Genomic DNA, 144,179 nt, shown 5'->3' with positions numbered 1-144,179 from the left:
AAGAGGAAGAGGTTGGACACAAATTGAAAAGTGTAAATATAGAAAAAACATAATTTCAGAGTGATACTGGAAAGTTTGCTTTCATGACTCAAGAAACTGCACATATCGTGAAATTCTGATGTCTCTGTGGGAAGGAACTAAGTGACGTATTTTAATCATTCAATCTTTGCTCTATTATGATTGGCCCAGAGGACTGGACTATACAACTAACCATAATTACATGCAGTTCAATAAAGAAGTGTTTAGTGCTACCACCCTGTTTAACCTTCTTTTCTTGTTTCCTAATCAACCAGTTCAGAAGCAAGCATGCTATTATAGGCTATCTGAATGATAAAATTGTGCTTACAATTCAGCATAAAGCACCAGCAACATTCTTATAAAAGAACTGATGGGGAACAAAATAAACCTGCCATTTATAGCACTCCTTAGAGACCATGATTACAATAAGACAGTGTTCCAGCTCATTAAATGTTGTGTGCTAAGTGGACTTCAGTGCATGCTTCCCGAGCTACCTAGCGTCAGTCTGCTATGGTTATATATTGGTTTTTTCCTATACCACTTTGGAAAACAGTCGCTTCTTTGGATGTTTTCTTATAAGACTAGTGGAAAAAGAGAAGCGTGCACTGAAAGTGGAGAAGTTTCTGGAATTGGATTAATAACGTATACTCACATCCAGTGTGAATCATTTTAACAAGGTTGAAAAAACTGTTTGGAAAAATTTGTTTCCTATGTCAACTTGCCACATTCAGTTAGATCACATATTTAGGATGGGACTCAAAGGAGAAGAAATCTGTTCTAGATAACTCGTCCTGCAAAGCTTCCCTTCTGCTCTTCATACTATTTGAACATATGATGTTAGACCTAGGTTACAAATAGGCTTGTTCCCAATATGGAAGATCTTGTCTTCCCTGAGGAGATGATCTCCATTCAGGAAACATACCAACCAGAAAATATTATGATTTTAAGCTTCAAATCTTTTTGCCCTATGATTCTTAGTACACCTATAGATGTCCTGGTTTGTTCTCACCCCAAGTATCCAGATCAAGGAGATACAATGTGTTGTGAACCAAGGATTTCATTTTACCTGTGATGGCATGCATTCTCAAAAGAAATTCCCCAGAGGAGAAAAAATCAAGATCAAAATTCAATTGGCAATCAGTCTATTTAAACTGAAGTACAATTAGAGTAAAATGTAATTTTACTAAATAATATCCTGTTTCGCTCCTCATTACTTCGTTAACCGTTCTTTGTTTTCTAATCTCTGCATATGGCACAGTGGTAGGTTTCAAAAAAATTTAGAACCTCTTCTGAAGGTGTGGCCTGCTTTGTGGGAGTGGCTTACTGGCCATGTGACGATGGGAGTGGCTTGCTGACCATGTGACCAGGTGGGAGTGACCAACTTGTAAAATGTGGTGAAACTCACTTAACAACACTCTTTCTTAGCAACCAAAATGTTGGCTCAGAAACTGTGGCATTTGAAGCACGCAAGTCTTAAAACTGTCAAGTTACAAGACCCTTGCACCTCCTAACCCTTCAGAAAAAAACCCACAGGGGTGTTCAAACTTGACAGCTTTAAGACTTGTGGACTTCAACTCCCAGAATTCCTCCTCTTGCTCTTCATCTTGATGATGTGTGGATGGGCAGGGGGGAGGGAGCTGGAACCGGTTCTAAACGGCACTGTAGATTTGTGGAGGTTAGAACTGGCAGGAACCCACCCCTGATATGGCAAGATGTAGAATTCACAAAGTTTCTAACCAAATTATGTCAGCAAATTTGGAAAATATGGCTAATAGATTGGAAGAGATCAGTTTAAGAGCCGAGGTGACTGCTAGCTGTAGTTCAGCAGTTCAAATCTCACTGGCTCAAGGTTGTCTCAGTCTTTTATCCTTCCTAGGTGAGTAAAATGAGGACCCAGATTGTTGGGGGCAATATGCTGACTCTGTAAACCACTTAGAGAGAACTGTAAAGCACTATGAAGTGGTATATAAGTCTAAGTGCTATTGCTATTGCTACTACCAAAGACAGGGGACAATTGAGAGCAAAGTATCATACAATCTCCACAATCTCACATACTTAAAAAATAATGGTTTGGAATAGCCAACAAAGATTAGAGCCCTATATAGAAATAGATATTCATAATGTTCATAGAAAAGACAGAGAAACAGGACATATTATTGGTGTTTCACGCAACTAACTGAGAAAGCAAAAAATAATATCAATGTATAACCCATTGATTATAGAAAGGACTTTGATTGTGCCAAGTGGTAAAATGCATTTAGGAAAATTTCCTGAACCTTGTTGTTCTCAATCTCCTGTAAGATAAACCTACATACAGATTTAAAAGACAAAGAAATTACTTTTAGGTTGACAAAGGAATTAGAAAGGCTATATATCCTTATCTATTCAGATTCCATGCTAAATATATGTAAATTGAGGAACTGGAAGAAAATTGGTTTTAAAATTGGAGGATGAAATATCAACAAATCATGTTATGCTGATGGCATTAATTTGATAGCTAACAATGCATATGATATGTAAGCTTTGATATGAACATCAAAGACCACAGTGAAAAAAACTGGAATAATTGAATATAGAGAAGACCAAAGATAACAAAGATAAACAAAGATAATAACCAGCCTCAAAAGTAACAATGATGGTACTGAAACAATGACTAATTTCTGCCTTTTAAAAAGCAACTATCAACAGTAAAGATATGAGCAATCAAGAGATATGCTGCAAGTTACTACTGTGTAAAATAGAAACAAAGTCCTTAGAAAAAGAATATTCATATATTGTAATGTATACCTAACAGAATTGTATAGACAATGGTTTTCTCTTGTGGAAGCAAAAGTTGGACTTTAAAGAAGCAAAATAAAAATATCATTGGTGTTCTTAAACTTTGATGTTGGAGAACGCTCCTGAGAGTATCAGGGAAAAAGAATATCCAAGAAAAAGGTTATCAACAGCTAGATAGATGGACTTAATTGTAGTAGTGATGGGTGCACCATTGGAAGATCAGAAGTATCAAAAATGGAAAGATTGATATTACCCACCCTGGAGGAATGGTTAGTGACGATGATGGAACTTGCTAAAGGGGATAACTTGATTTATTTGATCAGAAAAGAGACAACATCTACATTTATTGCTGGATGCAAACCTCTTAAGGACCTTTTGCATAAAACAGAAAAAATACACTTATGAGTTAGGTTTTGGTGATTGGACAGGATAGATTAAATAAAGAAGAATATTAGGTTGTAAACCTAAAGAAAGAGATACATTAATAATTCTACTTAGTCATTTCTTTGTATTTTTTTCTGTTTTTCTAGTTCTGTTTTTCTTTTTTATTGTACTTTTAGCTTTCTCTTTGATTTATTTCTTTTACTTTTTCTTACTTTATATCAGTTTTTTTCCCCTTGTAAAATACTGGTAAGGAAGAGAAAATTAGTTATCTTTATCCACCCTCTAGCAGTAAAGGGTGTTTTCAAAAGCTTTCTTCAGAGTGTGGCACTTATGGCACTGTTGATAGAAGTGTCTAAATAAGCAGACTGAATCCATGAGTTACTCTGTATATTTAGCAAGTGTTACTTGACTCATAAGAGAGCAGGATCAATAGTTTAAACAAAGAAACAAGCAAACAGAATTTCAGTGACCTTCCTTAGCAAAACAGGATTAAGAACTCTTCTTGTTCCAATTATAATTATCAGGGATTTACTTTTAAAAAGTAAACAAAGTTTAAAAAAACAATTATTCTCCCTGATCTTGGGGCAACATGCTTTTAGACACATGAGATACCAGTAGATAGTTAGGATTACCATACCTGGATTGCAAAAATCCATATGGCCATGAGATGTCAGCAAAGAGAGAGTTGCCTACATTTCTTTGCTATCATTTTGTGATCTTCTATCTCAGTGTTTCTCAAGTTCAGCATCTTTAAGATATATGAACTTCAGCTCTCAGAATATCTTCATGTTGTCAATATTGTGAAACATTCTTCTTCACATTTGCAATCCGAATATGGTAGCCTTACTTTAGGTCTGACCCTAAATGGCCCCAGCACATTTTTTAACAATTTAAGAAAATATCAACCCTGTGGTTGCTCTTCGCTAAAATCTCTTGCCATCATTACTCTAAGTCTAGACTGGGTTTAAGTTATTCTGTGAAGTTAATAAGATAAGAACTAACGAATAACAAGAGTTGTTTGGTGCCACCTTTTATTAGAAAAATAAAAATAGATAAAAGTAGAGATTTCTTCACTTTGAATTGATATTCTGAACACATAAAAATCTGTAGAGATTTTCAGTCATCCAGGTCATGGTTGTCCCAAAAGTGCTTTTTTTCAGGAGGCAACTTTCTCCTGAAAGTTCCGCTTTTCTTTTCTCTTTTATTGTACTTTTAGCTTTCTCTTTGATTTCTTTCTTTTACTTTTTCTTACTTTAACAGAAAAACTTTCATGTTTTTTTTTCTTTTGAAGATGTTTCACTTCTCATCTAAAAAGCTGCTTCATCTCTGACAGAATCCTTCCATTCCCCTCTATCCTGACAGAGCTGAAGAAGCTTTTGGATGGAAAAGGGAAATGTCTTCAAAAGAAAAAAACACGAAAGTCCAGTTGCCTCCTGGAAAAGACAACCTTTGGGACATCCTGAACACATGGACATACTTATTGTCCATTGCCCTCTTCTGAGTTGTTGTATTGGTTTGTTGTTGTTTTTTACTTCTCAGCCTAGCCTTCAGACCTGATATTTGCTGATGTTCTCCTTTTAAATTAGCAATCAGTTCTAATTTAGTTCCTCTTTTTTCAAAATCAGTAAGGGTCAACGGTGATATTATTTACTGTAAGGCGAGGAAAAGAAAAAAAGAAAAACCCACAATGCAACTTCCATCCCCAACTGAACTACTGTACCAATAAGAAGTAGTCACTTTATGAATCTTGGTGCTTATCGACCTTTTTGTAACTGCTGTAAAATAGCCCGTTTGTTTTTATTTGAAGAGCTGTAAGCAATCTGCTCATAAGAAACGTATTTCTTTTATAAGAAGATTTTGGGGGACCAAAAGGGGCTTAAAGCTGATAGAAAGGAAAGTGGAAGAAAAGAAAAAGAAGTTGGCATTGAAAATAATTATTTTTTTATTCAGTGTTACCATTTAGCATTGTCTATTTTAAAGACCACCAAACGTCACATTAGGAGGGGCTACTTCAGCACTGAAATTTATATGGGAATAATGCAAATGATTATGTCAGGAGTAATAGTTTATTTTTCTCTGCAGCTTGAGTTATTCTTTAAAACTACACTACATGTATTATTAAATATGTGTAAGCCACACAGACAAAATTGTACAATAGCCAATTCTTGTGAAACTGAGCACAAATATTTTATGTCATTCTTTGGGTGAAAAATCCTGCTTTGCAAAACAAACATTTTAGAATCCATTCTTTTTCCATGCTGAACTATTGTTCCTAAAGACTATTGTTTCTAAAAATGGACATCATGTATTTAATTGGTGGGAACTGACCATAAAATTCTGTATAAATGTTACACAGACTTTCAGCTTGTCCAACCAACATGTTTTTCCAAGAATGTAAAGGGAGTAGACCTGATCTAGGTTATGGGTTAATGGGTAACTAGGAGAAAACTATTCTTTACCACAACTACTTTAATGTTCAATATAAGAGTCCGATATCCAATAGTAATTGAATGAAGGAATGAAGAACAAAAATTTAAGCTATGTGTTTGGTGAAACTCATCCTTAGAACATGTTTAAACAAGAAGAAAAAATACATTGACATACCAGGATACAAGAAGAAAAAGAAATGAATCAAATGAACATTTGGCCTCTGTATCTTTCAGGGCATTGCACTCTGTAACTGTGATACTTTTTACTTGCACTGAATGCTTAATAGCAACCACCAAATTATGAACTGGGAAAGCAGGAGAACAAAAAAAGGCAGGCGTAGCTTATAAGAAGAGCACTTGCCATGCAATCTGTCTCTGCATCTCCAATTTAAATCACTAACAAAAGCTGAAACAATCCTGTAGCATGTGGGTCTTTGAAGAACAACAACAACAAAAATTGTCTAGGTGAACATTTCAGTGTATGTTAGTTCAACATACATCAGCATCAATGGCTTCAAACTTGACTTGAATAAAAGCTTGGCTCATATTTGCACCATATAAGGACTTCCCAAGTAATAAGATATTATATATATGAGATAGGAAATTATCTATATGGCATATGATACTGTATTTACCAAGGATTTCATTCAACATCATTCTTTTAGGGCATAAAGTTGGTGAAGTACATCGTCCAACAAGTGGATGGGGTTAAAGGATCTTCTCTTAATTTGTTTTGGCTATTTTATTATATTAGTTTTCATATCGTTCTCATCTAACAATCGCGGAAAATTGTGCAGTCAGTTTCAGGAGTTATGATCATAGAGAGCTTTGATGGTCTAGAACATTGATGGCTAATCTTTTTCTAAAGGTATGCCAAAATTGTGCACATGCACAGTATCATGCATGCATGCATGCCCACCCACCTGCAAAAGCGCACAAGACCCCTGAGAATGCGCACATGACCCCTAAACATGTGTGCGCACCCTCATAGGGGGGTTGCCCTCCCCAGGCTTCAGGAAAGCCTCTGGAGCCTGGGGAGGGTGAAAAACAGGCACAATGGGCCAACTGGAAATTTGTTCCTGAACTTCCAGTTGGGCCGTTGGGCTGGTTTTTGCCCTCCCCAGGCTTCAGGAAAACCTTTGGAGCTTGGGGAGGGCAAAAAACAGCCCAACAGCCCATTGGCCCAACTGGAACTCCTTGTTTTTCACCCTTACCATGCTCAGGAGGCTTTCCTGAAGCCTGGGGAGGGCACAAAATGGCTTCCCACGGCCCTCTGGAAGGCTGAAAATCAGCTGGTCAGCGCACATATGTGGTCTGGAGCTTAGAGTTGCCGTGTTAGCAAATATGGCTCCGCATGCCACCTGTGGCACGTGTGTCATACGTTCGCCATCATGGGTCTAGAAAGTGTCATCAGGCTAGAAGTAGTAAACTTTAGATTTCCGATTGATAACTGCTGTTCTTGGGAATATCATCTTATCAAAGATTGATAAAGTTATATTGATACACTTCACAATCTGGTACCTTACAGATGAACTGGGATTACAACTGCCAGAAATCCCAACCAACTGAATCCAGTCGCAAAGGTGCTTTTCCAAAAAGCAACTGGACTTTCTTGGGTTTTTTTTTCCTTTGAAAATGTTTCACTTCTCATCCAAGACGCTTCTTAGTTCCAGTTCCTTTGAAATGTTGCTTCAAAGGGGAAAAAAATAAGAAAGCCCAGTTGTCTTTTGGAAAAGCACATTTGGGACAGTCAGTTGGGAGGGATAACAATGATTGTGTTGTCTGTATCAAGTAGAGACATGGAATGAGTGGGGAAAGGAAATAAGAATGTATGCATGTACAGTATGTGTGTCTCAACTGATGTGTAAATTAAAGGCCAAAGTGGTCCCGGTCCTGGTAAAAATACTTGGGGCTTTAACTCCTAAGATGGAAGAGTAGCTCCAACAGAATCCAGGAACAACATTCAAATTCTGTATCCAGGACAGTGCAGTTCTAGGAAGGAGGCTTTTGGGCAGATACCCAGTGATACATTTTTTCATTGCAGACTATTTCATTTAAATGGTATATAAGATTTGAACATGCAAAACCATTGTTGCATAGGAAACTGTTAATAATGATGAGAATATCACCCACTTACAACCCCCAATGCTTGCAGCACAGCCACTGTTTTGGATCTGAGGAAAACTTACAAGTTAGACATGGATTCTCATCCATTCTTTTTTACATTTTATTGTGAAACAGTCGTCATCAAGATATGCCGCTGCTTTAATATTCACAATTCCCATATATTGTTTGGGAATTTTCTGCTATAGATCAGAGGTGATCTATTGAGCAGATTCTGACCAGTCAGTTTTGGAAAACCGGTAGCGGAAATTTTGAGTAGTTCAGAGAACTGGTAAATGCCACCTCTGACTGGCCCCACCCCAATCTATAATCTGTCTCCCGAGTCCCAGCTGATCGGGAGGGAATGGAGATTTTGCAGCAACCTTCCCTTGCCTCGCCCACCGAGCCACACCCACCAAGCCACGCCTATAGAACCGACAGTAAAAAATGTTGAATCCCACCACTGCAATAGATATTAAAATAGTTTTTGTTTCTGTACAAACCTAACTACAATATATAAACTATGCAATATTCATTATCAAATTTAATTTTAGGTGGAAGAAGCTAGAACTTCTCCAGATAAATGATTTTTTGCTTACTCTTGTCCACAATTATTGTCCATTGGGTGGGGAATGGTTATTTTTCTTGCTGCAGTAATTCACATGTTTCATAGAGTGTTATTCTGACTACATACACTTCCCAACAGAACGGAAGGACCTTTTGAATAAGGACTATTCAGGACTAGTAGAGGATTTCCTCTTGTTGTTGATAGCTTCCTTTAAAACGATGATGCAATAATGCCTAAAGAAAATTCAAAGGGAGAATCTACAGACAGTAAGGCATCAATATGAGGCGAGGGACATTGTTTAACTTAACTGCTGTTTTCCTTGCAAAGTAATACAGGGAACAGCTATTTTTAAACTGTTTAAAGAATGCTTGGTACATTTGCAATTTCCCTCAGCCTTGCTGTATATGTCCTATGTCCATGAACTAATGCACCATAGATATTAGAGCATCTGCCTCAGATAATAAATATATATTTGCATTTACCGTGCAGGACTTTTAAAATGCAAATTGCATCTGAGGGATGTACGTTAGATAATTAATTGAAATACAGTTATGTAGAGGAAGAATGTCATTCTTTTCCTCCAAAGTAGCACTTGCTTTCAATAAAGTTCTTGTTCAGTTGTGGCTGACGAAGCAGAGCCTCTTCAGTAAGAGGCTCTATTTTGTAGACTGGTTTCTTGAAGGACATTCATCAAACTCAGGTATTTACAGTTCAGCAAAAACTTGATACTACAGAAATAGTTTTAAACAGCTTATTGTTATAAATAGTAGCTAAATCAAGTGGTAGGTACCATAAATCAAGTAGCAGATAAATCAAATCTCTCTTTTTATTATTGGGTATGTTTTCTATAATTTTCATGCTTGGAGTTCACCTGTGGTAAAGGTAGACAATATTTTTTTAAAAAACGTAAAGAACAGCAGACAGAAAATTATTGCTCGAGCCAAGTTTGTAAGAAGTAACAGGAAAGGGCTAACGAAACGCACAACTTTCTGTCACTAAATTCATGTTTCTACCTACTATTTATCATATTATTTTCGGAGATGAATTCCTTAATCCTTTAACCTATCAGAAATGTAGTTTCAAGCAAAGTGACTTTAAAAAAAAACTGTTGTAGCTAGTTTAACAATCACTATTGGGACTGGCAACTGGGTTATTAAGCAAACGGATCACTAAGTAAAATTACAACTGTGCTTATGGCCTTACTTCAGCTTTACTTTGCATTGCTTTACAGACCTGCGAAGATCATAAATGTAAGGATTGGTCATAAAGTGTTTTTTTTTCATTACTATTATAACTGCAAATGGCCACTAAACGAGCATTTGTTAGATGAGGACTATCTGTATAGTATACTGCCTTTCACTTGTCATCTCCCCTAAGCACAAGTTTATCCTTAGTGATTTAAAACTAGACCAAAATCAATGAGACTTAAGTTACTCAGAGAAGTAATTGAACTAATCCCAAATCAGTCTTACATATTTCAACCAACTTTAAGACTGGATTTAAAGAGCCGAGGTGGCGCAGTGGTTAAATGCAGCACTGCAATTCTGCAATTCGGCTGTTCAAATCTCACCGGCTCAGGGTTGACTCAGCCTTCCAACCTTCCGAGGTGGGTAAAATGAGGACCCGGATTGTTGTTGGGGGCAATATGCTGACTCTGTAAACCGCTTAGAGAGGGCTGAAAGCCCTATGAAGCGGTATATAAATCTAACTGCTATTGCTAAATATCATTCTTAGCCATTGTTTAACAATGGCCTATTAAGCAAAACAGAAACGTATCTGTATTGGGTTATTTTACCCAAACAATAACTAATCTTCATTAATACCCATACTTTACAGTTCTTGTCTTCAGTCATCACTTACATCTTCTGTCCATTCATTTGTCCTCAGGAGCATCTTCCATTTGTAACAGAAATATAAGGAACATAAAACAAGAAAGTCCGGTTGCCTCCTGTAAAAGCACCTTTGGGACAATCATGTCCTGGATGACTGAGAATCTCTATAGACTTTTAGCTGTACAATTTGGGATGAACACCCTTTGAATGGTGTGGGAGTAGGAATGGATTTCCAGAGAAAAATTGCAGACTACAGGAACCACGAGCACCACTCAGGTGACCCTTAAGACACAGATAAACCTCCAACTGCTTCAACGACCTTCTTAAAACAGCGGTGTCAAACTCAATTTCATTGAGTGCCACATAAGGGTTGTGTTTGACGGGGGGTGGGAATGTGGCCAGCTTGACATTACTCATGTTGGAGGTGCCTATGTTGGCCCAAGCGCTCTACCAGTGAAAATGGAGTTGGGAAGGGCAACATGTGGTCCTCCCGAGCTCCATTTTCACTGGAAGAGGGTTGAGGGAGGATGCTGCAGCTAAAAATGGAGCTCAGGTGGGCCACACACGGCCCTTCCGAACTCTGTTTTTGCTGGCAGAGGCACTGTGGGCCAGTCCTTTGCTGTTTCCAGGGTGGCCCCATGGGCCTTGAGTTTGACACCCCTGATCTAAAAGGATGTAAATGACCCGCTGTCTGCAAGGAATATAAATCCTTCCATTCCCCACTATCCTACCACAGCTGAAGAAGCATCTTGGATGAGAAGTGCAACATCTTCAAAGAAAAAGCAAGAAAATTCAGTTGCCTCCTGAAAAAGCACCTTTGGGACAACTATAAACTGGAGATTGGGAATCTCTATAAACGTTTAGGGAACATAAATGTTGGGATAGGAAAGTGTCTTAATTTATATCTTATATAACACAAAAAACTTGCTACAGTACTACTCATTTATTAAATCTGGGAAATGTGCATAATATCATTTTACTGGGTCCTACTATCAGAATTCAATAGTAGTTTTTTTCTCTTAAAACAAGGATGGGAAGAATCCAGATTTTCTGCTTCTACATAAAGCAATTTTCTGTAACAAGATTTACTATTATAAAATACATTAAGGTTCGGGAAATCTCAGCAAATGGATTGTTTTCCATTTAGAATCCAATTTCTCCACCAGGGTCCCAAGGTTAATGCTTTCTCACTCCCCTTAATTCACCCTGTGTGAACTTGTGAGGAAGTTATTCTCTTAATTGATAAAGGAAGAATGTCCAGATGTTTAAGATGTGAATCTTTCACAAGTTTATAATGCACCATTATATTGTCAATGTTTTTGCAGAGCCAGGCTACAGGAATAAATTGATTGATGGGAAGTAGCAATGGCTGATTCAAACACATAAACGGGATTGCTTTGAGGGGAAGTTGGGAGGTTATAACTTTTATTTCCTTTAAAAGCTATTTTAATACACAATATCTTTCATGTGTTCCCTGCCTAAAAATGGTGAAACACCATGCTGGTTTCCCTGAAAACAAGACAGTCTTATTTTCTTTTGACCCCTGAAATAAGCACTTGGCCTTATTTTTGGGGAGGTCTTATTATTTTTGAGGTGCAGGTGGCGGCGAGTGTGGTCACCTCATGGCTGCTGCCATGTTGCAATATTTTCAGGGAGGTCTTATTTTCTGGGGAGGTCTTATTTTCAGGGAAACAGCGTAGTTTTCAGCACATAACAGCCCTCTCTCACAGAATTCTTGTGTTGCTAGTATGTCATCTTGAGCTCCTGTACAAAAGGCAGAATATAAGCTTAAATATAAAATATAGTGGCTTAGAATTTTCAGATACTATTGGGGATCTAATACTGGAACAATGAATTGTCTGGGATTTATTTTTTTTATTACACCAGTGACTGCAGTAACAAGATAGGTGAAAAGATAGATTGTCAGATAATAGATGGAGATGATAGAGAGTTGGTTGATAGGATAGAGTTGATATAGATAATAGTTTCAATACAAGATTATCCTCATTCATTGCAATTGTCCAAACATGATTGATGTTTGTTAGTGTTTCGTTGTTTTTCTTTAATTATAGACCTTGTTTACCAACTGCCTTGTCTAGTTACAACGGTGCTGAAAAAATAACTTTGTGACCAACGCACACATTTCCAACCTTCACAATCTCTCTCCCTCTCTCTCTTCAGCATTAGTCATTTAGCATGGATTTTTCTGTGCCTGGCCTGATCTTTTTTATCTCTTTCCAGAGCAGAGAGATTGCTTAAACAAGCAATCCCTTTAAGCTAGTGGTCCCCAACCTTTTCAGCTATGTGGACTGGCCAGCAGAGGTGGTGAGAGGAGGAAAGGGAATAAGTATGTAGGAACACTATGGTGGATACACATGAAAAGATATGACCTAGTGCTGGCTGTTTGCTACCATGCTTCTGGTTCCCAGAAGCAAGCACATTAGGTAAACAACCAGTGTCAGCTCATTGTGGTCCATGTGTAGGGCTCACTGTTTCCCTCTAACTCTCTTGTGATCCCTTTCTTTCAAATGAATGTTAATGCAGACATTAATGCCATTTATTTCTAATTATGGATGTGCATTCCAAGTTCCTGTACTGGAAAGGAAGCAACTCAGAACTCAATTTACACGTTTTAACTGAAATCTTGTTAGCAACTCAAAATTTTGCATGCTTGCCTTGCCTGCTGCAATACTCCTTGCATACGAGTATTTTATTTAACCAAGGTTCCAGTAACACAAGGTTGAACACATCTGATTTAGAGTTTACATTATTTAATATGCAATCTGTAAAAAATAAATTGTTGTTATTGTAGAGAACTCACATTAAATACACTTCTTAACCAAACAATTAAAACATTGGTGCATAAACAATTCAAATCGCTTTAAAAATGGTTCACGATACATATTTTCTTTGTAAGCTCTGGCGAAGTAAGGGCACAAAATGCAGTAGAAAATAACACACAAAGCAACCCCAAACAATAATTACAGTAATGGTGTAACAGGTTGAAAAGTTTTTCCCCTTGTTTAATGAAATAAACCTTCCATCAACTTGATTGTTCTTATTCTTTTATTTAGGCACAACACAAGTATAAAAGTATTCAGGTCCAACTGGGTGAAACTGTTGAGCATCTTTAAGGAACATAATAAGATTCTTATAAAACCAGCCCAAAATATATACAACAGTCCTTTCCAAACTGAGGAAATCATTTTTAATACCCTCAGTTTTATTTTGTTTCCTCTTTCCAACTCCTCTTTCCAAAGTTCAGTGAATACATTTTGTATAAGAAAAAAGTATCTGCGCTATAGAGTAACTATTTTTATTGATGATGTTAAGGTTCATCTGCTTTGTGATCCCAAAGTAAAATTCTCAAATTCTATTTTGCAAAAGCTTTGGTTATGTGAAAAGGATAAATTATACAGCTTTAAACAAATAATCTCTTTTAAATTATTCACAGTATTCATTTTGCTAGTACTTTTAAATGGATATATGTCACATTTCTCTGTATATTTTGTTATGGACTAAAAACTTCAATTTCAAGATGTTAGGGAGCACTATATGTATAAATAACCATGAACTATAAACATGGAAAGCCCTGTAACACTGCCGAATAAAACTTTAGTTCTGAATTACTGAAAGATTAAGGAAAGTCTTCAAGTTTCTCAAAACTGGCTAATTATACCTTATGCCCTATCCATCTTTTTCAGGAATGACTAAATTTCCATGGATGCTCTCAAACCTTTTTGTTCTGTAATTTACAACTGATGGTGTCCAACTTTTTCTCATCACCAGCAGAACTACCCTATCAGTGGAAATCCTTATTTTTTTCTTATATCCTTTCCAAGGGAGATCAATTGCATGTTGAAGAGAAGCCAACATGACAGTATCCTTGCATAGTTCCCATTGTTATATCCGAGACTTTATATGACACACTGTAACACAGAGATTATGTTTTATTTTTACACTAGTGAGACAGGAGCCAAGTAACTGAGTTCTCCTCTGTTCATCAAACCATCTTAGTTTTGGGAGTCATAAGTAGGACTTCAAGATATGAGACAAACAAAAGGAATTTGGGAAGAACAGAAAAAAGTTACTGGAATGACCTCATGTCCTGCTTTATCAACATGTTAAAAATAATCATATGGAGTAAGATGCTACCTAAATTATTCACACTAAAATGATGAAGTGGTCACCAATCTCTTAACCATTAGATAGCTGGGCTGAATCTAGCGATGTTAATTGCAATATCTCATTAAGATATTTTCATAAATAAGTGGGAAATAGGACTTAGGTAATGCAGCACCAGAACGTCTTTCTCAAAAACCCAAAATTAAGGTGGGGGGGAACCTTTAACGTTAGAAACATTCTGTTTATAAAAACTAGGAAAGTAACTGTAATGGCTTCAAATTAAATTAGTGATCTTAATTCCAACTCACTGAATAAAAGGCACACCAAATCGAATGGAAAATAAATTATTTGAAGTTAGGCACCAAATATGATTCATTTAATGACTTTAACTGCAGAAGCAGAAAATGGGCAGAGGATAAAAACTTCAGTCTATAAACTTTTTGTGACTCTTGCAATAATTTGTTCCAATGAAAAGTGGAATAATTCAGCACAAAAAAAGGCCAAAGCATGGATTATACTGGGAAATACAACAAGCCAACAATGCATGTATTTTGGAATCAGTACAGTGGCTTCATCTAATTTGTCAATAGTTTTGTTCAGAAATATAGAAGTCAGAACATGGCTAAGAAAATATTTTGTTTAAAAATATCTCAGAACTACTATCAAACAATGCAGAGCAACACAGGTGTGTTGAAGTCCTGACAAAGAAAAATAATATATAATATAGACAGAAATTCTAGTTGTTTTAAACCAGTGTTTTCAGACAAATAGGATCATTTGAAAACATGACTAACATCATACAGTAGACAGCATAATTCTTTAAAATTAAAATCTATTATAATTCAAAGATTTAGATAAGCCTCTCAGTCTGCCCTAATAAATGAAGGGAAAAAGAAAAACTCTTTTTGTACACATCCTGTTAAAACTGAAACTGTACCTTTGACACCAAACTGTTAAAAGTATTCAAACTTGTTCAAAGTTGAAAGCTCCACAGTTCAGATGGATATTTACAGTCCCATACACACATACATAACTCTGGTTCTTAAAAGGCTCCAATCTCAGTCCCCCATGGTCTGTAGGGTTTGCCCAGACTGGCTGACTGTGCTGAGGCTGGCGGGCTGAGAGCATTAGGAGACAATAGGTGGAACGAACCAAAGGAAAAGGGGAATGCAGATAAGGAGGCCATGGAAGAAAGTAAAGGAGGGGAGAGCTTAGAAGTAGAAGTGACCACAGGGAGCACTGGTCCAATGGAGCCATTAGGGGGCAGTCTCAAGGAAGAGGACTCGGCATGGGGAGGCACATTTCTGCTCTGGTGATGGCCTTCTGAAGAAGCTGCTGCACCATTTGAAGTGGTACGCCCATTCTGAGGCAGCAATAAAGGATGGGAGATGTGAGGGTGATGTCCAAACGCACCGCCCCAAGGAATCTGTCCAAGCCCACTGTGTGAGCTACTTGCTGCTTCCCGCTGAGAGGCGTAATTATTCAGGTGAGACACAAGGCGGACACGAAGAGGATCAGAGCTGTCCAGCCCCTCTATAATGCTAAGATAGCGGGCTACTTCAGCCAAGCACTCACGAAAACCTAGGCTCCGGTAGTCCATCGCAAGAGCATGGGCGTCAAAATAACCTAGAAGAAAGGATTAAAGAGGGGGGTCATTAGAAGGAGGTTCCTGTCCATTGGCTGGGTTCACAGCTAATGTTCTCCTGTGCTTTTGTTTTAACTACAGATTGATTAATAAGCTGCAATAGCTGTCTTCCATATTGTATTATGCCCTAACCTTAACACATCATGTTCATCTTAGGGCAACGTAGGCACAGGTTCATTTGTCTCTTGAACATTCATTTCATTCAAATAACAATCGCTTTCCCTAAATAAAATACCATTAAAAATCAGAATAAAACTGCAGGAACTGCTGTGCACCCAAATAAATGAGTCCTGAAACTGCATACAGATGTGCTGCATGACAAATAGGTTTTAGCAGTTATAGCAATTACATGCTGCACATGTACCTGGAGTATAACAACTATAGGTAAAGACAGAAAAGAAAAATATTCCCCACTTCGAACTATAGAACGTGTCTTCTGAACTATGAATCTCATCTGTCTCTTCTCTGTTTCCTACTCTTAACCCCAAGCCCAACTTAAATGTCCACAGAAACAAACTCATTAGCAGAACAGATCTTATCTTATTATAGAAGTGAGTGGAAGATGATAGTGTTTGATTCCTTTACAGGAGTACTGTGAATATTACTGAGATTAAAAAATGGCACATGACCCTTTAAAAAAAAATCCTGTAATTTAGTGCATTTTTAATAAGCTACATAACAAAGCTAAGAAGAAAAGTAGCCAGGGCTTAAAATTTTCCAGTTAAGTGATGATGAGATTCAAGGTAGGAATTTGATCTGTGTCTTAATGAAATTCCATGCTTCTGCCAGAAAAAAAGGCCATTGATCCTAATAAATCTTTCGTCCAAGTAAGTGAACCTTGAATGTCATGCATTTTTACTATCCATGTTTACTCAGAAATGAGTAAACCCAACTTGAGTTCAACCAGCACACCAACTGTTTAATTAATCATTGTTTGCTGAATTATCCCTATCCCTTGGGTTCACACAACACAAAAGCCATAATCTCTAAGGAGTCACAATGTACAGTTCAATTCCAGCCTCACTCCGATAAAGGGGCCTCAAGTAAGTGCAATTTTATCTTCAGAAAATCATGATGAACTGGCTACTGTATTATCACAATATAATTAACAAACATTTATGGTCAGCAAAAAAATGCAATCACCACTTATAATCCCCAATCTAGAGCCTCAAATAAATTGGATTAAAATTCCCATACTCTAACCTGTATGGAAATTTTACTCTTACATTTCTGGATGTTGCCAAATGAGAGGCTTTCATCCAAACACTCTGAAGCAACAACTCTGATTTTTAATAAGAGTATTCTCCAGTTAATAGGATGCAAATTACAGCCTGTAAATTGCACTACTGTGTACCACCTTATTATAAGGATGCATCAGTAAACAGTACATTATTGTTAAGAAATTACACCACTTTCTTGTATCCATGCTTTTCTATGATTTGTAACTATACATCTATTACTGTATATCTGTATCCTGCATTGGTTTTTTTTTTACTGGTTAAGAAAATCACAGGATAAAACTACAGCAGTTATCAGCACAGAGATAACTTAAAATAAAGGCATTTAGTAAAAACCACAAAATGTGTATTTGAGACATCAGAGTCTAAATCTTATTCTTTCACACTTGCATCTAAACAGTAGATCCAAGTATATAAGTCACAGGACTTGCATCATTACATGACTACACTTGTTTTCTTACTTGCCCCTACCTAAAATGTAACCAAGAAATAAATAAGAAACTGTACATTTAAATAAAGTGCCTTTGGCACAAATAAGTTATTAGATTGTAGAAAAGGAGAAATTTCTCTGTTTCTGTTTCTCTCTCTCTTTCCCTCTCCCCCCCCCCTCTATCTATCCCCAGTCTATATAAAAAGACATACTTTCAATTTAATGTTTGTGTGTGTGTGATTTCTCCTTTCCTACAATCTAATAATCTATTTGTTTCAAAGGCACTTTATGTAAATTTTATATCCACACACGCGCACACACATTAAATTGAAAGTATGTCTCTTTATTTAGAATGGAACTTAAAGCCACTGAATAGCATGAATATTTCACTTGTTAAGTGCAAACACTGCATATGTTTCTGTTTAGACTCTCATCACATTATGCTAAAGTAGCCCTATTGTACTGTGCAATGCAGTACTAAGTAACCATACTATAAAATGCTCCAATATGGTTTCTTCTTTTCAAGTTTCCAACCATTAATGTTCTTTTCAAAGAAGATTCCATTCCATTTTCATTTTCCACTACTGAAATTTTGCATTCTCCCCACCCACCAAGGCAGCACTCAATCCTCACTGGCCTCTTTTGGGAGTTCTCCCACCAACCTCTTTCCATACAAAAGGTATTGTACTTCTGAGAAATCTCTTGAGCTCCCACAATTACAATAGCATTGCTTAAACAATATCAGGGATACCCTTGGGAGAACACAACTACTTTCTCAGTCTCAGCTTCCAACTAATCCTGTTGATCTGCAGTTCCTATAATTAACCGCCAAGGCAGCCTTTCAATGCTATACACACACACACACACCCCAAAAAAAATCTTACCTTTCCCTCCTGCTGTGTGCAGCATTTTCAGATGATCTACTGTCATCTGCAAGATTTCAGCTTTCTCCAATTTGGCTGAGCCCTAAGAAGGCAAAGACAAATGTCAGTGCAAAGGCGGTTGGGCTCCAGCTAAGCACAAAAAGAACCAGAGAATAAGACTAAATTGCAACACTGGGCTTCCCAAGCTTACCTGCTTTTCAAAAGCACTAGGCACCAGCCTCCTCAACTCAGATAGGCTATTGTTGATCCGATCACGCCGACGCTTCTCAATAATCTGAAAGGAAAGGATGTGTTATTTTTCCCCACCCAGAGGCAATACTGGGCAGTGTGGGGATGGGGGGGGGAGTTTTCACATATCAGAGCAATTCAAAGGGGGGGGGGACTTACGCCTCTACGTCTTTTTCTTGCCAAGATCTGGGAAGTGGTGTTTGGTGACATTGAACCCGGAGCAGAGCTCAAATTTCTAAAAACAGCAAGAAGGAAGAAGTGAGTACAGATCCAACCCAGAAAATGGAACACAATTCCCACCCCTACACCAGACCCACATGTAAGTGTGCAAATGGGTGCAGAATATGCTGATGTTATTTCCAGGTAACTCTGATACCCAACACCATCCATTTCTTCCTGCTCTGAGAGCCAAGATCTGCTTTCCAGTATGTATAATACATACCAGCATGTATTAGTCAGCGGTTAAGTCCTGGGGAAAAGCCTTAAAACCCAGAAAAGCTGCCTCAAGCATGTGCAGAGTGCTCTTTCTTGGCCATAACTTCTAAGTGAAACTGGATACCCACAAGCAGCTGTTTCTCGCTTTACATATTAAGTTCATTCAGAAACAAAATCTTAACTCCAACCTGTACAGCGCTAGCCGGCTTTCTAGTAGAGGTACCCGACTCGAAACCGATTGATTCGGAAGCGAGTTTCGCTGGGTTCGGCTGGGTTTAAGGCATGTGGGCATAACTTTAGCTTTATGATCAGAGCGAGGGGGGCTCTTCCGCATGCCTCCATGGGTGTAGGCGGTGTTGCCTACCCGGAGCCGAGGTGTCACGCAGCATCCACGCCACCCTGGAGCTAATGCCTCGGCGGCGGCAAGTCCAAGAACCAGGGAGCCACCCTGCTTGCTTGCCTGCCAGCCTGCCAGCCTGCCTACACGTGCGACCGATTTTTCCCGGCGCCCTCACCCGTTCTCGTCCGCGCTCTCCTTCTCCACTTCAATGGGTTCGTCCAGCTCGCTGTCGGAGGAGCTGTAGTCCGGGTGTGCCCGCTTCATGCTGCCGGGACCCTCCAGATGCCAGTCCAAACAGAAAGATTAGGACGGGGGAGACGAGTTCCGCTTCCCGTCCGTGTGAATGAGCGAGTGGGTGGCGGTTCCCTGGTGCCAGCTCAGTGCGCTCCTTGCAGCCGCCACCGCGCTCCCTCCGGCTCCGTCTCCCCCATCCCGTTCCCACGCTTCGCTTCTTACCCGAGGGAGGGGTGGGCAGTCAGAGAGGCGCGCCAGGCGCTCCCGGCCGCGTACGACTTCTTGTGTAGCCCTTCGCTCTCCCGCCTCATCTGATTGGTTAAACCCTGCCTGGGCCGCCCAATCCCCGTCAACCCGAAAGTCACTCAACGGCACGCCCTCTCCTACTCCAGATTCTGATTGGCTGACAGCGTTCGGATTGACTCCGCGGCCGAATTCGGGAGCCCTCTGTCCTCTCTCTCTCTCTCTCTCCCCCCCCCCCGCTCTCTTGTGTACCCGCCGCCTCTTCTTCTGCAATTGGCTGGGCCGGAGGCCAGTTGGGCGCTTGCAGAGCCACACGCGTGGCTGGGCGGCCGTGGGAAAGTTGCTCTGTACCCGGCTGGCGGCCAAACGGGGCTGGCGGCGGCGACGGCGCTGAGCGGGGCGTGCATGAGCGGCGGCTGCCGCGTGTGAACCTCCCCTGGGCTCGGGGTGGAGCGGCGATGGCACTCGGGCCGCCGGCTTTGGCTGCCCTGCGCTCTACCACCGGCTTCACAAAGCACCGCCGCTCTCAGCCGAACCGGGGGCGGGCCGAGGCAGGGTTTGGCAACTCCGAATCCTCTGGCCTCCGGGCCTGCCCTTTGCGAGGAATCTCTTCTGGCGAGGACTTCCTCGCAGGTTCAGCAGCGTTTGCCAATTTCAGGCTGTAGTCCTAAACTAGCTCGCTTTAGCAGACATTAATAGAGGCAAATAGAGAGCGCCTCTCGTTTTGTGACGGGGGAACGTCACAGAAGTGCTGTTCGTTGTTGTCTGTTCGCCCATGAGAACGCCACTCGCAAGTAATAAACGACCTATATGCATAGTCCAAATAACCATTTCACAATCAGGCCATCCATTTCTATTTTTTGTAAATTAAGAGTGGCGTGGATATAGGCTGTTGAAGGGAAGATAAACTTGGCTACACTTGAGGGAATTGTTGGTACTCCTTCACTTAGGACCACAATTGAGCCCGGAATTTTATGTTGCGAAGTGAGAAATGTGTTAAGAGAGTTTTGACCCATTTTACGACTTTTCTTGCCACATTTGTTAAGTGAATCACTGCAGTTGTTAAAATTGGTAAGGTGGTTGTTAAGTGAATCTGCTTTTCCCATTGATTTTGCTGGTCAGAAGGTCGCACAAGGTGATTGCATGATCCCAGGACCTGCAACCGTCATAAATGTTAGTCGTCAAGCAACCGAATGTAAACCATGTGACCATGGGGATGTTGCAACAGTCATGTCAAAAATGGTCATGTCACTTTTTACAGCGCAACTGTAACTTCAAATGGTCACTAAGTGAACTGTTGTAAGTCGAGGACTACCTGTAATGAGGTGGCCCCAAACCATCAGAAATGTATCAGAATCCTCACAGATCTGAATAATGATTTAAAAGGTAAAGATTCCACTCGTACATATGTGCTAGTCATTCCCAATTCTAGGGGGCTCCTCTCGATTTAAAAGCCGAAGAGCCAGCGCAGTCTGAAGACGTTTCTGTAGTCATGTGGCCGACATGACTAAACGCCGAAGGCGCATGGAACACTGTTACCTTCCCACCAAAGGTGGTCCCTATTTTTCTACTTGCATTTTTTACATGCTTTCAAACTGCTAAGTTGGCAAAAGCTGGGACAAGTAACGGGAGCTCACTCCGTTATGCGGCACTAGGGATTCGAACCGCTGAACTGCTGATCTTTCTGATCGACAAGGTCAGCGTCTTATCCACTGTTCCCCCGCATCCCTTGAATAATGATTTAAGAACATTCTAATATAGATTGGATTCTGAAGATGAGCTGCTGATCACAAGCAGCAAATTGGAAATTCAGCATTTACTGCTTTCTTGTAGACTGATTCGCTTATACAGCCATGCAATTATAATTCTGTGTCATGTAACATCCAGCTTTCACTGCCACTTGGGTGTTAGCACCCAAAATCTCAAAAAGTAGAAATCCATATGTACATATGCTCATAAAAATATTTGTGTTAAATGGAAATTACATAGAATGATTTTACAAAGAACACATCTGCTTCTATGCTGTGTGCTCTGATTGACCTAAGAGACCTCAGATTCTTTTAGCTTCTCACAGAAACTTCAAAAGGAAGTTATAGAGACAATATCTAGGCATGTTAGCATAAGTACTTGCAGATGAATTAGATAGGCGCCGAAGGGAATTGTTCCCTGGAACTGGCAGGCTATTTTACTAGATCCTAGCCCGATACCTAAGTTTGGCTACTGTAATTGTATTCTATAAGACAACAGACACAAATGAAATTATTTTAAATCTAGCCTGATACCCAGCATTTTTTCTCATTCCCAAACTGTGTGACCAATGGCTTGGCTAATGCAGAGGAGGGAGAGCTAGCCCAACATATCTGAAGAGAGCTAAGTTGGGAATGGCTGCTTTATTGTTTAAAAATCCTTTAAAACTGTCCTTCTGATCTTGAATTTGAGGCCTAAGCAAGATCAGATGTTTAGATCTGGCAGATTTCTTTCCCATATGGTGCTCATATCCCCAAAGAGTAGTTTCAGAAGCTAAAAACTGTCTGAATGCAGCAAACCTGAGGGACTGGCCTATTTCCCAGACCCCTGTTGTTTTAATTCTCCTTACACACCTTAGATACAGAAAAAACTACACCTTTAGGGGAAGCTCAATTGTTTGGGGTTCACAGCTAATAAGGCAGCTGAACTGTTTTCCGGGAAACACAGGGTCAGCCCTGAAAGTGTCGTTTTCTTAGCCAACATTGGAGGTCAATGTTTATTTTGGGATGCATTTCCTGTCCTTTTCTATTTCCTCCTCCAGGAGGCTGTTTTATGACTCAGTCAAAATAACACTGAAAAAAGAGGGGGATGTTTTAAGGCATCCTGAAAAGGAAACCCACTACTATTGACCTTTGCTCTTGCAAGTACGCTAAATTAACTTTGAAAACATATTTCTCTTGCCCCTTTTTTTCCTGCTCAAGAGAAGAAGAGCACTGAAGATCTTCTGTCAACCTGTTATTCTCCTTTGGGTTGCTGACATTCCCACATCACTGACTGATACCCATATTTTTGCTGGAGACAATAAGAGGCAGGCAATTCTTCACTGCCCAAGGGCCAAATCAATGGAGGGAAGGGAGTTATCCAAGTGCCAGATACAAAAGTAGGTGAAGCTAGAAACTATATGTATAAAAACCCAAATGCCTTTTTTTAAAAGCAGACAAAAATATTAACTGCTTATAATAAGCCAAAATAAAATAGGGCCATGCATAAAAAACTCCCATCTTTTTCTATAAGCTTTTCAATATGAATTATGGGGGAATGCCCTATGTATTCCCCCTGGTCAATAGTAGGTGCACTACATTTTGGATTAACTGCAGTTGCAGAGGGGGGGGGGTTCAAAGGTATTGCCATATAAAGTGCATTGTGATAATCTAGACACACAGTAGGGCATAAGTCACCACTGGCAAGGCCTTCAATTCCAAGTAAGCTTCCAACTACTGCATCAGCTGAGGCTAGGCATCACCTTATCTGGTCATGGCCTCCACCTGTCAGCATCTACCAGCTATCGCTGAGTCCAAGTGGAACCCCACAGTCAAGGACCTGCTGCTTCAGGGGTACAACTACACCACCTAGAATTAAAACTAGAGGTAACAGACCCATACTGGACAAAGGAATCCCAGTTTGTCTTATTGACTCTATTGCAGGGGTGTCAAATTGGCGTTGTCACATGACGTATTGCGTCTTCCCCCCCGCCTTTGCTAAACCGGGTATGGGCGTGACCGCGTGATGCATCCAGGCCGCAAGTTTGACACCTCTGCTCTAACATATGACGCAGTAAGGCTAGAGCAATAATGCAATCAAAACTTTCAATATTATTACCACGTTATTGACTTGCAAGTTATAGCCTATTGTTGTATTTATTTATTTTAGAAGTGGTGTAATTGTTGTTCATGCTGTGTTCCCACGCTACTATTGTTTGGGCTTTTGTTTCCTATTCCCATCATGTGTGCTAATTAGCTGGAGCCACTGCCTTTCTGGGGAGATGTGTGGTTACAGCAACAGCTGAAAGATCACTTCCTAGATGGCTGTAAGAAAACTGATCCAGCCCCTTCTTTCCCTTGCAAGCAAAGACTAAGATCCAGAAGAGAAAAATACCCTTTGTGGTTAACCTATTTAAATGTGCAGGTATATTTTCAGATTTGTTTGGCTATAATGCTTAGAGTAAAAGCTCCATGTTCTGATTTTTTAAAAAGAAAATAAAAGAGTATACCAGTACTTCTGAAGCTAAAACTGAGACAGGAAGAAAGGCAAACGAGATATTGATTAGTTGGAATGTTCTTACTAAATACTATCCGTGCTTTGGATAGATGACCTTTGGATATGCAACTATGTGATCTTTAATTAATGACAGATAGGTTGGGGGTCTTTGGGGATGGGGGTTGCTCATTTGAAGTTTTGAAACTATATTATGGGCATTTTTGAAAATACTGCATAGGAAAAGGAATTGCTGTTTATAAAATGGCTAATATGTCAGATGTGACAAAACACAAAACTCTTAATTTATCAGAAATCAAACTAATAAGTCAGCTCCTTGCTTCTATCTTTACTACCTTCAGGATGCTTCCTATGGAACTATACTAGCCCTCACTTAGCAACCACAATTGGAACAGCAACTTGGTTGCTAAGAGACATGTGACAGTGAGTGTGACTTACGATGTTATTTCTGACTTCTCAATTAACTTTGCTTCTGACGAGTCAGTTGCAAAGCCCACAAAGGTAGATCCTGCGACTGCAGGACCTGAAGGTGATAATTTAGGTTCTTCAGGGGTCAGTGCTTTTTCCACTCTGGTTTAACATCTACTTGAAATACCCATGAATCTCCATGGGTGAGAGAGATCAGCAACCATATTGTATATCTCTGTCTGTGGTGAGTTAAGTGGTGCCACAACCACCCTTTCACAGTTCCTGGAGGCTTCTGAGGTTTGGATGAGGAGCAATAAGCTAAAACTGAACCCTGGCAGAATGGCCTTGGGTTCAGTGCTCCTTGCTTCTCAGAATTGCCATTGTTAGTTGTGGACAGGGTTGGATTGCCCCAGATAGACCTGGTGTATAATCTGGAGGTTCTTTTGGACTCACAAAAGAGGGCCTATGCACAAATACAAGCTATGTACCAATTACACCCATTCTGGGGCCAACACACCCTCCTCACAGTCACCTATGCTCATGTCACTTCCTGTTTGGACTACTGTAATGCATTCTATATGGGACTGCCCTTGAAAAGTATCTGGAAGCTTTTGTTGGTTCAAAATGCAATAGTTCTGTGCAAGTCAAGATTTGTGCATGTGTCACCTCTTGCAGAAGCTGCATTGGTTACTGATCTGCTTCCGAATATAATTTAAGGTCCTGGTTATCACCTTTAAAGCCTAATATAGCTTTGGGCCAGGTTATTTGAGGACTGTCTCCACAGTTACATCTACCCACCCCATCAGAGCAGGAAGGTAAGGTGTGTTGTGGGTCCCATCTATTAGAGAGGTACATCTAGTGGGACCAAGGAAAAAGCCCTTCTCAGTGGTGGCTCCTTCCCTTTGAAGAACCTTTCCCAAAGAGAGAAGATTGGCTCGATTGCTACTTTTCCAGAGGGCCCTGAAGATGTAATTTTATCAGCAGGCCTAAGGCCCCCTGGTTGATACAGAGCTAATAGAATGGCTGCTGGGAGTTTATGGTCTCCACTACAGGAGTGAGTGGGGAGTTTATGAGTTTTAACACTGATTTTTAATGTAGGCCAACAGAGTTGCCATATTTGAGTTGAACAGCCATATAAATTAGTTAAATAAATAAAGTAAAGGTTTCCCCTGTCCAGTCATGTCCAACTCTAGAGGGTGGTGTTCATTGTTTTTTAGCTGAGGTAGCCAGCATTATCCAGAGACACTTTTGTGGTCATGTGGCCAGCATGACTATATACCGAGGTGCACAGAATGCTGTTACCTTTCCCCAAAGTGGTACCTATTTATCTACTCACATTTGCATGCTTTTGAATTGCTAGGTTGGCAGCAGTTGGGGCAAATCATGGGAGCTCTCCCTGTCACACAGCATCCGGGTCATGAACCTGGGTTCTTGACTTTCCAGTTGACAAGTTCAGGATCTTTAATCTCTGAGCCATCACACCCTCTTCTGAAATAAATAACCGTTTAAAAACAAAGCATAAACCATATTTTTCGTTGCATTTCTCTGCATGCGTATTTGAAATTTTTCATAGAACTTATTCCCTTCTATGTTCAACATACTTTACTCTTTGTAATCGTCCTTAATTCCCTTGGAGACAGTTTCATTATGAAGTGTAGTTTTTTATTGCTATTTGCATGCAGAAATATATGAAACATATTCATTAAAGAATTTCCTGTGTATCATTTTTTATTCTTGTTGTTTGATTTCTTCATGTGTCCTACTGTCCTGAATTTCAAGGTTTCAAAGAAGCTGAAAAGTACTTTTTGATCTAAAACAAGCAAGTATATCCAAAAGTGGAAGGGAAAAAACTTTATAAAGAAATATTGATCCTTTATTGATAAACAGGTAGACATATTTTAAAACAAACTAAAGCACATTTTTAAAAATTGTAAAACTGCTAGTGAAGGGTGTAGAATACTAGCCCAGATAAAAGGGTACTATAAAGTTGTCCAACTTTAGTTGGTCAGTTTGTCCAACTGACCATGGCTATCAGGCACAGTTGGGTTGCAAATGCCGGCGCTACCAGTTCATTTGTGCTCCCGTGCGTGTAACGCTTCTGTGCATGCGCAGAAGTGTCCAGGTGGGTGGGTGGTGCCTGCTGCCGATGCCACTACCGGTTCTCCAGATCCAGGCTGAACCGGGAACAACCCACCTCTGCTATCAGGACATCTTCAAATAAGATGGCATCTGTGGCTGAATTGTGTCCCTTTGTAGGTGTATCATAAATACACCTAAAAAGGGGGGATGGTTTCAAAGCTGGTATTCTGACTATTGAAAAGCCCTTCCCCTCTCCCATAGAATCCCTGAAAGCTATAGTTATTGACATTTTTCAGAAGTAATTTTTGCACCTAAAGAGAAAAATAGAATTTGAGTCATAAACAGGCATAACTTCGTGTCATAAAATATTGTAGACTGTAAAATCAAATAGGCAGAATTAGTGTAGAAACCGCATGTCAAGCAAATTATGGTAAACATTCCTCTACAATAAAATCAGGATTTGAACAGACATAAAGTTATAACGCTTGCTGAATATAAGCCTTATAGCCGGTTATTTTCAAAAAGGGCCAAGTCAGGGCATGCATGTTAAAACAGATCACCACCATTTCTTAAAAGCAGAGGATTTTGTGATATCAAAAAGCTAACAGTTTTTAAACCACAAATGAAAAAATGAAGGCTCTTCTTGATTCTGATATCCTCCTTTTCTAAAAATTGCTCATTATTGTCAAGCTTTTTTATTTTTGAAACATTTACATTATTTTAGAAATAATTACAACTGGTACTAGCCTAATACGTTGTACATATAGGTATGGATCTGCTATGAACTGAACAAACTAAAACTAGTAGCAACTTGTATAATTGCTTCAATGTCACCAGAAGGAACTACTTTTACCCTATGAGCTAATGTGAATCTGAGGGACTTTTATTTATGAATATAGTTTTAATTTCAGATAAGTGACATCATCAGATAACACACAATTATTGAGCTGTGAAACCCATTTGGAAATTTTAAACATGATTATAGGGCTTCAGGTTTTCTGACGACTTGTGAAACTATCACTGTGCTGTTTGATTGAGGGGGTGTTTTGCCTTCCAGCAAGGCTACCTGAAGGATTCAAGGTGTCTGGACAGGAGTATATGGATACCAGTGCTCAACAACGTAGGGCCAGAGTCAGTGGTGGGATTTAAAAAAAATCATTGCAGGTTCTGTGGCTTTGTGAGTGTGGCAGGGGAAGGGTACTGCAAAATCCCCATTCCCTTCCCACCCCACTAACCACTTTTCCAGCTCCGTTCTTCTGTTCAGGGCAATAAAGGAAGATTGGCTGGGAGGTAGTAGGGGCGGGGCCAGCCTATTTGCCGGTTCTCCAAAGTACTCGGAATTTCCGCTACCGATTCTCCAGAACCTGTCAGAACTGGCTGAATGCCACCTCAAGCCAGAGTCCCAAATGAAGACCCTTAGCTTCATTGGAGTTCAGAACAAATTTCCCAGTTTCTCCCACAAATTACAGATTTGTGATAGCCCTGCCTGCAGTAAATATACAAATTCCTATACATACTTGTAAAATTCTGAAAGGAACATTCAAGGTTTATGCAAGAGACACACATAATTGATTACATATTTTTGTCTTTCACAATTTCCCTTATAAATTCATCATGGATATTTCCAGAGCAGAGATCAAAAAAATTCACAATAACAGAAGCAGCAACTATGTGGTCCAAATCCTGCTGGCACATAAAAAGGTGAGGTGCTTCAATCATACTGTCATGGCTTCCATCATGATTTTTTAACTATCTCTCCTTTTGGACTTCCCTTGAATTCCTGCTGTCCCTTTTAAGATTAAAAGAGATTAGCAAGACTCTATCTACTTTCTACATTATATCTGTTAAGTTCGATGCTCGGTATTTCAGGAGTAAATAAACTATCAGTATCCCCAGATGATATTTACTGTTTATTTTTACATAGCAGGATAGGGCTGCATTGTGAATAAGAGTGATCTGAGATAGATGGATGGATGGATGGATGGATGGATGATAGATAGATAGATAGATAGATAGATAGATAGATAGATGATAGCTTTTTTCTGAGCATCATAGCAAGAGTTCTTAAAATATAGTGTGTTTTAGGCTTACCCCACCAGTTGTGTAGTGTATGTCTAAAATGGCAGGAAATTGAAAGTGAATTTAACAAAGCTTTCCTACTCCCCCTCTGCTTAGTAGTCTGGATGGATCAGTGGTAATATCTTTAAGAAAAAAAGGATTAAAAAAAAAGATTATTTAAAAAAAGGGGGGGGTTTACCAGGTATTTCCTGTATTCACAAGGGAAAGTGTTCTCTGTTGTAGTCCTATGGGATTTCCTCATGCATTGATTTCTGCCCTTTCATAATCCAAGGATTTGCTTTGTTTTTAGTTTTGTCTGCTCCTCTCCCCTGTGTAGTTTTAGAAGGAAAAAAAACCTAAAGGTTTCATTGTAGTGGCCAATACAGCGAGTTCTTATTTTCTACCGCTATCTCTGTTCATCCCTTTTTGGGGAAATACAACATATTATTACTGGCAGCAACTGGGACTACGGAAAGTATTGTATAATTGTATAATCAATTCATACCATACACCTTCAGCAATTAAATGCATTGAAATTCTATTATTTTTCAGTAAGAAAAAAGTGTGAAACCAGTTCAAATCAAGTCAATTTTTTTGTCACTTTTGGTCATCTAAAGCTTGTTCTAAACATTAATGCATACATAGGCAGAAATATCTGTTAACTGCTAAATAAACACAGCCTCATTTCTCTATTCACTCCTTTCTTGTTGGGCTGATAAGCAGTTGCCAAGCATGTTATTAGGTTAAAAAAATAAGTTATACTTTTTTTATACAGCTTGACTCCTTGTACCATATTTCATTAGGTCAAATTAAAATTGCCCATATTGAATTCTGCTTGGCCTTGAACAGCTGCCTGACAAGCCAAAACAGAACAAAGCTTTTCTCAGCGTGCAGGTGTCTGAAAAGAAAAAAACCCAGTTTGTCAGACAAGAATTCAAGATAGAAGAATCTGCTTTGGGTGAGCAGAGGTAGAAAAAAATGGCATCCTTCAATTAAACACTTAAGGAGGAAGAGTCCTTAGTCTTCTCGCTCCTTATCTGCCAGAAAGAAGAATACAATAAGTTGCCATGCTACCCTGCATGTAATAAAAATAATTTATGGTGCATCTTTGACTGCCTCACCTTCCCACATTTTACTAATCTGCCCCAGCTGGGTCAGCTTTTAGCATTCCAAACTTTTGAGTGGCTTCTTGCAGCTGTCACTACTTGTTCTTTAGCAACCTGCTAGAGCAAGATGATTAATTCATTGCTCTACTGAAAAGTCCTTCCTTCCCTTCCCCACCACAATCATATTGCTTTGAAAATTAGTTCCAGTAAAATGTGCATACAGCAAAAAAACAACGACAACAAATCCTTTCTTTAAATGTGGGGAGGGGATAATAGGGCAACTGCCCCAGGTTTTAACCCACAGAGGTAATCAAGTATTGTTCAGCATTTAAGATGATTAGCTAAATAAGCACTGTCCAGTCAAGGAAGCATTCAAAAACTATAAATAATAGCTGCATTGACATGGGATCCGGTGAGAATAATGTCTTTGTGATGGACTCAGATCTTTTCTAATGCTGTATATACCATGTTTCCCCGAAAATAAGGCAGGGTCTTATTTTCTTTTGATCCCCGAAATAAGCGCAGGAGGCAGCAAGCGTGGTCACTTCATGGTTGCTGCTGTGTTGCAATATTTTTGGGGAGGGCTTAATTTAGCGCGTGCTCAAAAGCCCAATTGGGCTTATTATCGGTGGAGGTCTTATTTTCAGAGAAACAGTATGGGTTTCTGATTGCAAGCAAGTCAGGTAGCATCAAGCAGGAAGCTTCAGCAGCAGAGCAATTATGTGACTCAACCCATATGAGAATACAAAAATGTATGTAAATAACAGATTTGGGCTGTTACGTTAAGCACACTTAAGTTAGCCCTAATGACCATAGCAAAACTTGATTTCTGTGTAAACACGGCTAGAATTTCCTAGCATATCTGGTTTAACAGATATTCACTTTTTCCTGTGAAACCTATAAAGAAGACAAAAAAAATTCTTAATACAGTTGCCAAACCTAATTACATAACATTCTTTAGAGAAGCTGTAGCATTTAAATGAGAATAAATATTTAGAGGTATACGGTAGACTTCAGAGGTGGGTTCCTACTGGTTCGGCCAAGTAGGTAGTAAGTCGGCCGGCCATGCCCCTGAAACTGTTGTATTGGTGGTGCCACAGGCAGCGCCATTTTGTTTTTTGCTTCTGCTCATGCGCAGAAGAAATTTTTTTACTACTGCGCATGCGGGCGCAAAGCACATCCCTGAGCGAACCAGCAGTAACAGAAGATGGAATCCACCCCTGGTATACATACAAGCTTTTGGGTCATTCTGTGTTTCCCTGAAATAAGACAGAATCTTATTTTCTTTCGACCTCTGAAATAAGCACTTGACCTTATTTTCAGGGAGGTCTTATTATTTTTGAGGTGCAGGAAGCAGCGAGCATGGTCACTCCATGGTTGCTGCTGTGTTGCAATATTTTTGGGGAAGGCTTATTTTAGCGCATGCGCTCAAAAGCCCAATTGGACTTATTATCTGTGGAGGTCTTATTTTCAGGGAAACAGTATGGGCACAAAGTCTCATCTCTGACTGGTTGTCAGTCACTGCTTGGGTCTCAGCCATCAATTCTATACATTCCTTTTATATCATAATATCTTGAGTAGGAATAGTCGAGGTGATCCTGAGATATAACTTGTATAATAAACATCTATTACTTCAACAATTTTTGTTTATGAAAAGCATCATTGTCAGCTATGTGATCAGTGCTGTATAAAGTGATGCTATTCTTACAAATTGTTTTAATTGGATTAAATGTTTGAAATGCACAGGATACCAAGGCTCTCCTAACCCATTATGCTTATTCAGGCAAAATGAAATGATGATTATGATGAGGTATGGACTTCCATTTTATATATAGAAGCTATAATTTTGCCTTAAATTTACTTCGTCTCATGATACACCTTTGCATCCCATATATCTTTCATTTAACATATGATTAGGCATTTTGTCTAAGAAACTAACATTTCTCCTAGAAAGGAGAAATTGAACTGCTGTGCAGATGGTACCTGTGAGGATTTTGCACTACTATACTACTTCAGTGTCTCCAGCTTTGCAAAACCAGCCATAGCTGATGAAATTATCAACTTAATTTTGTGTCTAACACATGGGAAGATTCCTAAAGTCTTTCTGACAGTAATGTCTTTTGTGAGTATGATTAAGAATCAGGGACGTGTAGTCACTAGAGGCAGGGGAGGCGTGGCCTCACCAGTCTCCTGAGGGAAAGAAAGAATTTTAAATATTTTTTTTTTAAATAATTAAAGCCAGGGTAGTTGCTACCAGATTCAAAGTCACAGTGGCTTGGTGTCTGCTCTCCGTGTTAACTATGGGAGGAGGTTTTGCCTAAGGAATTGTTCGCCTTTTAAAAGTTAAGGCGGAGTTAACAAGCGAAAACTTTCATATGCAAAAGAGGCACTGATTCTCCCGCCTCCTGATCGGGGAGCAGCGAATCATGCCTTAGGAGCACGCTTACGTTGAGCACGATTACGTTGGGCGGACAAGAGGAGAGTTGAGAGAGTTTCCACAGCTGGAAAAGGTGGATCGGACGGAGGGAGGGGGGGATTCAAATTTATTGTAATTTAATTTGTAATTTTTTTATTGTGAGGTTTGTGTGCGTGTGTTTTTTTTTCTTTCTTCACAGCGGTGGGGTCGGAGGAGGCAGGGGGGCGAGGCGGCGGAGCGCGGAGGCGGCAGGGACGTTCTCACCGCTGTGTCCCAACAGGCCAGGTGTCTCGCGTTTATGTCCGCCATAAACGTGAAACGCCTGGCCTGTTGGACACAGTGGTGGCGGGGGAGGAATGGGCTGGGTGGGCTGGCTGGCTGGGGAGGGGGGAGCCCTTTAAAGCCCTGCTGCCGCGCCTTCCCAGCAAGATTTCCTTTCGGCTTGCGGTTTCCCTTGCCTGCCTTAACCAAAGCTTGGCGCCCTGCCTCGGCTTTCGCGCTCTCCCTCTCTCAGCTGTGCAGCAGCTTCGGCGGCAGCTCTCGGCCTACGGCAGCAACATCGCGCAGGCTGTGGAAGGAGGAGGAGGAGGAGGGGGGGGAAACCAAGAGAGGCGTTTACCAGGCGTGCGCCCCACAGCCAGGACCGTCATTGCGCCTCAAGCCGCGTTTCTTCCTGCAAAGCCCTTCGGGCAACCCAAGATCTCCGCCTGATGCCCGAAGGGCTTTGCAGGAAGAAACGCGGCTTGAGGCGCAATGACGGTCCTGGCTGTGGGGCGCACGCCTGGTAAACGTCTCTCTTGGTTCCCTCCTCCTCCTCCTTCTCCTTCCACAGCCTGTGTGATGTTGCTGCCGTAGGCCAAGAGCTGCCGCCAACGCTGCTGCACAGCTGAGGGAGGGAGAGCGCGAAAGCAGAGGCAGGGCGCCAAGCTTTGGTTAAGGCAGGCAAGGGAAACCGCGAGCCGAAAGGAAATCTTGCTGGGAAGGCGCGGCAGCAGGGCTTTAAAGGGCTCCCCCCTCCCCAGCCAGTCAGCCCACCCAGCCCATTCCTCCCCCGCCACCACTGTGTCCAACAGGCCAAGTTGCTGGGAGGAGAAAGTTTGGGCTGCAGAGCAGAGTTTGAACTGCCGAGTGACGTACGGTGAGCTTCATGGCCGGTGAGGGTCCCGCTCTATGGCGGACGCGGCGCCGGGGCTTCAGTGGGGCTTTCACGCTTGCCTCACTGGCCATGAAGGTCACCGCATGTCACTGTTAAGAATGATCAGGTTATCTTACTCTTGCATAAAGCAAAAACTGTTTATTCTCCAGAGTTTGTCAATGCACACCAAGGCAAATTCATATATAATGCAAAACCGATAGTTTCTGATTGCAAGCAAGTCAGGTAGCATCAAGCAGGAAGCTTCAGCAGCAGAACAATTATGTGACTCAACCCATGTGAGAATACAAAAATGTATGTAAATAACAGATTTGGGCTGTTACGTTAAGCACACGTAGGTTAGCCCTAATGACCATAGCAAAACTTGATTTCTGTGTAAACACGGCTAGAATTTCCTAGCATATCTGGTTTAACAGATATTCACTTTTTCCTGTGAAACCTATAAAGAAGACAAAAAAAATTCTTAATACAGTTGCCAAACCTAATTACATAGCATTCTTTAGAGAAGCTGTAGCATTTAAATGAGAATAAATATTTAAAGGAATATGGTATACATCTGAGGTGGGTTCCTACTGGTTCAGACTGGTTCAGCCAAGTAGGTAGTAAGTCGGCCGGCCACACCCCTGAAACTGTTGTATTGGTGGTGCCACAGGCAGCACCATTTTGTTTTTTGCTTCTGCACATGCGCAAAAGCAATTTTTTTACTACTGCGCATGCGAGCCCAAAGAACATCCCTGAGCGAACCAGCAGTAACAGAAGATGGAATCCACCCCTGGTATACATACAAGCTTTTGGGTCATTCCATGTTTCCATGAAATAAGATTGATTGGTTTATTGATTGATTGATTTGGCTTGTATACCACCATATTCCCGGAAGACTCAGGGCGGCTAACAATCAGAAGGGAGGGGGTACAAAAATAAAAATAGAAAACAAATTTAAAATACAACAGCAGTCATAACCTCAGAGGGGGCTGGATAATTCAACAGCCCCAGGCCTGCCGGAACACCCAGGTCTTAGTTGCTTTGCGGAAGGCCGGAAGGGTGGTAAGGGTCCGGATCTCAACGGGGAGATCGTTCCAGAGGGCCGGAGCAGCCACAGAGAAGGCCCTCCCCCGGGGAGTCACCAGCCAACATTGGCCGGCAGATGGAATTCAGAGGAGGCCTAGTCTGTGGGATCTAATAGGTCTTTGGGAGGTGACTGGCAGGAGGCGGTCTCTCAAGTAACCAGGTCCGATACTATGTAGGGCTTTAAAAGTAACGACTAGCACCTTGAAGTGTGTCCGGAGACCAATGGGCAGCCAGTGCAGCTCGCGGAGGATAGGTATAACATGGGTGTACCGAGGTGCACCCACAATCACTCGCGCGGCTGCATTCTGGACAAGCTGGAGTCTTCAAACACTCTTCAAGGGCAGCCCCATGTAGAGCGTGTTACAGTAGTCCAGTCTTGAGGTGATGAGGGCATGAGTGACTAACCGAAGGGCCTCCCGGTCCAGATAGGGTCGCAATTGGTGCACCAGGTGAACCTGGGCAAAGGACCCCTGGTCACAGCTGACAGATGATGTTCTAGAGTCAGCTGCGGATCCAGGAGGACTCCCAAATTGCGGACCCACTCTGAGGGGCGTATAATTTCACCCCCCAGGCTGAGAGATGGAGTAGCTGGCCCATCTTTGGGAGGGAGCATCAATAGCCTCTCGTCTTGTCGGGATTGAGCGCAAGCTTGTTCGTTCCCATCCAGACCCTGACAGTCTCCAGGCACTGGGACATCACTTCTACCGCTTCACTGAGTTGGCACGGGGCGGACAGATACAATTGTGTATCGTCCGCAATATTGATGATATTTAATCCCGTGCCGGCGTATGATCTCACCCAGCGGCTTCATGTCGATGTTAAATAGGAGGGGGGACAGGACCGAACCCTGCGGCACCCCATATTTGAGGGGCCTAGGGGTCGACCTCTGTCCTCCAACCAACACCGACTGCGACCTGTCCGAGAGGTAGGAGAACCATCGAAGGACGGTGCCTCCCACTCCCACCTCCCGTAACCGTCGCAGAAGGATACCATGGTCGATGGTATCAAAGGCTGTTGAGAGGTCAAGAAGCACAAGGATAGAAGAGTGACCCCTATCCCTGGATCGCCAGAGATCATCGATCAGCACAACCAAAGCAGTTTCCATGCTGTAGCCAGGCCTGAAACCGGACTGAAAGGAATCCAGATAATCAGTTTCATCCAAGGACCGTTGGAGTTGAACGGCCACCATTTTCTCAACAACCTTCCCAACAAAGGGGAGGTTGGAGACTGGATGATAGTTACTCAAAATGGCTGGATCCAGAGAAGGTTTCTTCAGGAGGGGTCTCACCACCGCATCCTTTAGGAGATGCAGGAAGGACCCCTCCCAGAGAGAGGTGTTAACTATTGTCTGGATCCAGTCACATGTCACCTCCCTGCTGGTCGAGACCAGCCAGGAGAGACACGGGTCCAGTATACAGGTGGAGGCACTCACCGCTCCCATGGCCTTGTCCACTTCCTCAGGAGCGACAAGTTGAAACTCGCTCCATAAAATTCGCTCAAGACCTTCCCCCGGTACCTCGGCTGGTACCGTGCAATTGGAGTCCAGATCTGTCCGAATCCGAGTGGCTTTATCCGTTAGGAACTGAACAAATTCCTCAGCTCTACCTTGTAAAGGGTTGTCCGCATCCCTCCCTTTCAAGAGGGAGTGGGCTATTCTAAACAAGGCGCCTGGCCGCGATTCAGTGGATGCAATAAGAACGGCAAAATGCGCACATTTCGCCGCCCGTATTGCCACGAGATAGGTCCTGATAAAGGCTCTCATCAGTGCTCGGTCTGACTTGGAGTTACTGGCCCTCCAGCAGCACTCTAGGTGTCTCTTTTGGTGCTTCATCTCCCGGAGTTCCTCGGTGAACCAAGGAGCTCTCCTGGATCCACTACCTCAGAGAGGCCGTGAAGGCGCAATCCGGTTTAGGTCCCCCGCCGCCGCCGGATTGTGGACGAGAGTGTCAGGTATTTCTCCAAGCGCCGTCTGAAATCCCATAGGGTCCATCAGGCGCCTGGGGCGGAACCACCTAATCAGTTCCTCCCCCCTACAGTGGGGGATTGGTCTCCAAAAGTCAAGCCTCAGTAGGAAGTGATCAGACCATGACAAGGGCAAGATCTTAATGCCCCTCAAATCTAGATCACGTCTCCCCTGCTCCGAGAGGAATATGAGGTCAAGTGTGTGCCCTGCTGAGTGAGTTGGACCTTGGATTACTTGGGTCAAGTCAATGGCTGTCATGGAAGCCATGAACTCCTGCGCCCCATCAGAGTATCCACTGAGCGAAGGCAGGTTGAAGTCCCCAGCACCATAAGCCTGGGGAACTCTACCGCCAGCTCAGCTACTGACTCAAGGAGCGAGGGGAGGGCTGTTGCAACACTGTTGGGAGGAAGGTATGTTAGCAACAGGCCCACTTGACCCTCAAGGTCCAACTTCACCAACAAGGACTCACACCCGACAAGTTCCAGAGCAGGGATCCTACAAGGAACTAATGACCCGCGGATGATGATAGCCACTCCCCCACCCCTTCACTGGGGTCACGGCTGATGAAGCACCTGAAACCCTTCTGGGCACATTTCCGTGAGGGGGACTCCTCCCTCCGGGCCCAGCCAGGTTTCAGTAATACATGCCAGGTCTGCCCCCTTGTCTAATATTAGGTCCCGGATGAGGGGAGCCTTGTGAACCACAGACCTGGCATTTAGCAACAACAGCCTGAGACCAGGGCCCTGACAACTCTCGCCATCTGGTCCTGGAGTGGAACTAGTAGGGCCGGAAGGAGGGATCGCTGTGATGTAGCGAACCCTCCTTCCCCGGTAATGACTAGCCCTGAAGTTCCCGCCGAACCTGCTCCTCCCCGTAATGACCATAATGCTCCGACCCACCCCCATACCCGTAGACCCCATTCCCCCTCCCGTAGCCTCCGTTCTCTCCAGCAGGCCATTTATATCAATCATTCTAGGACGGGAGGTAGGCCTGGGCCCCCTACCACTTCTGCAATAGCACTCAGTGGAGGAGGCACCAGGCTGTACTCCCAGTCCTTTCATACATACACATCCATTCATCCAAGCAGTCCCAACGTAACAGTTAAAAAACACAAGACAGAACCTTATTTTCTTTCAACCCCCGAAATAAGCAGTTGACCTTATTTTCAGGGAAGTCTTATTATTTATGAGGTGTAGGAGGCGACGAGCTTGGTCACCTCATGGCTGCTGCTGTGTTGCAATATTTTTGGGAGGGCTTATTTTCAGGAGGGGCTTATTTTAGCACATTTGCTCAAAAGCCTGATTGGGCTTATTATCTGGGGAGGTCTTATTTTCAGGGAAATATGGTAACTCATAAGATTATAGGAAATTCCATTGTACAACCAATGGAAAATGTATTGGAGAATACAAGATGAATAAAATGTTCCACAAATCCTAGTTCTATTGGTCAAGCAGAGTGACTTTTCCCCATCCTAATAGGCACCCACACAATGCATGCTTGCTTACTCCCTCTAGTTTTTTACCAAACGGTTACTCCCAGTGGGTGGTTAAAGAAACTCTTTTCATCACTCTCCTTGCAACACCTGGCCTGGGTTGTTTTGCAAAAGATACATGATCTGGAGTCAGCCAAGCAGCTGAAGGACACTCATGGTTTCCCAATGTCATAAGCCTCCAGCTTTGATGGACAAGTGTGCACAAACTGACTAAGGGCAAAGCATGCAGCTTCATTTCAGAAGTATCTTTTTCTGCTTGTGGAACAAACAAATAACTGACTTTGCTACATTATAATATGGAGATGTTAATCTCTCTCACTCACATGCTGATTTCAAACTCTTCAGTTGTCCCTCACATCAAAGACTTGAATTCCCTACTTGATTTACACATTGCTATGTTCTAAACTCTGGGCCACTTTATCCCTCTGACCTACATGTCCTATATAGATTAAAATGTCCTCCCATTATTTATTCTGTGTGGGAATAAGTTATATGTTCCTGTAAAGTTTGATTAATTGAGGCACAAATATCTTTAAAAGGTTTTAGTGGGAGTTTAGATAAATACTTATATGTTGCTTCATTCACATCCCATTTTTTTCTTGGAATTTAAAGTATATATACAGTGCTCCTATTCCTTCCACATTTTATATCTCACAACAGTCCTGGAGAGTAATGTTCAAAGGTACACACCAATTTAATTGAGCAGGATTTGAACTTAAATTTCCAATAATCTGTGTCAAAAAATTTAAGCACAACACTAATTTTGCTAACAGTCAAATTTTTAAAAGTATTTTCTTTTTCAGGAATTTCTTTCTCCAACTGTGGAAAGTAAATGGCACAAGAATATATTTTGTGTTGGTCCAGAATGAACAGTTAACAAAAGAAAAAAGAGACTTTGTAATTTACATGCAAGAATAAATAAATCTGTTGTTGTTTCCCATAGTTTTTCTTAAAATTCAAGATATACAGTTCCAAACTATTATTTGTTTGAAAAACCAGCAAATATCCAGTCCATTTTTATAATGGTAGACTACTTATCAAATGAAACATGCAATTTAAATCAAACCAATCACTTCTAAAATATTTAACTCTATCTAAAGTTCATTCATGCATTTTAAATCCTAAATTTATAAATATGTTTCATGTATCATTAATTTTTCAGACTCTGTCTAACCCAGGGCTGTCAAACTCTCAGCCTGTGGGGCAGATCCGTCACATACTGGCCACACCCATGTCCGGTTTAGCAAAGGGCGGGAAGTCCTGATAAGTCACACGATGAAGCCGTGACACCATGAGTTTGACACCCCTGGTCTAACCCTTTCAAGTTACCAGTTTAAATCTTATATCTAGCTGTATTATGTCAGCCTTGTGAGGTAAACCAGACAGAAAACACGGCCAAATGAACTAATTCTACTGTACTCTAAGGTTATATTAACAAAATCCTGCAAGTCTGAAAATACATTTCTTCCCCCAACCCCTATTCCCTTACACTCAAAAAACTAGGGAGGTCCCTTCTGAGCATCTTGCCCTGCCCACATTCCTGCTGTGGGCTAAACTGCCTTTTATCTGACTTCACTTGGCTTCATCTCTTTGCCTTGTCTCCCAAGGTCATTCCCACATACCATTTTATCTGTGAATAGTCTGACACCGAGATGTGTTGGTGGAGTTTACTACTAAGTGTGCAACCTGCAAAAAACTTTGTGCTACTCTGAGCTTTATTAAATATACTCCTCCTAGTTCATTCTTCACAGAAAGAGCAGAAATGTCTACCTTTGCACTCTATAGTCACTTCTCAAGCTGCATTTCTTGAATGTATTCCTGATAGGGTGAAACTACAAGAGATATGCTGTGAATCATCCTGGTAATATTTGTAAATTGGGACAATTTGAGACAGGACGTTCTGGGATCAGCTGAATCCAAGAACAACCTTGCAAGTGTAAAGGAATAAAGGCAACAGTGTGAATATATAACACTGGAGTTTCCTTCACCATCATTATTAATCAAGAATAAAAGCATTAAAAAAAAGGAGAGCACATAAGCTTGTGCCTATTTTGATTGTTTGAGCAATGTTCAAGTTTCTTAAAATGGTGCGCTAACTTTAACTCAAAATCACATTTGATAGCAGTGACTTATTTTCAAATAGAAGGCAAGAAAAGTGGGGTGGGGAAAAGAGGTTTTGTCAAGCCAAGCCAAGGCAATTGGAAGTCAAATAAAGGAGGATTGTCCTGAAAGTGGGTTGCATAATAAAAACAAACCCAATATTCTATTAACAAGGGTTTAGAGGTCAGGTTCTCATCCCTGCCCACAAAGACATGTGCAAACCCAGGAGATTAAGAGGACGGGAAAATGAACAGGAGGGAGACTGTTTCCTCCCCACCCCCCTGCCAAGCTCTTGCAGAATGACGCTGAGAGAGAAAAGGGGTTGCTTTTAAGGCGCCTGAGGTGCGATTGCACGAGAGAATGCCATGCATTTTATACTTCATCCTAAGCCAGCGTTTTCTGTGCCAGACAAGGAAACAAATGCTGCCCTGCTGTCTCCTGGAAGTCCCGCTCTCATCCCTGCTGGGTGAACTCATTTCAGCGCCAAGTGACTTTTTGCCCTCCCCTAATCGAGCTTAAAAAGTTCCAGCTTTCTTCTGTCCTCTCCTCCGGCCTCCCCCTTCACATCTTTCCGCACGCTGCGATCCCAGCCCTGAGTTGCTGGTGCATTGTCCTTGCTTTGCGGTGTGTCACCGCAAAACATGAGGCCGAAAGAGAAGAACAGGCGGGTGGGTTGAATCCGGAGAGAGAAGGGGAAGCCAGGGTGAGCATGAAGATTTTGTTTTTTCCTTCAGAAATCTAAGCCACTCTAAAATACCGAATCTTCAAAGGTAGCACTAGCCACAAAATCCCCTTTGGAGTCTGACCTTTACAGCTGCCTGGCTGAAAAGCCTGAGCAGATCTTTTCCCTGCTGTTCCTAGTGTTTTCACTCCCGCCCAGACGTTTCTCTCTGTCTCTCTCCCTCTTCCCTCTCCCCCAGTTTGGAAACAAAGGTTTTATATGAAGTGTGCCCTGCCCTGTCTTTAGCCTGCCACCACAGAGCCTTTCAGTTGCAGGGAGCAAAGTCTCCCAAGGTGGGCAACTATGATGCAACCAGGTCTGTAGTAATTAAGTTAGTTCCTGGCTTCAGCGAGCTGCTCTCAGTCCTTCACCCCAGCTGCCCGCCTCTGTCTCTCCCCCCCCCTCCGCGCCTCCCTCCCCGGAGACTGTGTGTGTTTAGGAGGTGATGTTTCCCACAGCTCTGATCTAATTCAACTGTAATTCAATCTCCGTGTGACCAACACTCAGCCAGCGTTCTCCCACCCGTCGGCAGACTCCTCTCTCACAGGCTGTGTGTATTAGACATTTGCACTGTCAATCTGACAGACTCCCCTCAAACAACCTCTCTCTATAGATTTACATCATCAATCAGGCAAGGTAGCACCCTTCTTCCCCAAATCTTGTGCTGACAATATCACAGACTTCTCCAATCTGATCCCTTCCAGACATGTCAACTTTCAATTCCCAGAATCCCCAGACAGTGTATCAAAGGATTCTGGGTATTGAAGGCCAACATGCCTTTTCAGGTTCATTTTTGTATTCTGTAGTATTCCCTGTACGGATGGGATTTCTCTTGCATGATCAGCTTTGGGCTTAAGCAGCACACACTTGAAAAATATTACTGGGAGCCAAATCCATGAAAATAGGTTCAGGAGATAAAACTTTTTACCTGCTAAATTTCATAGGTAACCTGCATGCAAAAATATGCAAAACAGAGCAGTTTGCCCTTGAATATTCTTTCTTTCCAGGAATGGGCTGGCCTGCACATTCTGAATGTGATTCATAAGATGCTACTGGAGATTTAGGAATTATTTTTGAAGTCTTGGAAAAATTCATTCCAGGAAAAAAAATTCAAGAATGATCAGCTCCAATTCGCGCTTGCCTAAGAAATATAAATCAACTTTCAGATTCCTATAGATCTAAAAATCTAGCAATGTAGATCCAAGCCCTGAGTACTTCCATATGATGTTAATTTTTCTTTCTCATTCCACGGGCCCAAACTGTTAGAAGCCAGTTGTGTGATTGTTACCATCCCTTATAATTTCTCGGTACTAAAAGAAAGATTGCCATAGAAGAATTGGTCATCCTCCCAGGGCAGGAAATGGTAAAAACAGTTAAGATGACAGCCACAATGGTGTGATTGTGAAAAAAAGAAAAAAAAGTTTATGTTCTTCAAGGGTAGACCTTCTGTCACACCTTTGTGCCACAATCTTAACCTTTTTTCTCTATACCCTGCAGACATAACATGGCTTGGATACTTCCCTCCAGTCCCCTAAATTGGATTCAGCTCCAGAGTTGGTTTGAAGCAATAGCAATAGCACTTAGCATTTACATAGTGCTTCGACTTATATACCGCTTCATAGTCCTCTTTAAGTAGTAGTGGTAGTGCTTTACAGTATCAGCATATTGGCTTCAACACTCTGTGTCCTTATTTTACTGACTTCGGAAGGATAGAAGGCTGAGCCAACCGTGAGCTGATGAGGATCGAACTCCCAGCAGTTGGCAGAGTTAGCCAGTAATACTGCATTCTAACTACTACACCACCATGGCTCTTTAGTTCAAACTTATTTCGGAGAAGTATCCATCAATATTACAGACTAACAGTGAGTTGGAGATATTTGTAGGTCAACATCTAAGATCTAGTGGTTCATTCTGATTCATCGTTTGCTCCTCCAATTTAAGTACCCAATATTTGGAATTCAATAACTTGAAATATTAACTTATTTGGTGTATTCTGTGCTCAGTTACAAAAGCTAAAAGCAGTTGAACTAGGTAGTTCTTAGAATCTGAAACAGATATAAAAGAAATCTGATCTAGTTTGCCCATGAAACCTCTTATACAAATGTCCCATCCAATTTAATCGCTCCCAACTATATAATTTGGGGAGATAATTCAATTCCAGCAAAAATGTCCATTGTGGCCATAGGTTCACTGAACGACTGCCACATTTGCTTAAGAATTAGTAAAAAATGTTGTAAAATTGGGTCAGTCACATGGGTGCCCCAATTTTTGACCGTCACAACATATAACAGAAATTTTGTACTCCATTATGATTATAAGAGTATGGTCCAAATATCAAAACTACCTGTAACTCCCTTCAAGGGGAAAATTTCACGGAGAGAAGGCTTTGGAGACTCAGTTTGCTTTTATTAATTACATTTATATGCCACTGCAATCTCATAGGTCTCTTAGGAATATATAAACTACTAAGATTCCTACATTCTGTTTAAACAATACAAAACCAAAATACAAAACAAAATACAAAAAAATATTAATCCTTAGTATGGCCACACCTAGAACACACTTTTTGTTATCACATTACAATAAAGATGTTGAGACTTTGGAAAAAGTGCTAAGATGATTAAAGGACTGGAGACTAAAATATTTGAAGAACAGTTGCAGGAGTTGGGTTTGGCTAGTCTAGAGAAAAGAAGGACTAGGAGTGACATGATAGCAGTATTCCAGTATTTGAGAAGTTGCCATAAAGAGGTGGGGGTTAACTTATTTACCAAAGCACCTATAGGCAGGACAAGAAACAATGGATGGAAACTTATAAGGAGAGAAGCAACCTGGAATTAAGAAGAAACTTTGTAACAGTGAAGACAATTAACCAGTGGAACAGCTTGCCATCAGACGTTGTAGGTGCTCCATCACTGGAGGTTTTTAAGCAGAGACTGGACAATCATTTATGTCAAATGGTATAGGGCCTCCTGCTTGATAGCAAGGTTGGACTAGAAGATCTCCAATGTCCCTTCCATCTCTATTCTGATTGAAAACTTAAAAATGTTCAAAAACAAAAGATCCAAAATCACAAAAATGCAGTAATCAAAGTCCAAAGAGCTTTTGCAAGAGCTCTGCTTTTAGCTGCTCACAGAAGAACTCAAAGATACCTTAGAATCTAACAAGAGACTATTCTAGGGGATCAGTACTGCTACAGAAAAACAGTAGCCCTGAGCCTTTTCTCCCACATACCTACCTCTCAATATTGAGGATCCAGCAGTTGCTTTTCCCAGCAAAATTAAGTAATTGGCTGATTCTAACAGGTACTGTAAATATGTAGTTCTGAAGGTAACTCAGTGCCAAGCTATAAAGAGCTTTATAGATTAACAACAGCAGTTTAAATTATACTTCAAAGTATGTAAGAAGCCAGTGCAGGGCCCACAGCATTGGTGCAATGTGTGCTTACTGTCCACTTCTGACTAATACATGGGCACTGCATTTTGGGCCAAGTAAAGCTTCCAAGTGACCTTTAAAGACAGACCCATGTAGAATGCTTTGCAGTAATCTAACCAAGTAATGACCAGGTCTTGAGTGACTGCTACAAGGTGCTCTCACTGGCCATGATTCAACTTGATGTTCAAGCAAGAGGTACAAATCCAGAAGGACCCCCAAATCATAAACATATTCCTTTGGGAGTATTAGAGCACCACAGCAGCAACACAAGGATCTCACAAGAACTTTTCCTTGCTTCAGGTTTAGCCAGTTCTATCACATCTAGAATCTCACAGCTTCCAGAGAACAGGATAAAATCTCACATTTTTCAATTCCATGAATTAGGGTGGAGATGTAAAATTGAGTTTCATCAGTAAAGAACCTCAAACTGATATATGACTTCTCTCAGTGGATTTACATGGATATTAAACAGGGGGAGGGGACTAAGCCTTGGGGCACTCCACAAGGCTAACCCAACTTCTCATTACTGTCTAGAAGCATCCATTGAACAAAGGCAGAAACCCTGCAAAACAGTGGCATCAGTCCCCAACTCCTGGTCTAACTGGATACCATAATTAATACTACCGAAGGTCTAATAGGACCAGGACAAGTGCAGTATTGTATTCAGATTCCCATACAATTCCAACCAAATCTACTAGTACAGCAAAGGTTCTCTCCCTTCGATGCCCAGCCTAAAACATGACTGAGAAGGATTGAGATAATCATTTAGGAAGCTCTGTGCTTGGTCTTTTACCACGCTCACCACCATTAGATCCAAGAAAAGCCTTTTAACAAGGGTACATACATACCCTTGTAAAATTATTTTACAGCCTCCTTGGACAAATTTAATGACAGCTATCAGCATTATCATCATCACGACAGAGGAACGTGTCTTTCTGTGTTTTTTTAAAAAAATATTTATATCATCATTGATATAATGATGATATAATAATAAACTCCAGTCTTCCACATTAACATTTCTACCTACAAACTAGAAAAGGAACGCCAGGCATTTTTATTTTCAACTCTCAAATATTATATTTCCACTGGAACCATCATTTTTCAAAAGATACTGTGCTCATTAAGCACCATTTTTCAGCATGGAAGATTTGTCTTTTTGCTCCAAAACCTGGGAAGGGTAGCCAAGACCTCTTGATGAAATGTCTCCAAACCCTGCATTGCTGTTGAAGAAATCTTAAGTCTTTGAAGGGCCATAGAGGAATGAAGTTGCTTGGGGATTATTTGAATGGCTTTTATTACCGTCCACAATGGCCAAGGAAATGCAACAGATGCTTCTGGACTGATCAAATGATTCGCAAAATGCTGCTCAAGTGCCTTTGCTTAAGCTAGAGGATCAGCAGAACAGGAGGAAAAATGCATCCCACCCCTATTTATTTGGTCATAAGCATTAATGGTTTAAAGGGTTAAACAATGAGAATGTCAAGGGTTGCACTGCATTGAAAGAAGTTCTACAAACGGATCTCCTTTGAAGTGATTTAAAAGTGACTCTTAATAGAACCTGAAAGAATCAGGGTTGTATTTGGCTAAGAATAATAATAACATGGTGGCTCAGTGGCTAAGACACTGAGCTCGTCAATCAGAAGGTTGGCAATTTGAATCCCTAGCTTCACATAACAGAGTGAGCTCACGTTACTTGTCCCCATTTCTGCCAACCTAGTAGTTCAAAAGCATGTAAAAATGCAAGTAGAAAAATAGGAACCATCTTTGGTGGGAAGGTAACAGCGTTCCTTGTGCCTTTGGCATTTAGTCATGCCAGTCACATGACCACAGAGACATCTTTGGACAGCGCTGGCTCTTCGGCTTTGAAACGGAGATTAGTACCGTCCCCTAGAGTCAGGAACGACTAGCACATATGTGCGAGGGGAACCTTTACCTTTTAATCTTGATAAATAGCTAAAATTAATGTTGGGATAGTTTTATTGTTGCTACTACTAATAGGTTAAATTTGAGACATAATGTTAAAATCTAGATCTTAACTGTCATTTTAGCATGAGAAGATAGACTGAGATGGTAATGAAAGGAAGATTATATTTTTTTACAGTTTCTCTGTTAAGAGATTAAAGTATGTTTTTAATGTACCATTTTGTACTGTAAATGAAAAAGAATCCAAGATGGTTTATATTAAACCTCTATATCAAAGGTTGAGCTTTAAGAGCTCAGCATTAACCATTGGCCTTCTGCCCATAAAAGACAATTAAATTCTGGAATTAGCTGCTAGAATAGACAGCTTTTAGGGAACCTTGACAAATTCACAGAATACAAGTTTCCTGGAAAGATACTAAGCACAATACCCATAACCACTAACAAATGTCCTGTAATCTGTTGTGACATTTCACAAAAGTTTCTGCCAGAACAAGAACTATCTAGCTCCCTTAGAGTGAGCCTGAAGTTGTTTAGGATTCCTTTTTGAACTGAAATTGGAAGGGAGGGAAGGGAAGAGAGAAGCATTCAACATACCACCAAACAAGACTTTTCATGTTCCAGGAGTGCAAATACCTCAAGTACTGTCCTGCAGTTGGGTTTTTGTGAAGAAAAATAAGAAATGACCAACTTAATTTTAATGTATCAGTTGCTGGGGGTGAGACAAATATGACCCAATTCTGTCCTTATGTGTGGTGTTCCTGGAGGCATCTAATTGGACATAGAATTCTAAATCAGCAGAACTCTTCCTACATTCTTATGACAATTACCTTCCTTTTGAAACACCATGAGTATACTTATTCAGCTTTAGAGGCTAAAGCCTGTGCTAATCTTTAATAGGTCCTCTTGGTTTATGAACTATGGGAGAATTCAGAATTCCAAATAATTTTTATTTTTGTTCTTCAATGTTCAAGCTGTAACGTGTGAGAGGACTGGAACAGAAGTTTTCTGAATGATTCCCCTCTTCCACAAAGCTGAATATAATAAGTGTGAGATAATAAAGTGTGAATATAATAATTGTGAGATAAAGCTGAATATAAGTGTGAGATAACACAACTCTTAATAATAAGACCCCCTTGTCTTAATTGCAGAATCCAGATTTGAATTTATTTTGTATAGCACAGAATAAGAAACATATGGTGACCGTGAGCTGTTCATGGGATTACTTCTACAAAATATTGCATTGCATGTGGACAGCAGCTGACCTGAGACTCCTCCCTCATAGGCACAGATGGACAAAGCCATGGCTTTATCATCCTTGAATGCACACAGTTAAGAGAGTATATTAAGAAAAATGTCAAGTTTTAGGACACTTTGATGGATCTGGTACCTTCTTGCATGTCTTTTATTTCATTCCCACACCAGAATTCCATGCTAGATCTAGACTGTGGGAGTTGAAATCCAAAACATTGAAAGTGTTGAAACATTGAATGCTTCAGAATAAGGAAGGTGATTCTAGTAATAGCATCCTTTCTCGCTCACGTCCCATTTAACTTCATTCTTCCTGCTACTTCCCCCCTCCCCAAAAAACCCCAATGGTTACAAGAAACTGTTCTGTCAAGTTCTTTTTAAACATATAAATCAGATAGGCTGCTTTATAATCATACTTTATTTCTAGTACAAAAACTGATGCTGCAGAAACAAATATTACATATATGCCTAGTAAATTAATGAAATATCAAGTAAGCAAAAAAGTTCTTCAACAACATAAAATGTGCAGGATGGGGTTGCCCAGCTTTCTTAGATGAAGATCATTTGGACTTTGAAGGACTGGCCAGTTGACTGGATTCCCAAAATATCTGTGAGACCAACAAAAGAAGTAAGAAAACCGAGGCAATTAACCTTAATTTAATTTAAATGCACATATCACTATAATGAATTAATAAATTTAGTATGATTACCTTGTATTGATTCATGTTCCTCTTTCTATCATTAAAAATGGGAAGTGTCCGAAGGGACAGCTACTTCCAGTTCTGCATGACTGCTCACTACTATCCAATCTAGGCCAACTTCCTTTAAGTCCTTATGGTTTATGAGAACTGAGCATATGTTCATCTCTTTCCAATGAAATCAGTAATGAAGCTACAGCAATGATGGCGGACCTTTTCGGCAATGTGCCCAAACTGGAACGTGCGTGCATGTGTGTGTGTGTGTGTGCCCCAGTGGTGGTTTTTTTTAGAACCTCTTCTGTAGTTGTGGCCTGCTTTGTGAGAGTGGCTTGATGGCCATGTGACTGGGTGGGAGTGGCCTGCCAGCCATGTGACTGGATGGGAGTGGCTTGCCAGCCATGTGACTGGGTGGGCGTGGCCAACTTGTAAAATGTGGTGAAACTCACTTAACAAAGCTATTGCTTAGCAACCAAAATGTTGGTTCAGAAACTCTGGCATTTGAAGTACGCAAGTCTTAAATGTGTCAAGTTACAAGACCCTTGCACCCCTAACCCTTTAGAAAAAAAAAACCCAGGGGTGTTCAAACTTGATAGCTTTAAGACTTGTGGACTTCAGCTTCCAGAATTCCTCCTCTTACTCTTCATCTTGATGATGTGCGGAGGGAGCTGGAACAGGTTCTAAACGGCACTATAGATTTGTGGAACCTCTTCTATAGAAGAGGTTAGAACTAGCAGGAACCCACCCCTGGTGTGCGCGTACCCACACCGGAGCACCGGAGTGCTGGAAACCTGAAGACCAGCTGGATAGGATAGGATAGGATAGGATAGGATAGGATAGGATAGGATAGGATAGGATAGGATAGGAAGCAGACAAAAGCAAACCACTTCCATATTCTTGGCAAGAAAACTACTTTTAAAATGTCTGTGTAAATTCCAGTAATCAAGCTTGACTTAAAGAGATTGTTTATTATTAATTAATTTGTAAAAAGCAAAGGTAAAGGAAAATAAAATAAAATGGGCTATTTAGAAATGCTAAACTGAGTTTTATTGAACTTATATGCCTTTTTTAAAAAAATAAAGTCTTCTCAAACTATATGAGTCAGCACACATACTCATAACATTTCATTAAATCAGACATGTCCTCAAAACATGATTGAAAAAGTCAAGATGGCAGCCACAATGATGACATTGAAACTCCATTCATTTTAATGCATCATGCGAAACTGAAACCAGCTTCTTAATAGAATTATTTTATTGGGTGGGTGAGGTTCCTTGGCAGATATTCTCCATGGCTTACATCCACCATTTGAAGGAACCCAGCACAGATCTATGAGCAGCAGCTGTTTGGGTCCTATGCACAAGTCCTGCCATTGTGTCAGTTAAACAGCAGCCGTGCTAGCAACAATGGCGGTACGGTAGTTCTGAGACGAATTCTCAACTTGATAGGATGGGTGACACCATTTCAGAAGAGTACCTTTCGGAAAGCTGAGATCAGGAAGTTCCCATTTAACTCATACCGTTTCTCATTCTCAGAATTGTTTCCCTCTACCAGCAAGCTTTCCATTGTTTCCTAAGCATTATCCTGGAATAATTCATGTCCTTGAGAAAACATGTCCTGTTAAGCAACTCATTGTTGCTGTTGTCTCGTCCCACCCGTCCCTGGTTAGACTTGCGAGAGTCACAGGAGCCAAGCAAGGGTTGGTTGTGTGTTGCTTAAATGTTTCTTGAGAGAGAAAGAAGGCTGTTAGGATGTCTACACATTGTCCCAAAGATGTTTTTTTCAAGAGGCAACTGGACTTCCTTTGGTTTTTTTCTTTGAAGTCGTTTTGCTTCTCATCCAAGAAGCTTCTTCAGCTCTGACTGGATGGTGAGGAATGGAAGGATGAAACCATCCAGTCAGAGCTGAAGAAGCTTCTTGGATGAGAAGTGAAACGTCTTCAAAGAAAAAAACAAACAGAAAGTTCATACTTTTTGAAAAAAAGCACCTTTGGGGCAACCATGACCTGAGAATCTCCATAGAGATTTTTACACAATGCTCAGAAATACCGGTATGAAGCTTTTCAGCTTTCCCAGGACTTTCTCTTTTACATCTTCTCTTTTGCTTTTCTCTTACAGGTGGAAATCAGAAAGCAGCTCTCTTCGCATTTTAACTGCATGCCTCTAGACTTGCATTTTATTGTTCCTCAGAAATTCTTTTCCCAACAGAGGGTGAAACCTTCTACCTATAAAAATGTAAGTCAGAGGAAACACTTCCAAGAAGTCTTTCCTAGTGAAATAATTATTCTAACTTCAGATCAGTGGGCACTGTTGGGCAACGGTTTAAAAAGGAGGGCAGTCTTAGAAGTACATATGATCCTTAACTTACAACAGTTCATTTAGTGATTGTACAAAATTACAACAGCACTGAAAAATGGACTTATGACTGTTTTTCACACTTACGACCATTGCAGCATCCCCATGGTCATGTGATCAACATTCAGATGCTTGGCAACTGACTCATATTTATGACAGCTGCAGTGTCCCAGGGGGATGTGATCACCTTTTGAGACCTCCTGACAAGCAAAGACAATGGGGAAGCCAGATTCACTTAACAACTGTATTGCTAACTTAACAACTGCTACAGTGATTCACTTAATGATTTGGCAAGAAAGGTCATAAAATGGGGCAAAATTCACTTTAAAGCTGTCTCACTTAACATAAATGTTAGGTCCAATTGTGGTCATAACTTGAGGACTACCTCTACAGTATTCTGATATTCATTTTTTCAAAAAATAATGTTCAAATATTAGAAATACATTTATTTTTCAATTTTAATCAGGTTTTCAGAATGAAAAGAATAGTTGCAAAAATACTACCATTCCAAGGGTATATGTTTTGTTTTGTTAGATATTGCTTATTATGTGCTCTAGATATGGTGCAACAAACTACCAGCATTCTCTGCTAGGAAGGCCAGTTGTATGAACTTCTGTCCAACTATATCTAGAGGTCAAAACTTTTGGGGAAACCTAACTTAGTGCATGCCACTAAATGTACTTTAAGGTAACAGCTAGAACATTTTAAGCATTTCAACTCGTACATACACAGGGACAATGAAGAAAACGTTGTGGGCAGCTGGACCAGGAAAAATCAAGTTCAACTTCCCACTTACCTATAAAAGGTCATTAGTTGACTTGGGGTGATTACTGATACTCTTTCCAATCCAGCCTGCAACAATTCAGATGCTCACTAAATGGCAGCCAAGAGTTAAAAGTTTCCAGTATCTCTTGGCTGCTATTTAGTGGTAATCTAGATTTTTGCAGACAAAATCTGATATGGCAGCTCTAAGTAAAAGAAGGAAGATTCTCACGTACGTCCCTTAAATTCTTCAGAAACAAGATAGACTGGAAATGGGGGGGAGACATATATGCTTTACTTAGTACTTGAACGTAATATATCAAACATCAGTCAAATCAAACTTGCCACACAAACTACTCTCCAAAAGATCTGCAAAGAAGCACACATGGGTACCTTATTAAAAACCCAAATGCAAGAGCTAAATTGGGATTTGTCCACTGACACATTTCCCATCTAAAGTCAGTGCAAAAGTCTTCAAATCGTTCTGGGTACAGCAGAGAGAAAAGGCAGAGGCAGCAAACTTCCACTTTTCTTTTTCTTTTTTTTTGCCAAGTACCCTTTTCATAATTTATAGTCTGTCATTGTTTTTATCACAGAAAACTGTCCCTCTTTTTCTCTTTCTGCCGGCTCCTTTCCCACTGGACAGTCCATGCCAGCTGTCTAGGCAGCAGGAACGTCCTTTTTTTTTTCCCAAGCCCCGACCTGTGGGAAAATCTTCATTGGCCAGTAATTGATTCCACCCTGCCAGCTCCATTACTTTAGTCTACAGTCAAACTGCCAGCAATCTGGAGACAGGCAGCCTTGGCCCTCCCTTGCTCTTGCTATTGAAGTCTGCTTCTATGGGCACTGTAAGCTACTGGCTCTCAGAGTTGGTGTGTCAGCCCTCCCTGCAATTAGCACTAATCTGAAAATTGGCCTCTGCTTGCAAAGCCAAGCACCTGACAGCTAATTGTTTATGTCAGATTGATGGGCATTTAATATGGAAAGGTTATTTATCAAGGGGTATTCTGCCCCTCCTTTTTTTTTCTTTCTCCGCTTTCACTGCTGGTCTTACTTTAGAGCAGGAAGGAGTCTGAGAGTTGACAAACCAACAGACCTCTATGTCACTTACCATTAGGGACAGTGATATTAAGGCCCACCCTAAAGCTTAAACTAAGAGTGCTTGCCTAAACCTCTCACGCGGGTCATCAAAAAAAGGTAACCACTTTTTAAAATTCAGAACAGTATCATGGAGAAAGACAGATAAATCAACTTTTATTGAAAGGTGAATTTAAATGGATGAACTTTCCAACAATTCTGCAGCATTATAAGGAGAATCTCAGTTTATGTTAGCCAACCAATTAGAGTAGACATTGATCCAATTCCCTATGTGCAGTTCTGTAACCCAATGTAAGATTCGGATGAGTGTATGCATTTCGTTACAAATGAAACCATTGCTCATCTAGTTTTTGCAGTAATTCCAATGAGGTATAACACTACCAGATGACATATCCTTTGAGCTACCTATGGTTTAATTGTCATTAGCATCCACTTGGATTCTTCTTTAAGAATTCTTCGTAGATTCTACTTTCTTTTAAATGAATCCAAGTCTGAGTTTCTTTCTTGTCATATAAGATCATTTTCTAGTGGAAAATTTAAGTGGAGAGATATGAGGAAAGAAAGCAACTCCCCATCATCAGATGTATCTTTGGTAACACATGAGAGCCATAGCTGATTAGGAAAAACTTAAACCTGACTGAAATCAAAAGGATTTATATTATCCACAACTAAGATTGGCAAAATGCACACATACCACTGAGACTTGATTTGTTTTCAACAATGGTTCATTAGATCAGCCATAGTAGCTAGGTTTACCCAGCACATAGTCTTAGCAGTGGCAGCTCCAGGATGATCTTGCCTGCAATCAGATTAGAAGCAATCAAGTCTAGTTGATATTTGGACCGAAAGCTACCAAAGAACTCTAGCTGTTATTGTTATTTTCCAAACTATAGATTAATTTGGAAAATAACAAGAAACAACCCCCCAAGATCAAAACATTTATGAACTGTTGCCAAAAAAAACAACCATGCAGGAATATTCCCATTACATTTGTCCCATTAACCTTTTGCTGCAATGTTATTTAGTCTGTTGTTTGTTAGTTAAGTGTACTTGAACTTGATGCTCTGTAATTTAGATATTAATTGGTAGCTCTACAAGTATTGTTAGCTTTTCCTGATAACTGTCTTGCTGTCTTGATAGATCATGTCTACAGCCATTGACTGAAACAAATGGCAGTAAGTGAAAACTCTTGAAAAAGCAATAATCCTATTTAAAGAAACAGTGCAGATTAAGTTCCTGGCAGGAGAAATTCTATCTGCTAATGCACTAAGCATATACTGTATGTGATGGATGCCTGTCCTAGTTACCAGGGTACACTCTATTCTTAAGAATGTATAAAGAAGACACAATATTTTTAACGTGGGATTTGTTTTATCAATGGTATGGTTAGACAACAAAAGTAGAAATTAGAAGTGGGAAGAGTATTACTTTGTAGAAGTAAAGAGTATTGATATTATTATTATTACTACTACTGTTGTTGTTGTTTATATGCAAAAAGACCCAGACAATACAGTTTACTGAGTGACAGAAAGGTATTTATCATTTTAAATGAGTGGTTTACAAAAAAAAAAACCAGATTATCAGCTATGTAACTGATGTTATCTATCCTCCTTTTCCCCATCTTCCAGGTACCTCTTGTATGTTTGGTCTTTCAAATATGAGAGTGGTCTAGTTTTGGGTACAGTTGTTCTCCATCAAAAGTTTGGTGGGCCTCAGGTGTTCCCTGTAGATTGCTTTGTTGATAGGAATATTAATGAGAAAATATATTTTAGTGTTTTTACAGATGAGTATAAATTTAATGGTCTTGCTTTTGAACATATGTTTTTAACCTTTTAAAATGCAGCTTGATATTATGCAGACAATGGCAAACTGGAATAAAAGGGGAATAAATAAATGAATGGATACATATAGATATAGGTACAGAACATTTCTTATTTCAAGATATTGCTTTTCTTCCCAAGGACAAAATACTGTTCTACTGGCACTTAGCGGGAACTTGAATAAATGCACACACACCCCACCATCCAATAATATTTTTTTAATTTTTTCTAAATGGCAGCTTCTACTTCTAATTTGTTAGTCAATTAAGCTGACAGATTTCATAGCATTACCCTTTTCATCAGGTAAATACAAGGTAAAAATGTCCTGCCACATTTTTATGTGCTCATAATCATGCCTTCTAAACTGTGTTTTATAAATCAATTCATCAAATGCTGCACAGCTGGCTCTAAATTAATCTTTTTAATTTCCAAGTTTGCTTTCTTCTCCTACCTCCAGGCAGAAATTTGCCTACATATACTCCCCATGAGCATGTACACACACACACACACACACACACACACACACACACACACACACACACACACACAATTATAAAAGAACAAATTGTATATAACAACCTACCATTTTGGATCTGTACTTCTGCAGCCTACAAAAATATTAAATGCTTCAGCATGATTCACTTTCACTCCCTATTCAATTATATGTAAACGATAATAACCATTTTCCTGTTAGAAAGATTAATGAATATACATTATTCATGCAAAATACATATAGACATACACAATAAGTTCATTAATCTGCCATTGGCTTTAAAATATTGCAATGAACTTTTGTTTGAATTTTTAGGAAGTTTCAAGCTAGCAGGTTGAAGAAAGAAAGCAGTGGAAAAATGTTGCTAAAATGAGGCAATAAAGTCCTAAAAGCTAAGAAAAAACTCAATACAAATGTTTAGTTCCTATGTGAAACTATAGAAAAATCATTATGTTGCCTAGCCTAGTTAAATTTTGCAACTTCTAGGTTCTTGAACATCAAAGGGAGGAAGCAGGAATACACAAACCTTCAAAAAACATATCTTTTTGTCCTAGTTGGCAATCTGCTACACTTAATTTTTAGATCATAAATCTGATTCAATTTGTGAGATTGACAAAAACCTTTTCATGTGTTTATAGCTCTGACTTGAAAACTTTCAGGTTTAATTCTTTGTATTCATTTTAAACATTTTCTTTACCAGAGAGAAAAGTAACATCTTTGAAGGAAAAATGATAACATGGACATAATTTCTTAATTATTTGCTCTTGGTAGAATTGCTGGTTCTACTCCTGCCAGCACAAGCTAGCAATTATCATAACTATCAAGTAACATTTGGAATCTGGTTCAGATGTCAAAGACAAGTTTTACCATTTGCACACAATAAATTATTCAGGATTGTGTCAGCTGTTCAGATGAGAATTGGTGTGCATGTGGTTAAAGACTCACCACATGGCTAATTTAAGGTGTGCCCACTGGACCTTCTATAAGTGGTACAGACAACTCCCCATCTGCTTATATAATTTCAGTGGGAAATGATGGCTTTGTGGGCTGGTGTTCAAATCAGTGTCCAGATCTGTCTTCTCACCTAAGGGGGCATTGGGAGGAAGAAAATACATAATCATGTGCCACAAATATACATATTACAGAAAAGGCCAGGGTAGGCCGCTATGCAAACTTCCCTCTTATCCCTTGTTGTTGGTGTGAGAAAGTGTACCAATTACTTTTTATTTTTACAGTTGTTTTTCATTCTGGAAAAAAAAAATATTAAGCCAAGAAGTCCAGGAACAAAGGTCTTAAGTCCCTCGTGGTAGAACATCTACCAACAGGGTGGGAAAACTGAAGGAAGCTGTTTCCCATATTCATTTCAACTGAAAAGGAGGTATATGCAAACTAAGTCATTTTTGTGTTAATTGCCTGGAACATGAGTCCAAGGCAGGAGATGAGATGGTGAGAATCAATGAGCCTTAGCATAACCAAGTGAAGATGTAAAACATCCCCAAAGAGGGTGAATGTAGCTTGCTAGTCAATGCATCAGTCTTATGTGAGGCTCTTCTTTATCTGTGGGTATGGGAATGGCAGGATATTGGCCTCCCAGTATGAAGATTGTCCTTGAGCAAGAAAACAAATGTGCAAATGAGCAGTGCTCCAGAAATGAGAGATGGAGGCAGAATGAGTCAAAGCTTTGCCATTCCAGATCAAGCCACCAACAAATTTCCTGCAGGTCAACAGAGCTGCTTCTCAGACCTATGTGTAAATTTTCTTCTATCTGACAGCATCCTATAATGATAGGTATGTTCATCTATGTACACAGAATGTGTATGGTATATCTGCACTTGTTGATGATGAGTAATGAGGTAGAGGAAGCTATTCGTCTTAACTTGGCTGCATTGCAGCACCATCAAATTATTGCTAGATAGATGGGTCCTGCAACTCATCAGTTTAGCTAGAACAAATAATATTCAGGCCAATAGGTTACTGGCGGGATTTCTTTAGGCTTGTTTCTTCCGTGACAATGAACACATTACAGATGGAAGTGTCTGTTCAAGTTTCCTTTCTTGGACTTGTGCAACATAACTATTTATTTTAATCTCTCTCAATCTTCTGCCCTACAGATGAATTAGGACTATGACTACCATACTTTCCAGTTTCACTGCAGATCCATGGAAGTGGTAAAGTTTTTAGTTATCAAAATAATGCTTGGTAAGGGAAGCTTTGATTCCCACCCTCCACCCTTTCCACTCGCCACCTAATGTTATTGACTCTTGCATTGCAGGTAGCCCTAATTAAGAATGAAAAAAAATAACTGTTTTTGTGCCTAGTTGTAAGTTTGGCATCACTTTAAGATACTTTAACAAAGTATGATGTGCTCCCATTTGGTGAGATTCATCTAATTCTTTAATATTGGCAGGTAATTTTTCTTTAAACAAGAACAAGTAGTGGAGCTCTTGGTGTTCTGAGGTTGGTTATTGGCTTACAGATATTTCATTATTCAACTAGGTAACATCATCAGTGCACAGATGATGTTATCTAGTTGAATGGGTTCCACAGTTCAACCTTGAACTCCAAATATTCTCTTCTATGGTAACTATAAGAAATACTATAATTACTATTTAATGCATTCAAGTTAGCGTTGACTACTGGTGACTGGCTAGACAAGTCCCTGCAGTTTTCTAGGATAGATTTCAGAAGTGTTTTCCACTGTCTGCTTCCTAGGGTTGAGAAAAATGTATAGCCCAAGATCACCCAACTGGCTTTGTGTCTAAGGCAACTCTAGAAATCAGTTTCCCAGTTTTAAGCCTGATCTTTTAACCATTACTGGTATACCAAGTGGGGTCTCAATACCAAACTGATCTGTAACAATAAGCTTCTTTCCTGGAAGAAATGGAAATATACTATGTACAAGGCTATGTTGGAAGGCTTGCTGAAATATTTCCTATCAGAAATCCAAGGACCTTAAATTGTAGTCATGATTTGTATGTGTTCTGGGTTAAAAGTTCAACTGGAATGTAAGGCCATGTCTAAGTTTACTACTTTATATATTGGCTTTTATATATAATCTTAAATATATATTTAACGACTTTTAGCATGTAAAAACATGCAGAGGATTTCTCACAGATCACAGTATTAATGTGTGTATATATTATATTAGACTAAAAAACTTCCTCTGTGGTCCCTATTTGAGGTAGAGTTGGGGTGACTGCATGGAGCTGAGCATTTATTGGATGGATGCCAATTCTGATGCATACCTGGAGTTTGCAGATATTTTTTTTCTTTACACCCTGAGGGAAACATCTGCCACTACCTAGGATTTAACCCTCAGCCTTTCAAGTGGGAGTGAGCATCATGGCTGACTTTCTGTCTATTCTCCATGACCATTTCTTCCTTCCTATCACAATGCGTTGAGTACCAAACAAACCACGAGTACCAGGACATTTTTGTGTCAAAATGAATCAAGAACCAAATTTATATATATATAAAATGCTATAAAAGCTCTGAATTTACAGAAATGCTTTGAGACATCTTCATTATTAATCAAACCACTAGTAAATAACTGGTTCACTATTCAGCATTGGTTAGGCATTGATGAAACTTAACAGGATGATTCTTAATTACTGCCTTCTAGGACTGTGGAGCAATCTGGATTCAAAAGGGAAAAAAATGATTTGGATCACATCTGGTTTGCATGCCACCCCTCCAAGCAGCCTTTCAATAGGGGTCATTTCCTTTTTGTTGTACCCAGCAGTCAAAGGTCTTATGAAAAGATGCATTTGATGAAAGGAAGATACTGACAAGTCCGAGTTGTTTCCCTTTCAAATCGGGATCACTGCATATCCTTATTATCTAATAAACATAGATTAAAAAAAATATGGACCTGAATTAATAGAAACAAGAACCTCATCAACTCCCATTACCCACTTCATCACCCTCACCCTCATCAACCCACTTTCAGCAAATCTTAAAACAACTGTCTAAAGGTAAATTTGGATGGATGAGTAGATGGGGAACTAATTTCCCTTCCAGGGAAATTCAATATGTAACTCACACCACAATTACATAGCTATGGGATTTACAGCACTGCCAGGGTTATCCACTTTTGTCTAATCAGTATTTCCACAGCTGTTCTATAATTATGGCTATTGTTCACTGATTTATCACTTCAAAGTAATAAATTGGAACTGGCCGTATACAGATCCTATATCTGCAGATACCCCGATCAGTCTTCAGTTTCTATTTTACATTAAAATGCTGAGAAATACAACTTCCTGGGATAGGTACTGTTTCAGCATCCTCCCTACTGACCCACCCATATGTGCTATTTGTAAAATTTAGAATAACTTCCATGTGAGCTGTTAGATTCACACGAGAAGGATCCCAAGATGATGGAACAGGAGTTCTTTTCATGATGGTTTAAAGTTCCATGTCCCTCTCTAACAGGGCAATGAAGCAGCAGAGGGGAGAGCTCAACACGCCGGCAACAGCTGTAGACCCTTGATCTAGAAAAGTCCTAAGAATAATGAGCTGGAAACAGGTGCAGGGCTAAGCCAGAGGCCTTCCTGGAAGCTTTTGCCCTTGGAAATGATTGGGATAGTAGCTTTAATCTCCCACCCTCATCCTTTCCATGTATATTCAATATAGAATGGATTGAAATTAAAAAGTAAAGCTCCAGTGTTGTGTCGCAGCATTTTTACATTTGAATAATTTCATTAAGCTTTTTTTTTGTGAGCCAGCCAGCACTCTCCCCCCTGCCCCCTAACCCTGAAAAAGGAATGAATACTTTATTTTCTAAAGGTAATTTGCAAAAGAGTTCCAAGAAAAACCCTATTTTATATCTAGTATTTTACACAATATTATAATTTTATGGATTTTTTTTCCTAATTATTAGTTGTTAAATACATTTTCAATTATCATTAAGTGAAACATAAGCTAAAAAAAATCAATTATTGAAAATGAATTAAACCTTGCAACTGAAAACAGAATAAGAATAAATCAATGGTCAATGCACCCAGCTTCCTATGTTTGTCTGTTGCATTCTTCTGCATCCTACTATAAATAAGTTCCTAACAAATACAGCAATGCCCCCACTTCCAAATAAAAGCCCCCAGAGAAATTATTGGCCCTTGAATTTTCAAGGCTCTTAATGAAAAGCACAACTAAATTTCCAATTAAGCTGTTTGATAGGCAAGATGACATGTGCAAAAGAGGAGGGCAAGTTCGAAGCTGCATTTTTTATCCAAATTTCTCATGACTACGGCGGCCTCTCTTCCCGCTAACAGCTGAAGAGTACACTTTCCCATGCCGTCAGGGGTGAGAAGGTTACAACTTAAGTATTGTGGCAGTTGTTTTTCACACAAGAATGCAGCTCGCTTGAAAGAATCCAGTGCTCTTGAAAGAGATGCACGCATCCCCCCCCACCCATGCACATGCACGCACACACACCAGCTCTTTCCTCTCCTTTCATTGCACGCTACGCCCCCCACTTGAGTGGGCAGCTCAGTTTAACCCATCATTGATCTGGGCAACTTGCAACACTAATTGGGAACAGGGCTTTTTTTTTTTTCAAAGTTGCTCAGTCGATAAAAGAAACTTCAGCTCCCCTGTGATCCAACGTGTGCAGGGAAGCTGCAGACCAAAGGCCAAAGGGCACAGCAGAAAGCGATTCCAGGCAGCCGTTGCTCTTTCACAGCTCCTGTTTCCTTTGCCCCAAAGCAGGCAGCTTCTTTGTCTGGCACAAGATGGAGAGGCACAAACTTCCCACTCAAAAGTAGATAGGGCTGCTCAGGCTTATTTTTTTTTCCCCTGCTAGGTTTTCTTACCATGGAAACAAGGCAGAGGAGAGAGATATGCAAAATAAACAATAAACACATATTAATTTTACATTTATATGTGTGTGTGTGTGTGTGTGTGTGTGTGTGTGTGTGTGTGTGTGTGTGTGTGTATTAGCATCTCCATGAATCACAAGGATAAGTTTCCATGCTTGGAATCCCTAAGAGTTTGAATGAACTTGCAGAAGAGGAAAACAGAGGTAGATGAGCAACTATACCCAACAAGTGTATGTCAATGTTTATGAGTGTCCCAAAGATGCTTTTTAAAGAGGCAACTGGACTTTCTGGTTGTTGTTGTTGTTGTTGTTGTTGTGAGTGGCATGCTGCACAACTCTAGGCCATATTTTCTTCAACACAGAGATATTCTCAAGGGAGGATAAAAAGTAAAGATGTGGGCATAATCACTGGATCATAGCCCTTTTTAAACATGTATTTTAGAAGCTGTGGAGCTTCTATCATACAGTGGTGGCAATTATTAAATGTGTGATTGACACAAAAATAATAGGGAAAGCAAATGGGACGTTATCAAGATTCAGGAGTATATTGACAAGTTAGGAAAACTAAAAATATGAACACTAAGAGGAAGAAATACAATTTTGGTTTTTGGGTAGGAGACTCAAATGCCTAAGTATGCAACTGAGAAGAATATAGGCCACAGAACATATGAGATGGATCTAGGTATCTTGGATTATAAACTAAACTAAAAATGCAAATGCAGCCCTAAACTATATCAACAAAAGTACAGGATGAATTTCGAGATAATTCTTGTTTCTCTCTGTCCTGTATAGATCAGAAAGTACCTCAAATATTAAGTCCAGTTCTAGGCACTGCATTTTAGAAAAGACATTGTTAGAGGGCAGCAATCTATTTTGGGGGTGTCAAGACTGGATTGGGACGAAATGAACAAGAAAAAAAGGAATGAAAGATAGAGCAATTGGAGTGAAATAAAAAACTGGAAAGATAGAGAAAGTGGAGTGAAAAACAAGTCCTATGAAAACATATTCTGAAGATAATTTCCTAACAGAATGAATAGAAAGTGGATATAAGAAAAGGATGTGAAAGCTGCTTAGACTAGAATAACAAGATCATTATTAGAGTACCATAGGAGTGAATTATCTGTCTGTCTGTCTGTCTGTCTATAGCAAGGATGTCAAACTCATGGCTTGTGGGCTGAATGCGCGTCACATGCTGGCGAAGTCCATCCCTGGTTTAGCGAAGAGGAAAAAAGTCACGATACATCACATGACGACAACGTAACATTGCAAGTCTGACACCATGATCTATATATATAGAGAGAAAGGGAGACCAAGAGGGAGAGTGAGGGAAGGAGAAAAATAGTTGTGAAAAATGTTTTCAAACAGAACAAGGAATAGTTAAAGAGGCATGGAAAATGCAGAATGATGTTGACCGAAATAAAACATTGTCTTGGAAGTGAATAAAAGAGGCTAAACAAGCAAACTAAATGGATTATGCCAGCAAACTTGAAGAAGATTAAAGGAATTATATAAAAGTAAGCAAGCTCATCCCTCCATTAAAACAAGTTTCAAATTTTACTATTTGTTTAAATATAAACCTGTTAATATTCCATTAATGTTTTGTTTGATATTTAAATGTACAATTTTTAAAAGTGATCCATTTCTGCCTAATCCTAACCACAATTAAATCACTAGTCATAAATGTGGAGGGCCGGGTTGGACAAATTTATTTAACTATAATAAAGGTCCAATAAAGGCTTACTGTTTGTACCTGAGGCTTAATTAGGCATGTTTGTGGTTTCCATATGCCAATCTGCTAACCCACCAACAAAGAGACAGAGACAGAGACCGAGAGAGAGAGAGAGAGAGAGAAGAGAGAAGAGAGAGAGAGAGAGAGAGAGAGAGAGAGAGAAACTAAAAAAGGAATGATTATGAAGTAGGGTTAAGCAAAAAAAGGTCAGCAAGATTATGTTCATCTCTAAGATTTACTCTCACTTGAGTTAGAAAATCACAATTTCAATAAATGTTGACCATAGTCATCTGGTATATTTTACCTGCCAAAATTTGATATAAATTGTTAAGATAATGAAATCTAGAAAAATCTATCAAATTTCTCATTTTTAGTATGAATGTAAAATTGAAGGAACAATAAATTTTATTGCCAATAATAAATATTCTACAAAAGTTTATCTTTACATTTAAATTTATTTTAACCACAAAATAATGGTTATTGAATGATTTCAATATTTTAATTCAAATGGAATATTCTGTACAAATAAGTATTTAATGACAAGAGATTTTAAAACAAACAAACAAACAAACATTTACTATTTATTTTTCTTTTCTTTTCCTTCCATTAGTCCCAAAAGCACAGCATCAGCTTCCAATAACATTGTATCATTTGTTCCTCCCAAGAATCTGGAGGAGAGTTCAAGGTCAATAAGTTTCAGGCGAACTTTGGATCCATTTTCATATTTCCTGGTGAAAAAAGAAAAATGTGTAATGACATATAAACGTATATTTTGAAGTGGCATTTTAAACTTGATTGTTGTGAGTCTATGCTGCAAAATTCCATTCATCATATATATACTTTGTAATCTTCAACAAGATACAATACTTTAAATAATAAGCCATTTTCCTCTCACCGTGTAAAGATAATTTTGTTTAGTCTAAAGTGGTTTGGCAAAACTAGCCTTATTTCAAGAGCTGTCAAAAACAATGAGTTACACCAGGGCTGTCAAACTCGCGGCTCGGATGCATCATGCACTGGCTATGCCCACACCTGGTTTAGCGAAAGAAAAAAGTTGTGATACGTCATGTGACGACGCCGTGACTTTGCACATTTGACACCCCTGAGTTATACTAAATCTGAAGAGTAAAAAACCATGATTTGCCAAACAATCCACAACAGCCTGATTTGCACATAAAGTAGACCATAATAGGTAGGCTCAGGCAACACTAAAGGCAAATGAATCAAGTTTAGGCAAAGTTATAAACTGGAATTTTCTGGATTTAAAATCATCCACTTGAAGTATGATTGACAATGTCAAACGTATATGTTTTTCAAGTAACTGCTCAAAAAATTGAATTTTACAGTTCTCCTGTCCTCATACTAAGTAACAGCCCACACACATGTGCAGACTGCAGTTATTGAAATGAATACAGTAATTGGAATCATACTCATTCGCATAAATTGTCCTACTGGACTTCTCTAGTTCAAATTCTTAAAAGCAGAATTCCAGCTATCCTGCTCTGTTTTTAACCCTTGTCTGCAATCAGTGGTGCTTTGAATAAAATGGAGGGCAGAAAACTGTTCTCCATACTGTTTCTAACTAAGATAATCTTTCTCCCCCTAAAAGGCCTAGATACCTTAATGCTCAACCATGGATGTCGGTGCACCTGGAAGTAAACTTGACAACTCATCCCAGATGATGAGCCAGGGTACTTCTTAAAACAATATACCATAGAGCAGTGTTTCTCAACCTTGGCAACTTGAAGATGTCCGGACTTCAACTCCCAGAATTCCCCAGCCAGCATTCGCTGGCTGGGGAATTCTGGGAGTTGAAGTCCAGACATCTTCAAGTTGCCAAGGTTGAGAAACACTGCCATAGAGAACCAAGTGCCAAATTGACTCTGTACTGTCTCTCTTTGAAAGACTGAGAGACTGAGGAGCATTGGCAATGTGCCTTCTGTAGCTAGAAGTCTCTAAACACTGAAGGACCTTCCTTCCCTCTGGCTGTGTTAGAAGACAAGAAAAGGCAGACAATACAGTTGCATCTGTCACCAGATGTAGAAAGAAAAAACCTTTCACCTGATCTAGGTTCTGATCCCTCCAGCAACATGGCAGCAATGAGAGGCTGGTGTAAAATTCTTGCACAATCGTAAGTCACGTAGGGACCCTGGCTCAACTTCATCTTCTGCCACCATGATATGAAAGTAGCCTATCTGGGACTGGAACTGGGACCATCTCCTTGAGCATGAGCAGGGGAGGTAACTTAGATCAAGGAAGGAAACAGGCCAAGTGATGCTCCACATGCATCAATCAGGGCATACTCACATATGACCAGCAAGGAAGAGCCCTAGCAGAGAGTTCTATGGAAAATATAACAATGTATTCACTTGGCCCCATACTGGCCATGAATGTCATAGTTGCATGGATGGTAAAGACTGCACTAAAAGTGGATCTTTCTTTCAGGCATCCAGACAAGGGAGTTCTACCTACCTTCACAGTAAAAATTTCAACAACTCCCCCCCACCCCCCAGGCAAGTTTGTTAGGGCTTGCTGAGAGATACTGTTGCTGCCCATCCTTGCCCACTTTTCCCAAAATGGTTGCTTTCTTATGCACTTACAAACACCTGTGGAGGGTAAAGAGGCCCTGGTGATGCTGGTTTTACCTTGTTTACCCTGCTGTTCCCCTCCTCCCCCTTCCTTTAGCTAGGGAAGATGGAGGGAAGCCAGTGGGAGAGAAAATAAAGGCAGCAGATAACAATCAGTCTGTGGGATTAGATAATGCCAGAGGGCTGGCAAATGGGCAACAGAAGTACAGATGCTTCCAGAGCAGGGATGATGGTAATTCTTATGCTTCCCTTGGCAGGCTAAATTCTGGCAGTAGTCCAGCTTCCACTCGGGGGAAACATGAACATTACTTTCAGCACTTTCCTAGCAAATGAGATTTTGATGCATATGGAATAAACTGCTGAAAAAAATAAATGTTATGTACAATATATTTTTTATCAATGCATATATATGTACATTGAGCTGTCTGTTATAATAATGTACCTACCCAGAAGCCATAGTGTTATTTTCAGAAATACTATTCTTCCTTTGTAAGAGAAATTTTAAACAAATATTTGCAGAGATTATATTTTCTATGCAATTGATTTTTCTCACCAAAGGCAATGTAGGTGGGGGTATCTGTAAAAAAGTATGAATTCACTGAAGTAGTCTAATGCTCCATTTTAAGATTTATTTGCTTCCTATCATCAGAGTTAAAAGAAAACACTCTGTATCTCACATAGAATTGTTTCTTTTAACAACAAATACTGAAATGAATTCAGCTGTAATGGCTTCTTTTGCTTGAATAAGAGTGGGGAAATTCTTGAAGTGATGGCCAAGTCCCTTTCTAGGGGCAAAATACACATGGAAGGGAATTTTGTGAGCAATTTTTATCTGTCTAATTAATGGAAAGGGAAAGAGAAGATGACACAAATGATCAAAATTAAAAGACAAATTCTAATTTTAACCAAAGCTGAGGCAATCTACAGTAGAAATAATTCTGGTATTAAAATCCTTGGTTTGGTCACTGTCACCATTTGGAACCCAGAAATTCCCAAATAGTTACCAAAGAATATGATATTTCATCTTTAAACCTGATTTGGCAGATATCACACATGCCCATGCCAGAATGTTAAAAGTTCAGTCCCCACCTCCCATCCCAGCTGCGTTTTTTGTTCTTTCATACTTATTTCTATTTTTCCCCCTGATTACTAGAGCTAAACAAATCCCAGCTCTTACCATTATGGCTCTTTTTTACTATGTACCAAAAGGAGCCTGCTTGTCTGAACAGGACAGGAAGAGAGCAATTAAATTTGATTTTGCATTTCTGCATGAAGAGGTAATTTAAAAGCTTTTCCTTTGGACAGGTTTCTTGACATTTCCCCCTGCCCCAAGAATTCCTTAGCATGTGCCAATTCACTCCAGTAACTGCTCTCATCCCAAAAAAGAAGAATTCATGTCTTTGACACAATAAATACAAAGCACAATGAAATGAAGATGTCCTTGTGGGGTATCACACTGAACAACACAATCCTTCCAAATAATCAAGGGTCCCTGAAACATACATTGATACATTGTCAATCACAAAATCCATTACGAAGTCCCAATTCAAATTGGTAAAATAAACCCTTCCCACATGTATACCCATTCCAAGTTCATGAAATAAGCTTTTACTTAAATTCTTAGATGACATTTTCTATACTTCTAAACATGCCATTCCCCAAACATATTTATTTAGGGCAATATTTTTATTTAATATATGAAAGTATCTATCATGCTTATGGACCTCTTCTATAATTTTGTCTTCTAAGATAGAGATTCTCAAACAGAGGTTGCAACTCTCTCCACTCTTGGGGGGACTACAGATGGTCATTTTGATTGGTTTGCAAATGGGGAGAATGACAGTTGGCTTACCTGAATGGTCGTTCTCTAGGCGCTGCGGGAGTATCCAAGCATGGGTTAACTTCAGTTTGCTGCCCAAGGACTGAGTTCAAAGTTTTTGTAGCCACGCCTCCTGCTCCCTTTAGAGGCTCAGTTTAACAAACAAAGGTATGAGACCCAGAAGCATGCTGTGTGGAGAAAAGTCTATGCCATGGAGATGATAAGTCACGCACCCACAAGCAACCCCAGGGCAGGGTTGGACACTTCTGCAGCACCTAGAGAATGACCATTCAGGTAAGCCAACTGTCATTATCCTAGGCGCTGCTTGGAGTGTCCAAGCATGGGACATACCCAAGCTATGTAGTCCCAGGGTGGGAAGAAGGAATGTCCAGGTTAGTAGGAGCCGCGAGGACCCGCTGTAAGACTCTCCTTCCAAATGAAGCCTCTGCAGAGGCAAAGGAGTCCAGCCTGTAATTCCGAATGAACAGTGACAGTGAGGACCAGGTAGCTGCCCTGCAGATCTCATCAATAGGCGCTTGAGTGGCCCAAGTGCCGTAGTCGCGGCGCTCCTTGTGGAGTGTGTGCTGTTATACGAGGAACAGGTCTGGGTTGTTGCTCGTAAGCCAGCTTAGTGCAAGCGTGCAGCCAACGTCCTATGGTGGAAGATGATACCTTTCTGCCCATGGAGGTGGGCTGGAATGATATGAAGAATGATTCTGACTTGTGAAAGGAAGCTGTCCTCTTTTTGTATATCCGCACAGTGCGGCGCACATCCAATTTGTGCCAGACACGCTCCCTGGGATGACTAGGGTGTGGGTAGAAGTCAGAGAGGATGACCTCCTGCGTTCTGTGGAATAAGCTGTTAATTTTTGGTAGAAATGCTGGATCCAAACACAGAATGACTCTGTCCGAATGCATAATACAAAGGTCCTCCCTAACGGAGAGCGCAGCTAGCTCTGAAATTCTGTGCGCTGAAGTGATGGCTACGAGAAAGGCGGTTTTGAACGACAAATGTCGTAGACTAACAGAGCAAATTGGTTTGAATGGCGCTGATGTTAAGGTATGCAAGACAATCGATAAGTCCCAAGTTGGGTAACAGTGAATCGTCGGAGGGTGTAGGTTTGTAGCCCCCTTTAGGAAACTGCGAACCCTTGGGTGTCTGCTGAACGGTTGAGAATAGTCTCTGGACAAGATGGTGGCTAGGGCTGTCATCTGCTTCCGAAGGGTGCTGGGGACAAGGCCCTTGTCCAACCCCTCCTGGAGGAAGTCCAGGATTTGTGGAATTGTTGCTGCTGGGTCCTCGATGTGACGGGACTGACACCAAGAGAAGAAGATAGCCCAAGATCCGCACGGTGGAAGGTCGTCTGGACGCCTGGATGGTGTGGATGACCTTGTCAGAGAAGCTGTCCTGCCTGAGGAGGTCCCCCTCAAGTGCCAAGCTGCTAACTGAAGCCATTGAGGGTCCAGGTGTGGTATGGCCCCTTGATTGAGGGAGATTTGCTCCTGAGGTATGTGCCAGTGCTTAGTCACTGACAGGCTGACAAGGTCGGTGAACCAGGACCTCCTTGGCCAGTGCGGGGCGACTAGCAGGACTTCGGCGCCCTCTAATAAGATCTTCCTGATCACCTGTTGTATCAGTGGGAGGGGCGGAAACACGTATAACAGGCCAGGAGGCCAGCAGCATTGAAGAGCGTCCGTCCCTTCCGTGCCAGAGCATTGGAATCTTGAAAAGAATTGGGAGAGGTGTGTATTCTCAGGACTGGTGAACAGGTCTATTGTCGGAAGACCGAATCTCTGGGTCAGTTGGTAAAACAGAGACGGGTGAACTCGCCATTCCAAGTTGCTGATGGTTGTTCTCCTTAGCCAGTCCGCTGTCACGTTGTCCTCCCCCAAGATGTGGTCCGCTCTCAAAGACTCGAGATGATGCTCCACCCATCGTCCTATGGCCTCTGCCTCCGACATCAGGGCCGTTGATCAAGTTCCGCCTTGGTGATTGACGTAGGCCTTGGTGGCGATGTTGTCCATCAGTATGAGGATGTGGGATCCCTCGATGAACCGATGGAAGTGGTGCAGGGCTAGCCTGGTGGCTCTGAGCTCCAGCCAGTTTATGTTGTGGGCGAGCTCTGCCTGCGACCATCTGCCCTGCGTCATGTGTGTCTGTAGGTGGGTGCCCCAGCCATACTAACTGGCATCTGTTGTTGTGACCAGGCGCTCTGGTTCCTTGAAGAGGGATCCCTTCATCAGCACCGAGGATTGCCACCACCTGAGCGACCGGAGAACCTTTGGGGGAACGCTGACTATCCTCTTGGAGTTGCTGGCCTTGCACCGCTGAATCGGAAGAAGGAACCACTGAAGATCCCATGCAAGTTTCCCCAGTAGTTGGGATAGAGTCACTAGGGGTGCTGACCTGAACCTCCGGATCTGATGCACAAGGTATGTGATGCTGTCCCTCCATCCCTGTATGAGGAACACTCTGCAAAGTCGATCACTGTGCCCAGGTGTTGAATCCTGGAAGTTCGCTCCAGGTGACTCTTCTCTAGATTGACGGAGAAGCCATGTTGCTCTAGTGCAGGGCTAGTCAACCTTTTTATCCCTACTGCCCACTTTTGTATCTCTGGTAGTAGTCAATTTTCTAACCGCTCACCAATGGTGATTTATAAAGTAGGGAAGTAACTTTACTTTATAAAATTTATAAAAAAGAGTTACAACAAACCCCTACCGCCCACCATGAAAGCTGGAATGCCCACTAGTGGGTGGTAGGAACCAGGTTGACTACCACTGCTCTAGTGCGTGGATGGTGAAAGATCTCAACACGCCTGCTCGCTGGACGACAACATCAATATGATGTTGTCCAGATAACAAACGAGCCTTAGTGAACGAGATCTGAGATGTGCCGCAACAGCAGCCAGAAGTTTGGTGAATGTCCTGGGGGCATATGATAGGCCGAAAGGAAGAGCCTTGTATTAATAATGCTGGTTTGCAAACTGGAACATCAGAAACTTGTGATTTGCTGGATGAATGGGAACGTGCAGGTACGCTTCCTTCAGGTCGATTGATGTCAGGAAATCACCCTGCCTGATGCAACCCAAGATGGTCTGGAGTGATTGCATCTTGAAGCGCTTGTACACTAGATGGATGTTGAGTTTCTTGAGGTCCAGTATGGCTCTCACCCCTCCCGAGGCCTTGGGAACTAGAAAGATGATCAAGTAAAATCCTCTGCCCTCTTGACCCAGGGGTACCTGCTCGATGGCCGCTATGTCCAGTAGATGCCGGATCTCTACGTGCATCAGTTGTCGCTTGTGGGCTGATTTCGGGAGGGGGCAGCGGATGAAGGTCCGCAGAGGAAATGAGAGGAAGTCTAAGGTAATGCTGTGACGGATCGTGTTCAACACCCAAACATCCATCGTTGTCTCCTCCCACTAGGTGGCATAGAGCTGTAGCCAACCCCCAATGGGAGGGGACTGGTGACGATCATTTGGTTCTTCGAAAGGACCTGCGGTTACCCTGTTGCCTGGGTTTGTCCCTGAATGATGTCCTATCCTGGGAGAGGTCTTGCGTTTGGGAATAAGGCTTGGTAAATCCCCCAGAGGTGGATGGGGTGGTCTGCATTCCAAAAGGGCTGCCTACGAAAAAAGGAATGACCCTTGCAGTCTGATTTCCTGGTGACCGCTGGTAAGATTTTGCGTTTGTCCTTGAACTCAATTAAGACTAAGTCCAAGGCCTCACCAAAAAGCTTCCCAACCTTGAAAGGGGCAAGGTCAACTTCCATTTCAGCTTCATGTCCGCCTGCCAGTGGCAGAGCCACAGCAGACGGCGTGAGGTCACATTAGATGCCAGAGCACTAGAGGAAAATTTGGTGGCATTAAGGGAGACGTCGGCTGAATATTCAACCGCTGCAATAATTTTGTTGACATCCTGTTGCGATCGAGTGTCGCCGGCTGGGAGGTTGGCTAGCAGCTTACGGAGCCAAAATAGGGCTGCCCTACTGAAGTAGGAAGAGGAGGCGGCGGCTTTCATGGCCCATGCGGTGGCCATATGAGTCTTATGACAGGCCTTCTCCACCCTCTTGTCTTCCGCCTTGAGTCCCTCCAGCAGATTGGCTGGAAGGACTCAGTCAGGTTAGTGCCACTATAAGGTCATCTACTTGAGGAAGCTTTAGGAGCTCCTCCATGCCACTCTCCATAGAGTAGAGCTTTTTATCCACCCCACTGGGATTAGCCATCGAGGCAGGCTGGGCCCATTGTCGCTGGTGACATCCAGGAACAGCTGCAGTACCGGGACCAGCTCCTGAGGGGGGGTGGCCTCCTTAAAGAGACCTGCACCTGGATCCCCTGATCCAACCGTTTCCTTGCTACCCTGTTCAGTGGCATTCTTGTCGTATTGGGCGGATAGTCCCATTTGAATGGACGAAGCCCTAGCCTTGGTCAGAATGGCCTTAAACATTGAAGGCTTGAATAAGCCCGAGAAGGCGAGGGCGTCGGGAACCAGAATTTCATCCTCCGACAGATCAGGGGCGTCCTTTCCAGCCTCCTCATCCTCAGACACCTCGCTGACAGCTGAGGAAGCAGAAGGGAAGGCTCCAGTAGATTGAGTGTGAGCCCCTGTGGCCTGCACGTTAGCTCTGGCCCTGCTCTGGAGAGGCAAGGTGAGACCCAGTTGTTGGATGCCATTTGAAATCCCCTGCGATATTGCCCATGCGACCACCTGCTGCATTGCTTGAGATAACTCATGAGTGGTCCCGGGAATAGGTCCAGAAGGGGAAAGATCCTCCCCCATTAGAGAACAGCCCTCCTCCATATCCACCTCTTCCAGGGATGAATCAGGAGACCTGATGAATCGGGAGATGCGGGGGCCATGGGGGTGGTTGAGGGGACCAGAGACACGGGAGAGGGTCGGGGTATTACGGTCGTAACAGGGAGGGGCAGATATGGCGGGGACTTTAGGGCAGGCCATTACCGGGGAAGGAGGGTTCGCTACATCACAGAGATCCCTCCTTCCGGCCCTATGAGTCCCACTCCGAGACCAGATGGCGCAAGTAGTCAGGACCCTGGACTCAGGCTGCTGTCGCTAAATGCCAGGTCTGTGGTACATAAAGCTCCTCTCGTCCGGGACTTAATTTTAGACGAGAGGGCAGACCTGGCATGTATTACTGAAACCTGGCTGGGCCCAGAGGGAGGAGTCCCCCTTGTAGAACTGTGCCCAGAAGGATTTCAGGTGCTGCACCAGCCGAGAGCCCATGGAAGGGGTGGGGGTGTGGCCGTTGTTATCCGGGAGTCGTTAGTTCCTCGTAGGGTCCCTGCTCCGGAGCTTGTCGGGTGTGAGTCTCTGCTGATAAAGTTGGACCTCAAGGGTCAAGTGGGCTTGCTGTTAACGTACCTGCCTCCCAACAGCGTTGCAGCAGCCCTCCCCTCGCTCCTCGAGTCGGTAGCCGAGCTGGCAATTGAGTTCCCTAGGTTGATGGTCCTGGGGGACTTTAATTTGCCTTCGCTCGGTGAAAACTCTGATGGGGCGCAGGAGTTCATGGCTTCCATGACAGCCATGGGCTTGACCCAAGTAATTCGGGGCCCAACCCATTCGGCGGGTCACATGCTCGACCTCGTATTCCTTTCGGAGCAGTGGATTTGTGACCTTGGTCTGAGGGGTAACGACATCATACCCGTCGTGGTCAGACCACTGCCTACTGAGGCTCGACTTCCGGAGACCAAACCCCCACTGTAGGGAGGAGGAACCGACCAGGTGGTTCCGCCCCAGGCGACTTATGGAACCGTTAAGGTTCCAGACAGAGCTTGGGGTCATTCCTGATACTTTCGCCCACAGTCCGGTAGAGACTCTGGTTGCTGCTTGGCACTCGGCAGCATCGGAGGCCCTCGACCGGATTGCGCCACTACGGCCCCTCCGAGGCGGCGGATCCCGGAGACCCCCTTGGTTCACCGAGGAACTCCGGGAGATGAAGCGCCGGAGGAGATGCCTAGAGCACCGATGGAGGTCCGATAAGTCCGAATCGAACCGAGCAATGGTAACCACCTGCACCAAGGAATACACCAGGGCACTTAGGGCAGTGAAAAGATCTCACATAGCCACCTTGGTTGCGTCCGCTGAGTCCCGCCCAGCCGCCCTGTTTAAGATAACCCGCTCCCTATTAAATAAAAGGGAAGCGGGGGAACCCTTGCAGGGCAGAGCTGAGGATTATGCCCAATTCTTAGCGGACAAAATTGCTCGGTTTCGGTCGGACTTGGACTCCATCCCCGCAGTTCCAGCCGAGGCACAAGAGGATCAGGTAGAACATCTCTGGGTTGAGTTTCAGGATGTTACCCCCGGGGATGTGGACAAGGCCATGAGGGCTGTAAGTGCCTCCACCTGCGTACTGGACCCGTGTCCCTCATGGCTGGTTACTAACAGCAGTGAGGTGACACGAGGTTGGATCCAGGCGATTGTGACCGCCTCTCTTCGGGAGGGGAACTTCCCCGCCGCACTGAAAGCGGCGGTGGTGAGACCCCTCCTAAAAAAGCCATCCTTGGATCCAGCTGTTCTTAATGACTATCGCCCAGTCTCCAACCTTCCCTTTCTTGGGAAGGTTGTTGAGAAGGTGGTGGCCTTTCAGCTCCAACGGTCCTTGGAGGAAGCTAACTATCTCGACCCCTTCCAGTCAGGCTTCAGACCCGGTTACAGCACGGAAACCGCTTTGGTCGCATTGACTGATGATCTCTGGAGAGCCAGAGATGGAGGATACTCCTCCATCCTGGTTCTCCTTGACCTCTCAGCGGCTTTCGATACCATCGACCATGGTATCCTTCTGCGACGACTGCGGGAGGTGGGAGTGGGAGGCACCGTGTTGCGGTGGTTCTCCTCCTACCTCTCGGACAGGTCGCAGTCGGTGTTAGTGGGGGGGCAGAGATCGTCCCCTAGGCCCCTAACATATGGGGTGCCTCAGGGCTCGGTCTTATCCCCCCTACTATTCAACATCTACATGAAACCGCTGGGAGAGATCATCCGTAGGCACGGGATTAGATACCATCAATATGCGGACGATACCCAGTTGTATCTGTCCGCCCCGTGCCATCTCAATGAAGCGGCAGACATGATGAACCGAGGCCTTGAGGCCGTTATGGACTGGATGAGGGTTAACAAGCTTGTGCTCAACCCAGAAAAGACCGAGTGGCTGTTGTGTTTCCCTCCCAAAGATTCGACCAATATTCCATCACTCAGGCTGGGGGGTCAAATTTTATACCCCTCAGAGAGGGTTCACAACTTGGGAGTCCTCCTAGATCCACAGCTATCGTTTGACCACCACCTGACGGCTGTGACTAGGGGGGCATTCGCCCAGGTTCGCCTGGTGCGCCAGTTGCGACCCTACCTGAACCGGGAGGCACTCACAACAGTCACTCGGGCCCTTGTGACCTCTAGGCTGGAATACTGCAATGTGCTCTACATGGGGCTGCCCTTGAAGAGCATCCGGCGACTTCAGCTAGTACAGAATGCGGCCGCGCGAGTGATTGTGGGTGCACCTCGGTTCACCCACATAACACCTATCCTCCGCGAGCTGCGCTGGCTACCTGTCGATCTCCGGATGCGCTTCAAGGTGCTATTAGTCACCCATAAAGCCCTGCATGGTAGTGGATCTGGATACTTGAGAGACCGCCTCCTGCCAATTACCTCCCTGCGACCAATTAGATCTCACCGATTGGGCCTCCTCCGTATTCCATCGGCCAGCCAATGCCGGCTGGCAACTACAAGGAGGAGGGCCTTCTCAGTGGTAGCCCCGACCCTTTGGAACGAACTCCCCGTGGAGATTCGTACCCTCACCACCGTCCAGGCCTTCCGCACAGCCTTGAAGAACTGGCTAGCCCGTCAGGCCTGGGGACAAGGATAGTTGCCCCTCCCGAATGATGAATGTATGCTGCTTATTACTTTTATTATATGTGTCTATGTCATTGTTGTATTTCCCCTCCCTGATTTTATGTGAGCCGCCCTGAGTCCCCTCAGGGAAAAGGGCGGCCTACAAATGTTAATAAAAATCTATAAATCTATAAATCGACCTGGGAGATGCCCTGGAAGGATTGGGTGAAAAGCCAAAGTCCCCTTCTTCTGCCAGAGATGGAAATCCCTCCCATTGATTATCCACTATGGGAAGGTCTGCAGGAACCTGAGCTGTTGGTGGTTCCCTGTCTCAAACATTTGGTGCCTGGACATTTACTGCCCTTTGAAACTGTTTCTCCAGGACTTTCTGTCTCCTCTCAGCCAACCTTTCTGCAGCCTTGGAGACCTTCTTGGCTTTGGACTGTTTCCTCTTTGCAGGGCACCCTGCACTGTCCCCTTTAGCAGCAGGGTTGGGCCTGCTGCGCTTGTTAGAGGTAGGCCCAGTTTGATCCCTGACTTTAGCCATACCATTGCTGACCATGGTCCACTTCCAGCCCTATCACCGCTTGGTTGTAATTAATCCCTGTACGTGATAGAGAATGGATGACGGGCCGTTTAATTTAGTCCAAGTCCTGAGAAAAATGGGGCCAGTCAGGGATCAATAATGACGAGCAATTTTTTTGGTGCCAAATTGGAGAGAGTCCTAGGGCACTGCAGATCCGCGCTAGAATAAAGCAGGGAATGGCCACAGCGAAGCCAAACTCCCTGCAGCCGCTCCTAATAATCTTCTTGGGAAGGGGGAGACCTGCCTGGAGGCCCAGAGCGAGATCCATAGTTAAGAAGCACTCCCAGCGGTGATCTGCTGTGGAGCCAGCGGCAATTCAAACGGCTTGAAAATAAAGCGCACCACTTTTTTTCTTTTCAAAATGGCTGCCACAAGCTTTGGAACACACCGGGGAGCTGTCGGCAATCTGGAGAGCTCAGCAGAGCCTCCGGGGCTAAACACAGTCCCCCGACAGCTTTTGTGGGATCCCTAACCTTCCTACCTGCCCCCAGAGCTTGCCAGTGGCCGTTGACAAGCCTCCCGGTGGTGCCTCAACCGCAGTGGTCACGGAAGGCAGCCGTGCTCCAAGCTGCCTGTTCCGCACATCAGAAGGCTATAGGAAGGAAGTTTTCAATTGAAAGAATCTAACAAAACCCAATTCTTCCTAACCTACACTCTAAACACAAAAATAAGAAAAGAGGTTACACTAGACTGTTTGGAGAGTCCAAGTTGCTGTCCAAGAACTGGAGCTCCCCAACTGCGTCCTTTTAGGGCGACTGAGTTTTTTAAACTGAGCCTCTAAAGGGAGCAGGAGGCATGGCTACACAAACTTTGAACTCAGTCCTTGGGCAGCAAGCTGAAGTTAACCCATGCTTGGACACTCCAAGCAGCGCCTAGGAGAAGGAGGTCTCATGTACACAACTAGAGCGCTAACCAATTGGCTTGCCTTTGCCTAACCAAGGAAGCTAGTTCAAGGAAAGGAGGCAGTAAAATTCAGAGCAAGTTTTAACAGCAGCATTTCTTCCATGTTTTAGAAAGGGAGCATAGCAGTGCTTCGGCAACTGAGCTATTGTTGAGGAGGGCAGCAAAATGCCAATTTGGAGCACACTGGGAGGACAGGTGGCCTAGTCTCTTGTCAGAAGGCAACAGTAATGGTAATGCTGTGAGCACTGCAAGATGAACCTTAAGAGACAGGGGCGGCACTGGAGAATAGAATTGCAGCAGCCCTGCCACCTGTCCTATTCATGAGACTTTCATTCCTTTATCACCATCTAGACTTTTGCCAAATGAGGGAGGGTTGCCTTCGAAACTGCTATCCCCTAGGGTAACCTGTAGGTGTAGGAACAGAATCATTGGTTCACTGCAGTGCCAAACATGTGGCCAAATAGAAACTGAATGTTTTAAGGTTCTGGGTTCTATACGTGCAGTATTTCACTGCTAAGGTTCTGGGCTTTATATGTGCTGTGCCCTTAGTTTGTACTGTTTCAGCCAGCAACTGAAGTGACCCCTCAGGAAAATTGAGAACTAATAGTGAAACAGTCAAAAGCAGAGGGAGATGTGTGAATTGAAAGCTGATTAGATAAGCTTAGACCTCTCTCTTGCAGTGGGGTCCTTAAGCCCTTCACCTGCTTCCTCTGGAGATGCTTTTTTTCCTAATGGAGCAGAGCCACCAATCATTCTGCATCATCTAGGCAACTAAAGAACAGAAAAGACCTTCCACATTTTTTAAAAGTGAATTTGCTACAATAGTTACTGCCCAATGGCAGTATTACAGCAGCATACTACTATATATGAAGACCGATAATACCGGTGGAGTTAAGTGGGAAAGGCGACACTTTTTGCAGGACCACAGCTACCAGAGGCCCTTTTACAGTTGGCACTAGTAGTAAAGTATTTGGGAAGAGTCATTACTTTACAAAAAAAGTAACTAATCTTTGAGAACACATTTAGGGAAACATGAAACAGGAACACTGAAGAGCTGCACAGGTGAAGCCAGAGAACTCTCAGAATGAATCCTGCTTTCCCCCCACTTGTTTCGGCAAGTTAGCAGTTGACTTGTCCAGACAACATGGGCAGCACAATCTCAGGGACTTCCAAGACAGCTAAACCTGTGACAAAGGGGGTGGGTGGGGTGAGAGCAAAGCCCAGAAGTAGTTTTGACAGATGGCTAAACCTGCAGGTTAAGCCATCTGTTAAAAACCACCTGCCATCCACAACAGTTTTATTTATTACCTGCTCCTTATTATTTATTATTTAGTTCAATCTATTCAGGGTTCACAGAATTCATGTGTCACTTTAGGCAGCCCTGCATCACAAGGTATGAGCATCCTAATGTATTAAACTATCTTTCAACATTTCATAAATTAGATCAAGTTACTCTAGAGCTTTATTCTGCTAACATTTTACACTGTAATATTGTATAGCCAAAGGAACTATATAAAACTAGAAATATATACTGTATTTTTCAGAGTATAAGATGCACCGGAGCATAAGACGCACCAAGGTTTTGAAGAAGCAAATTTTAAAAAAAAGTTTTTGCACTCTATAAACCTCCCCCAAATGGCCCGTTTTTTGCAAAAATGGGCCAGGTTTGTTTTTTCCCAAGAAAAGAGCATGAATAGCCTTTAGGAGGTTTGTAGAGTGCTCCTGGAGACTGGGGGAGGGGCAAAATTGAACCAAAACATGGCCCGTTTTTTTTGCTCATTTCTGCCCTCCCCAGCCCCCAGGAGCTCTCTGAAAACCTTCTAAAAGCTATGCACAGCCATTTTGGTGAAGGGGGCAGGGTTTTAGGAGGCAGAAAATGCTGTATTCAGTGTATAAGATGGACCTATATTTTCAGCCTCTTTTTTGAAGGAAAAGGGTGCATCTTATACTCCAAAAAATACGGTATTGAGATTCCAGATTCTATCAGCAGCACAATTTCCCACAGTCCCTAGGATTAGCTACTTTAACCCTAACACTGGAAAATCTACCACCAGGAACACTTATGGAAAGTTGCTTATTCTGTTCTAATGTTATTTCATTTGAAACAGAAAATTTTATGAGATCTGGATATACAGTAGCTGCAGAGATACACAGAAAAACATGTCAGTAAATATATTTAAACATTAATATATTAACTGTATACAATTTAGCTTTTTAAAAATTATTACAAGGAGACTGTAGCATTCTCCTTGGATCTCTGAATCCCTGAGACCTAGCAAAATTTACTACCATTCCTGGATCTTACTGAATTATTCTCACTTTAAATGTATATATTATTGTACCGTTAAAAGATTTTATCTATTGTTACGTAATATAGCAAATCTTATTTCATTTAAATGACATGCATATTCTTGCTACAAGTAGTCCTGGATTTACAATCATTCATTTAGAGACTGAAGTGATAACAGCCCTGAAAAATGTGACTTATGACCTGTTCTCAAGCTTATAACTGTTGTAGCATCCACACAAAATGATCAAAATTTGGGTGTTTTGCCACCTGTGTATTTACATGGTTGCAGCATCTTGGGGAGATTTGATCACCATTTGTGACCTTCCCAGCTGCCCTCTGAGAAGTAAAATCAATGGGGGAAGCCAGATTCATTTAACAACCACATTATTCACTTAACAACAGCAGAGATCTATTTAACAACTATTGAAAAAGGTCATAAAATGAGGCATGACCTACTGAACAACAGCTTTGCTTAGCAAAATAAATGTTGGGCTCAATTTGGGGGAGTATCTGTTACAATAAAAACAGTTAGGAAACACACATCATTTCATTTACCTGCCATTATAAGCAGTTCATATTGCTGTACAGGTAGTCGACTTACGATCAGAATTGTAGAAAGAACAGATAGTGGAAAGATTTTATATAGTTAGATTTGAGCTTCGTCAGTTACACTCAGCAATTTTAATGATCAGGAATGACGGAAATCCCATACCAGACAAAAGCATTTGTATTTAATGGCATCTATTTAATTCAAAAGCTGCTGACAATAATCAATTTATTTATGATATTTAATATGTAATAAAGCATTAACCTAAGTGGTTAGGATGCCCTTCCAAGACTAATCTCATAATTTTCTTTTCAATTAACTAATACTTCAATTAGCCTATTCGATAACTTACCTGATAATAGGCATTTTGAAGAAGCAGCAAAAAACAACAAACCCCAACCACACCAATGATGTGGTTCTCATTGGGTGCGGGTGGGGGGTGGGAGGATAATATGCTGTTATTTTCAGAAGTGACAAAAGAAGTCAATACTTCCACTGCACTTTAAGGCTTCTTGTAAAGCTGAAATTTCAGTTAATGAATGGATTTGTTCGTAAGCTTCCTTTGCACTTGAAATTCAACAGAATCAGGTCTCACACAAGGGAACATGATGATGACAAGCAGTTCTATGAAAGATACAGCTCAATTTCCTTTAGTCATTCAGGTTTAGAGCCATATTCATGCTCTTAAAGGCTCAGTTTGCAAGAGAAGTCAGGAATACTTTCCAGATACTGGAAGTACATAATGGTATTTCAGCATTTTTATTTTTGTTGTCTCCTAGGTTTGAATCAAGAATCTGTTTTTGACTCACATTGCTTCCACTTTGCTGAGACTCAAACACAGAAGGTGACTTTCAGAGAAGGACATTTATTGCTGGATGTCCCACAAGTAAGAAATAGGAAAACATCCACAAAGTGCCACATGAAGCCTTCATTGATTACCCGTTTTTCAGAGATCACAATGAAGACAGCAGGGTGGTATTTCCAATATTTCAGAATATGTGGGGGTTTATAAGAGGGATTTTAAAGTGTATTGTGACTCCTAAATGACTTTTGGGAGTTGAGGCTAATTTTTGTCTGGTTTTTAAAGGCAAGATTGGGCTTGTAAGTATATAGATGGAAGATAACCAAGAATATAATGGATACAGGTTTAACTAAGAATTTGAAATACACCACAGAAAGAAGCAATGGCAAATCACATCCATACAATTCCCAATAAATCTACACAGAAGTATGTGATATTCAACTCAAAAATTATACATGGAGAAACATATCCATCACATGAAATCATTTGTTTTGTAGTCAACCAACAATAATTCATTGTAAACCCCACAAGAAAGAAAAATAGGAAAAATCTGGAAGCCAGTGTGAAAAACATGCCTCTAATATGCTGAAGAAAAAAGGGACGTTTACAGGAAATGAAAACAGAGGTACATAACAAAGAAGGATATAAGACAGCAGAAAAGAATAAAGCTGAGAATGAGCAGATGCCTGTGAGATACATTAAACGCAACCACAACAAATAGGATTAAGGTGAACTAAAGGCAGCATTGCTCTATAGCTGTATTGGCGAACCTATGACATGCGTTTTGGAAGTGGCACGCAGAGCCATCTCTCCAGGCACATTGCTGCCTGTTGCTCTTTTGGGTTCTGGCGTGCCAGCTGATCTTCACATGCAAGGGAGCGCCAGAAACCAGAAGACCAGGTGTCCAGCACATATGTGTACACCGGAAACCGGAAGCACAGCTCTCTGGGGACACCAGCCCGGTTGCTCTTCCAGTTTCTGGTGCTCCCTACGTGAGTCCACATGCTCCTGTTTCAGCACTCGGTGGCAAAAAGGTTCGCCAACATTGCTCTATAGCAAGGAGAAAGTGTTGAATTATTAATAGATGATTGAAGGAAAGCAGAACTTCCTAAGTCCTATTTTGTATCCATCTTTTTTAAGAAGACAAATGAACATTTCTTAAACAAAACATTTCCATTTTTCAAGTAACTTTTCTCCTGATGTATCCAACCTCACTTCCATGTAACAAAATGGGCAGAAGCACACTCTTATATTCATCTGTTTTCATATATTTTGATGAAGATGAATTACTTGCAACAGATCACAATACATTTTGTACATTTATCCATAAACAGATGGGACAAGTGAGGGGAATTCACACGATCGTGCTCTACTAGACCCATTTACCAAGCTTTCTATATATTCTGACACATTTTTACTTCCATTATACATCATTCTTACTGCATTCAAAAACTAACTTTACCTTCCATATTGACACAAAACGTTCCATAATTCAAGCCATTCACTTTATCATACCTTGGGAAGATACAGTCAAGATATGAGAGTGTTCTTTCTCAGATTCATACATTTTATTCATTATCTTCTTTAGTGCTTTATAATCACTTTTCTGCTAAAAAAAAAACCCTCAGGGGCATGCTTGCTTAACTTTATTTACTTGTAGTTTTTTGCGCTCTTCCTACATTACTCTTTATGTAACAGCAATTTTCCAACTTGCACACATGGATCACCCTCTTCCCAGATTCAATTAATTGCACAACTACTTTATAAGCAAATCACATCTACATTTTAACATTTCTTTTATATCATCTCTGCCTGTAGCCTTAACCATTTTCAACAATTCATATTTATGGCTTCCTTTTCATCCATATTTTTGAGGGGCTACTATTTATAGGATTCATTTGAATTCCACTCTTCAGATTATCACAGTCTCAGTTTAAAAAAAAAACACTCCCTCCAGCATTCTTTTTCTTAACTTTTATCCCTAATGACTTCATCATGTGCATTATCAATCCACTCTGCAGGAAGCTCGTTTAATACTTTTCATCCTACAACCATTATTATTTCCACCAAAATTATGCATTTATTGTCACTTTTAATCCTAACCATTTATGTTTTCTGAGTAATTTCTTTGCAACTATCTTTTTTCTCTTTAAAGAGACTATACAATCAATTCAAAGGAGATAATTCCTTTTAAAAGATCAGATTACCCCTTCAGATCTATGTGCATAGAAACTGCAATTATAGTCTCAGATTAAGATTATGTGCCAAGATGCTCTCCCAACCCCACCCACCCACACAAACACTTCCAAGATTTGGCAAGAGGCTATAAGAGAAAGGTTCCTTTAGAATGTCTTTCCCAGAAAAGATCACCTAGAGCAGGGATATCAAACTCAAGGCCCAGGGACTGGATCCGACCTGTGGTGCTTAGATCTAGCCTGCAGGGCCGCCCTGGAAACAGCAAAGGACCGGCCTGTGGTGCCGATATCAGCGAAAACGTTTTAATTGGCAGAGGGTTGCAGGAGTCAGTTGCACCCAAAAATGGAGCTCAGGAGCCCGTTTTTGCTGGCAGAGGACTCAGGCTGCCACAAGCAGTGATGTCGAGCTGGCCCTTCCCTTCCTGTCCCCTCTCCCCTCTCGTCAAAAATAAATAGGGAAGAGCTGAGGAGTTCGTTCAGTTTCTGTCAGATAAAATCACTCAGATTCGGACAGACCTGGACTCCACTTGGGCAGTACCAGCCGAGATGCTGAGGGTTAGTCTTAATCAGATTTTCTGGGATGAGTTCAAATTTGTCACCCCTGAGGAAGTGGACAAGGCCATGGGAGCGATGAGTGCCTCCACCTGTTTATTGGACCTGTGCCCCTTCTGGCTGGTTTCGACCAGCAGAGAGGTGACATGAGGCTGGCTCCAGGCGATTACTAACGCATCTTTGCAGGAGGGGTCTTTCCCGCAACCATTAAAGGAAGCAGTGGTAAGACCCCTCCTGAAGAAGCCTTCCCTGGACCCAGCTATTTTGAAAAACTATCATCCTGTCTCCAACCTTCCTTTTTTGGGGAAGGTTGTTGAGAAGGTGGTGGCGCTTCAACTCCGACAGACCTTGAATGAAACGGATTATCTAGACTCCTTTCAGTCCAGTTTCAGGCCTGGGTACAGCACGGAAACCGCTTTGGTCGCCCTGACCGATGATCTCTGGCGGGCCAGGGATAGAGGACATTCCTCTATCCTGGTGCTTCTTGACCTCTCAGCGGCCTTCAATACCATCAACCATGGCATCCTTCTGTGATGGCTAGGGGAGGTGAGTGAGAGGCACCGTTTTACGGTGGTTCTCCTCTTACCTCTCTGACAGGTCGCAGTCGGTATTGGTCGGGAGGCAAAGGTCGACCCCTTGGCCCCTCAAATGTGGTGTGCCACAGGGTTCGGTCTTGTCCCCCCTCCTATTTAACATCTACATGAAGCTGCTGGGTGAGATCATGCGACAGCACGGGGTGAAGTACCATCAATATGCAGATGATACTCAACTGTATCTTTCTGCCCCGTGCCAGCTCAGTGTAGCGGCGGGCGTGATGTGCTGATGCCTGGAGGCTGTTAGGATCTGGATGGGGGTGAACAAACTTGTGCTCAATCCTGAGTGGCTTTGGATGCTGCCCCCGAAGGACAGCTTAGACAGTCCATCCTTAACCCTGGGGGGTGAAAATTTACGCCCCTCAGAAATGGTCCGCAATTTGGGGGTCCTCCTGAATTCGCAGCTGAAACTGGAACATTATCTATCGGCTGTGACCAGGGGGGCCTTTGCCCAGGTTTGTCTGGTGCACCAATTACGGCCCTATTTGGATTGGGAGGCACTTCAAACAGTTACTCACGACAACAGTTACTTGTCACCTCAAGGCTGGATTATTGCAACGCGCTCTACATGGGGCTACCCTTGAAAAGCGTTCGGAGACTGCAGTTAGTCCAGAATGCGGCCACGCGAGCGATATTGGGTGCACCGAGGTACACCCATGTTACACCTGTCCTCCACGAGCTGCACTGGCTACCAGCTGGTCTCCAGATGCAATTCAAGGTGTTGGTTATTACCTTTAAAGCCCTACATGGCTTAGGGCCAGTGTACCTTCGAGACCGCCTACTGCCACATACCTCCCAGCGGCCAGTAAGATCCCAGAGATTGGGCCTCCTTCAGATGCCGTCAGCCAGACAGTGTCGGCTGGCGGGCCCCCGGAGGAGAGCCTTCTCTGTGGCTGCTCCGACTCTTTGGAATCAGCTACCCCCAGAGATCCAGACCATACCCACTCTCATGGCCTTCAGGAAAGCTGTAAAAACATGGCTGTTCCGGCAGGCCTGGGGCTGTTGACCTCACTGTTGAGGTCCAGCCCCGATTAGAATGAATGTATGTGGTGTTGCGATTTTAAACTGTTTTCTTTTTTTCCCCTCTTTGTTGTAAGCCGCCCGGAGTCCTTTGGGATTGGGCGGCATATAAATTTTATAAATAAATAAATTTTATAAATAAAATAAACCCTGATGCGGCCCTCAATGAAATCAAGTTTGGCACCCATGACCCAGAGCATACATTATAGTCAGTGCTGTGAGGTGGTGTAGTATGCAGGGTAACTGCTGACTGCCAGCGGTTCGATCCTGACTCGCTCAAAGTTGACTCAGCCTTCTATCCTTCCGAGGTCAGTAAAATGAGGACCCAGATCGTTGGGGGCAATGTGCTGACTCTGTAAACCACTCAGTGTTGAAAAGCATTGTGAAGTGGTATATAAATCTAAGTGCTATTGCTATTTAAGAATGCCTTTAGCTTTTTTTGATGTGTGCTATTGTTGTTGATTTAATCTTTTTAATTTGTATTTTAGTAGGCTCTTTCTCCTGGAAAAGAAAATATTTTCCTAAATATATGTTACAGTATTTTTCAAGAACATATTTAATTTCACTTTCCAAGTTGTTAAATCATGAGCTTAAAAATCTACATTCACATGCAGACCTGAAACAAGCCATGTGACTATCTACCATGTGAAGTACCTCTCCTATGTGCTTGAAGGTTATGTTATTAGCCAGGCTTGGGTGAAACAATTCACTGCCCACAAAGCAAATCTACTGTCTACAAGGAATGGAATGGGGGAGGGAGAAGGGACATAAAACTAAAACAATACATTATACTACATTCCCATCAGTGTAACAGTTCCCACCACAGGCAACACTTTGTCTTTAACAAAGAAGCTCACATTCTATGCCTGTAAAATCCCTATACAGACTAGTACTGTATGAATGCCAAAAGCAACATCTGTGTGTTCAAAACCATAGCAGCCCAACTTTTTAAAGTCCTCTCATGCACAATAGTCCATCAAAAAGCCTGATGAGAAAGAATTCCTTCATTCCTTTCCTATTCACTGACATGTATTTTAAAATTTCAACGCCTAGCATTCAACCACATGCATTCATATTTCTTTATAGCAATAGTATATACTGCTCCATAGTGCTTTACAGCCCCTTCTAAGCGGTTTACAGAGTCAGCATATTGCTCCCACCAATCTGGGTCCTCATTTTACTGACTCTGGAAGGATGGAAGGCTGAGTCAACCTTGAGCAGGTTAGGATCGAATTACTGGCTGTGGGCAGAGTTAGCCTCCAATACTGCATTCTAACCACTGTGCCACCATTGCTCCTAATATATTTCTTCATATTATTCATTTATCAATTTAATAGTTTATATTAAATTTAATTTCTACTGCTATTGTTAATCTGAAATTATTATTACATTGAATTAATCTGTATTATTTTTTTGTTAAACAATTGCAAGAGAAATTAAGAAAACTCATTTCTAAATATTAGAAGTATCAAGATGGAAAAAGTATAGTCTAATTCTAATGATAAAATATATTTTGAAAACAGAGGGCACACCCAACAATTTAAACAAGTTTAATGGGAAAAACCAACCAAAATATACATTCAGATTATCCTGATTTTATAGGACTTGAGCACTAATTTATAAATAATGTAACCTATAAAGAGAAAGTACAAAACTATTTTATTATGTATTGTATAGAATGGGTTTTTGAAGCACTACTGTTGTATAAATATGTATGTTCTGATGGCAGTGTACAGTTTGTAATACTGTAAGCTGTGTAGAATTTAGGAGATAGAAAGAGCGAGAGAGAAAGAAAAAAAGAAGGAAGGAAGGAAGGAAGGGAATGAAGGAAGCAAGCTAGAGAGAGAAAAAAAAGAAGGAAGGAAGGAAGGGAATGAAGGAAGCAAGCTAGAGAGCGAAAGAGAAAGAAAGAAAGGAAGGAAGAAAGAAAGAAAGAAAGAAAGAAAAAGGAAGGAAGGAAAGAAAGAAAGAAAGGAAGGAAGGAAGAAAGAAAGAAAGAAAGAAAGAAAGAAAGAAAGAAAGAAAGAAAGAAAGAAAGAAAGAAAGAAAGAAAGAAAGAAAGAAAGAAAGAAAGAAAGAAAGAAAGAAAGAAAGAAAGAAAGAAAGAAAGAAAGAAAGAAAGAAAGAAAGAAAGAAAGAAAGAAAGAAAGAAAGAAAGAGAGGGAGGGATTAAGACCGGGGAAGTTTTAACAGTCCAGTTCTGACAAAGATTCTGAAAGCTGTATTCCAATTTTGAGGATCCATAGTCTGGTTGGAAAGAGCTAAAAATATCAGGAAAAAGGCAGTTATCATTTAGTACCCCACATTTTAACAGACTGCATCTCTCTTTAATTTGTTGATCTTTGTTTTTATTTGCCAGCTACAGGCTGTAATGAAATTAAGTTGAAATATATATTAGAACTTCCAAGATTAGCTAGCTCATTCAGAAATCTTGCTATTGAGCTCCTGGCAATTGTTCAAGTAAATAATAAACTCCTGAGGTCAAGGATGCAAAAGGAATAGCCAGCCTTAAATTGCAGATCACGGGCAATTGGTTAAGGCTGTTAAATTATCATTATCAGTTCATTACAAATTGCCTTTGCTTGCAAAAAGATCAGTCTTCTAGCAAAAGGAGAACAATAAATTCTGTACTGATAAATGGCATCAAATAAGCTTACTCAGAATAAGCTCCTTAGAGTAAAAAAGAAAGATGAAGACAAACTGGTCCTGGAAAGAAAAGAATATACAGTTATTCAAAGAAAGTTTATTGATTTCAGCTATTTAGGCTCAGAATTTTTCTGGCCTAGGGCTTTGTTATGAGATTATTCTTTGCCACATTTTTCAGCCTCGATATGCAATACTTGTGTTATATATTTCATTTCAAGTGTATTAAATATATATGATTAATTTCCTTTCAGCTCAAAATAACTTAGGCCACACTATTAAGATTTCAGCAAACATATCGATTTCTATTAAAGTAACCAAAGTGACTGAATGGAAGAAAAATATTTAAAAGAACCTAGCTTTTAAATATAATAAAAGTAAACAAAAGTGATGCGCTGTTTAAATGCAAAGATGTATTATAAACAGCTGAGAGAAAACCTTGGTGCTGTTTTCAATACAGGTAGTCCTTGAGTTATGACCACAGTGTAGTCATCCTTATCATGGTTCTAACTCATGACTTTGTAAAGTGGGCGGTCATGTGACCAATTTTACTAATTTTACAACTTTTTGTGGCAGTCAACCTTTTAAGCAACCTTTCATAAATTGAGGATTGCCTGCACAAGATTACGCTTACATTACTTTAATCTTATTTCAAAAAAAATTTTTTTTATGGTTTAATGTTTGAACTATTTTGTTAAATACCATGATGTTTGGCTGGGCAACTGAAAGTAAATCAAAACTGGTTTTTGTGAATTCCCTTTAAAAACATAGCAAACATGTATTTTTATAATTTAAAATTTGAAAAATATTATATATGACAAATATTATATGTGTTCAGCTAATTTTATATACAACTATCAACACCTAAAAGTAGTGGTCTATTATTATCCTAAATTGTATAGGTCTTCCCTTAATTTCAACTCTGACTTTTCACTGCACAAGGTGATTTAAAAATTAATGAGCTCCCATTATAAAGTCCTTCAGTTATATATGACTGTCATTGAGAAATATTTGTTATATTTTAGAGCTTAGTTACAAATTATACTACCATACAGGCTAGACTGACACTTCTCAATCATGTAATATAGAAGTCTAGAAAATAGGGGACTATCACAATAAATAGAGCAGGGCATAACATTATTTTTATTGGGCAATCATAGTCATACAATTAATTTGGCATATATTTATAAAATAAATTAATATCCTGATTTAAATCAAGTATGTAGCACTGTATCCATAAATTCCTTGTATATTATTGTGCATTCCATTTATTACAGCACCACCTATAGGCCCCAACTGGTTAAATTAGGATTTTTGCTCTGTAATATATTGTTAAATATAGATTTTTGAAATCTAAACACAAGAGATCCATCCAGCACTATTGGTGAAAATTTTAATGAGAATTAATATAAACTATTCATAATTATAGTAAGTAATATAATTGTGGGTTTTGCAAACTCCTTAAAAAATAATATGCATTGAGCAAAACTGAAGTTTTGTGCTTGGCAAATTATTTGTAGCTTACACTGCTGGTTTGGTTTATTGAGCATTATTGACACATTCAATCAATATTATATTTCAATGTTTGAAACTGGTTATTTTGCTAATGAACAACTTGGTAGTTGGATTTGGAATACAATAAAGCCTCTTTGCTTGCAATTGAAGGGGCAATACAGTTTGCCCTTTTCTCTTCCTCTTTGCAGGCCTAATGCTATTGCACCTGTTTTCTTGAAGGTTCTCCAATCCTCCAGAATCTTTTCCTGATGTTTTTTAAGAAGCAGATTATAATTATTTAAAAAATGATTCACAGAAAACGTTCAAAGCAGATTAAATTTCAATATTCAGTGTCTTCCTGGAACACATAGTAAACTATCACTGAAAGAAGGGTCAGTCTTTTAAAAACCACTTAATGAATTTAAAAGATTATGTCATTTCAAATGTTTGATTTAACTATTTTCTTATCATGTTTAGAGACTATCACTGCAAGAACAAAGCACACAATAATAGCTAAATCTAAGTGCGAGCAAGATTAATTGCATCTCAGTAGCTCTTTTATTTGACATCCCAGAACTGCTTTCAGCTTTCCCACAATATCGAATTGCGTCTGTGTACACACCAAACACCTAAGAGATAATTCATTTCACTTTCAACTACTTTTTCAAACAAACTTTTTTAAACAAAAGCATTTATCTACATTTAAGTGGCAGGTGAAATTCTAGCACACTTCTCAATAAAAAGAACAGAGAGGCTTTACTCCTTCACAAAAGATTTGAGGCACGTATTAGTGGTACCAGCAATCTAGAAATACCCTTGGGCTACAGAATTATTTTCTCACACTCTAACAAAAGAGGAAAAAAGTAGTCACATAAAGTGATTTTATCCACTCGTACATTGGAGGCATCCAATCTCTTACTTCTTTACCTCTAGGCAACTAAATAATATTAAAACAGGCTCTCTGATGAAGAAGATGCCTGATTTGGAAATGAAGCAATGATTGATTTAGACTTAATCATGAGAATAGGCAGTAACTATGATGTGAAATGTATAATAGCATTGCTTGTGCAAGCTGTAATCTTACAAGCATTTTTAATCTCTACATACAAGCTGATACACACACACACACAAACACACACACAAACACACCAAAAATCCCCATTTCATGTATCCAAATTGACACTGGACATCAACATTTATCACTGAAGGATGCAATGCCCAACTTTCCGTATAAAGACCCCATTTTATCATTTGTAGCTTTTCTTATAACCTGTTAGGCCTTCTTTTCTTATTTTCCTATATATTGCAAACATTTAGGCAGTTGATATTTTTACACAATTTTAAGGAAGAGTTCCTTCTGACTCATATCCACTTGTATTTTAAATCATATTTTAAATCATTTAAGTTCATTTAGAACTTGGATGATAATTGATCAAAATTGTTTGAGCCAACCTTATCAGATGCTTTCTAGAATTGTAATAAAACAGCATTATGATGATTTACCCCAATACATTAAATTGGTGCAAGGTTATAAAATAGATTTTCAATATCACATCACTGAGCCACAGATATAAATTTGTTGGTTTTATTTTTGAAAAACAAACTAGCACTAGAAACTATTGACATAATTAGAATAAAATAAGCAGAGAGTAATTTATAATCCAATATTTTAGTTTTTCAAACCTTAATCCTAACCCTAGATTTGTGGCTGTGTACTGATATTAAGACGCTGAGCTTGTCGATCAGAAAGGTAAGCAGTTCAAATCCCTAGCAGCACATAACAGTGTGAGCTCCCATTACTTGTCCCAGCTTCTGCCAACCTACCTAGTTCGAAAACATGTAAAAATGCAAGTAGGAAAATAGGGATCACTTTGGTGGGAAGGTAACAGCGTTCCATGCACCTTTGGCATTTAGACATGCAGGCCACATGACCACAGAGACGTCTTTGGACAGTGCTGGCTCTTCGGCTATGAAACGGAGATGACCACCGCCCCCTACAGTCAGATATGTGCGATGGGAACCTTTACCTTTATTGATATTAAACACACATAATTTGAGTCAAGAGTACATTGGTGTTGTTTTTTCTTTGACATACTTTGTAAATGTTTAGTACTTCCAGTTTCAATGCAGTTTCATACAGATAGTCCTACAGTTTCTACAGACTTTTTGGGACCAGAAGTACCATTGCTGAGCAAGACAGTTGTTAAGTGAGACACACCTGATTTTCTGACTTTTTTTTACTAGTGATTTAAGCGAATCACTGCAATTGTTAAGTGAAACACACAACCATTATGTGAACCTATCTTCCCCTATTGATTTTGCTTGTTGGAAGCCAGCTGGGAAGGTTAAAAATGTCAATCACATGATGCTGGGATATGTATGCTGTACATGCCACTTGACAAGTGGCCAATTTTTATCACTTCATTATGGGATTGTGCAATAGCTGTAAGTGTGTTGACCAGTCAGAAGTCACTTTTTTCAGTGCCTTTGTAATTTTAAATGGTCGCTAAACAAATGATTGTAAATTAAGGACTAGCTATATACTGATTAAATCCCCTCACTCATATTCATTGCTTCATGTTCCACTATTTGTACAAAGCTCATTTTTAATGAACCATATTTAGGTTTAAAATAATTTGCTAAATTCAGATAATACACTGCAGTCAATTTAAACTATAAGTAACAGCTTCTATCATCTCTGCCATCAGATACAGAAGAGCCCAACAGTCACTATATTGTAATGCATTCTTCTCGTGTAAAGCATGAAACGACATGGAGTATATTTTACTTAAATGTGATATTTATTAAAGTTTGATTTTAAAGCTTCTATTAAGAACAGTTAGACTAGGAACGGGTCCATAATTGTTTAACAACTTCAGGAAAATATTCAACAATATTTTCTTCTACTGAAGAGAAATATTCATTTATAAGACAATAGGTTATTTATACTGTAATCAAAGTAAAAACATTTAAATTGATAATGTGAAAAATAGAGTATCTTTAGATGTTTATTTCAAAACATTAATTGCAACATTCATCTTTTTAAAGGACTTTTTGAAGATCCTAGAGAAAAAGCATTAAGAGGTAAAGATTTCCTCTTCTAAAACAAGGCATTTTTCATGATACCAAGACCTTTTCATGTTTTACTACTTACATTTCAAAATAATATTTACTCCGGAAGTATTAAAATCTACAAGAAGCTCAGAAGTATAATGCATTCTGTCACTGAAGCCTCATCTGAACAACGAGCAGTATTATCATATTAGGGGAAAAATGAATACAATAGTATATTAAATATCCTGTTATGTTCTTGGCCTCTCTCCAGATTCTGTTTTGAAGACAAACTCTGGAGTTCTCTGCAGTATTTCTCAGAAAAAGCTGAATGAAGTAACAAAGTCTAAAGAGGCTTAGTGGTAAGCTTTGACCAATTACCACTGACAGCATCGCTTTATGTTACAAATTGTATTTTAAGGTTTTTCGTTAATCCCTCTTCTTTTTCATTCCAAACCTTATGTTACTTGAGAATTTGACAGGAAGTAGCAAAAAGACCAAGCTGTCCACATATTGGGAGCTGATGGTCAGTTCAAATATTGAAAGAAGATTTTTCATTTAACCAAGAGTAAGCAAACAAATGGTCAAAACAAATGGAGAAGTACCACTTTCAAACTTAGTTAAGTCCAATACTCATTACACAAAACAGTTAACTGTGACATGCATACAGAACTGTCAAAAACTGCAAGCCATAAAAATCTTTAGTGTTCTATTAACTATTGGAAGTATTTATTATCTATGAATTAATTCTCAGATTCCAACAGTCAACGTAAGTAAATAAATACATGGCTTGAACTAGTGTTCTGCAATCAGATATGGATAGGGAAATTTGGCAGACACAGGAACAGCATTCCTTTGAAAGAACTTCATAGCATCTGTTTGCAACTCCTTAAAGCAGCCATATCAATAACATCAAAATAGTTTTTATTTTTATTTTAATTAACTGTATATTCTAATTATAAACTGTTGGTGAGATCCATAGTTGACCACCTCCCTATATTGACCATCTCCCTAAGTTGACCTAATTTTCATAGACCGGATATATCCTATACAGTATGTACATAACAAAAAGCCAAGCTAACTACCTCTATATTGACCGCCTCTGTAAGTTGTATCTTGGCCACCTGGACCTTGACACACGGCATTAATTTACCCTCTATAACAGGGCTGTCAAACTCATGGCCCGCAGGCCGGATGTATCACACGCTGGCCACACCCACACACAGTTTAGCAAAGAGAGAAAAGTCATGATAAATTGCGTAATGATGTTTGACAATGTGAGTGTGACACCCCTGTTATATAACTTGACGAGTTGAGTCCAGTCTGGACCAAGGGCAAGAATTGGTAGCAATGAATTTCTTTCATGAAGAATATCAAAGAATACAGTATTTTTTACTTTGATTCAGTACTGACAAGTGTGGACCCTTTTTCAAGGTGATGCCTGACAGGAGCCTCATAATGAGGGGTGACTAATGTAAGAGTCTAAAACTTTCTAAAGAACATTTCACAGCTCTGCTGTGTGCTAGTTTAACCAGAGAGAAGCTAAAACCTTTGGTGACTGATAAATCAGCAAAGCCATACTCATTCAAGAACCTACAGCCCAAAGACCTTCCTGTCACCTGGAAATCTAACAAAACTGCATGGATGACTGGTGCCCTATTTGAGGAGTGGATAAGAGGAATTGACTGAGAAATGAAGAGGAAGAAACGGTCCATTCTCCTTGTAGTGGACAATTACCCTAGCCATCTCCAAGTGAATCATCTTACAATCACTACAATCAAAACTTCAACCTCTTGACCAAGGCATAATCAAAACATTCAAAATGCACTTCAAAGCTCAGCTTCTGCAGTGGGTCATTGCTAAAACGCAAACCTATGGTCTGCCTGTAGAAACAAAATCCTAATCCTAACCCTGAACCAGAAACAATTTTCCAATCAATATTGACTGAAGTACAACCCAGAGGAAAAGTGCTGGAAGCAACTGATGAGGCAGAAGAATTAAGTGAGAACACAGAAATTGCAGATATTCTGAAAGAAGAGGATGTCAGTCATTTGATAATGCAGTTAAAGTCATTTGCCGGGGGAAAGTGCCCAGGTATGCTGAACAGTATAGCCACTGGTAAGAGTACTTCCTCCGCTTTTTTTCAGAAAAAATGACCAAGCCATGAGAAAACAATACATATGTAAATGTATTGATATTGTATCATACGGTATAGTATGAATGACTTTCCTGTGTTTTCACTATGTGTATGACATTGTCTAATAAAAGCTGTACAATAAAATGAGGCACGTGTATATATCAGCAGAGTTGTTCCGTATGTTGACCACCTCTGTATGTTGACCAATTTCATTCAGTCCCTTGGATGGTCAATTTTCAGAGGTTTTAACTATATTTAATTTTTAAAATCCCTAGACTTATGCCCTGGGTGGATGGATGGATGGATGGATGGATGGATGGATGGAAGGAAGGATGGATGGACTTGATTTGATTTGAGTCATCCAGAGGCAACTTTTATTACCCCAACTTTCGAATAAGTCTCCTTTTAAAGAGTTTTTAATAATTAATATTTACAATTATACAAAATACAAATACTCGTGTTTTTAAAACCCAGCATCATTTATGATTCTGCAGAAGAATCAAGTATTTCCTAATTTTAATATTACTCCATTTTGCCCATATGTAAGCAATTAGTCACAATACACTTAAGAGGCAACAGAATACTTTGAGATTCTGTGCAATGTTTGCCATCTTTCTTGAATACTCAAGACACTAAAACTGCCATCCACATCCAATCAACTAAACCTATAGTCTTACTTCATGCTAATATGCAATAAAATTCCTACCAGTAGTTAACTTTCATGGACAGTATTATCTATAGCAGGCACAAGTTGAGATTTGTATAGCTTTGAAAAAAGCACAAAGCATAAATAATAATTTGCCACTGAGAATTAACATCACATTGCACTGAGAAGAGTAAATATAGGAAGCCCTAATCCTCCATTCCCAGTACAACTGACACTGATTACAATTTTCAGAAGCAAGTTATTCAATACACCAACTGATTCCCAAATAGACCATTTTATAACAGACCTTGTTCCCATACTTCAGAGCTTTCACCCGTCTTCCCAGCCTCTGACACAAAGGCAGCAACATTGCCATGGGTCAAAATCTGGATCAATGATAAAGTTCCTGATTCAGGACCTCAATTCTGCTTCTCACTAGCTTCTAACTACCTGGCCATTGTACACCCATTTTTGTGTTTCCTCATCTGGGAATGATTCATAAGACTACAGAGAAGATATCATCATATAATTGGTACTCACATTGCTTTTTCAAAATTACACTAGATCTTCTATCTTGTTAGATTTCAACAGGTCTAAATTTTGGCTATATGTAAACTTTTCTTGCTTGTGGACAAAGTAATTAATCACATTCAATTTAATTAGAAACCATAAACTTGGTATCAGACTGCAGTGACTGAATCATGCAGCTGCCAGCATAGACAACCTAGTTATAGCTCTAAGGTTGCTCTGACCTCACAGTGGAGCCTGAGAATCTGTCAGAAAGGTGCTCTCACAGTGCAAGATATCAAGGAACAGCTGCATAGGTTATGTTAGTTTTGTTATATTAGTTTTTCCTTTGTTTTCAATATTGCTGTCTGCAATATTGCATCTCATGCTTAATAGCACACTGGCATACACTAGTGAATATCGAGGAGCAGATGTCATCAAGCATCTCGTCATTCTATTAGTATTTATTTTGGTTCAGAAATAAATCAATAAAAATTGCATTCATCCGTTCCTAATGAAGTTCTCCGTTTTGTGAATGGTACTTTCTTCATGGCAAACATTTATTTTGTTTCTTTCTTTTTAATCAAGGAGTCTGGTTTAAAAAGTGATCTACATATACATTACTATGTAAAAATTTGTTCATTAAGTAACATGCAGTTTTTATATAGACCATCTTGGGCCTAATAAAATATGGAAAGCCTTACGGATCAATGCCTTTCTACTTCTGCATTTTGTGTCCAGCAGTGACCAATCATAAGCATTTTCCAGGAGCTCATAAATAGAGTCTTTTCTATGGTTGTTTCCTAGCAACAAGCATTTCAAACATGTTGCCTTGATTCCAAAGTATGGCAATGGATCACCAAATAATATGTGATTTTAATGAAACTATGTTAAACTATCAAAGCAAAACCAACCCCTTGTTCTGACCGAGGCTTCCCAAGAGCATGAAACAAATTCCTGCTACCATTAAATGGCAGTCTCATCAAAAAGACCAAGATAAAAAATATTTTATGGTTGAAATGTCCTGACTTTAAAGCATTCTGACCTTACTAGAAATATTTTTACCAGTTTGATGCAATTGTTAAGTACCGTATTTTCACGACCAAAAGCCGCACCGGATTATAAGCCGCAGTATCAATTAACGTTATTTTTTCAAACTTTTTCCACATATAAAGCGCACCGGGTTATAAGCCGCACGTTTCCCGACGCTTCTGGACATCTGTTGCAGTCGCGAGGAGGAGCGGAGAACAGCGCGAAGGTTCTTGGCGCTCCAGGAAGCCACGAAAGCAGTTGGGAGAGGGGCTTGGTTTCTCCTCCCTGGACGTCGCAGCAGCAGCCCCAAACTCACCGATCTCAGTGTTTTTCGCATCGGGGTGTGCTGCAAGAGCATGCCCCGATGCGAAAAACACAGAGTTCGGTGCGCTTGGGGCTGCTGCTGCGACGTCCAGGGAGGAGAAACCAAGCCGTGCGCCTCCCCCAGCTGCTTTCGGGGCTTCCTGGAGCGCCAAGAACCTTCGCGCTCTTCTCCGCTCCTCACGACTGCAATAGATGTCCAGAAGCGGCTTTTGGGGCTAATGGGGATTGGATTTCCAGCTCGATAGCCCCTGCCGCTTCTGGACGTCTATTGCAGTTGTGAGGAGCCGAGGAGAGTGCGGAGAACAGCGCGAAGGTTCTTGGCGCTCCAGGAAGCCCCGAAAGCAGCTGGGGGAGGCGCACGGCTTGGTTTCTCCTCCCTGGACGTCGCAGCAGCAGCCCCAAGCGCACCGATCTCTGTGTTTTTCGCATCGGGGCATGCAGCACACCCCAACTTTAGCTGGATAGTCACATCCCTGCAATAACATCATTGTAATTTTCAGTTTCATTAATTTCCACAATATCAACACTAGCTTTGTTACTAACCCCTTCCAAACTATCTGCATAGTCTTTAAGATTTGGTGGTCTAAATATCAAAAATGGTTGACTCACATCACACATCTAAGCAAAACTGAAGTACAATCTATTTTTCCTTTTTTTTAAAAAAATAATCTCAATTTTAAGATTTGTATTACTGTTTTCATCCAGTTCCCATCCAAAAATGGCAAGAAACTCTGGTGTCATTTTTTTTAAGACTGCATGGACAGATAATTGCTCATACTTGCCTTAATATTATTGGCCAAGTTTCTTATTGGCTATGCTAACCAAGAGGTGCTATGGTCATTGTTAACCCTGCTGCAAAATGTATGTGTGCATATATCCACACATAAAAAGGCATACAATATAATCTTATCTCCTTCAGATTGCCAATTATTTTGCACAACACAGTCATTCTGCCTTTAAATGCTTACGTGGTTTCAATGGCTAAACTTCTGCTCGCCGAACCAACTATTCAAAACCAGTAATTCCGCAAGGAGAGAGGATGGGAATGGGGGTATTTCAAAAACTAAACACATATCCTAAAAGAAAATCCACCCGCGACCAGCATTGAGTGGAGCTTTTATAAGCTTTAGAATAAATGAGCTGGAAGGGACATTGGAGGTCTTCTGGTCCAGCCCCTTGCTCAAGCAGGAGAACCTATACCAGAGGTCTTTAAACTTGGCAACTTTAAGACTTGTGGACTTCAACTCCCAGAATTCTCCAGGCAGCTATGGACTTCAACTCCCAGCTATGCTGGCTGGGAGTTGAAGTCCACAAGTCTTAAAGTTGCCAGGTTTGGGGACTCCAGACCTATACTATAGTAGTATATATATATAGTATACTATACCTATATCAAAGAAAGCTGCTATGAGTTTAACAACACTCTTATTTCCAAGGCTAGAAAAGGAAGATTGCAATGCAAGCTCCCTCCGGCTGGTAATCCAAATCTCCCTAACCAAAATTCACACTACCAAAAGGGAGCGACCACACTTCCACTCATCACACCCTCCCCCCAGTTTTTACCCAGCAGTGTCTCCATGTAAAGGAAAAGGATGGCACGAAATATGTGACTGTTTTTTAAACCAGTGGCAAAGAGCTCTTTCGCAAGCTCAACTAGAATTCGATTGGTGGGTTTTCCCTCCCCCTAACAACACTGTGCATGATCTCCCCGCCCACCAACCATTTAAAAGAAAAAAACCTTTTCACAAGCCAAGCCGGTCGGTTAAGATGCCAGCGGTGTTGGGGGGTGGGTGCGCGCCCCTCTCCTGAGAGGAAGGCGGTGACTGGAGGGAAGGGTGGTGACGTTGTTTAAAGGGAAACCCCTAGCTATTTCCAGGTTTGTTTGGGTAATTTCATCCTTCTGCCAGTGCCAATGGGCTTTAAGTAGTCCATCTTCTGCTCGGCAAGTTTTTCCTTTCCATCTGAGAATTAGCTAAGGGGAAGCTACCAACCTAGGGGTGACACCTTCTTCAGCCAACACAATACACGATCTTTTTTTCCTCGCCCTCCTAGAGCCCTCCCCTGCCACCCCTCTTGCCTCTTAGCGCCCCCCCTAAGTCATCCCAACACCCCCTAGGGGTGGTACCACTGATTTAGACCATTATTAAACATGCTTTGTAAGCCTAAACATCTGTAAGCCTTATTTTCCAAATGAAAGTATCTTTCATCCTCAAATTCTTTATATTGTACTATTAGGCCCTAATGCAGTGATGGCGAACCTATGACACGCGTGTCAGTGCTGACACGCGTAGCCATTTGGGGTGACACACACAGGATTTCATGCGATTCATCCTCGGCTCCTGCACGGCCGCCGAGGATGAAAGAATCTGTGCTGGAGGAACAGGGGGGCGGGACGTGTGATCTCCCCCGCCCACACTCACTTACTGTATCGCCGCCGCCCCTTTCTGAGCGCAGGGGCTGCTGGTAAGGCGTGCGTGCCGTGCGCACACACATCATCAGCGCGGCAAGGGAGGACCCGCAGGAGAGGAGCACAGGAACAGTGCGCGCCTCTCTCCAGTCAGGCCGGCACAGAGAGTCTACTCCTGGGACTGTCGGTTACGACCGCACCACAGCAGGGAACAGTGGAGTGCCAACCGGAACTGTGAGCGCCATTAGCAGCAACTATAAATTGCGCAAAATTATGTTTTTGTCGAAGTGACACACAACGCGAGTTATGCTCGATTTTTTGCCGATTTTTGACACACCACACCAAAAAGGTTGCCCATCACTGCCCTAATGAAAAAATGTTGCTTTTTAAAATAGCTGTCTTTGTTTCCTAAGAATAGGCAGGAAATACAACTTTGTATCAGAGCAGGATTTTCAATTGGTCCAACGGGTGTCAGCCTTACATTACCCTGAAAGGCAAGCAATCATATAATTTATTGCCAAAAATGTTATTACTATCCCAGCACACTTGCTTCTTTCTTAAAGGACTGAAGGCTACACATAATATTGCTTTAAGTATTCAGCTCCTAGGAACTTAATATAGAGCAGTGATGGGCAACCTTTTTGGTGTGGTGTGTCAAAAATCGGCAAAAAATCGAGCATAACTCGCGTTGTGTGTCACTTCGACAAAAACATAATTTTGCGCAATTTATAGTTGCTGCTAATGGCGCTCACAGTTCCGGTTGGCACTCCACTGTTCCCTGCTGTGGTGCGGTCGTAACCGACAGTCCCAGGAGTAGACTCTCTGTGCCGGCCTGACTGGAGAGAGGCGCGCACTGTTCCTGTGCTCCTCTCCTGCGGGTCCTCCCTTGCCGCGCTGATGATGTGTGTGCGCACGGCACGCACGCCTTACCAGCAGCCCCTGCGCTCAGAAAGGGGCGGCGGCGATACAGTAAGTGAGTGTGGGCGGGGGAGATCACACGTCCCGCCCCCCTGTTCCTCCAGCACAGATTCTTTCATCCTCGGCGGCCGTGCAGGAGCCGAGGATGAATCGCATGAAATCCTGTGTGTGTCACCCCAAATGGCTACGCGTGTCAGCACTGACACGCGTGTCATAGGTTCGCCATCACTGATATAGAGGGATGGTATAACACATATGTGGGCCACAGCAGTATGTCAGCTATGTGAGTAGAAATCACAATAGTATTAAAATATGAAAAGAGGTGGGAGAGTAGGTTATAACACTTACTTCCCCAATTCAACTCATAATAGTTAATAATTTCTTAATTTTTATTAAATAAAAATCACTAAAAACAACAGTAAGGTAACATGAACACTGCTATCCTTTCTTACATATATAAAAGTATCTACCTTGTTGACCTGTCCTATCATGTTAATCCATCCTCTCTTTATATTTAATATCATTAAAGTCAAACTTTAAGAGCCTAGACATGGCAGAGAAAACCACATATTTTCCCCCCTTTGGGAGGTAACCAGATGTCAATAGCTGCAGCTGTGACTACATAATTACCTGTTTGCATTAACATAGACCACAGTTTAGATTTAATAGGTCAGATGACAATGCAGCAAAATGCATTTACCCTATGATTACCCCTTTTCAAACATTCTCTCACTCGCAACTTCGACCCTGGGAACATTGCAGGCACAGACTTGGGTCAATAAGAAACATTGGCCAGCACAATAGGCCTTGCCTCAAACAGCGCTGTTGACAGACACCAGCACAAAGGAAGTGAATAGAGTCCCCCTCAGTTCTCACACAGAGCGAAGAATGACTCAGTGTACTGCTGCTTTGGTGCACTGTTTGTACAGTGTATACAGCTTTTGTCCTCAGCCACTGTTCCTGGCTCAATGCGGGCTAAAGAGCCTAGGAAATGAAGGAGGAAGTATAGCTCTGCACTCTTTCCTGCAGCCAACAGAATATCCATATGCACATGACAAGGTCAATGAAAAGCCTAAAGTCACCAGTTGACTCTCTCCCACCTTAATTACTCCCACAGTACCTCTGGACTTATATTGAAGCTCCAGCTCTACTACTCAGAACAAATTTGCCTATTAGAATATTAGCTTGAGGTTCCTTTCCCCTTGAAAATGTTTCTGCTGTTAGTTCTGGTACATCACTAAATGACTGCATCATTGGGACGTCTGAGAATTGAAAATAAGAGAAGGGCACCAGAATTCTGAGCACATATTTAAAGAACTGTCAGTAGAAAACAAGGGGAAATGAATTAGCTACAGGCAGCTTAGTACACAAACAACTGGCAAGTATGGTACTTTGAAAAAAAAAGGGAACACTCACAATGTATCTGAGAGTTATTAGCTGTTGCAGTTAAGAAAGGCATTCTTAGAGTTTCTTGAATTAGTAGAAATTAGAGCGAAGAGGGCAAGATGGCTATCCTCCCCTCTCTTTGTGAGTGTCCTATGGACATTCAGATGGTCTGTGTCAGTGATGACTAACCTTTTTCTAAAGGTGTGCCAAAACTCTGTGTGCATGTGCTATCATGCATGCGCAAGTACCCAACCACCTGCACAAGCAACCCCCTATGCGAAACCCGCCCCCATGTGGGGGAGGGAGATTTTCACCCTTTCTAGGCTCCGGAGGCTTTCCTGAAGTCTAGGGAGGGCGAAAAATGGCCCAACCAGAAGTTCAGGAACGAAATGTCGGTTTGCCCGTTGGGCGTTTTTTGCCCTCCCTAGGCTCTGGAGGCTTTCCTGAAGCCTGGGAAGGGCTAAAACAGTCTCCCCTGGCCCCCCAGAAGGCCAAAAATCAGCTGTCCAGCACACACATGCACGCTGGAGCTTAGGGCTACCGAGGGCTGCCATCCTGGCAAATAAGGCTCCACGTGCCACCTGTGCCATGCGTACCATAGGTTCGCCATCATGGTCTATGTGCTGGATAAACTATATTTTATTTGACCAAGAACAATAGAATACACCATTAACAATTTCAAGAAAACAACATGCTTACATTGAAAAATATTGCCTAACTTCCACAATGAGTCCCCTTCGGGGGGAAAGGGCGGCATATAAATAAAATCAACATAAAAAATCAACATAAAATATTGAATTGGGATTAAGTGGACTCTAAACTATATTCACCAAAGGTTTTAGACCCAATATTGCACATTCAGCTTAAATCCCCCACAAATTTTCAGTAAGTATAATCAGTGGAAAAACTGCTCTACAATCGTTTTTGTTGAGCACAAGAACAAAATGAAAGTGTGCAAGAATTATAATACATAATAGGTGTGTAATTAATAAAGAAAACAAGTAGTCATCTCTAAAAATACCGCTATTCCAAATATATTGGACTCTCCTATTCCACAATTTTCTTCTTTAGTAGCTATGCCACCTGCTTATTATATCAATTGCAGGTACAGACCTGACATTGCTGAGTAGCCCCACTTTATAACAGTAGTGTTCTTGTTCAAAACATTGGGCAACTCTAACACTAGACTTCTTCAGAGCTCCCAGATTACATAGCTACCTGAATAAGGAAGGAGGGAAAGACTTTCTCTCTGATATGATTTCTCATCAAAAAGGACCAGGATCCAAGATGGCTGCTTATATCAAATCTGAGTATATTTTTTTCATTTCACTGATATGGTTACAGTTTTGAAGAGAGGGAGGGAGGAAGGGAGGGAGGAAGAGAGGGGGGAAGTTAGAAAGAGAAGCACAAAGAACACTCTTCCTGTACTTTCTTTAAGTTTTAACATACAAACTCAAAGTGGGTTGTGGGGGAGAAAAGTGTACGGTAATGCTATACAAGGAAAAAAATGGATTATTTTCTAACTTCTCAATATCTATTATATGAAGCATCTCTACTTTGTCCAGGATTCTTAAAACAAGGCTACCGAAGGCTTTTCAGCCCAAGCAGTTCAATCTTCCAGATTAACTTTCTGCATATTGCATCAATAGTTGGATCATTCACAATTCTCTAGTATTGACATATACTGTACATACTTCCAAAATCTCATTCTTATCCTCTGTGGACAGCAATCATCCTTTTAGTGTAAAATGCTTTTCATATCAACTTATCAGTACTAAAACTTTTACAAAAACAAACTTGCATTTTACATTTTTTATGACCTTAAAAATGTGTGTATGTGATTTGCAACACAATGTGGTGTATAAACTACCTTAACTGAACTTGCTAAATAACCATGCCTCATTCCTCCATGTTGCTCCATTTCATCTCACTGAATTGCCATCTTTATTCCTAATCCAAAATAATATTGCAAAGTAATATTGCAGAGGTAGGCTCAGGACTCTGTCTCTCTGCATGTCAGAAAAGTAACTCTGAAACCTCTATAATAAGAAGCAAATTGGGTGAAAGGTGAGGTAAGAGGTGGGACAGAAGTCTGCAAAAGAAAAAAATCAAGTTTGAAATTGGGTAAGATTCAGCCAGAGGTACACCAGAGGTTGTAGAGTAAAACATCCTAGAAAAAAATAATCTGCCAATGCAACCCTATTGGATAGATGATTGGGCTGTGGCTTGACGCCCTGCCAGCATTTCCATTCTAAGCCCTCTCCTTCTTCCTTAGTCACATGATCCAGAACAAAAATTATTGTAAAGAATTCCAGAAGGCATCTTCTGCATGCTTTTCCTAACCTAGAAAAAGTTTCTTTTAAAATGACACTATTCTATTAATATAAAGCTTTGGCATAAATTTTATTTTTCTTAAATGGCTAAAATTTCATAAACCCAAGCACATTTTTGTTTTTTAAATGTTCCAATTGACTATATATCTTGATAACACATTTTTAGTTTCAAGAGTGATTAACTTTGCAGCATCAAATTAGAATTTACTTTTTATGTTAATGTACCATTTATAACGACTGGTTAAAAGTTGAGTAGAATTTCATAGTTGTGCAATTTCTTGCAAGAAGCACACTTGTAAACAAAAGATACATCTACATCATAGATTTTTTTAGATATTTAAATCTACATCTGATGCAACAAAACAGTGCTAAAGTCTTTTTAATGTATTTGCTACCCCTTTATGCTACCCCGTTGTATGTAATTGTACTATTTAAGGAAAACTGAATTATTTATTAATTACAATGACTATTCTGAGGATGGTGATTAGTAATGACTTGCATTTTGTCTCCGGGTGTGAATTCTGCTAGTTGTCTACACTACTAAAAAAAAATAGTCCAGAAATATTTACAGATTTATGGTTTCACCCATTTCAGCAACACCATCTTTGTGAAATACTGAACCACAAAAAGCAGCACCTCAATTTGAGGCTGAAAATAACTAACTGCAGAACAACGTAGTGGGTGGCAAGCAAAAAGTGCACTGTAAGGCATTTAAACAAATAAGATGAAGTCCACAAGAGATAAAAAGTTATAATTTCCTAAGTATACATTACTATAAATAATCCTGGGAGTTATTTGCTGAAAAACGCATAGATTCAGTCTGCAATCACATAGCTAGTCTGTAAAAAATGCACTCTAGTGTTTGACAGTAGACATAGAGGCACCACAAGCATTGTTTGGGCAAAGAGTTACTGTGAATAACCCTGTAAAAGCAGCTTTTTAAAAGCCACCTTCTTGAATCTAACCTTCTCTAAACATAAATAGTTACCATTTCTTCATTCCATTTCTGTAATCCGTGAAAATAGCACAAGGAGAACAATCTTACCAAAGATCTGAGACTTTAGTGGACTATGACTAAGAACAAACAAACCATTTTTATTAGTCAACAACAATTACTAAAAGTCTCTGTGTTAGACCTGCCGCCACTTAAACCTCTAAGTAGAAATGATCCTTGGCTCCATTTGTTGAGAAAAATATACACTATATTGCCAAAAGTATTTGCTCACCTGCCTTTACTCGCATATGAACTTACTGTAAGTGACATCCCATTCCTAATCCATAGGGTTCAAGATGACGTCGGTCCACCCTTTGCAGCTATAACAGCTTCAACTCTTCTGGGAAGGCTGTCCACAAGATTCAGGAGTGTGCTTATGGGAATTTTTAACCATTCTTCCAGAAGCGCATTTGTGAGGTCACACACTAATGTTGGATGAGTTTACGTGGTCTACCACTTTGTGGCTGAGTTGCTGTCGTTCCCAAACACTTCCACATTCTTACAATACAGCTGACAGTGGAATATTTAGGAGTGAGGAAATTTCACGACTGGATTTGTTGCACAAGTGGCATCTTTCACAAATGTTTGTAAAAACTGTCTGCATGCCTAGATACTTGATTTTATACACCTGTGGCCTTGGAAGTGATTGGAACACCTGTTTCTGATTATTTGGATGGGTGAGCGAATACTTTTGGCAATATAGTGTATATTAGAAAAGTGTACTGCACTACTGCAATACACTTGACTTCTAGTAAAATGATGCCCTTCTCAACAAATGGGGCCAAGGATGGTTTCTACTTAGAGGTTTAAGTGGCGGCAGCTCTGACACAACTGAAAATCACAACTAACAAAAGTCAATGCCATGCTGTTTATCTTTTTATTTTTAAAGGGGAGAGGTGCGTTAAAGGAAAATCTAGAAAAAACATTCTTGTAATCATTTATAAATTGAAAGTGTCAGGAGCAAACAAGGAGACCCACAGGTGAAGATTTCAATTAGCTGTTTTATTGCTCTAGTCTAGCATATGCATAGAAATATTCTCAGAATGACAGTTTGCACCTGAGTGTGATTAGATAAGGTTCAACTGCATTCAAGAAGGGGCTGACTTCGCCCTCTGGTGCCCACATAGGGATTCCAGACTAATTCTCCATTTTACCCCCTGGCTTGGCCAGTCTTCCCCCCCACCCTCAGAAAGGGCGGTGTCACCTATGTGAAATACCTATTTCAGAGAAAATTACATTTTTCACATATTTGTGAATCTTCTAATTGATACTGACCTCATTTGATGATAAAATACTACTATAAGAAAATATGAACTACATGTATTTACATGGCCTCTTTGCTCTTGTTGCACAGTGAAACAAATAAATACCCATCATATCTTGAAATATAGGAAATTAGGAAACAACAAATTCAGGAGGGAGCTTCATCTTGACATATTTGTCTTATTCTTTTGTAGTTTATATTACATTAATTGTTGTGTAATATAATGTCTTTAACATGTATTTAATCTTGTATTGCTTTTGGATCTTATTCATTTTTCCCATTCTCATTTTGTGGCCGTAGATAGCTTATACCAATTTTTATATTTTATTTGTTTTATTTATTTTGTAATATGTTATTATAAGGCAGCTAATAGCAACATTTATAACAAATAAATCTAGATTTCTTCACTCACCTGAACTTACATCCTGATCACCCCACTGGCTTATGTAGCATTTTATACATGAGACAATCTTTGGGGATTTGTACAGAATGCAATAGCCAGACTAGTAAAACCATCTCCACAGCAAAAAAGTACCACTTTTGAGATTGCTGCAATTCTGAGGTCCAATTCAAAGTACCAGTTTCTTCTTAAAGATTCCTTTAGGTCACAATACTGGGCTACATGAAGCTTTGCCTTGCCAAAGTTGACTTTTCATTATCATTAGAGAATCCCTCTTGTGAAGTTCAAAGACTAGAAGCAGCAACCTTCTCTTTAGTGATTCCTGTATGATGCTTGTGGATGTGCATTTTTACATACCGTATATACTCGAGTATAGGCCGAGTTTTTCAGCCCACTTTTTGGGCTGAAAAAAGCTGCCTCGGCTTATACTCGAGTCAGTGAAAAATTTGCCCAAATGGAGGAGAAAAAGGGGCGCCCCTTTTTCTCCTCCATTTCGGGACCCAGTGGAAGTTCTCTGCGCGAGGTGAAATGGCCGGCAGCAGCCTCACTCTCCTGCCGTGGCTTCCGTTTCAGTCGCGCAGAGAACTTCCACTCGCTTCCCGGGCTTGTGTTCTGATGAGGGGGAAAGAGAGGACTTTCCTTACGCCCGCATCAGAGCTGGACGTAAGGACTTTACCCCATTGATGAGGCGGGCGGCGCGGATTGTAGCAAGGACGGCCGCCGATCGCAGCCTGGCTGCACTGGCGGGGACGGGCGGGGCGGGGTGGGATGAGACTCCCCACTCGCCAAGATGGTAGAACTCCAAGTCCCATCCCCTCCACCCGTCCCCACCAGCGCAGCCCCTGCCGCATCAGCCGGAATCTAATTTCCCCCTCATCAGAGCTTGGCGCGGATTGTAGCAAGGACGGCCGCCAATCGCAGCCCGATTGCGCCAGGGGGTTCCGCTGGTTGAAAGAAAGTCCTTCTTTGCACCAAGCGCTTTTCCCTCCCAACTAATTATAACTAATTATATTAATTAGATAGATCAGTGTTTCTCCACCTTGAAGACTTGAAAATATGTGGACTTCAACTCCCAGAATTCTGGGAGTTGAAGTCCACACACTTTCAAGTCTCCAAGGGGGAGAAACACTGAGATAGATGATCCACGGTGTTTATTTTTGGAAAAAAGCGCCTCCTGCTCTGGACTGCCAGGAACGCGATCGCGTCTCTCTCTCTCTCTCTTCCCCCCACCCCCGGCTGTTCCCACCCGGGAATGTTCTGGCGGGCTAGGCGGAGGGTGCGTGTGCGTGCATGTGTGTCAAGGGTGGGGAGGCTAAGAGGGCGAGGTGAGATCCTGGCGGGGACCGCATTTCACCCGCCGAGCTTCCTTTTCCCCCGTCTTTTCCTCCGCTCGCCGACTTCCTTTCTCCCGTGGCTGACAGGTGGGTGGGTTTCCCTCCTCCTCCTCCCTGCTGGACGTGGATCTGCGGCGTGGGTGGCCGTCCTTGTTGCCCGCCGGCGGCAGGTCGCGGCAAAGAGAGGGAGAGGGAGAGGGAGAGAGAGAGAAATGCCGCCGCTCCCCGGCTCGCCTCTTTTTCCCGGGATCGCCGTGATGCTTTGAGTTTTCCTTCTGCGGAGGTGGGGTGGAAAGAAGAAGAAGTGGGGCCCTTCCCCGCTTCTTCTCGGACTACCTAAGCGATGGGTGCGCTGTCCCCATCTGGGAAAGTAGTGCTGACTCATCAGGTGTCTGGGAACGGGTGGGGCTGAGGAGCGGCTGGGGGTGGGGGGTGTTTCACAGAGCGGCTGGGGGTGGGGGGTGTTTTACAAAGGGATGAGGTGGACTGAATTACCCCCTTGTATCTGCTGCCTTGTTTAGTGATTGTTTTGTTTGCAGCTATAATGATGGTGAAAAAGACCTGTAAAGCAAAGGAAAACTGAATAGGATCCTCAGCCCAGTCACAGTTTCATTTAACAACCATTTAATGACCAAGATACTAGTCCCAGTTATGTTCACTAAATAAGGATTATCTGTAAACTGTTCTTTTGGTATCCACGTATGCAAAAGACTGATAGCTGTAGGAGATGACCAAGCTGAGCCCAAGGGAAGGGTCAAACACATCAATGGCCAACGTAATTGTTTCAGGGTTCATTTTATTTACACCAAATATAATTCATTTAAGAAATTGGACAGCACATCCTTTATTAGTTTCAAATTCTTTCTTTAAAGATATCCATGGTGGAATGTAACATGCTGAAAGCAACAGTGGCAATGGGATGCTTTTGTGGCCCTTTGGGATAACCAAGAAATAAGTGTGTGTGTGTGTGTGTGTGTGTGTGTGTGTCAGAGAAGAATTTTTAACACAGGTATGTTGTACATGCATACATTTGGACAAACTTTGCAGAAATCTCCTCTTTTTTAAGTTTTATTTGGCATCATTCAATAGAGCAAAGTCTGAAAATGAAGCTGCATGCTACTGTAGGAGTCCAACAGTTTAGCAAATAAAAAGAGAACTTAGTGTTCCAGGGAGATGAATTTAAACTGCATGGAGATGAGGTGAGTGAAGTATTTCATTGAATACACCGGTATTGTGTGATAATAATTTGTTATCCAGAGCAAATTTTTACAATGGCTACTGTATATTTAATGGGCACAGGCAGGCTGTATATGTTATTCAATGGGCAATGGCAGGCTGTAATTAATGGACACAGGGCAGGCTGTATATTCAATGGGCACAGGCAGGACACTGGTAGAATGTATATTATGAGCCTATGAGTTTTGAAGGATTTTAACTCGTGTTTTAGCTTGGTTGCTGAATGAGCTAAGGTTTTTGTACTTTTAAAGTTATTGTTGATACCATATTGTTTTTATTGACCCTCTTTTCCACTTACAGAGCTAGTTTACTGTTTTTCTTTGAAATAAATATTCAAAAACATTATTGGTATCTATTTTTATTTTTGAAATTTACCGGTAGCTGCTGCATTTCCCACCCTAGGCTTATACTCGAGTCAATAACTTTTCCAGTTTTTTGTGGTAAAATTAGGTGCCTCGGCTTATATTCGGATCGACCTATACTCGAGTATATACGGTATTTTTTTAAACTGAGTTTATTTTATTGTTTTTACATGATTGTACATCACTCAGAGACATATGATTGGTCTGGCAAATAAATAAAACACATAGTGCACACACACACCTAACTTACAGAGCTAGAATATGACCATTTAAAGATGGCCACTACTGATAATTATAACTACTTTTAAATGAATATACAACATGTGGAAAAAAAATAACAGAAGATTCAGGAATCATGAAAACCTTATACCACAAATTTAGATACAGATTTGAGGGAAAAGCTATTGAGATAACATTCCAAGGGAGATGGTTTTTGAAACAAGCTATTATGTCCAGATCAAATTGCTGGTGCCATTTAGGTTAGTCCACATAGGTATAGGTCTAATGCCCTTCAAAGACTTTAATCTAGTATAACTCACAAAAGTGGAATTTCTTTTCCACCTTCTCTCTTCCTTTTAGTTTTCCCCAATTTATTTTTTCTTTGAATTTCTGTTGTCTGCATAGTAGCTGCGAAGCTGTAAAGGTTTATACCCACATTGGGTGTTGTGAAAAAGGGCCCACTTATTCCAATTCAGTTAGAAAATACTGCCCCAAAATGTATTAGTACCATGAAGAGCTCTTATCTTTGCATCTTCTCCACACAGCTATCAATACAGCTAAGGCTATTATGATAACTGAAATTCACAGTAAGAGTAAGAACAAAATTATTTAGGAGGGAGCAATTGTGGAGAGCCAAAGAAATGACCTTGGGGAAACTATGCAGCAACAGTTACAAAATATATAAGCCTGGGAAAGGCATTTAAGCATTACAGCATTTAAAACATTATAGGGGGAAACCGTCAAACTGGCTCTGCCTCAACGCTCTGGAGTAGTGTTTGTCAACCTTGGCAACTTGAAGAAGTGTGGCCCTTAACCCACAGGATGTTGGAGTTGAACTTCATACATCTTCAAGTTGCTAAAATTAAGAACACAGTGCCAGATATAAAAAGGAGGGAAAAGAACGTTGGTCTTACCTGAACGGGTCTTTTAGGAGGAAGAGAGGGAGTGGTCACGTGTAGCTATTCTCAAAGCCTGATTGGTCCAAAGACTGAGAGCAAACTCTTAAATACTGGTGCCTTCCAATCCTAGCCCAGTTTCCTTGAAGGTGAACGGTAGAACTGAAACAACAAAAACAACAACAACCAACCCCCCGGGAACCACCTGGGCCCTCCCCTTTACCCCAAAGGAAAACCCCAGGGCGGGTCGTGACCACTCCCTCCCTTCCTCTTAAAAGACACATTTAGGTAAGACCAACGTTCTTTTTCCAGAGGAAGGGAGGGAGTGGTCACGTGTGGGATTACCCAAGGTTTAGTCCCAGGGAGGGAGAACAAGAAACCACTAAGGCCCAAGGGGAGCATCGGCCGCCACCCTCTGCAAGACCCTCCGACCAAGGACGCGTCCGCCGAAGCGAAGGCATCCAGACGATAATGTCAGATGAAAGGTGTCGGAGAAGCTCAAGTGGCCGCACGACAAATGTCTTCAAACGGGGCCCTCATGGCCCACGCTGCCGTGGTCGCGGCACTCCTAGTAGAATGGGTCATGATGCCCAATGGGGCTGGATGACCAGCTGCTCCATAGGCCTCCGCAATGGCCTGACGCAGCCAACGGCCAATGGTGGCCGAGGACACCCTAGAACCTAATGTTCCCGGCTGGAACGAAACAAACAAGGCCTCCGACCTACGGACCCCCTCGGTCCGCTGGAGGTAGATCCGCAGAGCGCGGCGCACGTCTAACCGAAGCCAGTGCCTCTCCCTATCGTTGGACGGGCACGGGGAAAAGTCAGGCAGGACAATCTCCTGAGCTCTATGAAAGGGAGTGTTCACCTTCGGGATGAAGGTAGGATCAAGGCGAAGCACTACTCTGTCCTGGTGAAAATGGCAAAGGTCGTCCATGGAAGACAGGGCACCCAGTTCTGAAATACGTCGGGAGGAGGTAACCGCCACCAGGAAAGCTACTTTCAGAGACAAGAACCGTAGATGAACAGACCGGAGAGGTTCGAACGGGGTCCCCGTCAAAGCCCTGAAAACCAGGGGAAGATCCCACGTGGGGAAACTGTGGACGGGGGGAGGCCTAAGATTAGCCGCCCCCTTCAGCAAACGCTTGATCAGGGGAACATGGGAGAGGAAAGAAGACCCCACACCCCCCAGGACTGAAGACAAAGCCGCCACCTGGCGGCGCAATGTATTCTATGAAAGCCTGTCGTCAAGGCCCTTCTGCAGGAAGTCCAATACGTCAGGAGAAATGCCAAGAGGAGAACACCACCGGACAAAAGGCGCCCAGGTGGAATTGTAGACGCGGGTCGTTGAAGGACGCCGAGATGCCTCGATGGTACGAATGACCCCAGAGGACAGGTTAGCCCCCCTCAGTAGCCGCCATTCAAGAGCCAGGCGGTCAGATGGAGCCACTGGGGCTCCGGGTGAAGCAGGACCCCCTGCTGCAAGACCCCCTTCTCCCGCAGAATCCTCCACACAGGGGCCACCGACAGCTGGACTAGGTCTGCGAACCAAGGCCTCCTGGGACAATAAGGGGCCACCACAATGACCATAGCCTTCTCCTCTACCACCTTCCGGATAGTCCCCGGAACGAGGGTGAACATGGCTGGGGCAAAGAGGCCTGAAGAAGCGGACTCATCCAATTGGGCCACACCCTCGTCCTCCGAGAAACCCATGTCCTGGAGATTCTCCTCCCCCATGACCGAAACTTCGCTAACCATGGAAGGGGAAGTAGCCCGATACTGGGCGCGGCCCAGACCTCCATGCCTGGAAGAGAAGGAGCTCCTATCCCATTGGGCAATGGCCCGCGAAATGGCAGCAGAAATAAGCCTTTTAAGACCCTCGGGGAGCTGATCTAAATCCTCTATATCACCATAGGCAGAACTAGGCCCCTGGGGAGACAACCTGCATGAGGGGTAGGATCCCCTAGGAGTACTCTCCAAAGGATCCCCTGAGTGGGAGGGAGAGGGGGACCCCCTCCTTCCGGAATAGGAGTTAAACCTGTCCGGGGAGGCCGAGGACGAAGAAGGACTAAATCCCCTAGGAGAAGAGAGGTCGAAAGGGGCCTGAGGAGAGACCGGGACCTGTCCCTGGAAGTAGACTCAACTGACTTAGCCTGTTTCTCTGCCTGGCAAACATTTTTTCGATGGCCTTGTACCTTCTGGCCTCCTCCCTCATGGAGGATCAAGATGGGCATTGAGCAGAGGAAGATCTTGGAGGGGGAACACCCGACTCCACCCCCTGCACTGGCCCTTCCTCACCCCTCACCAGGCCTGCCACCTGGCCCTGGGCGATCTCCAAGCCCTCCTCCATTACCCTACTCACGCGTCCAACAGGAAGGGATGGAGGATTTCAAGCCGCTATAGGCCCCACCGGGACCTGGGCCTGCTGGTTCCAGTTGTCTGCTAGGCTAAGGTAGAGCCCCCGCACCGGCCTCAATGGTCGTAGGCCGGAGCGCGATCCTCGTGCACGTGGCGGCCAAACCAAAATGGCCGCCAGAACTTTCCTTGCGAAGTGGAGGCCGATCTGAACTCCAGCGGCTCTGCCGGGCGTCCAAAAGCCTGCGCCAATACAGCCAAGGTCAGGGGAGGCCACGCGGCCCCCAGGCACACACTCCCTCCCCCAGGAACACTCGCAGCAGAATTTAAAGAGGAATGCGGCAGCCGCCCAAATCAAGCGGCGGCTCCACAAGCGGCTCGTGTACGCCTCGTGGCGCCGCTGCCACTTCTCCCGTCCGTTTAAATCAACAAAGCTGCCGCTCCAGCTGGAACCCCCCCCCAATTCCGGGGATAGGGCTGAGGCTCTGGGCCCGCGGGGGGGAGGCAGAATGCCCCAGAGGGCCCTCCCCAACCACCCGAGGAAGAGAACTGTCCCTTGGGGCTGCAGCTGCAAAATTTAGGAATTTAGAAAACTTTTTAAAATGTCCAAGTAAACCAAATGAGATCAGATTGGAATAAATAGAATCCTACCATGGAATATTCTCAACAGTTCTTGGACCAAGTAGACTGAGAGGAAACTGGGCTAGGATTGGAAGGCACCAGTATTTAAGAGTTTGCTCTCAGTCTTTGGACCAATCAGGCTTTGAGAATACCCACACGTGACCACTCCCTTCCTCTGGAAAAGGGGGAAAATCCTGAGGCTTTAAAGACTCTGTTCTTGTAGGCTAGCTAAATAAGAGTTCCAGTGAATAAAGTAGGTTTCCTAGCCTAGTCTATCACAAAGGAGAAGAGTAATATCATCAAATTTTGGCAGTCTTTTCACTTGGGAGACAAACCATAAATAGTCATCTTGCTAGATTCAAACTTGAACAAGGAACTAATAAATGGCTCTTATTTATGGATTCTTCCTCCTCAAGTTTCTGCTCTGCTGCGGTGATGCAGTGGTTAGAATGCAGTAGTGCAGGCTACTTCTGCCAATTGCTGGCTACCTGCAATTTGGCAGTTCAAATCTCACCAAGGTTGACTCAGCCTTCCATCCTTCCGTCGGTAAAATGAGGACCCAGATTGTTGGGGCAATATGCTGACTCTGTAAATCGCTTAGAGAGGGCTATAAAGCACTATGAAGCGCTATATTAAGTTTTATTGCTATTTCCTTCTGCTTCCTTAAAGATAGCTCTGGAATCCTTTTCTCCCCTTCCCCTGCAAAATATTTTTTTCTTCTTCTCCCACACTTGATCTTCTCAGCCATTATTTTCTGTCTCCTGTGCCTCTTTCTGGAGACCTGCCTCATACCTTTCTCTCCCTTTAAAATGCAAAATTTGGCCTGGGTTAGGCAAAATGCAAAAACTAAATGCAGCAATCTTGAGTATCAATTTGATGTTCTGTTCTTCTGGATGTCAATTCATCAGGAAAATGATATTCTGAATAAATGTTGCCATATTTAAGAGGTAGAAAGACATAAAAGATCCTTTTTGCCATTGAGGCCTTGCACATGCATGATCTCTTAAGCTCATTATTCTTTGTAAGGAAATTGCTCAGTCAATATTTTTTTTAAAGGAAATATTTAGGAAATTTGAAGAGATATTCAACAATAACATCATACAAATAGTTCACTATAACACTTACTATTTAGATTTGTGCATACTAAATATCTATAGTATGACTATACTTACTTGCCATCTGCTGGTCGCTTGCAAACACAATGAAATTTTCCACCAAAATCAATGTACAGATCATCTTCTAATATGTAAAATATTTTTCCTGTGACAATTTTGTCTTTGGCCGGTCCCATCTGAATTAAAGGACAGAACCTCAACATTGATGCAAAGGATTCCACATTCTTGGAAGGCACCTAGAGAAAGCAGTCATTTTAATTTAGGAAATTATCAGATTTGATTTATTAACATTCAATGTAGTTTTTACAGAGAAATTTTTATTTTATAAAAAAATTAAGGGTATCAAGAAACAGTAGCAGGAATCATATGAATAACCTTAAACATTCATTCATAGACCGTTGATCTTGATGGAGATGTGGGTAGTGTTACATTTATTTACTCCTAGATAAAGAGTTCTGCACGGAAATTGAAGTGGCTAAGAATGTTTTTCCTAGCTTAAGGATGATTGACTATTGTAACCTATCTGCTCTCAGGATCATGCACACTTGATTGTAATCATTATTTTTTGAAATATATACTTATAATATATATTTCCCTTATGTGCTCAAGATAACATGTAACACAGTATGTTCCATTTCATAATAGTTAAAAAACAGCAGGCGGTGTAAAATACTGCTATGGAACACCTTAAAAGCTAGCTAGGCAACGTGATATCATACTAGTTTTGTGCCTGTTGTGGGAGCATGTACACACATCTGGGGACAAGGGCATTTTACTTAGTGGACATGCAACCTTAAAAAAAGGCTGCTTTAAAAAAATTTAAAAGTACTTTATATCACTTCTGCATTTTAAACATTTCTAGTGAAGATTTGCCTAGTCCTACAAAGAAACAGGGTTTTTTTTAAAAAAAAATCTCTGCCCAGAGCTTCACATGGCCTTTCTTTTATAGTATTAATAGTTATATTCTGTGCATTTTAATCATTGTTTAAATAATTGCAAGAGTGGTTTCTACTTTGAAAAATAAATTTACAATAGCGGGGTCCTTGGTGCACTCTGAACTTAACTGTTTCTTGCAAACATTTCATTACCAAATTAGATAATATCATCAGACTTACCTAGTTTGGTAATGAAATGTCTGCAAGAAAACAATCAAACTTAGAAAACACCAAAGAGCCCCATCATTCAACCCTGAACTACAAATATTCCCTTCTAAATTTAGAATGCCCTGCTGTATATATTGGAATTTACTTTCAAGTAAAAATAAATAGCCTCAAATGCTTGTCTTGGAACCTAAACTACACAGTTCTTAAAGAGTCAGACAAACTAATGTAAATCTGCGGCCTAAATCTGTAATCTGGTATGCCAAAAGTATTCACTTCACTAAATGCTGTAGGACTGCCAGAGATGATCAGGCTATAAGGCTCTTATTTTAACTGCCAATATTCAACCTCAGATGCATGAAATAACGCAGTAATCATAAAACATTAAAAAAACAAATTGACTGGATATTTTAGGAATAAGATAAATTAGGATGTGCAGCACAGACAATTTTAAATTATGCAATATGCTACCTAGGGCCAGGGGTGTCAAACTGTCAGAATGTGGGCCAGATGTGTCACATGCAGGCTACGCTCATCCTTGCTGCATGAATGGGAAAAACATGGCAAAACAACACCGATTGGCAATGTGATGCGGCGAGTTTCACACCCGTGATCTAGGGTCTGAGACCCAAATGGAATGAAATGGCAATAATACTAAAAATGCACTACTAATTTATATTCTCAACTACTACACAATAAATAACAGATCATTTTGGCAGGGAGGATAAAAATCAATGAGTTTTTTTAAAAAAAATGGATTTTTAAATTTTAAAATCATTTTTTTATTTTTATCAATTTTAATAACATGCTTTTGGAATAAAAATCTATCTAAAGATAGTTTTGTATTTAAGATATATTAATAATTTAGTTTAATCAGCATGAAGCTTAGTTATGTAGCATGAGGTTGTATATTTTGCAATATCGGGACTGTCGGTGAGTCAACAGCAGGTCAGAGGAGGAGCTGCTGCGGGACAGAGATGACAGTTGCGCTTTAAAAATTAGGATTTAAATCGACTTGATTTAAAACACATCCACCCTGTCATTTTCTATCAAATTGTTGCAGAAGCATATGATCCAACTACAAAAACAATTTCAGAAGGCAGTAGGCCTCTGGGCCTAGAAATTAGAAGAATTAGAATTAGAATTAGTGTGCTTAGGTGTTGTTTAACAAAAGAAAAGCAAAAGAACACACACATTATTGTATTGTACAAATTATATAGAAGATTTTGTTTACTAAAAAGAATAGTGCCATATGTTGATATAGATATATCAAACGAACAGACAAATTTTGGAAAGGTTAAAAGCCATAAAACCAGATAGTTAACACTGAATAAATAATGGAGAGTGAGCAATATATTTTTAAAACAAAGTTTCTTTTTGGGTAATTGCTTACAGAAAAGCCTTTGATTGTCTAGATTATGCCAGAAAATTAAATATGTATATATTGGACTAATGAGTATGCCATAATAGCTAATTACTTTTTATGAACCTCTAAAGTGACCAATTAGGAAACCAAAAGAAAGACTTAGAAGTAAAAATGTCAAGTGAAACATCTGTTCTAGATTAAGAATATGTCACCATGTCAAGCCATGTGCCTTGTAAAGACACCACCCATTTCATTGACAATCAAGAAAACAGTTCTGAGTTTAAGGATAGATGGACAGTGTGTTAGAGAGGTAAAGAGATAAAATAGAATGAATGAGCTAGAAGGGACTTTGGAGGTCTTCTAGTCCCACCCCCTGTTCAAGCAGAAGATGGGTACTAAGGGGGGGGAAAATACAACGGCACATTTATATAAAATAATGAGAGGAGGCTGTTCTTATGATAACAAAGATCACAATAGTTAAAGCCAGGTAAAAGACAGAAATGTTGTAAAGAGCTGGAAGGGACCTTCGAGGTATTCTAGACCAGCCCCCTGCTCAAGCAGGAGAACCTATACCATCTCAGACAAGTGACTGTCCAGTGTCTCTTCTTAAAAACCTCCAGTGATGGAGCACCCACAATTTCTGAAGGCAAGGTATTGCACTGGTTAATTATCCTCACTGTTAGGAAATTTCTCCCTAATTCCATGTTGCTTCCCTCTTTGATTAATTAAATGCGCCTATTCCTCATTGGCGTGCAGCTTCAAGGTCAACTGCTCCCCCAACCCACAGCAGACCCCCCCATTAGAGAGATTATGAAGTTGTCTTCGAGACTAGACAAGGCGAAAAACATTTCTCGGTACAGGTTTCAGGTACCGAATTAATTCAGGGTCAGCCTCAGGCCGTCCCCGGACAAAGCATTTAGGCAGAGAGGCTCGAGACCGTTAAAAGACCTGTTAAGGCGGCACTTCTCCAGTTCCGGAAGAAAGTGGACCCGCGAAAAGAAAACCGGGGGAAGAGTAAGAAAGGATGCACGGAGCCCGCACCTTGCTTCCGCTATCGCTGCCAACTTCCCCTTCTTTTGAAGAAGCCTCCCGGCGACAGGCGAGCGTCACCCCAGGACTACCGCGGGAGACGCGTCTTCCTACCGAAGCAGCTCCCCGATGTAGGGTTCGCCCAACAGCAGCAGCAGCAAAGAGACCGGCGACTACCATGACTGAAGCCGACCGCGGTTGGCCAAGCTCCGCCCACACCGGAAGCGGTAATTCTCCAACCCGCCTCAACACAACAATCGTAAAGATTCCGAGTAAGAGGCTTAGGCTGTGTCTGGAATAGAGCGGAAGTTCACCAAATGTCCTAGGCGGAAAACTCTCGGGTTGAACAGAATCCGACTCCTTCGTTCCGCTGCGGTGCGGCGCTTTTGACATTCGGCTTCTTTCTTCATGGTCTAGTAGTACCGTAGTTGCCGTGCTCTCGCCGAGTGTGGTTACGAGATGCACGTTTGGGAACTCAGCTAAAATCTAGGATGATATAGCAGGTGCTCCTTCTCAGCAAACCCAGGAATTAGGAGGGAGAGTGGGACTCTCAGCTGGGACAGATAATTCTCAAATCTTTTTTTTTATTTGTATACATTTTCCAAGGCTGTGAACATATCCGGTAAACCTTCCTTACTATTTTCCATATAGCAATTCGCGAGGCGGATTGGGCTGAGCGAATGTGACTGGCTCAAAACCATCCAACCGGCTTTCATGATTAAGGCAGGATATGAACTCACTTTCTAGCTTTTGTGCCTTAATCACTAGGCTATTCATGATCTTGAAAGTGTCACTTCCAATAGTAAGTGGTCTAATAAATCAATATTTATTTCATCATCATTGGACCACTTAGGACATTATAAGTGAATTTGATTTTTTTCCTCCAAATTCCCTGCCTTCTGGCTCCATCTGTTCCATCATTTTTCAAATAAATATCAGTAAATGTCAGTCTTCCACTCAACTTTTTAACATGTTCATGAAGTTTTCTCAGAAATATCCAGAACAAAGATATGGTTGATAACTATGCTGTAAAACTGAAAGCTCAAAATACTGCACATGTAATCAACATCCTGTTGCTTGATAATTCAGAGTAACCAAATCAATTGTGTAACTTATCAAAGTTTTTAAAGATATTCTGTTATATCAAATTCAGTTTTCATTTTTGTTCAACTACTGCCGCCTTGTGGTTTTTACTTGGAAGTTATTTATAGCAAGAATTGTTTTTTCAAAAATCTAAAATAATTGTTTTATTCCTGACAAATCGAACCACAAACTGGTCTAGTGGGTTCACAAATCCAGCTTGTATTGTGCGTTGGGAAATTCAATGAATTGGGTGGGGTAAATCTTAATTAAACATGGTTAAGCAGGTTATAGTAGTACACTAGTGACTGTTAGTACCTAAAGTATGTGGAGGAGAAATAAGCTTTTCAAAGGGGAGATCCTGGATTTATCACCTTTATCACCTAAAACCATTCAAGCCATCAATAAATTGGCAAAAGGACAAAATGTAATATTTATTTGCAAATCCATTCTTGGAATATCAAGTGTTTTGTGTTATCTATATTAATTATTGGGTATAACTGAAGGCTTGTACACCTATCCTAAAACAAATATACTTTCATTTATTCTCATATATTGTATGTTGTACCTTATGATGTTTCAGTATTAGGCTGCATCAAAATGTATCTCCATATGTACGGAAAACTAAATTTTATCTGTAATAAGAGTTATTTATCACTTGTGCTTTATAATCCAAAATTTTATTATGCTGCTTTGGAGACTCACCTGTGGTTATGACCACATGCAGACATAAAGCCGAAGATTATAAAAGATTTTACAATTTTATAATCCTATTTTGCTTCTTTAGGGTATTTTTACATGGCAGTTTTCATCTTGTTTTCCACTATCTGGGCTCTAACATACCAGTTGGAAGCCAATATTTATTTTACAAAAGTTCTAACTGCAATTGCAGTGCAGAATTTGTATGTGTGTGAAAGAGCATATGAGTCCAAAGCACAGCAAGAATTCAGTACATATAACTAGGGAAAAATTCAACTGAACAAGCTTGTTGTAAACAAAAACAAAATCGCACTATATGAAACTGACTGGAACAGTTAAGAAAGGATTCTCTTTTTAAAAAGACTTATACCCAGCACAACTTAGTACTGACGGAGCTGAGGAAAGGACAGTAGAATAGGAGATAAGGTGAAGCAAGAGAGAGACCAATAGAAAAGCAAGGTCCCTAAAAGCTACATGTACAAGAAACAAAAGCTTTGAGCTGATATATGAAAAATCAGAAAACTGCCAACTTAACTCTAAAACAAGTTGACATCATGACAACAAGCAATACACTGTGTGTTAAAAATTATAACTAAGTATTTTAGTTAGGGGGACATAACTAAGGCAGAATATCAGCAAATAGCCAGAGCCTGTAAAGATGAAGTGAGGAAAGCTAAGGCTCACAATGAAGTAAAAAATAACAAAAGGCTCACACAGAAGTAAAAAATAACAAAATAAAAACTTCTTCCAACATGTTAAAAACAAGAAAAACGTTAAGGAAACAATTGGTCCATTGCTGGGAGAAAGTGGCAAGAAGGTGACAAGCAACAGGGAGAAAGCAGAACTATTTAACTCATTTTTTGCATCTGTCTTTACACAAAGGGATAAAACAATCCAACTATCAAAAACAGCACCACAAAAATCAGATTAGGAACACAAGTTGAAATAGGGAAGAAAATGGTAAGTGAGCACCTGGCTACCCTAGACGAGTTCAAATCACCAGGACCAGTTGGATTACACCCCAGGGTTCTGAAGGAACTGGCAGACGAGATCTCAGAACCACTGAACTATATCTTTCAGAGATCCTGGAGCTGGGGAACTGCCAGAGAACTGGAAAAGAGCTGATGTGACTCCCATCGTCAAAAAAGGGGAAAACAATAGATCCAGGAAACTACAGACCTATTAGCTTGACCTCAGTACCAGGAAAGATTCTGGAAAAGATAATCAAGCAACAAGTTAGAGAACACCTAGAAGTAAACAAAGTAATAGCCAAAGACCAACATGGGTTTGTCAAAAACAGATCATGCCATTCTTTGACAAAGTGATAAAATTAGTGGACCAGAGGAATGCCATCGAAATAGTTTACTTGGACTTCAGTAAGGCATTTGATAAGGTAGACCATAACCTACTACTAGATAAAGTAAAAGAATGTGGGTTAGACAGCATCACCACCAGATAGATTCATAACTGGGTGACCAACCGCACTCAATGTGTAGTCCTCAATGGAACTGCATCTACATGGAGGGAAGTATGCAGTGGAGTACCCCAAGGCTCTGTTTTAGGCCCAGTGCTCTTCAACATCTTCATAAATGATTTAGATGAGGGAATAAATGGGGAACTCATCAGATTTGCAGATGACACCAAACTGGCAGGAATAGCCAATACTCCAGAAGATAGGCTTAAGATACAGAAGGATCTTGACAAACTTGAACATTGGGCACCATCTAATAAAATGAAATTCAATGGTGAAAAGAGTAAGGTTCTACATTTAAGCAAGAAAAACGAAATGCACAGGTACAGTATAGGTGGTACCTTGCTCAACAGTAGTAACTGTGAGAGGGATCTTGGAGTCCTAGTGGACAACCATTTAAATATGAGCCAGCAGTATGCAGCAGCTGTCACAAAAGCCAACACAGGCTTTTAGGCTGCATAAACAGAGGGATAGAATCAAGATCACGTGAAGTGTTAATACCACTTTATAATGCCTTGGTAAGGCCACACCTGGAATACAGTATTCAGTTTTGGTCACCATGATGTAGAAAAGATGTAGAGAGACTAGAAAGAGGGCAGAGAAGAGCAACAAAGATGATTAGGGGACTGGAGACTAAAACATATGAAGAACGGTTGCAGGAGCTGGGTATGTCTAGTTTAATGAAAAGAAGGACTAGTGGAGACATGATAGCAGTGTTGTAATATCTCAGGGATTGTTACAAAGAAGAGGGAGTGAAACTATTCTCCAAAGCACCTGAGGGTAGAACAAGAAGCAATGGGTGGAAACTAATCAAGGAGAGAAGCAACTTAGAACTGAGGAGAAATTTCCTGACAGTTAGAACAATTAATTAGTGGAACACCTTGCCTCCAGAAGTTGTGAATGCCCCAACACTGGAAGTCTTTAAGAAGATGTTGGAGAGCCATTTTTCTGAAACAGTCTAGGGTTTCCTGCCTAGGCAGGGGGTTGGACTAGAAGACCTCCAAGGTCCTTCCAACTCTGCTATTGTATTGTATTGTATTTTAAAGGTAACTAATGTGCAACTGAATTCAAAGTAAATATGCATACAACTGAACTGTATGAAATATAGAACCATGTTTGAAAACATTCAAGTAGCCTTTTGTGTTTGACAATACAATGCATTTTATTTGTATACGTAATCAAGTATTCAGATTAAATCTGAAATGCTACAGAAAGCTGTCAAATACAGCATAACTTGACTTATATGATGTGTAACCTTTTTGGTGCAGCTATAAAGACAAAGCCCAAGTTACAGTGTATCTTAAGGATGAGTTCTAGTTCAGTTTAAGCTTGGTGATTAAAAGTAGCAAAAACATATGCAAAACGTGTATTTTATAAGGTGCCAAAAATAAACATATAAAGATGGAGTACAATTTGCTTCTGCGAAATCAAATCTTTTTAGAACAACAAATTTAATTAATGTTTTATATATGAAATTGACCTATGATTGCAATATTTAAATATATTCTCAAGCTTCAACATGGGTTTTCAATTTAGATAGGCTCCTATTTCATTGAAGGCCTTTTCTTACAGATGCAAACTCCTAGAATCCACATACATAAGTGTACAAATTGTCCACAGCTTCAACCAATTATAATTGAGAGGAGGATGGAATATACTGTCCCATGATTTAAATTCACGAGGGAGGAATGAACATAACACTTTTAATATCATGGAATGATTTGAAAGCACTGTGCTGTATTAGGCGTTTACATTTATCATCTGCTTCATGCCTATAAGCTCATTTTACTTCTGCAACTTTCAGTAAACAAAGTAAAACTGAAAACTGTAACCTCCAAGGAAAAATTGTGTCTCTGGCTGGGATCTGTCAAAAGAAATATTTTTGGGAGAACTTCAATAAATGACAGATGACATGCTTGGAAGCTACTCTTCTTCAGCTTTGAAAAGTTAAAAAAAAGTGATACAGTAGCCATTGCAAAACCCAAACCAATTTATTTGGCCAAAGAATATTAGTGAACGAGTATCAAGTTAGGAGTATCCACTTAATGGCTAGACAAAGACTTACAAGGTTTGTCTGTGAAAGCAGACATGAGGTGATGGCTTATAATGTAAATGCCACATGTGCTTAATGTTCCAGCTCTGTTTATAATTTTTTGTAATGCAGTAACTTAGTGATTACCTAGACTGGAATTAAGCCTAATCCTCAAAATACATAAAAAATCCTGTCCTGCAGATTAACAAAGGCAAGTGTATTTTCCTATTTCAAAAATACTCTGAACCTCAAGAAACTATTAAATATTTGGAAAGCTAAGTGCTAAACAGAAGAACATACTGGAGGAGTCAACAGCAGAGGTGATGCACTTCAGCATTTGCTTGCAGCATCTGGCAGTGGACAGTACAAAGGTGAGGCAATCATTGAGTTTCCTCCTCTTCAGTCTGCTTTGGAGTAACTTCTGTGGCACTGGCGTTGGCAGCAGAATTCAAGACATCTCCAAAGTCAGCTCCAGCAGGCTTATTTCCCCCAACCTTGTACTAAAAGGGCAATTTGAAACTTTTATGAGGATAATCTCTGGATACTGTAAATAATTTATGTTTTATACCAGACTTTTTCATCTTTAGCTACTGCAACATCAATTCCCAGAATTCCTTAGCTAGCATGTAGATGACTATATATATTTAACAGTCATTTACCAATTTAAAGTAGAACATCAACTTAAGAAGAGTTTCCATAAAACTATAAAAACCCTCCTATCCAAAATACCCTTTTAGCATTTTCTGGGAAATATGGCATTTTAACAGTGGTAATTTGTGACACTGGATGACTAAAAATAAGACGTTTAATACTGAAGAGGGCAATTTTTCCATTGGAATATATTTACGCCCCATTTTATGTTATTTGCACAATTCTTAAATGTGCACCTAGGGAGCCTCAGAACTTTTTTACCCAAAAACAATTCTAAAAAAAAAAAAATCCAGTTCTTCAAATCTGCTACAACTACATCACTCAGAATTCCTAGCAACATGTCTTTAGTTGGTTTTATGGGTAAAAGTATTTAGTACTTATTGTGTGGGTTTATAATTTCCAGAATCCTGACATCATATTATGTACTAATAAAGCTAAAATGTCACAAAGTGGAATAAAAACACTTTCTACTACAGTACAATATTTCCAAAAGTATTCATGTTGAATCTACTTTGTTCTACTTTGAAGAAGAAAAGCTCTTCTCTATTCAAGTTGCAATAGTGTTAAATATAAAATTCATTCCATGGTTGAGACAAATATAAGTGTTAAACTACCAGTATCTTGGTAAATCAATTCCTTGGTAACCAATTCCTTCTCCTTTAACAACACATTTTATTGTTAAATGTTACCTTTAAGTTTTCCACTTTTTCTTCAAATGACTTGAATGTTGGAGAATTTCTAATTTAAAAAAGAAAAAAAATGATTTTCAAGTTAGAAATATACATGCAATCTCAGTCAAAATAGGGGGAGCCTACAAACAAAAATAAGTAGTATTGCATAGTATTGAAGATATAACCTCTGATACTTTAAATTTAGTAAGCACCCTTCTTCTTCATCACAACCTGATTAGCGGTGAGGATTGTACTAATTTTTAAAAGGGTTATCACCCTCATTCTAGATTTGTTTACTGAATTCTATAGTTACATGAATTTTACTATGAATTAAGTTCAAAGCTGTACCTTTACAAATAGGTTTTCCCCTGCTAAACAAACTATTGATTACATTTTCAGTGTATTTCTTACTTTAAATACAGATGAGTGGCCAAGCAGCATATACATATAAATCTGATACTTTATATATATTTAATATCCTGGTGTAGCTGTAGCAACCAAAATGAGAGATATTTATATTCACATATAGCAAGTTTGGGCACTCTAGCAAATAACATATACTTTACCTCATAGCAGGCATACTAATTGAATGCTGTAGACAGCGTATACTAAATGGCAGCATTAAAAGAAAGGAAAATTTGTTATAAAGACCGATTACCATGTTCCTGAAGAGAACAGATATTTTTTGATAGAACCATAATGGTAGAATTTGTAAAAGAATACAGGAGTTTCAGGTGCCTTTATATGACTCATACTTTTTCCAAACCTTTTAAACATCTCATTTGAAAGAATAAATGCCTGCACTAAGAATATGATTCTATATAAAAGTATAGCATATACTATATAAATACTTTTTTCAAAGTATTGTAAATATTTATAGATATCCGAAGATTTCAAGAAAATAGTGTCAGAACAGATTATTCCCTGCATTGAAATAAAATAGAGTGGGTTTTTTTATTTGTGCCGGGAAATCAACTGGAAGATTCCACCTTTAATTTGACATATACATTTTGCTTTATCTAAATATTCTGTTATATTCAAGTTTTATTAATAACTGTCCTACTTTCAACCTGCAAATATATAACCTAATGTTAGGGAATGGAATTCAGAGCTATAGTCTATATAATATCAGTTTGTCAGGAGACATAAAAATCTTGCACCCCGGTGCAAAAGCATTTTTCTGCAAATCCTCATCAACTGTACAATAATTCAAAATCATATAACAATTTAATTCTAAGTGAGGGTGATTGGGAGTTTTCAAAATCCATGAAGGGGAGGTCATAACGTAACATGCTAATTCTGAGAAAACCTTCTATTTTTATAGCCTGGGTTGCCTATTACTCCTAATTCAAATTTCAGATTATTTCCTTTTTGTTAATTTGTGCTTTAAGAAAAGCTTGAAGAAGTAGAGAGTCCATGCAAATATATTTTTCTCAAGTCTCTGCTAGCCATCTCAGTGTAAATTGCAAAATTCTCAATCAATCAGGTATGAAAAAAGTTCTAATAAAAAACCAAAAGTATTTGATGGTGTTTTGTATTAGAATCAAAATTAAATCTATAGCAATCAAAATTACTTGAATCAACATTATATACACAATAAAATCAAAATTCCTAAGGCCTTTTACTGTCCTTCAATCGTTATTGTTGTTTTTATTATGCTTCACATCTATACGGCCACTAAAATTATTTTGAATGTATTACAACATCAGTAAAATCTTAATCAGTTGTTTAATTGCAAGTAAATAACACAGGAAAAGCAAAGAAAAGCCATTATACTGATGTCACCATTAGAGCTCTGTTCCTGACTGTTGGTGACAGTCTGCTGAAACATTTCAAAATGACAGCTGAGAAAGAAAGTGTTTGTATTCTTCTACAATCTAAAGAGATTCTGCAGCACAGACTGTATTAGCCTTTAAAAAAATAGTACAATTAAGCTCCATTACAACATAAATAACTGGGGAAACTGGTAGAAATAAATCATACTTCACATCTTCCAGCTTCTTTGTGATGGCTGAACCTACTGTTGAGAAAGCAGCAGACGCTTTCTGTCCAGCCTGAGTCAACGTTTCTGATGTCTTCTTATACCTAGATTGGAAAGTCAGTCAATTTATGTTATCACAGTTTTTCTACCCCCCACCCCCCGGAACTTAAAGGTTCAGAATGTAAATATTCAACTATTTCCCTTTCAGGATGTTTAAAATTAAGATGCACTGTACCCCACCCCCCACCCCCATGAAAAGCATAATAAAGTTCTTTAATGAACTAGAATTTCCAAGTGAATATCAGCTTTAGATTGAATTCTAAATGAAGCTTTCCTTTCATTTATTAAGATAAATTAAGGTTGCTGATCTATTGCCAGGGTTTGCTATTGTATTTGATTTTTAAAAAGGAAACTATGTAAAAGAAAAGTCACATCTCTTTCGTCTTAGACAATGATTGGCCTTCAGCTACCAACATTTTTAAAAACTGAAGTCTTTCTTTAGTAGTAGTACTAGTAAATTGGGCAAGGATGTTGATATACTTATTAGAAGAATTCTAAATATTACCTGCCTCAAAATCATCTGCTATTCTACTTTAACTAATAAAATTGGCATGGCATAGATAGTACATACATATTAAACATGTGAAAGCTCTCCTAATAGAAGAAAAACCCACAAACAACTATATTCACACATCCTGCTAAACCATCATGTGTTTTGTCTACCTGTAATGTGTGAACCCTGGTTTTACAGTTATAAAGCATGGTCTATGGTCTAACATTGTCTAAATTAGACTATAATGGCGTGCTTAATAACCATGTTTGTATACTAGAAAAAAGCAATAATCAGATATCCATGCAGAGAATTCAACTTCCCACTCGAGTAGATCCCTTAAAAAAAAAAAAACCCTCCCTCCCTCCTTAGAACTTAAATTATAGATTTTTTCTGGACAATATCCAAAGAACTCAACAAATTAGAGTACTTTCACATCACTCTCAAATAGCAAGATAAACATACGCATTTGTTGAAGTTACATCTTGCCACCCTTTGGAAATATTTTGTTTCAGTTCCTGCAGTGAAGTGATGCCTAGTTTCCTCTTTATTTCAGCTAGATGCTTCTCTTTGGCAGCTAATACCTGTGACAAAGTCTGGATTTCTTCTTCTACCTAGGAGACAGAATCCACAAAGCAAAGCAACAAAAAGAATGTTACTAATAAGGACAATGCTCTATTTCACACAATTACTAGCATTTCTTTCAGAAGATTTGTGTGTATATTTTACCACAGATTTATACACTAGGCCAGTTCAAGAAGTATCTGGTATTCAACCTCTGTATTCTATTTCACAGGCAGTATCTACACTACGTTTCATAAATTTAAGCCAAAAAACCCCATTACGTATCATAAACTTTGTGCTTTATCAAATCTCAACTTTACTAAGAATCTACTACAATACTATATATTTATTTAATTAATTTATATAACTTCTACGGCAACAAGTGGCTGGGGGCAGAGAACAGTTTCAAGTAAAAAAATAACTGCACCACAAATACAAAAATTAAAACGCATAGCAGCTGAGGAAAACATAATCAGCCACTTAACAGAGCAAGGAGGTGGGTCCTTTCACAGTCAAGGGTCGAGGCCTGTGACAGGTCTTTAGGGCCTCACAAAAGGCTAGGAGGCTTTGGGCCATCCTAATCTCCAGTAAGAGACTTTTCCGCAAGATCAGCATAATAGCAGAAAAAGCACATATTTAAGATCCACCCATGGGCATTTCTTAACCAATAGGATCCAAAGCATGCCCCCATCCTGTTGGCCCAGATTGGATGGGTAGACACAAGTAGGCAAGAGATGGTCTCTAATGTAACCCCTAACTATTTAGATAGAGATCCCAAAATGACCTTTAATTACTGTATGAGAGTTGTTTTTTTACAGAAGAGCAGTCTGTAGGAAGTATAGCTTGGGAGGTCATCATTACACAGGGATTTTTTTAAATTCATAGGGAAGTGTTAGGGGACGACTTAGAATATTTTGAAGAGATGAAATGGGTGCCTTGAGCCAAGCAGGGGTTTACGGCATTCATTTGCTTCCTTGCTCCATCAAATAAGAAATCAGCTTAACTTGTAAATTTCTGTTAATTAAGAAAGTTGAAATAGATACCTTTAAGCCTCCCATTTCATTCCAACCTGCCTTCACATGATTCCTTAACAACCATAACCTGAATTGTCATTGTACACTGAAGATCGCATTTAATTTCGTTGTACAAGGTGCAATGACAATAAAGTAAAGTAAACTAAACTAAACCTGGGGTTAAATTTTAGATCCTCCCATTCTAATGACATCTCTAGGCATAATCCTTGCAGCCCTTCAGAAGGACAGAAAGTAGAAGTGTGGTTGTATTTAACTATGATTTCTTAAATCATAGTTAAATACAACATAGCTTTGCACAATCTGTTAACTCAATCATTTTATCCTTGCCAAATATAGGTGTATAAGTAAATGTTCCTAATTAGTGTTAAAGATTGCACAAAAAGTTATCATCCCAAATTAAATTTACCTTAGCAAGCTCTCTTCTAAGCTCTTCTTGTTCTTCTTCAGACAGAGCTTCTATATTAATTCCAGCAACTGCATCTTCTCCTTCAGGAATGGCTTCATTTTTCAGCAGACCTTTAAAAAGCCGATCAAAATTGTCAACCTGGCATCACATTACAAAGATGTTCCACAGTGAGGTAGAATGGAAGCCAATAGGACAGGCTATGAAAAAAGGACTGATGTACTGCAAGATGTGAAAAAAGCTAAGTACCAAATGTGAAGTTCAACTGACTAAAGCTCAATTTAGGGAAATTATAGAAAAAGTATAAGTCAGGGGGCAAAGAAACAAGGTTTTTTTTCTAATTTAAGTGCCAAGTCAAGAATCAATTCCAATAAAAACCCAGACAGAAAACTTAGGTTTCAATAGCGTATTTCTCATCATAAATAGCTGTGAAGACTAGAACACACTATTGATGCTTGCTCCCACCCCCACCCCCTCTTTAATAGTAAGCTGTGCCAAGCAATTTTACTTAGCCACACTTTCTGATCCACATGACGTCAATGCCCTGTTCTCTGTTCTCATTTAAAGTGAAAATTGAAAGTATGGCTGGACAGAACTTCCTAGCCCCACTGCTATAATTTTTGATTATGATCTGTAAACAAAGTATTGGACCACAAGTTTATGCTTCACTGAGGGCTCCCTATATCCAGGAGCCAATGCTATAAATGAACCTGAACCAGTTATTTTATAACTAAGAATATTACCGATTATTATATTGCAAAGCAATTACAACAGCAATAGCTCCAAACACAACCCGTTTCTTTTAGGTCAAGGATAAGCAACTCTCCTATTGGTCTATGACTCATGATGTCCTGATTTGCCAGTAGGCTGGAGCAGCTGTCACCCCTCTCACCCCAGTAACTTGATCATATTTTGAGTGGATGCCAATGCCCATTTTCCATTCTCAGTTATTTTTGATTTTATAGTCACTCCATAGAAATTTGACAACTCAGTCTTGGGGTGCTGTAGAGCTGCAGATGAGATGGCAAAGTCCTACATGCATTACAGCATATAATCTCCACTCACTGCTAGCAAATGTATTTATTTATAGGAAGTGGGGGGAGGGGAGGTGAAGCACCAAAAGTATGAATTCCTGTCGGGGATAATTGCTTCAGATGAAAAACCAAAGTGCCCTGCTTAAAAAGAGTTTAATAAACACTCCTGATAGTGACCTGCTTTGTTTAAGAGAAAAATAATTAAGTGACTTGTGTTATTTAGATTTTGGTTCTACTGTGTGGGCTTCACTCTCCAGTCTTATTGTCCTCCGAAGATTTCTCATTTCAGACTTTCAAAAAAAGCTAGCCCCTTTGGCCTTAAAAGTAGCACTGAACTTAAGAAGCAGAACTTGGAGAGATTCATGACACAGCGTATTGCAGTAACTGTCAACAATGAGTACATACTTACTTATCTCCAGACACAAGATACTGCAAAGAGTATGCCCATCCTCCTCTTCTCCCCATAACATACTCTTGTCACGGAAATTTCTTTCTACTGTTCTCATTTTATCGGAATGGCATTTAATGTAACAAAGCAATGAAGAAGTGACACACCAAGCTATTTGTTTCCAGACCTGAGTAAATTAATACCATGGCCATTTTATTAGAGTCCCTGTGATTTGAAAAGTGTCAGAAGTTACCTGCATGGCATGCCACCCATTTGCAGTAGGATTGAGTTTATGACCAAACTCAATCCTAGAGTATAGTTACATTGAATGAATGAATGAATGAATGAATGAATGAATGACACAAACAAACAAACAAACAAAAATGAAAGAATTACAGGGTATGGGAAAAGATGCTTTTGCAGAAAGTGATCTACAATTCCAGTCTTTTTTAAGACTGGACATGCAAGAATTCCCTGGAATCATCTGAAACTATTGAAGAAAATACTTAAATATTAACAAAGAGCATAAAAACAACATTAAGACACCGTAATTCATACAGACCCCTTCATGGATTACTGCCATTGTGGCAAAGGGGCTTCTGTAGCTCAGAAGAGTGTAATGCTGGGAAAGATTGAGGGCAAAAGAAGAAGGGGACAACAGAGTGTATGGATGGAGTCACCAAATAGCAGTTAGACTTATATACCGCTTCATAGGGCTTTCAGCCCTCTCTAAGCGGTTTACAGAGTCAGCATATCGCCCCCACAGTCTGGGTCCTCATTTTACCCACCTCGGAAGGATGGAAGGCTGAGTCAACCTTGAGCCGGTGAGATTAGAACCGCTGAACTGCAGATAACAGTCAGCTGAAGTGGCCTGCAGTACTGCACCCTAACCACTGTGCCACCTCGGCTCTTTTACCAAAGTAGTCGGTGTGAGCTTAAATGGACTCCAGAGAATGGTAGGGGCAGGAAGGCCTGAAGGAACATTGTCCATGGGGTCGCAATGGTCGGACACGACAGAAGTTTTTGGCTAGATTTACCTCATTTTCAAATTTAATTTTATCCTGTGATATCATGTTGTATTGATTTTGAAATTTTATCCTGCTTATGGATAGAAAGACTGAGTTCTAAGACACTTTATATGTTATATTAATTACAGAAAACTTAAATCTGACATCATTCACTTAGTGCAAACATGGAAAATTTAAGTTGCAATAGAAAGTATATAGATTTTTTCAGTAACTAAAAATAATGGGGTACTATTTATTAAGAATAATATGCAAACTCTTTATCATATGTAGCTGAAAAAAGTTGTAGTAGAATTTTCCAATCATAAATTCCTTTTCCTCTCACCATGAAGAAGAGTAGGAAGACAAAATATTATCAAACCTGACATGCTAATTTACTGCAAGTTGTCTGGAATATGCTTTTTATAATTAGTATTGATTTACTAAATTTGTTTGCTGCCCATCTCATTGCCAGGCGACTCTGGGCCGCTTACAACATTACTGCAATATTAGCAAACTCCTGCAAATTCATAATGAGTATTTTCCAATATTTAAAATTTACAAAAGTTTCACTCAATCCATTTAGAAATTAAGATGCCTACAAGTAGTAAGGATATATAAAATGTGGAGTGCTCCAGGGGTTGCTGAATTACTGCTCTGAGCATTCTGCACCATGGACCCCATTGTCTTAGACTATTTAAGCACTGTCACTGGGCAACATTAGAATGTTTGCTCCTGGTTTAGAAATGAATGCTAATTAATGTTTATTTAACACTGTTTATAAATGCTCCTATTGTATAATACTTTGAAATATCTAAAGCACAATTCACATCATTGTAAAGATTTAGGGGCAGGAGGCAGATGAAACAAACTGTGAATTTTGTCATGAACTATCAAATCTACGACTTCCTGCTCTGAAGCCAAATTATACCTCTAGGCTGTCAACTACTTTGAAGTTGTTGTAATCAGACAGGAAAATCAAATTATATACCAATCAGAAGGCCTCAAAATCATTTAGAATAGTACTATTGCTTGTTAATCAAATATAGAGGCAAAAATTGGAAAATACAATGAATGATACCTGAACACTTTTATTAACAAAAAATTCTAAAATAATGGTGCAACTTGTTACTTGTTATCTAAATAGTATGTTATGAATTTGCTATCTAAATAGTATTTTATGAATTTCCTGAACAGCTGCATCCATCATCTAAAATGAGTTTTATTTAATCCCTAAAAGAGAACTCAAATCTAATACATTTGGAATGCTAGTTTTCAATAATTACATTTTGGGTATACAGTCATTTCTATTTCCCATAAATCAGAAACCAACTGTTCTACAATCCTAAGAGACTCGAGGCAGGTTTAGAAGTTGCGTGACAATATCAAATATCAAGATTCCATTTCATTTATTCATGTTCTAAACTAGGCTTTCAATAGTTTCTATCTAAGCAGTAATATTCCTGTACACACTAAGATTACAGTACAAAAAAGGCTTGTTTCTAAATATTGAGAATCTTTTTACAGTATGAGCGTTTTCAGAACCTTATTAAATGCTAAAAGCAAGCTGAGCTGTTATCTCCTCTTACAATAGTACTCATTTTCAGAACATTACAGATATTAAAACACAAGAGAGTTACCAGAATTCTTCAGTACAGGAGATTCAGGAGGGGAGAAAGTCATGCTGGGCAGTAAATAAAGGTAGTTTTTATTAACTCCAGTGTCAAAATCAAAAGGAGATTTGTAATCTTCATAGAGATCCATATCTCGCCAGTCCATCACAGGGATCTTAGAATGCATGAGCACTCATTCTTTCCTGTACCTAGTGACACATCCATCTTTCTTACTCGCTTTGCACCACTGTGCCTTTGCCCTGAAGTATGTCTGAAGCTGATCTGATCATAAGATTTAGGCTGCCAGATTGAAATGTCAATGCAGAAATACTTCTTTATTGCATGGACTAATGTGGGCAGCAAACCAGAAATATCTGATTTACGCCCCCCTCAATAGACAAGAATGGTCTTTAGACATTAAATACATATGATCCTGGAAAGCCTTAGCCCTTGCTGGATTATACCAAGAATTTTTAGGTTGTTTTTTTTTTAAATGTCAGCTGACTACTGTTGCACCAGAATATCCTTAATCTTCTAGGACACAAAAGGATTACTAGACATAATCTATTCTATCAGCCATCTGTGTAAGACTTTATGCTTGATTAATGGAATAGAATTTTTTTCTCCCAAAAATACTAGCCGAGTTTTGCAGCCATTATCCTTGCAAAAAAATAAAAGTTACATCTATTTCTTGCATTGTAGGAATGCATATTTAGCAGTTATACAAAAAAGAACTGCATTCTGTTTTCTAGTATCTCATATAAGCTTTGAAAAGTATTTGTTTCTTAGAACAAAATAAAGAAAATACCTTTCTTAATTCACACCCTTACAACTTCCAGCATTAACTGGATATGAAGCTGTTGCGTATTCTAAGTTTTAATAAATAGACTGAGATGAAAAAGATCCAAGGCCTCAGATGAAACTATCCAATGTGTTATCTCAGCTTCAATAATGTATTATCCTAAAAATTACAGTTTGGCTACAAAATCTGAAGACTTCATCCAAGACCTGGCAAATGGCATCTATGCATCGATGTAAGATTCTCATTTAAATTCGAAGGTAAAGTAATGAATTATTGAATGTTAAATATATGTGCAAGCATGAATGAGTAAACTTCTGCTTACAAATCTAGCTTGTTTCTCAAATCAGAAGAATAGGATTTGCTTCAAAATCCAGTTCTGTTTTTCAGTTGAATGCTTGATCAATTTGTTTTATCTGTTTGTCTGTCTGTCTGTCATCCTGGGTATCTTATGAATGCTGTTATTTCCCCAGGTTCATTCAAGCCCTTTTATAAGGGCTTTTTCTGAAAACAGTAATTCTTCCTTGTTACTGGGAATCAGAGTAGTTTCTTCTCAAGTTTGTAATTCCAGTTCTTTGGATAGAGAACTGTTTAAAGAGAGACTATTTTATCACTAAAATCTATTAACAACCTGTTGCTATTATGCAAGTCTTACTTGTTGAAGTCAGGAGTTATGGAAAAAATATCATCTTCAGGGGGGGGAGGGCAGTTAAAAAATTAATAATCCTTTTCAAGATTCATAACTAATAAAAATTGGTTTGGTTCCCTTTACTTGAAGTTACTGTGGGAAGCCCCCACCCTACCCCCAGAAGAATGAAATATTTTGGGAAATATTAAAAAAAGGCAGAATGGTGGGATTAGGAATCAGCCCCTCACCCAAGATCCAACACAGGATGAAAGCCATTAGACATAATAGGAATTGCCCAATACCCTTTCAGAACACAAGCCCCTTCCTTGAACAACCCCCAAAACAATTCAAACTTCAAAGTCACAGAAACCAATAAAGATCCATCAATTCATTCAACCAGTTGTTCAGCTGACCCAGAACTGCACACTATCTATGTGGTTCTGTTCAATAAACTTTCTTTCCAATCAGCCTCCATGTTGTTTCCATTGTCTTTCTCCCAGCTTGGAACTGAACTAGATGGATTTTCTTTTCAATATTATTAGTCTTTTTTTGTTGGTTTTTAAAAAATGTTTTTAAGGTTTTTGTTTTTACAAACATATCAATGTGTGAAAAGTGTGGCACTTGGGTGTCATACATTCTAATACAAATAAAACTAATAGCATTAATCATAGTTATTACTTTCAGCCAACATATATTTCTAATAGCAATATATATTTATATAAAGTTGTGATCTGTCATTATTCAATTATTCCATATTTTCTCTTATTATTGCTCTTATTTTATTATATAAAAGTGTATACACTAATATTCCCCTTTTCTCTTATTTCTATCTTTTATTCTAACTTTTAATCATGTTATCCTCTGTTAAAAAACATTTTCTTTCTATCCTACCTAACTTCTAATCACATCACTTACCTACACAAAAGAAGAAAGGAAAGAGAGAGGAAAAGACAAGCAAATCAAAACAACACCAAAAATGAATAATCATCTGTTCATAATCTCTTGTCCGCTTCAATACTTTAATTGCTATGCTTTTTTTCTTTTTGACTTGTCTCCCATATTCCTCTCTAAGATCTTTATCTCTTTCTACATCTGCTTCTTGGCTGTTCAATCTTGAGTATTTTTATTATTTTATTTTATTAAAGTCAATTATTGTACTTACATATTGAGTCAAATGTTATTAGCCACAAGTGGCAACTTGGGTTCATTAGATATTATTTCCTACAATCGAAATATAAGGATATCAAATCTAGTCTTCTAAAATCCAGGCATCTGCTAGATGGCAGCAAAGAGGATTAAAAGAGAATTCAAACTCATAGTCTCCTGTTTCTAGCCTGGTGCCTTAGTCACTAGATCAAATTGGTTCTCTATAGACACATTACAGTATCTGAATATATTTTCCAAAACCTCCATGGCTGCTCTATCAACTACTACTCTGCAACTTCTGTTTTGACTATAGGTAGTCCTTGACTTAAGACCCCAATTGGGCTCAAAATTTCCATTGTTAAGCAAGATAGCTGTTAAGTGAGTTTTGTCCCATTTTATGATATTTCTTACTAAAGTTAAGCATATCACTGCAGTTGTTAAAGTTAGTAACATGGTTGTTAAATGAATCTGGTTTCCCTATTAATTTTGCTTGTCAGAAGATTGCAAAAGGTGATCACATGGGAATGAAGATTTGAGAAAATCAGAACACACTGTCATTGAGAGGAGCTGTCAATGCAGATGCTCACTCTTTTATAACTACAACCACTTTACACTTCTCCCAATTTGTTCACCTGCAACAATGTCTTTTATTGTTATTATGGATGCATAATCAGCAGATGTTTAGGCTGGCGGCATTTTAGCCACCTATCAAGTGCTTCCCAAGAAACTGAGATAGACAGATATTGTTGTTTGATGGGATAATGGTATATACACAGCATGTAAACATTTTCAGATATTGACTGATGGTCAATTAAGAGTGTGCTAGAAATATAAGCTTATGAAAAGGAGAACTAAAAAGTATTCAGGAAGCTACATGCTATGACAGTGTTGGCGAACTTTTTCGGTACCGAGTGCCGAAATGGGAGAGTCCACGTGGAAACCGGAAGAGCAGCTACCCAGTGTGCATGCACATGTCAGGAAGATGCTCTTCCAATTTCCAGCATGCACATGAGCACTGGGCAGCTGGTCTTGTTCCACACATGCGCGCCAGAAACCAGAATTTAAAAGTTTTCAATATGTGAAAATAGAGCAGAGGCATGGAGAGGAAGTCACTTGTTTGCCTTATCCATATTACTATTGTGGGCTAAGCTGCCTTCTTTTATCGGTTCTCGTTGCCCTATCTCTCAAAATCATTTCCACATACCACTACACTAATGTAAAAGTTAGCACAAAGAGACAAGAAAAGTGCACACAAAGAATGATGCAACATTCCTGAAATATTAATGCTAAAAGTGTTATAGGATTTTCCTCAAGTGTCTTCATATAAAAATTTGTGCAATTTTATTTGTAGAATTGGCATAGCCGGAGAAAATATTTAATTCTGCTTGCAAGTATTCATTATGGCATTGTTCAAAATGAACACAATCTTTCTGAAATTTTTCCAATTTTTAGTGACAACTGTAGATCATCATTTTGGCTCAAAATGAATATATTGAATTAGGGAGTTAATTTTTACTAGAAAGAGAGATAGCCAAAAGATTAGAGCCCAATGTGATGTCCTCAACATATATTAGACTTGAAATCTCATCCTAATTATTAAGTTCAACAAGCGTGGAGGACTGGGTTTGAACACATCTATTAGAAATGTGGGCATTGGCTATATCCCTAGTATTTTGAAGCTACCAGAATATAACAATTTCTGGATTTCTTGATCATGAAGGCTAAAAGATGCATACACAATAGGAATGCTATGTTAAATATGCTATTTAACTTAATTCAGTAGGAGGGTTAAGTTTTATTTATTTATTTTGGAAATTTTATATTACCGGCTTCTCATTCACGATACCTGGAGAAGACTTTCACACAATATGGTCATTTTTAAAGTTCTTCATTGAAAATAAATAATAAATTATCAATGTCTTAATAATTTTTTTTATTGTTACCTACTTCAATATATTTCTTTGCTTGGGATAGAAAAAGAATGGAACTCCTTTCTGTCAATTATTTTAGAGTACATATTTACATCATAATACAGGTAATCCTCGACTTATAACCATAATTGGGCCCAAAAGTTCTGTTGCTAAGTGAGATAGTAAGTGAATTTTGCCCCTTTCTTGTCACAGTTGTTAATCACTACAGTCGTTTGGCAATATGGTTGTTAAATGAATCTAGCTTCCCCATTGACTTTACTTGTTAGAAGGTCGCAAAAGGTAATCATATAACCCCAGGACATTGTAGCTGTATAAATAAATACATGACGGTTGTCAAGCATCTGAATTTTGATCACATGATCATGGGGAATGCTGCAACGGTCATAAGTGTGAAAATGGTCATAAATCATTTTTTCAGTGTTGTTGTAACTTCAAACAGTCACTAAACAAAATGTTGTAAGTGGATGACTACCTGTATAAGTATATTCTCTCAAATCATTATGTACTGCAAAACAGATATCAGAAATAAAACATATGGTAGTTGTATCCATTATCTTAGAATCCTTAAAAAGAGTTTAAAAAGTCAAACCTCCAAGAAATCATGGCCAGCACCAATTCAGGCCTTCTCCTTCAAGTGTATTAAGACCAAATCCATCCATGCTGGCTATAATTTCTATTAATGCTCCCAACAAATCTGGAGGGAATGTTTGATAAGATGATAGACCTTAGAATCAGGCATTTCTTGTTTACTCAAAATGCTATGTCCATATAGGATGTCCATATAGTTTCATAAATGAGGCAATACAACTCTTCTGTGCCATTCACCTATTCTTGGACTTTGACTATTTGCCACACAAGCATAGCTAATAAACATCTCAAGTTATAGTCAAAAATTTTATGGAAGCTACTTTTTTGTATACTTGTGTCCCATCCATAAGCAAACAAAAATTCAGTGCAAGTATAAGTGGGAAGTGCCCTGCAATAATCATTCTTAGCTGTACAATTGTAACAGGAAGTTTTAATCTGGGCTGTTAAGCAAGCTAATGAAATGTGACTTGTCTCATATATTGCTAAAGTCTGTTTCCTAAAAAATGCCCATAAACAAAGTGTTCATTGTCTAGCAAAACTTGTTCAAATATTCCCTAGAAAGTTTCCCACTTATAGCAATAGCACTTAGTCTTAGTCTTAACAGTGCTTTACAGCCATCTATCTAAGCGGTTTACAGAGTCAGCATATTGCCACCAACAATCTGGGTCCTCATTTTATCCATCTCGGAGGGATGGAAGGCTGAGTCAACCTTGAGCCAGTGAGACTCGAACTGCTGAACTGCTGGCAGCCGGCAGTCAACAGAAGTAGCCTGCAATATTGCATTCTAACCGCTGTGCCACCACTTATACTATTCTCAGTACTTTATATAATTTTTTGGAAAAGATAAGCTTCTGAAAGACTATTTTGAATGATAAGATTTGCTCTATTGTAAATTTGGAAAAACTATAGTACATTTTAGGAGCAAATTCTGTCAGAATAATGCAATGGTACAAGAGAAATTCATTCTCTTTGAAATTAAAATAAGCATTTATAGTAGTTTACTGTGATTGTTATCCCTTTCTCTTTAAACAGCCTACTAAAAAGTAAGGTTTAGAAAGAAAAACCCAAATTCTGTTGTTTTTACACAAGCCCAGCTTGGAACCTTGTTTAATTTTAATCATAGTTAAATTCACAAATAGCATTTAACACGTCCAGCCTGTAAGCACAAGTATATCTTCCAATCCTCTTCATAACATTGTTGTAAAGAATGATCATTCGGATTAAGAAACTAGTTTAAATTGCATGTTCACCATTTAAAACTAGTTAAAATATTTAATAGGGCTTAATAACAAAAAAAGTAAAAAAGCAAACATTAAAAATACATTATTTTAGATGAAAAAGGAATGGAAGGAACTGCTTTCCTCTTTGCATGAAAAATACTGAAAAAAGGTAATTTTAAAAAGTTGGTGTTTGTAGATTGCACAAATATTGAAATGACTCAATCTTGAGCACAGTGGTTACTATTCAGCCCCATTGTGTAATGGACATTACACATTTACACAAGACCTTTTTCCATGTTTCTTTTTCTCTTCTAGTCTACTCTTCCTCTGTGTCATCATTAATGTAGGGTCAATTTCCTTTGAGGTAAATATGGTATTAAAACAGCATAGAAGACAAAGACTTCAGGAAGCATTCTATGCTGAGGATTCTGTTAATAATAATAGCCTTCAGGTTATTAGTATAGTACATATTATGAGAAGTTGCAGATCAGCTAAATTATTACTAAAGTAAAAATTCCAAGTTGGCATGTGCAGTTTTCTTGGCAACAAAACATAAAAGATTTGCCAATCAATATTTATTATTATCTCATTAAACCAAACCAATTTCTTCAAGCTACAGATCTGAGATGCTATACAGATGGTCCTCAACTTGTGACTGTAATAGAACCTGCCCATTATGATCATAAGTCATAATAGTCATAAAGTGAGTCATCACATAACCAACCAATTTTTAGGCAGTGGTCATTTAGCAAATCACCATGATCATTAAGTGACTTTGAGAGCCCAGGTTTTTGGCAAAAACATTGTAAATCGTGATCATGTGGCCACAGATTGCTGCAAATGGCCATAAATGTGAGGTGGATATCAAGTACCTGAAATGCAGTAATGTGACCATGAGCCCCCATCAGGACCAAGTCATAAGTATTTTCAGTATGTGTGTGTGTGGGGGGTGTCTTTCAGCTCCAAGGAAGGAAGCAAGGGAAATCACTACTAAAAATCTTTGCCAAGAAAACCACAGAGACTAGTCCATGGAGTTGCCATTGAGTAAAAAACTAACTTGATGGCACATAGAAATCTAATAATAAATTAGTTATTAAAACAGCTACCACACATGCTGTTAAAAAAGTTCATGTATTAACATTAATAACCAACCACTATCGATTTCCACAACACACAGAGCCATAAAGCAAGCAACCACATTTGAGGTTAACCTGCTGTGCAAATCCAATATGTGCAGTTAGATCATCATGCGAACTGTGGGTTATTCCAAGTCTTAAACAATAAACCATTATTTCCTTTCAGACGTCAAGGACCTAGCAAATCAGCTGTATTTTCAGCTGCACTTTCATACAGAGCTTCCGAGGCTCTGAAACAGAAATGATTCTATAGAATACTGGTATTAAAGGATGGATAATCCTTTATTTCAACTTATCCACATAGAGAAAGTGAGCATGGCAGTCTGTCTTACCAATACAAAGTGAACCTTTATCAGTTTTCTGCACTATATCTGAAAAAGGTAAGATACTTTATTTACTTAACATTTATATGGCTGCCTATCTCACTTGGTAACTTTATATGGCAATCAAATCCACAGCAACCACTAGATCTGAATGTAACATTTACATATTACTGTTGCTTTTCAGATATGTTACCTTACAATTTCTATAATCTTCCGGAGGGTTATCAGGACTATTGCACAAATTCATTCAACATGCTTAGTTTATGATTGAGAACAATCAGAATTCACTAAATCATGACAATTAATTTAATGTGTGGTCCTTTGGATTTTTTCCCCAAATATATGTTTTGGTTAATACTAAAAGATGGATTAAAGGTTCACTGTATATGCAGAAATGCACACCCATACACCTAATAATGTGCCAGGTGGAAGAAGCAACTCATATGGTGTCCTAATTCTAAGTATTCCTGGGTTCTCTTCCTCTTAAAAAAATCCTACAGAGTAAAAGCATTAATATTTCTTTTCATTTAGTAAACTGCTCCTGGAGCTGCTTTAGTAGCAATAAGTCCAGCTGCCTAATTTTATTCATTTTTCATTCATACAGGCAAGATTCTCTTTGGGAGAAAAAGGACTGTGGGTTTCCCCACCTAAATCCAGTCTAAGTCACCTTATTAATCAGCTGACTGGCAAGTTTTCCAAGATCAGTTCAGATGAGAGAAAGGGACAGAAGCAATAGTAATCTCAGCTTCTTGCAAAGATGTTCATGCTGGTCTTTGGCCGGCCCACTACCAAAAGACTCAAGTCTGCTGCAATCTGAAATTTGGCAGAAGCAATGGTAAGACCAACCCCACATATCAGGGTAGGTTTTACCTATCTTTGCACTTCCAGAAAACAATACTGTATGTGTGACACAAGACACAAAGGGTGGAAGAAACGTTATACAAAAATGGAAGGCTTCAGTGTTATTACCATATGCTGTGTGTACCAAAAGCTGAGGTAGCCTCAAAAAAGATACCCTGATAATAAATAGTAGGAAAAGGTCTATTGTACTAAGTCCTGGCGGTTTGTAGGGCTGTGGCCACACCTCTGGCAATGTCCTCACCCTGTAGTAAGAAGGAAGACAGCTGTTCCTGTTCTGCCCCTGGAGCCTAAAGCTTTCCAAGGTGCAATTTCTAAATTCGGGTGGTGTTTTTTCCCCTTTTTTCTTTTTTGAAGGGAGCGTCTCTAAGTTTTGGAAACCGCTTTCCGCCTACTTAACACCCGTGAGACCACGTTCTGGTAGCACCTCGTAAAAACCGGGCAGCTCCCACTTCCTGGATGCAACAAGCAAGAGGAAGAGGAGGTGCGGGAGCGAACCAAGGCACGGAGAGCTTGCAAAGCAAACACACCGCTGCTGGTCTCTCTGGGTGGGTCGCCAAAACTCGCAGTCCCGTAACTGCTGCCTTGTGCCGAACTGTTCCTCGGGCTTCAGTCACAACGGCTTCGCCCCAAGGGCGGACCAGCTTAAGGGCCTCGGGCGAAAGAGGCACCCAACACGCGCCACGCCTCTCGCTCAGAAAGGCTGTTGAGAGCCCAAGGCCGGGGTCGCAGGGTGGGGAAGAGCAGGCGGCGGCGGCTTTCCGAGCTGCATGGTGGGAGCTGAGCTTCCTCCCGCCGAGGCAAACCCTTCCCCAAGTGTAATGCGGAGTGGCTACCCAAACCTTTCCAATGCGCACGGTGGTTTCCCCACGAAAGACCCTCCGCGGGAGCCCAAAGACAAGAGCAGGCGGGTTTGAACGGAAAGGAACTGCGACCAGGGGAAAAAAAATACCCCGTTCCCCTTACCTTGCTGGCAGCCGGCATTCGTCTCCGCGGCCATCCCCCCCGTCGGCCTCTCGCGGACTCTTCCTCCCTCCGGTGGCGCCCAAAACGGAGAGCGGCGACGTCGAGGCACCAACTGCAGCCTTCCACCCTGGGAGCCGCCCGCCAACACGCCCCACAGCGCCGCGCCGCTTTCGCTTCGCCGCGCGCGAACCGCCCGCGCCTGTTATAGGGCGGATTCCCGTTGGCGTCCACGTCAGCCGGGGAGGCGGAAGAGCCACCTACTAGCCCCGCCTGAGCCCACGGTGGGAAGGTGTGCGCAGCGGCAGGTGAGGAAGCGGGAGAGCCCAGGTTAGAGTCTAAGGAAAAAATAGGCCGCGGGCATTATTGACATCCGCTTTGAGAGGGCCTGACTCCTAACAGGGCTTGCCCTAGCAGGAGCAATTAAAAGAGGCGAAAGGCAGCGGGTGCAAGGACTCCGCCCCTATCAACAATACTAGAAGTAAAGGTGCTTGGAAAAAATGAACGTGTGAAACTACTTTTCAGTGCAAAACGTTGCTTCCTACTTATCTATGATTGGAGCTAAGAAGAGTTCCAGCGTAAACTGAATCTAGGCATCACTGCTTTAGTTTAGATTAGAAAGTAGCTGCTGGATATTTCCAACCATATAGTAGGAGGCCAAAACTCTAGAGACTTGTCCAGACAGCTGCCAAGAGTCAAGATCGATTGGAAGGGACCAAAATGAACCCAAAGTGAAAAAGAATGATATTTTCAGCCTACATTTATATACATTTGTAATGCATGCATACAAAGACTTGCCCAGAAGGATTTGTTCCACTGTTTTAAATTACTCTGAATTATAAGTAGAACTGTTTACATCCAATCTACCTCTTTACAGTATTAAATTTCATAATTCATTTCTCCAATGAGTTTTAGACTACAAACTCTGGATCTGCATTAAGTCTACTGTATCTCCAGGACTCCATTAGAGTGGAATTTAGAGTGATTCAGTTCTAGGCAGTCTGAGGCCTTATTTGACTCCCAAACCTGCTTTTTGCAGTCCCAGTGCCCATCCAATGAAAATCAGTATCATTCTAAAAACATTTTAAGATGGAAAAAATGGTAAACATATAACATCTAAAGCAAGCATGTTCTCACAAAAACGTATGAAAAACAAAAATCAAGCCACCTATCTGCATGATTTAATCCTATCACACCTGCATGCTCCTGCATAATGTTAACTGGGGTCTTGAGCTGTTTAAAGGTGATACACAGCTTTTTTTTCTCCATTACAAATAGATACACCCAGAAAGCCTGTGTCTTTCCCTCTATTTATTTATTTGTATCCAAGCTTTATTATTTTTATGAATAACTCAAGGTGGAAAACATACCTAATACAGTAGTCGTCCTTCCTCCTCCTATTTTCCCCACAACAACTCTGTGTGGTGAGTTGGATTGAGAGAGAGTGAACATCTAAATCTAGAGAACACTAACCTGTTCATTGATTCTTGTCTTGCTGTCTTTGTGATCCATCTTTCCTTCCCGCCCATCAAAATACAGTACCATTTTATAATTTCATTGTCTTTAAACTTGATGGTATGCAGATCAATACCATCTAATATGACTTCTTAACTTATTCAGTCTTATTTCATGTTTGTTTGTGATTTGATCTTTTTGTTTTTATTCTCTCTGTTAATGACAAGCCAGGAAAACCTTTGAACTTCATCTGAAAAAATGTAAACGTATACAAATGCATTACAAGAATTAATTTGGTGTTTTTTGGGTGGTCAAATCTAAAACAGATTTTGAAGCTTTAGCTACAATATTTAAAGGTAAAGATCTGAAGGGTTCAAGTTTTCCCCTGATATATCTTAGTAGTTTGCTCTACATTTTCTGGATTTAAACACTTCTAGAAGGTTTTAAAAGCTTGGATGCAAAAATCTGTTTCTATAAATAGAAGTTCTTTTCTGATGCATGGATGGTTTCATCATTCCCACTCCCTTCCCCTGACACTTTCTATAGTAGCTCTTTGCGCTTTCATCCAAGCATGAAGTTGAAGCAATAAAATAAAATCAGCAAGACCCAAAAGTACATATATATAAGTACATTCCTTTTATGCCAGCAGAAATTCAAATGCAACTGTGTATTTTTATTTAACAGTTTCACTGATACAATCCATTCAATGTTCCTTTAAGTGACAATGTCCCTTGAGTCACTAGAGTTAGATTACCTCTTTGCTTCTCTGGACTACAAAACAGGGTGGATAAAAATCGATTATTATTTTTTAAAAAAATAAAAAAATGGATTTTTAAAATTTAAATCAGATTTTTTTATTTTTATAAAATGTATTTTAATAGAATGTTTTGGGAGTAAAATTCTATCTAAAGATAGTTTTCTGTTTAAGATACATTAATAATTTAGTTTATTCAGAATAAAATGGAGCTT

At 40.5% G+C, this 144,179-nt stretch overlaps 2 protein-coding genes across 11 annotated transcripts; both read right to left on the bottom strand.

The window, feature by feature from the left end:
- Positions 1-12,780: 12,780 nt before the first annotated feature.
- On the bottom strand, positions 12,781-19,954 carry HEY1 (hes related family bHLH transcription factor with YRPW motif 1). Its single transcript, XM_087706924.1, has 5 exons — positions 19,613-19,954; positions 18,822-18,897; positions 18,625-18,708; positions 18,435-18,516; positions 12,781-15,863 (listed from the first exon to the last, which is right to left on the bottom strand). The coding sequence occupies exons 1-5, from the start codon at positions 19,699-19,701 to the stop codon at positions 15,280-15,282; spliced, it is 915 nt and encodes a 304-aa protein (XP_087563050.1). The 5' UTR covers positions 19,702-19,954; the 3' UTR covers positions 12,781-15,279.
- Positions 19,955-53,851: 33,897 nt separating this feature from the next.
- TPD52 (tumor protein D52) lies at positions 53,852-141,950 on the bottom strand. 10 transcript variants are annotated; one of them, XM_087706921.1, is made up of 8 exons: positions 137,996-138,053; positions 128,128-128,240; positions 126,589-126,737; positions 125,576-125,677; positions 124,159-124,200; positions 123,611-123,659; positions 113,551-113,729; positions 62,528-62,820 (listed from the first exon to the last, which is right to left on the bottom strand). In XM_087706921.1, the coding sequence occupies exons 1-8, from the start codon at positions 138,036-138,038 to the stop codon at positions 62,670-62,672; spliced, it is 828 nt and encodes a 275-aa protein (XP_087563047.1). In that variant the 5' UTR covers positions 138,039-138,053; the 3' UTR covers positions 62,528-62,669. The 10 variants fall into 10 exon arrangements, 7 of the variants coding, with proteins under 7 accessions (XP_087563046.1, XP_087563047.1, XP_087563045.1 ...); XR_015695612.1 differs by lacking the exons at positions 123,611-123,659; positions 124,159-124,200; positions 125,576-125,677; ... (1 more) ...; positions 128,128-128,240; positions 137,996-138,053 and adding exons at positions 53,852-53,965; positions 54,636-54,739; positions 55,413-55,629; positions 61,468-61,571; positions 117,001-117,189 and having other exon boundaries at positions 62,671-62,820; XR_015695613.1 differs by lacking the exons at positions 123,611-123,659; positions 124,159-124,200; positions 125,576-125,677; ... (1 more) ...; positions 128,128-128,240; positions 137,996-138,053 and adding exons at positions 53,852-53,965; positions 54,636-54,739; positions 55,491-55,629; positions 61,468-61,571; positions 117,001-117,189 and having other exon boundaries at positions 62,671-62,820.
- Positions 141,951-144,179: the final 2,229 nt, after the last annotated feature.

This window comes from Thamnophis sirtalis, unplaced genomic scaffold, assembly GCF_051295495.1.
Source record: "Thamnophis sirtalis isolate CommonGarterSnake01/CBP01778 unplaced genomic scaffold, rThaSir2_p1.2 scaffold_2, whole genome shotgun sequence".
Taxonomy (NCBI): domain Eukaryota; kingdom Metazoa; phylum Chordata; class Lepidosauria; order Squamata; family Natricidae; genus Thamnophis; species Thamnophis sirtalis.
This window is presented reverse-complemented; position numbering and strand designations above follow the sequence as displayed.

What these genes read in the sequence shown, in the direction of transcription:
- HEY1 (XM_087706924.1), bottom strand. Translation starts at nt 19,701, where the DNA reads ATGAAGCGGGCACACCCGGACTACAGCTCCTCCGACAGCGAGCTGGAC. An exon ending in CTAGTGCTTTTGAAAAGCAG is followed by an intron (nt 18,517 to 18,624) that starts GTAAGCTTGGGA and finishes TTGCCTTCTTAG; the next exon opens with GGCTCAGCCAAATTGGAGAA. An exon ending in GCACACAGCAGGAGGGAAAG is followed by an intron (nt 15,864 to 18,434) that starts GTAAGATTTTTT and finishes CCTTTCTTCTAG; the next exon opens with GTTATTTTGACGCCCATGCT.
- TPD52 (XM_087706921.1), bottom strand. Translation starts at nt 138,038, where the DNA reads ATGCAATATTGCAGGCTACTTCTGTTGACTGCCGGCTGCCAGC. An exon ending in ATTAGTATGCCTGCTATGAG is followed by an intron (nt 123,660 to 124,158) that starts GTAAAGTATATG and finishes TTTTTAAATTAG; the next exon opens with AAATTCTCCAACATTCAAGT. An exon ending in AAGCGACCAGCAGATGGCAA is followed by an intron (nt 62,821 to 113,550) that starts GTAAGTATAGTC and finishes TTTTTTCACCAG; the next exon opens with GAAATATGAAAATGGATCCA.